General features: G+C 43.5%; 1 protein-coding gene across 1 annotated transcript; it reads left to right on the plus strand.

Annotated features, from left to right (window-relative positions):
* The first annotated feature begins 251 nt into the window (after positions 1–251).
* Positions 252–90,271, plus strand: LOC121276804 (cardiomyopathy-associated protein 5-like). The gene is made up of 13 exons (XM_041185348.1): positions 252–493; positions 21,852–26,349; positions 30,120–30,215; positions 36,889–37,119; positions 48,332–48,354; positions 51,054–51,175; positions 54,171–54,302; positions 58,262–58,411; positions 60,188–60,335; positions 74,931–75,064; positions 79,522–79,636; positions 88,226–88,399; positions 89,179–90,271. Exons 1-13 carry the CDS (start codon positions 366–368, stop codon positions 89,429–89,431), a joined length of 6,204 nt encoding a protein of 2,067 aa, XP_041041282.1. The 5' UTR covers positions 252–365; the 3' UTR covers positions 89,432–90,271.
* The last annotated feature ends 53,908 nt before the right edge of the window (positions 90,272–144,179 follow it).

Raw genomic sequence — 144,179 nt, forward strand, 5'->3', positions numbered from 1 at the left:
CACTCAGGACATCCCGAGCTGCTTTACAGCCAATGAAATACGTACTTTTTTTGGTCATGTAGGAAACGCCCATGTAGGGAATTCCAATACAGTCAGGGCTCGATGCAACAATGGGGAGGCGGGTGGCAATGTTAGAATCTCTGGATGGATGAACTAAGTGTGTCCCGTAATTATCTTGTTCGATCTATCTCAAATCTCGTGAGCTTTAGGACCCAGAGGGCAGGAGGCAAAGGGGAGTCCCTATTGGTTGGCGGTGACATTTCTATTTAAAGAGCGACCTGAGTCAGGAAACCTGGGCTCCATAATGACGGGGCTTCGAGAATCTCTCCATTAAACTGGCAGTGTAAAAAGAAAGAGGAGCGAAAATGGAAAACTTGGAAGCTTGCATTCCTGCAGAAACGGATAAAATTGAGCCAGTATACGCCTCGCTGGAGGATGAGACGTGTGAAGGTGGAGTGTTAGAAACGGGGGAGGAAGAAGAACTTGGAGAAAGGTAACGGAATTTAGAAGGGAAACAACTTTAGTCATTGAACAATTCCAGGCTAATTTGCCATCGTGACTGGTGCCTGGAAATGTCACATTCAGTTGTGTGGAGATGAAATTTATTTTGTTCACGGCCCTCGCCCGCAGTTTGGCAGTGACAGTGTTTGCACTGTCGGCTATTTAAAGTGACTAAGACACCAGATCCCATCACATCTCTGCCCCTCCTACTAGCTGTCTGCTAGAACCAAAATAATTCTGCGTTAAACAGAACAACGTTGTCGAATGACACTTCGGCTGGGCTAGAATAAAAGCAAAGATACGCTCTCTGTTCCTTGTAGTAACATTTTATCGGATAGGCAAACTTGTCAAAGCACAAGACCCCTATCTAGAGTTGCCAACTGTGATTAAATGCATTCCTGGAGGTTTCATCATTATACTTGCCCCCACGCTCCAGCCGTTAGTCTCCAACACATCCATCCTTGTGAGGTACTGCCTTCCTAGGCAGTTGGAAAGCAAAATGACTCAATACCCAGCTGGATGATGCAGCCAAACAGTCCTTTTTTTCCTATTTTCAATATTTTTACATCTGGTAAAGAGAAGTGTTCAAAGAAAATGACAAAAAAATCAATCTTTTTTAATGTCGGCATGATTTTTCTCCTGGATTGCAGACAAGAGTGTCCTGGAGATTGATCTTCAATTCCTGGAGACTCCGGGCCAATTCTGCAGGGTTGGTGACCCTACCCCTATCAATGACATGATTGCATCATAAGGACTGGGATTTCTGGTAGATGGCCTGAATAGGAGTGTTATTCCTGGTCTGGTGTACGAAACAAATAGCTTCTTTAGCTTATTATATAACTTTTAGCCCAAAGTTGCTGGAATTGTTCTCCTTGGAGAAGAAAAGGTCGAGGGGAGATTTGATAGAGATGTTCAAAATCATGAGGGGCTTGGGTAGAATAAACAGGGAGAGAAATTTTGGAGGAAGTGTTGAGAACCAGAGGAGACCACTTTAAAGAAAATCGGCAAAATAACCAACAGTGGCATGGGGAAAAAATTCTTTGTGCAGCAAGTGGTTAGGACCTGCCGGAGAGTGTGGCAGAAGCTTTGAAAAGGGGATTGGATAAACATTTGAAGAGAGAACATTTTCAGGGCTACCAGGAAAGGGTGGGAGAGTGGGATTAGCTGATTAGCTCTTGCAGAGGACTGGCTTGGACACTACAGGCCAAAGGCCCTCCTGTGTTGTAACCATTCTATGATTCTACGTACATGCCTCTACCCAGCTTTGTGGGCATACACTGTAATAAATTGAAAACTTCATATTTAATCTCAGTGCCATGATTCATCATTGACTCTGCAATCTAGGAAAATAATTCTCCCATGAAAATCCACAAAGAGCAGCCATGATAATGGAAGTGGGAGTGACAGTATTTGGAATTCTGGCTCTGTGTCATGCTAAAGATAAGAAACTGAAGACTGGAAATATGTAATTCAATCAAAAATTTCTGGAAATGCACAACAAGATGATCAGCACCTGTAAGTGAAAAACAGGGCAACAAACAGGTCTGACCCTTCCTCAGGATTGATCCATACCTGTTTTCATACCTGTCCTGATTCTCTCACCCAGCGAGCCTTGTATTGAATCTTGATATCATGATATTTGCGAACTAAATGGTTCACACAGTGGGGATGCCAGGTATGACTGAATTTCTGCTTAGCCTATTAGCTGCCTGCTGTTACTAAATCCACACATCCCAAATTGGTGGTGACTTGCATGTAGCTGTTGAATGACATTTTGCAACCATAGAAAAGTTACGGCACAGAAACAGGCCATTCAGCCCACCATGTCTGTGCCAAAAAGAGAAAAAAGAAACTAGCCGCTCATTTTAATCTCACCTTCCAGCACTTGGTCTGTAACCTTGCAGGTTACAGCACTTCAGATGCAGATCCAGGTACCTTTTTTTAAATGAGCGTTTCACCCTCAACCACCAACTTAGGCAGTGAATTCCTGATGCCCACCACCCTTTGGGCAAAAAGGTTTTTTCTCATGTCCCCGCTAATCCACTACCAGTCACCTTAAATCTATGTCCCCGGTAATTGATTCCTCAGCTAGGGGAAACAATTCTTTCCTGTCTACCCTATCTAGGCTCCTCAAAATTTTGTACACCTCAATTAGGTCACCCCTTAGCCTCCTCTATTCTAAGGAAAACAATACTAGCCTATCTAATCTCTCCTCATAGCTGCAATTTTCAAGCCCTGGCAACGTTCTTGTAAATCTTCTCTGCACCCTCTCCAGAGCAATTGTGTCCTTCCTATAATGTGGTGACCAGAAGAAAATTCTAGCTGTGGCCTAACCAGCGTTTTATACAGTTCCATCATTACATCTCTGCTTTTGTATTTAATACCTCTCCCAATAAAGGAAAGCATTCCATTTGCTTTCTTGACCACCTTGTCCATCTGTCCTGCCATCTTCAAGGACCTGTGGACATGCACACCAGGGTCCCTCACTTCCTCAACCCCTCTCAATAACTTACCATGTATTGAGTATTCCCTTGCTTTGTTTGCCCTCTCCAAATTCATTACCTCAGATTTGTCTGGATTGAATTCCATTTGCCACTTCTCCGCCTACTCAACCAAACCATTGATATAATTCTGGAGTCAACAGCTATCCTCTTCACTATCAACTACATGGCCAATTTTTGTGTCATCTGGAAATTCCCCAACCATGCCTCTCACGTTGTTACTTCCTCAAAAAATTCTATTAAGTTGGTATTACAAGATCTTCCTCTAATAAAACCATGCTGATTATCCCTAATCAATCTGTGCTTTTCTAAGTGACAGTTTATCCTGTCTCTCAGAATTGTTTCCAATAACTTGTGCACCACCGAAATAAGACTGACTGACTTATAATTTTCTGGCCTATCGCTCGCGCCCTTTTTAAAATAATGGTACAACGTTTGCAGACCTCCAGTGCTCTGGGACCTCACCTGTAATTTGCTATAGCATAATTAACTGTCTTCCCTTTCGTAACATTTTATAAGGTAACTTACTAAAGAATAACTGCAAGCCACTTGGAAATTAAGATGGACGTGACATTCGGGCATAAAACGACTCAAATAGTCGGCAGTGTTTGTTGGAATAGTTTGACACGGCATGGTGATGGTCATTTACATTGCATGTCCATACATGTCCATTTGTCAAATGTTGCTGGTTGACTCCCCTGCAACACTCTACTGTTAGTACTCTGTTGCCTCCAAAACATGAGGTTCACTGCTTCATAGTAGATTTCTAGACTTTTATTTCTGTAAGCATTGGGTAAAGATTTCCTTTTTGGATAAATATCACATTTCCTTTATTTCATATTACCCTTGAAAAGTTTCTTTGTCCTGATATTAGTCTTTTCCTATGATAAGCTGTCAGTATATCCTTCGCCTGGTATATAAATATGTCCAGCCAGAGCTGTGCCTGTAAAGCTATGTCTTTGATGCTAGTCCTGCTGGTGCACTGAAGAATTCAATCTTTGCCACTCTATCTTACCACTCAGCTTTCACTAGAGATCATATAAGCTTTTGCTGGATCCTTCCTAGCTATTTCGTATGTCCGTAGTAAACAGTTTAGGTTTGGTAGCTACCTAGTAGTCTAGTGAGTAACTCCGCTCATTACATCTTCACTTTAGCTTTAGCTTTCGGCTGCCACATTAGTCTTTTGTTGCAGCATTTGATTTCATTGTCCGACGACCAAGTGGATTGTCCATAATATGAAATTATCCAAGCTTTGTGTCTCCTGTCTCTGACCTTTGACGCACTGGGTTCATTCTTGGTATATTCAGATGACCTGGAGTTGCATTCTCAGTGCAAAGTAGCTGAATTCACTGATGACACCAAACCCAGAGAGACTCAGAAGTGGAAGTCAATATCTTCTAAAGAGAGCTCGGCAGGGTTTGCACCAGAGCTGATCAATAGCAAATGAAGTAGATTGTGGGTGAATTGAGCTACTGCATACTGAAAATAAAATAATAAGGGGCAATAATAAGCTCTCCATTGCAGAGCTAGAACTTGCAAAGGGAACTCGGTGTATTACTGGCTCATTGTTCACCCAGCCTTAGGCAGCAAGGCAAACAGGATACTAGGTCAAAGGCAAAGCACTCTGGATGCAGGAAATCTGAAATACGGACAGAAAATATTGCATATACTCAGCGGACAAGATAGCGAAACAGAATTAATGGACAGAATCTACTGCCCTCTTTAGCAGTGTGTTTGGAAGTAGGGAGGGCATTTAACCAGAAAGGATCATCTTCCTGTCTCCACCCTGATTAAGACCATGGTCGGCCACCAATTGAGGCCCTTAATGACCACTGCTGCTAGTATTAAATCAACTCTGGGCAGGCCTATCGTCATGTGGGGAGCATGCCAGGTAAACTTGTCATCTGAACGAGGGACCTAGCATCTGGAAGTGGGGTCCTGCTGCAACCCACCCCCTGCCCTTGCTGCTGACCCTACCTACACCGCCCCCCCACCCCCCAACCCGAAACACCCATCCCACAAAATGCCTCCCGCCATTATAAACTTAGCTGTGGCCTGGGTTGCTTCGTTATCCTGGGCCTCCAGTGGATGTCATTCTGTAGCAGCCACCACCTCCCTGGTGATTGGCCAGCAGCTCTCAGTGGGCGGGGAAAATCTCACTGGTGGCCTCACAACTGCCTGATTGGCTTGTGGTTTGGTGGGCCTTCCCCAAAGGAGGCAATGCGAGCCTCTTGCCAACTTTCCAGCCAGCAAGACACAAGTTTACCTGGCATGCTCCCCGCATGACGATAGGCCTGCCCAGTGTTGATTTAATACTAGCAGCAGTGGTCATTAAGGGCCTCAATTGGTGGCCGACCATGGTCTTCCCACTCCAGACTTAATCAGGGTGGAGACAGGAAGATGATCCTTTCTGGTTAAATGCAAGATCCCATCCAATATTTCAGGCTGGCTGACAATTTGTCAGGACTGAAGAATGTTACAAGTGCAGAGACAGTGAAAGGGGGCTAGCAAGAAAAAATGAAAGGGAAAGTGCATGATAGGGTAGAAGGCGGGAACGATTAAACAAACAGGACAATCAGCACCCTCTCTCTGGAAAAAATAGTAGCAGCATAATTTGAGGTTGGTGATTCAGGGTTATATTGCTAACTCAATTGCTTAAATCTACAGAAACCATGCTAATATAGAGCACATTGATCAAGCCACATCAGGAATACTGCGTATAGTTGTAGTCACCACAACATGAAGGGTCTTTCAGACCAAGGATACAGTGCAGAAGAGAGCAATTGAGGGAAAGAACTATGAAGGTTGAAATTTCAGGGGCATCTAATGAAAATCAGCAAGAAAAATAATGGGATTGAGAAAGTAAACAAAAAACAGGGGACTAAAAATGAATTGGCTCTTCTTTGTGGGTGTGGCGGTTGCACATTGTGACCTACACAATGCTGGTTCCATTGGAGATGAGCAACACGCAACCTTTTCAATCATCAGTAAAGTAATGGAAGGGGTCATCAATAGTGCTATCCAGAGGCACTTGCTTAGCAATACTCTGCTCACTGATACTCAGTTTGGGTTCTGCCAGGATCACTCAGTTCCTGACCTCATTATAGCCTTGGCCAACACATGGACAAAAAAACTGAACTCCAGAGGTGAGGTGAGAGTGACTGTCCTTGACATCAAGGCAGCATATGGCTGAGTGTGACATTAAGGAGCCCTAGCAAAACTGGAGTCAATGGGAATTGGGGGGAAACTCTCTGCTCATTGGAGTCATACAAGCACAAAGGAAGATGGCTGTGGTTGTTGGAAGTCAACCATCTCAGTTCCAGGACATTACTGCAGGAGTTCCTCAGGGTAATGTCCTAGGCCTAACCATCTTCAGCTGTTTCATCAATAACCTTGCCTCCATCATAAGGTCAGAAGTGGGGATGTTCGCTGATGATTGCACAATGTTCAGCACCACTCGTGACTCCACAGATACTCAAGCAGTCCACGTCCAAATGCAGCAAGACCCTGAACAATATCCAGGTGTGGGCTGACATGTGGCAAGTAACATACACGCCACACAAATGCCAGGCAAGTAACATTCATGCCACACAAGTGCCAGGCAATGACCATCTCCAACAAGAGAGGATCTAACCATCATCCCTTGACATTCAGTGACATAACCATCATTGAATCCCCCACTTTCAACATTCTGGGGGTTACCATTGACCAGAAACTGAACTGGACTTGCCATATAAATACTGTGGCTACAAGAGCTGGTCAGAGGCTAAGAATCCTGCAGCAAGTAACTAACCTTCTGTCCCCCGAAAAGCCTATCCACCACCTACAAGGCACAAGTCAGGAGTGTGATGGAACATTCCCCACTTGCCTGGATGAGTGCAGCTCCCGCAACACTCAAGAAGCTTGACACCATCCAGGACAAAGCAGCACACTTAATTGGCACCACATCCCCAAACATTCACTCCCTCCACCACCGACGCACAGCCGCAGCAGTGTGTACCATCTACAAGGTGCACTGTAGAAATTTACCAAGGCTCCTTGGACAGTACTTTCCAAACCCACGACCACTACTGTCTAGAAGGGCAAGGGCAGCAGACACATGGGAACACTACCACCTGGAAGTCCCCCTCCAAGTCACTCACCATCCTGACTTGGAATATATTGCCGTTCCTTCGCTGTCGCTGGGTCAAGATCCTGGAACTCCCTTCCTAACAGCACTGTGGGTGTACCTACACCACACTGACAGTAGCAGTTCAAGAAGGCAGCTCACCACTAACTTCTCGAGAGCAATTAGCAATGGACAATAACTGCTGGCCCAGCCAGCAATGCCCACATCCTATGAACAAATGAAAAAAAACTTGGTGCGCCCATCTCATTACAATGATTTGTAGCATGGGGCTAATTCGGGTGCTCACTGCTGACTTCCTTTGCAGGGCTCAGCAGATCAGTATTACGTTGAGAGTATATGTTGCAGCAGGTCTGCTCTTCTTAAAGGCAATCTGCCCCTATTAAGGGAAAACAGCACCGGATAATGATGCTGGAAATTAAAATATGGAAAATATGCTAGGGCATAGAGAGGGCTTCATGATGACATGTATGTCGCTGGAGGTGGGCCGGAGGAGTGATAGCTTGATTCCTCTGTCGGCCCTGGAAGCCACAATCGGATTTTACAGTCACCAGGAAATTAAGTTGTCTGAAGTCATAGCTTTCACCCTTATGAGGGAGGATGTCCCACCTCCAAGACCTGCCAGCCAATCAGAGGGCCAGCAATTTTCCAGTCTCAACTACTCCAGCAGGAGGGATGGCCACTTCTGGGACTGCAGCTAGTCCCCGAGGAGAAGTGATGTTAGAGGCTAGAGTTTGAGGTAAGTGGGGCAGCCTCACTAGGGGCAGTTAGTCAGGCCCCAGTGAGGCAGGGTGGGGGGATGCAGGCAGCAATCCGGAGGCCAGTGGGGTGGGGATGGTGGGTGGGTGGTTGGTTCAAGCAAGGGCAGATCTTTCTGCTGAGGGCCCCTCTGTGGAGCAAAAGATGTTTGAACAGAGGGACTCCAGACAAGCTGGTAGTCAGGTTTGTGTGGTGGGCACATCCCCTGTAGTTGATAAAATATCAGAGTTGGTGGGAAGAGGTCCTTAAATGGAAACTAATTGGCCCAAGGGAGGATGGGCTGCCCAACACTTAACCTGCCTCTGGTACAATACCAGCAGAGGCAGACAGGCGATAGACGCATGCACCCCAACCCCAATCACCCCACTTGATTTTACACTTCATTTCCCCCCCACCAACCCCCACCACCAACACCCCCCGCCACCAACAACACCCCCCCCCCTCCGCCGCGCACCCCTCCACCCCCCCCCCACAACACCCTCACCACCCTACTCCAGCTCGCACCCAAGGGGGATGAAGTAAAATAGTAAAATTTAGCCCAGTAAAAGAGAGTAGAACAGAACTGGCAGGGGACAGGAACACCCGAGGAGATGACCCACAGCAACATGAGGCCGGCTGTGACAGCCTGTGGTATCCAACATTACTGAGAACTGATGACAGCATGTTCCTTCTCAACCTCCAACACACGCTTATCCTGTTACGTGGCATGATGAGCAAGCCGGTGATGATGGGACCATGGACCTCTTGCTTTCCACATCTTCTCCTTTTCCTTCACACTAATCATCTTCTGATGTCCTGTTTTCAGACCCCCAAGAACTGCCAGCTGCCCAGCCATAGCAGCCCAGGGAGGAAGAGAGACAGCAACAGCATATCACTGATGAAGAGACTTGATCTGGCATTCACAGCCACCAGTTCAGATATTGTCACCACACTTACCTTGAAGGCTAGTACAGTCTTGGAATCAGAACCTGGTGAGTCACCCGGGGCTAAAAGGCTGCAGCAAGGCAGAAGTAGAGGATTTTCCAACTCACCGAGGGCAAAATTGCAGACGGATCCTGCTACAGACGAAACAGATCAGGACCTTGATGGGACAGCATACAGGAAAGCGCTGATGGGGACGCACACCGAGATGCTGGGTGCATTGGCTGGCTTTCCAGGCAGCCACCTGTCACTAAAAGGAGCATGAAGGAATCAAGCTCCAAGTTAGCAGAGGTTATCACGCAGATCTTGACCTCCCTGCAGCCTGTACTCTATCTCCATGTCATGCAGCAGACACAGAGACATTGCCATTGCTGCCCCCTTACCTGTTGCAGCCTTTGTGTGCACAGAACATGCACCCCTCTGCCTTCCCTATGAGGAAGATGCAACACTTACTGGCAAATCCTGGAATCACCACAACACCTCCAAAAACACTCCAGAGTACTACGTGAGACTTTACAATAGCAAGAATTCTTCAAAATTATCTGTAATTGGGGTACCTGACGTTTTAAGGAATGCCAATACAAGGCCCATCTTGCAGCTGAGTGCTTGTTGCTTGCTGAATGATGCGCAAGTTTGTTGCCTGGACCTCAATCGTCCAAATTAGTTATCCTGCTGCATATCAGTCAGTTGTGTTGTAAGATTGTGTGTTGTCTCATGAAGAGGTCTAGAGACTTGTTTGGCTGAACAACAACTGTTTATTAGTAACGCGTAGCAATATACTTATATACAAGACACAGCCCTGGCTAGGTGGTATCTTCATGCCGACTTCTACCAGACTCGCCACTGCACTCTACTACCATGTGACCCTCCTGTATCTAAACATGTGTGGTACTATTTTCCCAGTCCCACATTAACCCTTACAGTCCCGAATACGTAATATTACAGGTTGGATTGTGTGACGTCAGGGTAGAACTCCCCCACTGCCTTCCATTGCCTTCTGCAGATGTCGGTATGGATGCCCTTCTCAAAAGGGCAGGCAATGTATAATGCGCTGGAGGCATGGCATGCTCCAGCAAAATGACGCTAGGCCTCTGTAGACACTATGGAGATTAAATTCACGCACATTATCTTCAAGCGTTTCAGAAAAGCAGACCGGAAAGGCATTCGGAGTTGTTCAGGGCAAACTTAGAGCAGATGTCAAGAGTGTATTTCTTTATACATAGGGTGATCCACAACTGGAATGGATTAATAACTCCAATGTCATCTCTGTTGAAAAGTTAAATAGCATTGAATATAAGAGATCGTTACAAAGTGGGAACCGAGTAAAGCCATTTAACCCATGCAGCTTTTTAAAAACATGTCACAGAGTGTTCAAAGCATGTGGGTGTTGCTGGCAAGGCGAGCATTACTTACCAAACCGAGAAGATTGTAAGTTTTTCTTTCTCCCTTCTACTTTTATTGTAGATCCCCTACTTGAAGGAACATGAAGTTTCTTTCTCTATTTCCTCTTAAAGAAATATATAAAATAATAAGTGATGTTAAATCCCTATAGTTTTCAATTCCCCTTTCTCAGCAGATATTGATCCAGGTCCCATTGAAGGATTGATTTAACTCCATACCAACTAATTGGCTTCTCTGGAACCTGGTACACATGTCTACCACCTGTGAGGGAAAAGAATACTTTTCTCAATGGTTGTACATGTGCCCTTTAGTCCAACATTGATTGATCAAGTTAAGTAGCTTGCTCACTTAAACCTTATTTTACTTCCTTTTTTAAAGACCTTGTATCACATCTCCCTTCAACCATGGCTTCAGAATGGTCTAATTCAGGAGTGAACATTGACCAAACTCTGAAAGCATCTAGTGTGAAACAATTCATAATAAGGGAATAAAAGCAAAATACTGCGGATGCTGGAAACCTGCAATAAGAACAGGAAATGCTGGAAAAACTCAGCAGGTCTGGCAGCATCTGCGGAGAGAGAAACAGAATTAATGTTTGAGTCCAAATGACTCTTCTTCAGAGACTTTTTCCCCCCACCCCATCCCCCCCCACAGGGCCAGCATGTAACTTGTACTTATGTTTGCTTTCAGAGAGCACCAACCCTTGTTCTGCTATTAACACATTTTGCCATATGACCTTTAGGCCACTATTAGCACCTTCCTTAGTCTTTAACACTATCTTTAACACTCCCTTTGTCCAGTGTCCATGACACCTTTATCAAATCTCCCCTGAGCTCCCACCTATCCCTGACCTTCCATTTTGCCCCAGCTCTTCCACAATATAAAATCCATCACATTTCTACCTATCTTCAGCTCTGAAGAAGAGTCATACGGATTCAAAACATTAACTCTATTTCTCTCTCCACAGATGCTGCCAGACCTACTGAGTTTTTCTGGCATTTTCTGCTTTTATTATAGTAATGAGGGAAATTAGGCACAGGGATGCATATGGAGAACATTAGATCACAATTCAAAACAAATTACACTGATATTGCATAGATCAGTGGTGAGGCTAGTTTTGGAGTATAATGAGTATTTTTGAACATTCCACTTCAAACGAAATTTAGATGCCATTAAAAAGGGTTTCGGGAAAAATGACCAGAATGGTTTCAGTCGTCTAAGTTGTGAAGAAATGGTCAGAAAGCTAAGTTCGTTTTTTCACCTTTTCAGAACTGGGGTGAGGAGCATTCTGCCTTGAGAGACCTATTTGGTCATTCAGGGTGCTGCAACATGTTAGTGCCACTTCATTAAGTTAAGCAAGTTACCAATATCATAATCTACCAATGTGCAGATCAGCAATTATATAATTTTGAGTGATGTCTTCACCTATTGACTTGCTACTTATTTATTGTGTTCTACTTGATTGGAGTCGAATATTCCTGATTGTGGGGAGCATTATGATGAATCTCCTTTAAGAGGAGGAAATGGTGCATAGGATTTCCCAAAAATCCCTGACCTCACCCACATGGTGTTGGTGGCACAATGCGGTATGTAATTACCAGCAATAGAATCAGTTATATTGGATTGCTGTTGGATGGTTAATGCACCAGCTCATCTGTTTAGCATTTTCAATTTCTCTTCCAAGATTTGTTTATCATATAATCTAAGTCACTAACAGTTCTTGGGTAATTGTTTTTAAAGTGACCCCATAATTTCTCATATCTATCTTTCTCACCAGTTATCATGTAGAGCTCATCAATTGAGCATTGAAGCTTTCACCTGTAAAGTTGGGCTTGCGTTCCGCACTCTGGGTCTCTATCAGACATGAGTTACTCTTCATATATCCATCCTCATGATTCAGTTACACCAAACAGGCTTTACACTGGTGCAGATAAATCCACTGAATTCACTCTAAATTGGCCCTTTCAACTGTTCAGCAACACTTGTCCATTCCTCAACTGCTGTACATTCTGTCTAAGATATGACAGGCAACCATTGTTGCAGAGGCTCCATGTTCATTATCACTTCAGCCAGTTCCAGCAAACATCTCTGATTAGCTGCTGATTTAGTGCCAAAATAATTTGATATACATCCTAGCTCCTCCTATATTATCTGAAATGAACATTCCTGTAAATTCCACATTTGTATGTAAGGATGTGCAAATTAGGGTTATGTAATGTTAAAACTCAGAAGTCAGACATCATTCTCTTATACTTATTTTTCTATTCATCTCCTGTTCTTCTTCATTTATTGTGATGCACAGCCCTCCTGTTCAGTAACCTTGCAGCTCACCTGATATGTGGTTTCAAGATGATTTCAGATAATTATATAAAAAGGGAGCTTATAATTCTTTTCACAAAGGGTAGTTTTGATGTGAAATATTCTGTCAGAAGCCATTATTGAAGCAAAGTCCACAAGCTATTTTAAGAGGTAATTAGCTAGTTGATGAAAGAAAGGAATATTAAAGGATATGTCAGTTGTGCTTCAGTGTGTTCACTGTGGCTCAGTTGGTAGCAATCCTGTGTCTGAGTTGCATGATCGTAGGTTCAAGTCCTATGCCAGGGCTTGAGCACAAATTTATGCTAACACTCGAGTGCAGCACAGAGGGAGTGCTGTGCTTTGGCCAGATGTTAAACTGCTTTCTCAGGTGGGTGTATGGCAGTATTTTTAAGGAGAGCAGGGGAGTTCTACCCAGTGTCCTGGCCAATATTTATCCCTCAATCTGCATCACAAAAACAGATTATCTGGTCATTATCACATTGCTGTTTGTGGGAGCTTGCTGTGAACAAATTAGCTGCTGTGTTTCCTACATCACAACAGTGGCTACAGTTCAAAAGTATTTAGTCGGCTGTAAAGCACTTTGGGATGTCTGGTGGTCATGAGAGATGCTAAATAAATGCAAGTTTTGTTTTAAATTGGATGCAAACAGGAGAATTGAATTAGAGACCAGTTAACTTGTAGAAAAAACACTGTGATGACTTGGATAGCTGAATGGCCTATTTCTGTGCTGTAACATTCTAGAATATTCCAGTGCTTTGTTTTCTCATTTCCTTATGAAAATAATCTTGTAAATATTAAATATTGCGTGTGTCAGTCTCAGCTTGGTAGTAGCACCTATCTCTGAGTCAGAGGTTTCTGGATTGAAGCCCTTCTCAGCATATGATCTAGGGGCTGCATTTTACATCTTTCTGGCATGGGGGCATGTAATATAGGGTGGGTGCCCAGCTGGGAGCCCGCCCTATCACCTTCCCACCCACCCCCATAATACGGGGGATGGGTGGGCACCGAAATTGGCATGCCGTCCGCCCCCCCCACCTCCTGTAAAATAACCCCCTTCCCAGGCTGATATTTTATCGTCACGTGATAAGATGTTAAACCAAGTCTTCCTTCTCAAGTGGACTTAAAAGATCCCATGGCATTAGTTGAAGAACATGGGAGTTATCCCAGTGCTCTAGCCAGAATTTGTCCCTCAATCCACTATAAATAAAGATATCTGGCCAGTTATCATGTTTTTCTGTTTGTGGGACCTTGCTGTGCAGCTGCTTTTGCAGTCATTATAGTAGTGCCTTACACTTCAAAAGAACTTCATTGACTGTGAATAATAGCCTGAGGATGTGAAAATTACTATAAAATTACAAGTTCTTTCTCTTAACAAAGCTACAAAATTAAGTGATAGAGTGCGTTATGTTCATGTACTGGGAGTGAATATATGTTAAGAACTAGATGACATACGTGATTATTCCATTGTGACCGTACTAGAATTCAAACTCTAGCTATCATTCTCCAATTTAGGTTTGAGGAGGAGGGAGGGATGGAAACGCTACAGCGATGTAATGTTTGGGGCTATTCCGTTGTTTGACAGTGGATCCTCCTCGTTTCCCTCCTGAGTCGCGGTGACTTCTCCCAGAATGCTTCAGTCACTTCTCACCAGCGCCCTCTGTTGGATGCTCTTCCTCCTGTTGAGTGCAAGAGTCCTTCTCCTCGATTCCCTCCTGAGTCACGGTGGCTACAGTGACTTCTCCCAGAATGCTTCAGTCACTTCTCACCAGCGCCCTCTGTTGGATTCTATTTAAAGGACTTTTAGCTCATGATTTGTTTCTGTAAGTCAAACATACTACGTACCTGCCCACGTGAATGTCTTGGCTGCTGCCCGGACACTAACTTCCTCATCTCCTTTACCATCCCCTTGAGCTCCTGCAACCCTTTTGCCCCTCCCACCATGAAACAATCTACTCATTTGCTTCCTGCAGTACTCTTCCCCACCTTCAATTCCCTTTTCTCTGCCTCACTATTCACCATGCCATCATCATGTCTCAACAAAAACTTTGCTTCTCTCTTTTTGATGCCCTTATTTCCATCAAACCCTTTTCTTCTCACCGCTCCTCCAGTTCATCAGTCATCTGCATAGCTTCAAACCTGATGGCTGCTGTCTTGGGGCCATATGGTATGGCTCCTGGCTGTCTTGGTTCTCCAGGATCATTGTGGAGAATAGGTGCAATAGAGAACCTGTTTTCCCCGCTAAAAGCTGCCTCCTTTCCCCCTCCCATCTAACTCCTGATGAAAGGACATATGAACTTGCTTTCTCCAAAACTTAAGTTGCCAATTCTGCTGTCCCTGCCTTCCTAACGCCCCCCACTCAACCTCTTCTCAAGCGGAAAGTCTCAGTTGTTTCTCCCCTTCCCCTCTGTCATCTTAAGCTCATGTTCCATCCTCACCTTCCACCTCCTTTTCTGCATTGAGGTCTGAAATGTTGTCATTGCCACTTAATTCTGAATCCTTAGACACTCCATGTGTAATATCCTCCAGTCTTGTTTCTGTAGCAGCAAGACAGCCCTGTCAACAATTACATCCTGTCAGATTGTAACAACTTGTTGCTTTGGAAGCTCAGACAGCTGCCATCTAGATACCACTTCCTGGGTACCACATCAATCCAGTATTCTATTCTCCAAAGTGTACTAGGAATGCTGATGCACCATCCTAAGAGAGCAACTTCGGCTCCATGTGAGAGAAACCTGCTGTCCTCTCTCAGGAAGACTGCATGCCTGCTCCCCAGCCAGTGGCCTGCCATCCCAGACTGCTGCAGCCCAGGTCAAAAGTTGATGCCTTCTAGACACAGAGGTGCTCGAGGTTGTCCTCCAAGAGCCTCCAGAGTGTTCTTAATGGGATCTCTACACCCTTCCACATCCCTAGCTTGCAGCCATGAGGGAAGTACCTTGTGGGTGCATTAGGATAGAACATGACAGTATTGAAGGAGGTCTTATGGCCTATTGCGCCCATGAAAGAGCCATCCAATGAGTCCCATTCCCATGCTCTTTCACCATTGCCATGCAAATTTTACTCTCAAGTATTCATTCATTTAACTTTCGAAAATTACGCTTGAATTTGCCTCTAACAGCCTTTTGGGCAATGCATTCCAGATCATCATAACTTGCTGCATTAATTATCTTTTCCTTTTGTCACTTCTGCTTCTTTAACCAATCATCTTAAAAAGAAACCCACACCTTGTGGAGATCATAGTTAACGTACCCCCTATCTTTTTTAAGCAGTGCACAGCCAAGTGTGCAGTCAACTCATTTAAGTAAGCAGCCACTTTGAAATTTATTGTGCGGCTGATAAGTCAGAGAGGGTGACTATTGTGCAGCCTGCGCAAAAGTGTTCAGTTTGCTACACAGGCCATGCAGTTAAGCAACTGGTGCAAACATTGATCAAGTAAGGTTGAGCTGTCATATTTCCTGTAAAGGCTGAGATTTCTTATTTGATAAATTTGGTTTGGAATTTGGATTAAGTATTGGAATGTATGTTTGTACTGAAGTGAGGGAGAGACCAGTGTGAGGTGAATGAAGCCAATGTGGCAATCAGAATAGAGGTTTATGTGTAGCATAGCATGGTGAATGCAGAATGGCAGAATGAGGATTTTTATTTTTATTTTTGTTCATAGGTTGTTAGAGTCGCTAGCAACACCACAGTTGGTGCCCCGATCAGACATTTGGAATGGTCACTTGGATAAAGTACAGGGGAACACTATGCATCAGTGGAACTATACCCTAGCAAAAGTCAGTTTCTCCAGGCCTGGGCTCAGTCAGCCACCCAGGTGATGCTCAAGAATTGCTCAAGGCTCTTCAGTTTAGAAGGATTGGGTGTGGCTTACTACAGTTCCAATGAAGTTGGACAAAGTGTCAGTGACCTTGAAAAAAATCTTTTTACTTCCTCTTTTGTGAATTCTGTGATTTACAGATTCCATTCTGTAAAAGATTTGTGTACCTCCTGAGAGAACCTGAGAAACTGGATGATTGGTACAGAAATATACAAGTTGCAAAAGAGGATTATTAAAGAGACATTGGATAAACTTTATCCAGCAGCAAGTTTCAGATTCAACCCAATGCTAAGATAGCACAAAGCCCATGAAAGAGATTCCATGTGCATTGATCGAACCTCTTTCAAAAAATACCCTAATTGCCCTTGAGAAGGTGGTGATGAGCTGCCTTCTTGAGTGACTGCAGTCCAGTGGTGCATGTACATCCACAGTGCTCTTAAGGAGGGTTAGATTTTGATGTAGTGACTACGAAGAAAAGGCAATATAGTTCCAAGTCAGGATAGCATGTGACTTGGAATGGAACTTGCAATACGGTAGTGTTCTAATGCGTCTGCTGCCCTTCCCCTTCTAAATGGCAGAGGTTGCAGGTTTGGAAGGTGCTGTCAAAGGAGCCTTGGCAAATTGTTACATTCCATCTGGTGTATGGTACACATTGCTGCCACCTTGCATCAGCAGTAGATGATATCAATGTTTAATGTAGTGGATTGGGTGGCAATCAACTGGGTTGCTTTGTCTTGGATGGTATCAAACTTCTTGAGTGTTATTGGAGTCACACTCATCCACGAAAGTGGAGAGTTATTCCATAACGCTCCGGGCTTAAGCCTTTTAGATGGTGACCAGGTTTTGGGGTGTCAAGAGATGTTACCCACTGCAGAATTCCCAACCTCTGATCTGCTCTTGTTGCCACAATTTTTATATTGCTGGTCCAGTTCGGTTTCTGGTCAATGGTAACCCCCAGGGTGTTGAAGGTGGGAGATTCAGTGATGGTAACACCATTGAACATCAGGGCAGATGGTTAAATCCTCTCTTTTAGAGATGGTCATAGCCTGGCACTAATGGTTTTTAAAAATTCTTTCATGGCGTGTGGACATCGCTGGCTAGGCCAACATTTATTGTCTATCCCTAATTACCTTTGAGGAGGTGGTGGTGAGCTGGCTTCTTGCACCGCTGAAATCCTTGTGGTGTAGGTACACCCACAGTGTTGTTAGGAGGGGAGCTCCAGGATTTTGACCCAGTGATAGTAAAGGATCCACGGTATAGTTCCATGTCAGGACAGTGAGTGACTTGGTGGGGAACCTGCAGATGGTGTTCCCATGCATCTACTGCTGTTGTCCTTCTAGGTGGTAGAGATGTCTGGAAGGTGCTCTCTGAGGAGTCTTGGTGAATTCCTGCAGCGCATCTTGTAGATGGTACATGCTGCTGCCACTGTGTGTCAGTGATGGATGGAGTGAATGTTTGTGGATGTGGTGCCAATCAAGCCGGCTGCATTGTCCTGGATGGTGTCAAGCTTCTTGAGTGTTTTTGCAGCTGCACTCATCCAGGCAGGTGGAGAGTATTCCATTATACTGCTGACCAGTGTCTTGCAGATTGACAGGTATTGGGGAGTCAGGATCTCTGCAGAATTCCCAGCTTCTGACCTGCTCTTGTGGTCACAGTATTTATATGGATGGTCCAGTTCAGTTTCTGGTCAATAGCAACCCCCAGGATGTTGATAGTGGGGGATTTAGTGATGGTAATACTATTGAATGTCAAAGGGTGATGGTTATATTCTCTCTTGTTGGAGATGGTCATTGCCTGGTACTTGTGTGACATGAATGTTATTTGCCACGTGTCAGCCCAAGCCTGAATATTGTCCAGGTCTTGATGCATATAGATACAGACTGCTTCAGTATCTTATAAGTCATGAATGGTGCTGAACATTGTGCAATGCATTATCACAAAGGTCAGAAAAGGGGATGTTTAATAGAGGCAAGGTTATTGATGAAACAGTCAAAGATGGTTGAACCTAGGACACTACCCTGAGTAACTACTGCAGCAATGTCCCGGGACTGAGATGATTGACCTCCAACAACCACAACTGTCTTCCAACCAGTGGAGAGTTTTCCCCTTGATTCTTATTGACTCCAATTTTGTTATGGGTTCCTTGATGCCACACTTGGTCACATGCTGCCTTGACGTCAAGGGCAGTTACTCTTACCTCACCTCACCTCTGGAGTTCAGCTCTTTTGTCCATGTTTGAACCAAGGCTGTTACGAGGTCAGGAGCTGAGTGGCCCTGGTGGAATCCAAACAGAGTGTCAGTGAGCAGGTTATTGCTGAGTAAGTGCTGCTTTATAGCACTGTTGATGACACTTTCCATCACTCTACCAATGATTGAGAGTAGACTGATGTGACAGCAATTGGCCAGGTTGGATTTGTCTTGCTTTTTGTTGACACAACATACCTGGGCAATTTTCCACATTGCCAGGTAAATGCCAGTGTTGTAGCTGTACTGGAACAGCTTGGCTAGGGGCACGGCTCACTAAGGCATTGAGCACACCCCAGGTTGTTTGCTTGATAATAATCCTTGTGGAATCTTGGGTCTCATTGTAGGCCTGCTGTGCAGTTGTATATGACTTCCTAACTGGAGTCAGGAACCATATCAGGAGGGGATAACCCTTATAACCCAATAGGCAGGCTTTTAACTTGGTAGGCTTAATTGGAATAGAAGCCTATGCCAGTGACTGGTGCAGAATGAAAGAGTGATGACTGCTGGTGGCATATCAGGCACAGTCACAGAATCACACAGTACAGAAGAGGCCCTTCGGCCCATTGAGTCTGCACCGACACATGAGAAACACCTGACCTACCTACCTAATCCCATTTACCAGCACTAGGCCCATAGCCTTGAATGTTACAATGTGCCAAGTGCTCATCCAAGTACTTTTTAAAGCATGTGAGGCAACCCACCTCCACCACCCTCCCAGACAGCGCATTTCAGACCGTCACCACCCTCTGGGTTAAAAAAGTTTTTCCTCACATCCCCCCTAAACCTCCTGCCCCTCACTTTGAACTTATGTCCCCTCGTGACTGACTCTTCAACTAAGGGGAACAGCTGCTCCCTATCCACCCTGTCCATGCCCCTCATAATCTTGTGAACTCGATAAGGTTGGCCCTCAGTCTTCTCTGCTCCAACGAAAACAACCCAAGTCTATCCAACCTCTCTTCATAACTTAAATGTTTCATCCCAGGCAACATCCTGGTGAATCTCCTCTGCACCCCCTCCAGTGCAATCACATCCTTCCTATAATGTGGTGACCAGAACTGCACACAGTACTCCAGCTGTGGCCTCACTAAGGTTTTATACAACTCCAACGTGACCCCCCTACTTTTGTAATCTATGCCTTGATTGATAAAGGCAAGTATCCCATATGCCTTTTTCACCACCCCACTAACATGCCCCTCCGCCTTCAGAGATCTATGGACACACACGCCAAGGTCCCTTTGTTCCTCAGAACTTCCTAGTGTCATGCTGTTCATTGGAAGGAGTAATTTGACAAGGAAGTATTCAAACTGTATCACCTCACATTTTTCAGGGTTAAATTCCATCTGCCACTTTTCTGCCCATTTGACCATCCTGTCTATATCTTCCTGTAGCCCAAGACACTCAACCTCACTGTTAACCACCCGGCCAATCTTTGTGTCATCTGCAAAATTACTCATCCTACCCCCCACATAGTCATCCATGTCGTTTATATAAATGACGAATAATCCTGCCTGTGGTCACAATCCAGTTGTATGTAGATGAAATGGAATTCCAAGGTGCTGATGTGAAGCACACAAGGCAATGTGTGTGAAGTCAATGGCACATTGCATTATGGAGACACCTGCTATGTGAGAAAAACCTTGTGGTCTTTTGGCCAGTCTTTCTGTATCAATAAGGAAGGAGATATTAGTGTCTCTTTGAATAGACAGCCTCGACCAACTTGATACATCTGCATACTGCAAACTGCAAAATGGTGCTGATGTCAACTGTTGCAGTATGAAAGTTGCCTGTGGCATAACTGTTGAGTAAGATGATAATGTTAACAGTCACAGGGAGTGCTGTGCATGCCTGGTTTGAGTCTGCACTTGTGGCTGTAGCAGCTAGCATAGCTCAGTAATGACCTCCTTAGTGAAGCAAAGGCATGTTATATCTTTCTCATCAGTGAAGTTACATTAGGAGAATTGTTTCTTGAACCCTCTGTGGAATCGGCCTTCAGTTGAGTGCTCTTCTTCTCATCCTACTCCCTCTTCTGGTGGCTTATTCCCCTTTTTGGTGGTTTACTTGGTGTTCCCACATCATGCTTCATACCCAGAGATAGACTGAGCAGTCCACCCATGCTTGCAAGCAAACAATTAGTGAGACAAACAACAGCAATGCAAAAAACAGCCAAGCCAAAAATAAAAATATGTGGAGAATCTCAGCAGGTCTGGCAGCATCTGCGGAGAGGAACACAGTTAATGTTTCGAGTCCGTATGACTCTTCAACAGAACTAAATAAAAATAAGTAAAAGCCTCTTTCTCTGTTTGAGGTCTGGAGTGTGACGGAACACTGCAAATTATTTCTAGCAGTCAAACAATAGCTAAGAAATGGTGAATCAGCAACTAACCTGTAAGTATCGCGTGATCACTTTAAACATGGTTGATGAGGGGACCTTCATGCTAGTTAACGTCCTGTCATGTTGAGCCAGGTCAGAACATGGTATCCAATTAGCTGGAGTTTTACCAAATGATTAGAGTGTACATCACATAGCAAATGCCAATGCTAACCTAACATAAATGTTACCTCCTACAATAAACTAATGAGAAACAGTATTAATTGTACATTTTTTTAAAATTGTCGGTTAAGGTGACAAATTCACAACTCGCATTGCACATGAAAGTATGTTAGAAAGAAAAACTTGCATTTATAGTACTTTTCACAACCACCAGGTGCCTCAAAAGTGCTTTACAGCCAGTGGAGTACTTTTTTTGAGGTGTATTCATTGTTGTAATGAAGGAAATGTGGTAGCACAGCAATATGATAATGACCAGAGAATTTTTTGGGGGGATGTTGATTGAAGGATAAACATTGACCAGGACACGTGGGATAACGCCCCAGTTCTTCTTTGAAATAATGCCATGGGAATTTTAACATCCACCCAAGGAGGCAGATGGAGCCTCGTTTAATGCCTCATCCAAAAGTCAGCACCTCTGACAGTGCAGCACTCCCTCGGTACTGCATTAGAGCATTAGCCTCGGCTTTTTTTGTGCTCATGCCCTGCAATAGGACTTGAACCCAGAACCTTGATGTGAGAGTGCTACTCGCTGAGCCACAGCTGAGATTTTTATCATCATTTTTATTCAGAAATTTACAATATTTTTTAACATGCCTTATATTTGGACATGTCAGTGATGTTCATTTTTAAACTTATTTATATATTTGCTAGCAGTTTGGAAACATACACTACAACTTGAGTTTAAAACTTTGTTTGCTTATTTCCTGATAGCCTAAAGGATGCCATTAAAGATCAGTCGGTAAAACCTAAGGTGAATTACATTATTTCAAGTTCGTCCTTCTCCATGGTGACAGTTCAAAGTGAGGACAGTGGAATTATATGGGAGACCGTTTCAAGCAGCCGATGCTCCACGCCATGGGCATCAGAAAGCACAGCCTCCGATGTTTACAGCGTGGAAAGCGCCCCTATGAGTGCTCCGCCAGGAAAAGTAATATTCATAATGGATGAGTTGCCCCAGTCTCCATGCACGGATGAACGTCAAAGTGGGAAAGTTAGTAAAACTGAAAAACGCCATATTGGGATAACTGATCTGAAGACAGGAGAATTAAAAGATGCCCCGAAGAAACCTAGAAATAATTCGTGCGTTTTGAGAACAGAACCAGGAAAAAAAGAACCAACTCTGATATTCAATACTGCAACAGAGAAAGTGGCAAAATCAAAACCGTTGCAGGATTCTAAAACCGAGACAGATCTTCAGTCGCCAATTGAGCACCATCCAATGGTATCAAAAATAGCAGGAAAATCCAATAATGATGGAAATGAAGCGTGTGAGGTGTTTTCCTCTGTTCAAGAGAGTGTGCAACAACATACCCCAGTACACTGTCAAAAAAATTTTAATAAAAACGGAGTTGAACGGAATATGCAAAACATAATTCTGAACAATCACAGTTTAAACAATTCATTTCCAACCACACCTGAACAACAAATACATACCTCTTCAATACAACTGAGAAAAAAGGAAGAATCAGAAACTGCTTTGAAACATGTCTTAGAAGCAAGAATTAGTTCAGCTTTACCAGAAAATAAAGAAGATTCATGGCTGTCTGCAACAATTGGTTCAGAGCCTGTCGTAGTTTCACAGTTAAGAGAGCCTTGTACAGACACAGATAACTTACTTTCAGCAGACAAAGAAATAACAACGAATGGAACAGTTCCCACAAGCACGGATGACTTGAGAAAGACTGTAGTTGCTGGCTCAGATACCCATCAGTTCTTGTCTCATGAAACATTTATTTCAGACTTCAAAAGTTTAGCATTTGACACAGATCCAACGCCTGTCCCATTAAAGGATAATTATTACTTAAATGAAAGTGCAGCTGGTAAAATATTTGCAAAAGAAGATCAATCTTATTCAATGGCAGATCCAGAAGGCAAATATCCAAATACTTCTGTAACCAGCAGTTCAGAGCTTACTAATCCTGTGGGAAGTCTACCATCAGGAGTAACTTGTAAAGTTACAGACAATTCCATATCAGCAATCAAAGATGAGGGCATGGAAACTGTAAATGTGGATTTGAAAAATTTGTCTTTCACTCCAGCTGGTGGAATTTTTCCTGATACCATATCGCCCTATTGCCCAGAAAATCAAAAAACCACAACAAATGAAAATCTGTTCCACTCGAGGACAAGTCCTGAACCTTTAGAAGTGATAGATGTAGAGCTGAATGGTTCCTTATCCAGCACAACTCATAGAACCCCTGAGGATGCCTCTCAATCACAGTTAGTAGAGCTGGAAAAAATAATAGTAGATGAACTAAACTATAAAGAAAATACAGAAAGTCAGAAAGCTATTTTCAATATTGTGGCTGAAGGCTCTGAGATATTAAACATTGTTGCTCCAGCACAAGTTTGTTCTGTGGATCAAGAGGCATGTAGCAAAATGCAGGACAACCTGATCTATTTGGAAACAAATCCTGATATGAAAAGAAAATATTTTGAAAATAATTTTAATAGAGTGGAACATGAACCGCAATCAAGATTACTGGATGCATCAGAACACAGTGAGCTGGAACAAAGTGCAAATCCTTCCAATTCATGGAGCTCCAATCCTTTCACTGTAGGGGAATCCAAACCTTCCTCTGTGGTACATTCCAATCCCTCCCGCACAGCAGGATCCAATCCCTCTCACACAGCAGGATCCAATCCCTCCCACACAGAGGGATCCAATCCCTCCCACAGAGTGGGATCCAATCCCTCCCATGCAGAGAGATCCAATCCCTCCCACGCAGTCGGATCCAATCCTCCTACAGTTCAAGTATCCAATCCTTCTGTTGTTGCAGGATCTAATCCCAGTTCCATTGAACAATCCTCTGCAATTGCTGCATCTGCAAGTAAAGATGAAAATGGGGAGGACGATTATTTTGAAAAATATACTTTGGTGGATGAACAAGTCCCTGTTGACCTAGAGATAGCGGAACTGAAACCACAGGAAGTGCCAAGTCCAGAGGTGGACAACCCTGCAGAGTCAAAACTGAAAAGTACGTCATTTTCCGAAGATACAGCAGTTTTTAATTTTGATGAATTTGATGTGTCAGGAAATCCTGAAACCCTTGATGGTACAACAGGAAAGCATGGAACAACAGAATTTTCTGTACAAGCACCCATCTCTGAACTATGCAATAAAGGAAGGCAAGAAGATATTAATAAAAATATTACAGATGCACTAAATCAAAAGGAAGCTGGTTCGTTGTTATTTAGCATGGATGAAGGAGTCCTGTCGCGTTCCTATAGTTTTCCTATATCGACCAAATTGATTGATCTTGCACTTCTGGAGGAACCACCTGCATTAGCGTTTTATTATAAGGATCTTTACGAGGAAGCTAAGGGACGAAAAGAACAAAACGGTGACCAGTCAGATGAAGAAAGTAGTAATCCTGAATTTTCATTCCCTTGTCAGTCATCTGATACAGATGATGGAAATGGATTATACTTTGAAAAGTATGTTCTGAGGGATGATATTCTTGAGTCTTCAAGAGAATTTATACCAGAGGGATCATCTCGTTGGCTGGAAGCAGTATCACAAAATGATGCAATTGGTGCAGAAAAAGATATATTGTTTTCAGAAAGTGAAGACCACGTTCCAGAAGTATTCACTGATGAAGCAAAAATTCCTACACAAAAAATAGATTCTGAGAAAGTTTTGGAGGTACAGAAAGAGTGTGAAGAAAAATCTGAGATCAGCAAGAGTATATATGAGGACAATAACATTTTGTCAGAAGTTCGATCTCTAAAATCTGAGGAAGTATCAGAAGAACCAGGTAAGGCAATTGAGCTAATGGGAGAGAATATTAATCAGCTGGTGAGTGAAGAAATACAGACCAGCCAAGTAGCATCTTTTGAAGAAACGCTTTATGTAGAAGACATAGAGAAGCCTGCTTCTAATGTTGAAGATCACTTAGATACTGGACAGCTTGCCAATATAATTGACTCCTTTGAAGAATATGGAAACCCTCCAAGTGAAGCAGGATTAGAAGAAGTGAGTAATACCTTGACATCTGTGAAAATCAAGGATATTCAGGAAGACGTATTCCATGGGGAAACATCCGTTGATCAGATTGTTCCTGTTCCAATATACCAGCCTCAATCTGCTGAACGAGAAGGATCTGAATGCAAGCCTGAGGTTGGATACCCTCCTGCTGAATTAGGAGAAGAAACTGAATATGAAGGACCTGGAGAGTCGATAAAGGCTGAAAATAAGGTGCATGATCAAATAAATAACAATGAGCCCACTGTAGAGATTGATGAAATAGATCCACAGATTGTAATTGAAGAATATGGGGAAGTAGATCATTCTGCAAAAATGGATCAAGAAGCTTGTAAAGATGTTCTGAAAGGAATCACGCATTTTGTTGATCAACAGTTATATTTAACGGAGAGTCCTGGAACCAATGATGAAATGTTGGATGTTGGAATTATCTATTCACAGCGTACTGAATGCGTGGCAAAGGATGAGTTCAACCTTGAAAGTCTGAACCAAGAAAAGGCAAGAAAAGATGAAGCAAGTTCTCAAATAATGAATGACAAGATTATATCAGGACCTGATCATTATGAAGTTATACTGGACCCTGCTAAAGAAATGCAGGAAGAAGAATGCCTCAATGGGGACATTGTGCAACCCCTACAGAGTGAATGTGAACAATTTGAAGTAGCAACACAGGAAACACTTAATGACATAATAACATGTGAACAAGATTCAAGGCATATTTCTGATGATTTTCAAACAGAGCATAAGACAAGAACTGAGCAAGATTCCCAAACTGATGGAAAAGCCACTGAGCCAGAAGATTATGAAACGGACATTCCACAACAGCATTACCCGCAAGAAAATGTCCCCAGTCATGTAGATGAAACACACCTTCAAGAAAACCCAGAGAATTTATTTGTGAAAGCCATAGAAGAACCCAGTCATTTGCTTTTATTGGAAGATGTGAAAACTATAGATGATGGTAATGTATTTGAAATCTGTAATGATGCTCTGGATATTGAGGCTAAAGAATTGCATGAACCTGCTCCAGAAAAAGTGGAAGACACCCATGTTGAGGCAAGGAAAGAAGAGGATGTAGACGTGCTGATCTCTCAGAAACCACCAAAACCAGCAGATACCTTTTGTATTACCTGTGGGCTTCCAATTTTTGCAATTGATAAGCTCTTTGGAGAACATCAAGATCATGATGTCATAGCAATAGATACAGCTGTGGTAAAAATAAAGGTGAGAACTTTCATTTTAAATAAAACATACATTTAGATTATGCTCCACACTGAAGAATGTGTACCAAACCTTAATCTTCCAGCTAGAATTTAATTCATGATGCATCACATTTGATAGGTTAAGCTAATTTGTGCAACACCTATCAAATGAGTGTAAAAGGAAATTATTGGTTACTATATGTTTGCTGTGTTTTCATTGTCTTTCTACAAAATTTATTAATGAAAACTCAGCCAACTTACTGACATTATTTTTTGGATCAACTTGTTCCTTAACTGGATATTTAAATGGTCTTGTTAGAAGGAATACATATCCTGCCTGAAAGTTTTGCTGATCTAAGTTTTAATCATCCAGCTGCATGAATATGGAGACTTTTATCTTTGGAGGGGGTTTTAATTTGCAACCATTTTCCACCAGCCCTGAAATCCACAGCGACGGTAGAAGACTTGCAGGGAGTAAAGATGGTTGGACTAGTTTCAGTTCCCAGTGTTTCCTGAATCTTTTTCTTAGTGCACAAGTGAGAGCAGCATGGAAGGGATTTGTTTATGAATGCACCTTTTGCAGACATGGCTTAATTCCATAGTAAGTGGGAATAGAAGTGTAGGGGACAGGTAGGCGGATCAGAGGCAAAGTGGTTGAGAATCAGAGTTATGGAGCAGACAGGAATAGCCTATAACAACAAATAAATATAATTGTATATTACCTATCTTACTTAAATTCCAGGCTCCAAGGTCTACCTCACATTTGTGTGTCACCTAAGTGCATGTACAATTTGCAACTGTGTTGAGAAAGGGCATTTGAAATCTGATGTTAATAAATGTATTAACGTCTCTATTAAACTGTCAGGCACAGGAATTTCATGTGAACTGATAATGCATGTGTACACCAAGGCTGTTAGTGTAATGCTGTCCAGTCATCATTTAGAGTTGCTTTCTTTGTCAATCACAAATGTTCATGTACGATTACATATTCCGTAATTTTCCTCATCTGTGCCATCCAAGTACATTAACCATAACAGTAATACATAGGGTATAAGGTGCATTTTCCAAAACATATAATAGGCACACAGTAAATAGAGTAGTAGATTATTACAATTACACCCATTACATGAGTGACCAGTAATGCTGCATGCTGGTGTACTAAAATCTTTGGTATATAGATCAACTTTGTGCCTATAATTATACAAATACCAAGATTCTGAGCTTGACTGGGGTGTCAGTTAAGTCCAGAGTAGGGACGAGGAACTTTCTTTCAGAGGGTGAAAATCAAAAGGGTAGGGGTAGGAGCAGGGAAGGCACTAGGTATCAGCTCTTGTGGCTTTCTTGCACTTCCAAATGGTTGGTTAGAGAGGCCTCCCCTTTCCCTCCAGGGTAGGCCCACGTCACAGGGTTGGAGAATAAGTCTAGAAGAGCAAAATAATTTTAAACTGGAGGAATAGGAAAGTTTTATATGTCTATTTAATATTTGCATTGAACATCCTGTCAGAATTTTGTTAATTGTGCTAAAAAGGCTTACATAGCTATACTTTGAATTACTATGCATCACTCATATTAGATAATGCAGTGTTCTTGGTGGAGTGGATATGTTTCATTGTACAGTTATTTAATCTGAATCTGTATGTCAGAGTAAATATTTTTTATTCATATTTATTTCTATCAACAGCTTTTTTTTATAAAAAAAGTTGAAAAAGAACTCTCCCACAGGAAATAAACTCTATAACATTACTTTGCCATCATTAAAGTCTATTAAACAATCAAAATTATTGCTTGATGCTAAATGCTAATGGATAGCACTGCTTGATAAAATGTTTATACCAGCTGGACATTTTCTGGAATGTTAGTTCTTGCCTGTGTCGTGTTTACCTCTGTCAGCCATTTTAATTCAGGCAGCGTATGTGACTCATATGAGATCAACTAACAGCTGTAAATTGGGTTGGAGGCCAGAAGAATTAACCATGTCAATCTTCAAAATTTCATTCGTTTTATTTTACTTTATCCCAGTGAATATTTTGTGAGCTTTTAATCTAGTTTCAGAGGAAATCTCTCAAATTTGTTCTATTTTAGGTGAATTTGAGCTAGACAGGGATAGGATAAAATGAAGCCAAACAGCATAATCGTAGACTGTTGTTGCCATGGGCCTCTGCTGACCATGTGTAACTGTTTTCTTGCTTTGATGCTGGAACAAGGGAAATTAATACACAGCAAATGCTGGAAAACTCTCAACAAGTCAGGCAGCATCAGGCAGCATCAATGTAGATGGAAACTGAGTTAATTTTCAGGATGATGAACGTTCATCATTGAGTTTTGACATGGAAGATCATTGACCTGAAATAACTCTGTGTTTCTCTCCAAAGATACTGCCTCATCTCCTGAGTGTTCTCCAAATTTTCAATTTTTATTGACAATTTCCAGGATCCACAGAATTCTGCACTAAAATAAAAGCAGATTGCTACAGATGCTGGAAATCTGAAATAAAACCGAAGTGTTGGAAAAACCCAGCAGGCCAGGCAGTAGCTGTGGAGAGAGAAACAGAATTGATATTTCAAGTCCAATTTGACTCTTCTTCAGAACCCTGGAGTTCTGAAGAAGAGTAATGTTGGACTCAAAACGTTAACTCTGTTTCTCTCTCCACAGGTGTTGTCAGACCTGCTGGGTTTTTCCAGCACTTTCTGTTTCCACTCTACAGAATTCTGCCTTTGCAAATAATTACACCACTGGCTCTGATAGATGTCTGCAAAAGACTTTTAGTTTATCCTTTCATGGGTTGTGGGCATCACTGGCATGGTCAGCATTTGTTGCCCATCCCTAATTGCCCTTGAACTGAGAGATTTGCGAGGCCATTTCAGAGGGCAGTTTAGCGTCAACCACATTACTGTGAGCCGGGAGTCAAATGTTGGTCAGACCAAGTAAGGATGGCAGATTTCCTTCGTTAAAGGGCATGTTAGTGAACCAGATGGGTTCTTAGGACAATCAATGATGGTCACCATTACTGAGATTAGCTTTATATTCCAGATTTTATGAATGAATTAAAATTGTACTAGCTGCCATGATGGGATTTGAACCCATGACCCCACAGCATTAGACTGGGCCTCAGGATTACTAGTCCAGTGACATTGCCACTACACGACTATCTCCTCTTTTCATCCCATCTCATTGCTAAGATCCATATTGAAGACCAGTATGTCCTTCTCCCTCTTGGCAAGGCATCAAACCCATTTCCCTCGGAGTCCTTTGGAATCAGAATCTGGCTTTTTATGCACTAGTTGCTGATCTGATCTATTGGAGGATGAAATTCATTTATGATGAGATGTCCTATCTATTCCTCTAATCGATGAGGTTCTTAAACATTGAAGTTAATGTTTATTGTTATTAAGCACACAAACAAGCAATAGTGACATGCATTTAACAGATAGCACTTAAACCACACCAGGGCACATATGTATTGGGGCCTTAAAGGTGTTATATTTCTGAGCTTGGTATACAGGTTGATCAAACCTTTCACACATTTAATATATGCCTACAAAGATACATTTACACATTTGTCTCACTGCTTCTCAAACTTAGGCCTATAGGATTGTAGCAGGAAATGAAATTTTGCGAGGATAGTTTCTTCCCCATTAAATCACTGAGAAAATGGCTTATATGCCAGTCAGCAACTGACTTGATATCTGGCTCTGGAGAATTATGACATAAATTGCTTGTCATTGCATTAGAGATTTTTAAAAATGTTATTAATTTGTAATTGCCTTGGTTTTTAATTTCTTTCCTTAACAGGAAAAATTGGATGAGTATGTGCAAGCAGCAGGAGGAAAGGCAAACAGAATGGAAGAAATTGTGGCAGAACTTGAAGATGTTTTCAATTCTGTTGATGTGAGTTATTTATGCACACAATAGTAAGATTTTCCCATTCTGAATTCAGTAATCATATAATACTGGACACAAAATATAGACTTTTTGTTACAAAAATATAGACTTGTGCACATTATGGGTTTAGTGCTCAACAAAAACAAAAACAGAAATACCTGGAAAATCTCAGCAGGTCTGGCAGCATCGGCGGAGAAGAGCACAGTTGATGTTTCGAGTCCTTATGACCCTTCAACGGAACTAAGTAAAAATAGGAAAGGGGTGAAATATGAGCTGGTTTAAGGGGGGGAGGGGTGTTGGGACAAGAAGAGCTAAGTAAAGGGCCAGTGATAGGTGGAGATAACTAAAAGATATCACAGACAAAAGGACAAAGAGGTGTTGAAGGTGGTGATATTATCTAAAGGAATGTGCTAATTAAGGATAGAAAGCAGGACAAACAAGGTACAGATAGCCCTAGTGGGGGTGGGATGAAGGAGTACTAAAAAGGCTAAAAGTTGGAGATAAACAATGCATGGAAATACATTTAAAAAATAATGGAAATAGGTGGGAAAAGAAAAATCTATATAAATTATTGGAAAAAACAAAAAGGAGGGAGAACAAACAGAAAGGGGTGGGGATGGAGGAGAGAGTTCATGATCTAAAATTGTTGAACTCAATATTCAGTCCAGAAGGCTGTAAAGTGCCTAGTCGGAAGATGAGGTGCTGTTCCTCCATTTGCGTTGAACTTCACTGGAACAATGCAGCAAGCCAAGGACGGACATGTGGACATGAGAGCAGGGTGGAGTGTTGAAATGGCAAGCGACAGGTAATGCTTGCGGACAGACTGAAGGTGTTCTGCAAAGCGGTCACCCAGTCTGCGTTTGGTCTCTCCAATGTAGAGGAAACCGCATTGGGAGCAATGAATGCAGTAGACTAAGTTGGGGGAAGTGCAAGTGAAATGCTGCTTCACTTGAAACGAGTGTTTGGGCCCTTGGACGGTGAGGAGAGGGGAAGTAAAAGGGCAGATGTTGCATCTTCTGCGGTTGCATGGGAAGGTGCCGTGGGAAGGGGTTGAGGTATAGAGGGTGATGGAGGAGTGGACCAGGGTGTCATGGAGGGAACGATCCCTATGGAATGCCACCAGGGGGGCTGAAGGGAAGATGTGTTTGGTGGTGGCTCCTTTTGCATTGGGGCAACCATAATACTCTAACTGAAAGTGGCCTAAACAATAATTGATATTAATTCATTATTACTTCTTTACACATAAAACCCCAAATACTATTAGTTTTTGTGATTTTATCCACCTGCACTCACATTTAAGGTATTATAAACTTGAACCCTTAGCTCTCATTGTTCACTTACATCATCTTTTTATTTCATGTATACTCCTGTTCCTTGTTGTCTTTCTCCTCACATTTAGCCACATGACATTACACTTACCATTCTGCCCATTCCACGAACCTGTCTATATCCGGATTCTTCCCTGTCAGCAATCAACTTTCTATCAGTGCTCCTAATCTTCATCCGCATGTATATACAGTAAAGTCCCGCCATTCATGGGGGTTACCTTCCTGTGAATTCTCACAAAGGATGAAATCGCGAACAGCGAACATACTTTATAATGGGAGTGAATTATATAGGTTTCAGCTATCCCAAAATTTGGATGTTAATCAGGGCTTTCCTCTCCCACTGAGAGACTGTCCTGTACTGAAGGCACCATCCTTTCGCCGTTACACACAGTTCTCTTGCCGATCCAGCTGCCCCCTCCCCTTCCTCCTTATTTATTTTCTTGTTTGTTTTTTCATGACAGAAAATGGAAAGCAAAAAGCACAGTTGGAGTCCTGAGCGATTCCTTTCACTCCACCATTACAGGAAGAGAGATGAGAAAGTGGGTTTAAAGGACTAGGCTCTCTCTCCCTCTCTCTCACTTTCTCTCTCACACTCCCTCTCTCTCCTGTGGAGAAGCTGCCTCTACAACAGGGAACCTTATTGGTTGCCAGGCCTGGACAAGAGCCAAGAGAAACCAAAGAGACAGTCTGTAACAACTGAGAGAAACATACACTGTTTAACTCCAGTCCCTGCCCACCTACATCCATGATTCCTCTGACACCTTACGTCACATCAACAATTTCCAGTTCCCTGGCCCCAACCGCTTCCTCTTCACCATGGACGTCCAATCCCTCTACACCTCCATCCCCCACCAGGATGGTCTGAGGGCCCTTAGCTTCTTCCTCGAACAGAGGCCCGAACAATCCCCATCCACCACTACTCTCCTCCGTCTGGCTGAACTTGTTCTCACGCTGAACAATTTCTCCTTCAACTCCTCTCACTTCCTCCAAATAAAAGGTGTGGCTATGGGTACCCGCATGGGCCCCAGCTATGCCTGTCTCTTTATGGGGTATGTGGAACATTCCTTGTTCCAGTCCTACTCCGGCCCCCTTCCACAACTCTTTCTCCAGTACATCGATGATTACTTCGGTGCCGCTTCATGCTCTCGTCGGGACTTGGAAAAATTTATTAATTTTGCTTCCAATCTCCACCCCTCCATCATTTTCACGTGGTCCATCTCTGACATTTCCCTTCCCTTCCTTGACCTCTCTGTCTCAATCTCTGGTGATAGACTGTCCACCAATTTCCATTACAAACTCACCGACTCCCACAGCTATCTCGACTACAGCTCCTCACACCCCGCTTCCTGTAAGGACTCCATCCCATTCTCTCAGTTCCTTCGCCTTCGTCGCATCTGTTCCGATGATGCTACATTCAAAAACAGTTCCTCTGACATGTCCTCCTTCTTCCTTAACCGCGGTTTTCCACCCACAGTCATTGACAGGGCCCTCAACCGTGTCTGGCCCATCTCCCGCGCATCCGCCCTCACGCCTTCTCCTCCCTCCCAGAAACATGATAGGGTCCCCCTTGTCCTCACTTATCACCCCACCAGCCTCCGCATTCAAAGGATCATCCTCCGCCATTTCTGCCAACTCCAGCATGATGCCACCACCAAACACATTTTCCCTTCACCCCCCTTATCGGCATTCCGTAGGGATCGCTCCCTCCGGGACACCCTGGTCCACTCCTCCATCACCCCCTACTCCTCAACCCCCTCCTATGGCACCACCCCATGCCCACGCAAAAGATGCAACACCTGCCCCTTCACTTCCTCTCTCCTCACCGTCCAAGGACCCAAACACTCCTTTCAAGTGAAGCAGCATTTCACTTGCATTTCCCCCAACTTAGTCTATTGCATTCGTTGCTCCCAATGTGGTCTCCTCTACATTGGAGAGACCAAACGTAAACTGGGCGACCACTTTGCAGAACACCTGCGGTCTGTCCGCAAGAATGACCCAAACCTCCCTGTCGCTTGCCATTTTAACACTCCACCCTGCTCTCTTGCCCACATGTCTGTCTTTGGCTTGCTGCATTGTTCCAGTGAAGCCCAACGTAAACTGGAGGAACAACACCTCATCTTCCGACTAGGGACTTTACAGCCTTCCGGACTGAATATTGAATTCAACAACTTTAGGTCGTGAGCTCCCTCCCCCATCCCCACCCCCTTTCTGTTTCCCCCTTCCTTTTTTTTCCAATAAATTATTAAGATTTTTCTTTTCCCACCTATTTCCATTATATAAAAAAAAAACCCCACTAGAGCTATACCTTGAGTGCCCTACCATCCATTCTTAATTAGCACATTCGTTTAGATAATATCACCAACTTTAACTTTAACATCTATGTGTTCTATTGTACTATTGTCGTTGACATCTTTTGATGTTCTGCTTCTATTACTGCTTGTTTGTCCCTACAACCACACCCCCCCGCCCCCCCCGACCTCTCTCTCTCTCTATCTCTCCGCCCCCAACACACACACCTTAAACCAGCTTATATTTCAACTCTTTCTTGAACTCGAACTCAAGTTCTGTCGAAGGGTCATGAGGACTCGAAACGTCAACTCTTTTCTTCTCCGCCGATGCTGCCAGACCTGCTGAGTTTTTCCAGGTAATTCTGTTTTTGTTTTGGATTTCCAGCATCCGCAGTTTTTTTGTTTTTATCACTGTTTAACTGACCTTCTCCCGCTTATAAAAACATCTCTACATTAATGTAATACACAGCTAACCTGCATCTCTCTTTTTCCCCCTGTCAGTCACACACACACACATGCGCACACACACACACACACACACACACACACACACACACACACACACACACACAGAGAACTGGCTTGTTATAATAACTTGTTTTTAGTTTACTTAAATCGTGGATAGGTGAAGATTGGGCCCTCAATGGGCAATCGTGTGTAATAGGGATTTTCTCATGTTTAGTGCAGTGTAGTTTAGTCTGTTACACTATACTGCATGCAGGACAGTTGAAAAACTTAGGCTGAGCAATGAAAAAAATTAGCAATAGGCAACAAGCACAACTTTAGTTTATAGGCCATTGTCCTTGAGGCACCAATTTTCTGCACTGAACAGCAAGATGCCAGGAAGACTGCGTTTCTGAATTCAGTTGGCAATTACGCATTTACTAATCATAAACATATTAAAAAGCTCAGAAAAAGACAAACTGGTCCATCCAGGTTATCCTATCCAAATGTGGGGCAGCCTTCATACATCATCAATGCCCCAGCTGCTCTCCCTCCAAGCCCAGTCGCACAATCTTCTGTTAGAGAGAAAAAAAAGAGAGAAAACCTCTAGTTAGTTTAGGAACATAAACCGGGAAATTTGTCCATCTCCTCTGAAGGCAATCAATCAAGCCGCAAAGGATTTCAGTAACTGTCCAATAGCTATCGATAACTGTAGCAAAACCATCATCTAGTATTTATAACGTGGGATGCTCTTGGCTTCAAAACATTTGTCCAACGATGAGCATACTTACTGCAGGTTTGGTAACTAATTCTAGAGGTCAGTGCTTCTCTTTAAAAATCAGAGCCTCCTGGTATTTAACCAATCTTTTCATCTTTTATGCTGATGCCCCCTAATTCTATCCCTACCTAGCTCATAATATCCTAGCAACCCAAATAGAATATAAAAGCAAAATACTGCGGATGCTGGAAATCTGAAACAAAAACAAAAATAGCTGGAAAAACTCTGCAGGTCTGACAGCATCTGCGGAGAGGAAGACAGTTAACATTTCGAGTCCGTATGACTCTTCATTATTTGAGGAACCTCAAATTAAAGCATCTTACTTCTCCAATGAAAAAAACTCCAGTTCTTTGAGCCTATCCTGATAACTAATAGCACAGAACAATTCTTGCTGCCTTCCTCTGAGTCATCTTCAACATCTCCATTTGCCCTGCCATGTGGAGAGGTCAAAATTGACACAATGGTCCAGATTTTGTAGGAATACTGACAGAGAAACTTCCAGAGTTCGCCACTGTTACTCCTTTGAAGCTGACAGCCACTTCTGGAGCAGTACATGTGCTGTTAACCGTAGAAGTTGCTGTTGGTGATTCTAGACTTCCTCATAGGGGGCAATGTTGAAGTCCCCATTAGACACCAGTCAAGTAAAAATCACTGAGCTGACAAGAACTTGTTCGTTCACCCTAATTAATCTTGCTTTAAAATCCATTGAGAAAATTACACCTTGTTGAATGAGGTGTAATTGGATTTTTAATGGTGCACTAAAGTTCATAATTATTGCTGAACATCCTAACTGGCCCTGGAATATTAATTTTATATTTGGGGAATATATTTCTCTATTATAAATTGCATTTTCAAAATATATTTTAAAGTTCACAGCATTTCAGTTTCTACATTAACCCCACATATGTGTCCCAAACACTGCCTTGATAAAAGAACTGAAAATGTACTTGCTGATTCATTTGGAGATTTTGTAGAATATGGGTAGCATGGTGAGTTTCAGTCCATCAGATAAGCAACAAGTGCCAGGCAATGATCATCTCCAACAAGAGAGAATCTCCCCTTGATATTCAGTGGCATTACCATCACTGAATCCCCCACTTTCAACATCCTGGGGATTACTATTGATCAAAATCTGAACTGGACTAGCCATATAAATACCACGGTGACAAAAACAGGTCAGAGGCTAGGAATCCTGCAGAGAGTAACTCACCTCCTGACACCCAAAGCCTATCCACTAACTACAAGTCAGGAGTGTGATGAAATACTCTCCACTTGCCTGAATGAATGCGGTTTCAATAACAGTCAAGAAGCTTGATGCTTGGCACCATCCAGGACAAAGCACCCGCTTGATTGGCACCCCATCCATAAACATTCACTTCCTCCACCACCGACGCACAGTGGCAGCAGTGTATACCATCTACAAGATACACTGTGGGAGCTCACCAAGGCTCCTTAGTCAGCACCTCCCAAGCTCACAACCACTATCATCTAGAAGGACAAGGGCAGCCGATGCACGGGAACACCACCACCTGGAAGTTCCCCTCCAAGTCATTCACCATCCTGACTTGGAAATGTATCGCTGTTCCTTCACTGTCGCTGGGTCAAAGTCCTGGAGCTCCCTCCCTAACAGCACTGTGGGTGTACCTACACCACATGGACTGCAACTGTTTAAGAGGGCAGTTCACCACCACCTTCTCAAGAGCAATTAGTGATGGGCAGTAAATGCTGGCCTAACCAGCGATGCCCACACCCCATAAGTGAATGGAAATAAACAAACATTATTGTAGACCAGGGAGGAAGCTGGGCCAATTTCTTAATGATTATTTCTCTGGCAATGACAGGAAAACTATGCCAAGGAGGAAAAATTTCTTGAGGAGCAGCACGAGGAAGTAATGAAGCTGCTGCTGTCACAGTACACAGAAATGTCACAGGTCCTGGAAGAGGAGAAGAAAATGAAACTGGAGCATTTGTGTGACCAGATGGCCCATTATCGATGTGGCATTGATTCTGCAAAGGAAGCTGTTGAGAAGACGAGGAAGTGTATTGAGCTCGATGACATTACATTCCTAAAGGTATATTTACAGAGATCTTTTCATATTGCTAACACAGTAATACTATACAGTACTAAGATAAGGGGAGCTTCATATTTAACCTTTGGAAACGTTTACATCATTTTAAGAAAACAAACCATACAGAAGTATAAACTTTGAATTTCTCTTACACAAAGCATAAGATAGATGCCGCAAATAATATTCAAAGACAATATTAGAAATATGTTGTATGCTGTGAATGAAGCTCTGGGCTGAAAGAAGTTAACCAAAAGATGGTTTAGTTTAAGGATTGCCATCATTTATTCTGCCTTGAACTGACATTAGTCCTGATGTATACTAATTGCCAACAGATGTATATCTACTTATTAACTGTTGTTACATGATCGCATGCACCAGGAGCTTTGGGATGTATGATTAAGTAACATTTCTGACAAGTAGCAATATGTATATCATTTCTGTCCACCCCCTCCAATTAGTAATGCAAGTAAAATGTGTACCTTGAAATACGAACAGCAATTTTTTTTTTTAAAGTCACCATTATAAACTCAGTGCAGTTTGCACATTTTGCATTTTAATTAAGTTGCTTGCCAAACCAATTTTGCTGATCTAGCCCAGTTCACTATGTAGACCATGACCTTATTTGAACTTTACCTGATGTCTCTGGCACTTCCTTCTCTATTACTGTTACAGTTGGAGCAAAGCAAAGACAGTTGGTGTCTGGGTTTTATCCATCTTGATCTCCTAAGCTGGTCAGATTTAATGCTCAGACAGGATACTTGACCATAAACCTCCATCAAATATCCCTATCTATATTTATATGTCTTAACTTAAATTCAACAGCACTGTGGGTGTACCTACACCACAGAGACTGCAGCGGTTCAAGAAGGCAGTTCACCACCACCTTCTCAAGGGCATTTGGGGATGGGCAATAAATGCTGGCCCAGCCAGTGGCACCCACATCCTGTAAATGAATAAAAAAAATGTATTCACTATCAATCCTGACTATAACCTATGATATAACGTCCTCCACTGCCAATTTGACATGTTTCCTTTATGACAATTTTAACATTGAAACAAGGGGCAAAATTTTTAACTTGGCAGGCACGTGCCCGACCTGCTCGAGCATAAAATGACGCGCTTTGACATCGGATAAGTGTTTAGACATCAACGTGCAGTCGCGCAATATTTCAGTCGGTGGCACGTTAAGGCCATTAACAAGAGTCATTGAAAGAAATTTTTCACGGCTGTCGGGCAGGCGAAAAGGCCAAGCGGCCATTGTACTTTTTCGGAAACCTCATCCACGGGCGGGATGAGGTTTCCTGAAGCAGATAAAAATAATGTTAAAATTTGAAAAATTAATTATTATCATGTCCCTACTCAAGTGACAGAGCCACATGAGGGCACATGTTTTATGACATCTTTCATTTTTTTAAAAAAAAATTCTTCATCTCCCTGAGGCAGTTCTGTGCTTGCCCACTTGCCCTCCTCCCCCTGCCTGCACAGGCAGCGCTGAGCGCTGTCGCTCGCGTTTCACACTGGGCTGGCCTTAGTTGGCCCGCCAGCGTGAAATTGCCTCCTGGTCTCCATTGCGGGCGATGGTCGGCTTCCCGACTGCCCCTACCTGTCCCCATCGAGCCTGCCCGACAAGGGCAAAATTCTGCCCAAAGCGCTTAAAAGTTTCTTGTAGTTGTCTTCGAAAGAATATATGTGGCCTGAACGCAATATTTGTGCCTGTAATGCTGATGCATATTGGGAGCTGGTGAGCCGCATTACATGACATCTGATATGTGTCATACAGGCGCAGTAAGGGAAAGCTCTTCCCATTTGTTTATCCTTTAGCTTCAACAGGAGGGATCTGCTGCCAGTAACTGCAAGGTTTGTTTGCAGGCATTTCTTGGCATATTTTGTATTTAATGTTAATTTGTTCAGCTACATTTCAAGACATGAACTTAAAGTCAGCTTCTTAAAGCTGGACCTAATCAGCCTCCACGCTTTTTAGAATTTTGATCAGATTCCACTATAAAAGTGATATACAACTCTTTAATAGTTGATGGGGCCAATATCTCTCTGAGTGTGTTATACAAAAAGAAAAAGAAAGCCTTGCATTTATATAGCACTTTTCTTGACTACTAGATGCCAGGACCTTGCAGTCAGCTAAATATTTTTGAAGCATGTTCACTGTCGTAGTGTCACTCACTCTCCCTCTCACACTCGCTCACTCACTCTCTCTCTCCCACACTCACTCAGTCCCTTACTCAATCTCCCATACTCACTCACACACTCTCCCACACTCACTCATTCACTCTCTCTCTCCCACATTTACTCCCTCTCCCACATTCACTCACACTGCCTCCCACACTCACTCAATCATGTATTCCCCTGCTCTCACTCACTCACTCTCTCCCCCACACTCACTCACTTACTTATTCTCTCACCCTCCCTCATTCATTCACTCTTTCTCTCTCCCACACTCAGTCACTCTCCCACACTCACTCACTCTCTCCCACACTCACTCACACTCTCTCTCCCTCACTCACTGTCTCTCTCCCAACACTCACTCATTCACTTACTCTCTCTCCCACACTTACTCATTCACTCTCTATCCCAATCTCACTCACACTCTCTCTCCCATTCACTCAATCACACTTTCCCTCCCACACTCTCTCTCCCTCACTCATACACACTCTCTTTCTCTCTCTATCTATCTCTCTCTCTCTCTCTGTCCCTCTCCCACACTCACTCATTCCCTTTCTCTTTCTCCCATACTTACTCACTCTCACACGTACCCCAGATCAGCAAGCCTTTTCATCCTCTCCACACCCCCCCCCCCCACCCCCACCCCCCACCCCCCAAGCCCACACCATTGCATCCAGCCTCTTCTGGCCCAGCAGTGAGCCCCTCCCTCCACTTCCCGGCCCGGCAGTGAATACCTTCTGGTCTGGCACGGCAGCCTTTTTCTCTCTCTCTTCTCCGGAGCGCAGTTGTTGCATCACTGTTGCTGCTCCTCCAATCACAGGCTGCTTCTCTCCCATATTTGCTGCTTGCCGCTGATAGGCAGCATATGTGGCAGAGGAACAGCCTTTAATCGGAGGAACGGAGACTTTCAAAATCTTCCACTGCACTCACCGGCATTTTGAAAACTCGGGGGAGCCACACTGGGGGGCTTTGCAGGCCACATCTGGCCCGCGGGTGGCGTGACGGACAAGCCTGCTTTACGTGCACCTGAGCGGGCAGATAGGGCCTTAGTTTAAAATCCGTCTGAACATAACACCTCCAACAGTGCAGCACTCTCTCAGTACTGCTTTGGAGTGTCAGCCTTGAATTCTGTGCTCAAGAACTGGAGGTGTCTTGATCTTGTGACTCTGAGACAAGTGTGCTACCATCTACATGGAACTGTATAAAATGCTGGAATTTTGTGTACAGTTCTGGTCACCACATTTCAGGAAGGACATAATTGCTCTGGAGAGAGCGCAGAGGAGTTTTACAAGAATGCTGCCAGGACTTGAAAATTGCAGCTAGGAGGAGAGATTGGAAAGGCTAGGGTTGTTTTCCTTGGAACTGAGGAGGCTGAGGGGTGACCTAATGGAGATGTACAAAGTTGAGGGGGCCTAGATAGGGCAGGCGGAAAAGACTTGTTTCCCCAATTACCAGGGGGCATAGATTTAAGGTGATTGGTAGAAGGATTAAAGGGGACATGAGGAAAAACTTTTTCACCTAGAGGGTGGTGGGCATCTGGAATTCACTGCCTCAATTAGTGGCCGAGGCTGAAATGCTCAACTCATTTAAAAGGCACCTGGATCTGCACCTGAAGCTCTGTAACCTGCAAGGCTATGGACCAGGAACTGCAAAGTGGGATTAAAATGAGTGGTTAGTTTCTTTTTCTGGCCGGTACAGATACGATGGGCTGAATGGCCTTTTTCTGCACTGTAACTCTTCTGTGATTCTATGGTGCTATACGAAATGTCTGGTGCTAGAAGTGTAGTGTGTCAATATTTAGTGGAGCTGACCTTGCACGGTCAGCTCAGTTTAATGCTGCTATATTGCTCCCACCGGACAGTGTTTCTACTTCCATTGCCCTAGGAAATACTGTTAACCCCATGATTTATTTTAAAACTCATCTTTCCTTTTGCTTCCCTGGTTTGCCTTTATTCTATGGCCCAACTATTAACAGTTTTTCATTACTGGCCTGCTGGTCTTGCATCCATTGCAGGTCAACTAATAATGCTTTTCTTCTGTGTACAATAATGCTCTTAGCAAGTACCCAGTTTTGTTGGTTTGCCTTACTTCTCATCTTGCATTTGCAAAGTTAAAGTGCACATCAATCTTGTCAGTGCCTTTCACTGTTTGGTGAAGTGCCTTTGTGCAGTACTGCCTCTTGTGTACTCTGACTTGCCATAGTCATGTGACTGCTTAGGTCATCTTGGGTGGAAACAACAGCTTGGTGCGGAAGCTACTTTTACCCACCACATGGAACATGGAGCAGGATATTTAGGTTGGTGTGCAAGCGCGATTGGTGGGCCCGGGAGTGGCAGGGGAATGGACCGCCAACCGCGATCTGCTCCCGACCGCGATTTCGCGCTGGATGGCCAATTAATGGCCAGCCACTGTGAAGCGTGTGCTGAAATTCTCAGCGCTGCCAGGGTGGGAGGAGGGCGAGCGTTGAATGAAAGCTCCCTGAAGACAGAGAGCTGTGTCAGGGAGCTGAAGACATTAAAACCAATAAATAAAGTTTTTAAAATCTGGAAAATAGCGTCCGTGCATCACAATCAGTCACCTGAACGTATACATGATAAAAATTCTGTCCATACATTTTTTTAAAGTTAATAACGGAAACCTCATCCTGCACTTGGATGAAGTTTCATGAAAAATGCAAAGTCCGCCTGGCAGATTCACCAGTCCACCAACTGTAAGACTGGACGGACCATGAGAAACCAGAGACAATTACAACTTTAATTGCACTAATTGGCCTCTTAATTTTCGGCGAGTGCGTTTCTGACTTTTGCGCTCGCCCGCTGACTGAAATATCGCGCAAGTGCGGGATGATGTCGGGACGCTCACCCGACGTCATCTCGCATTATTTTGCGTCTGACTGGGTCAGGTACATGCCCGCGTGCCAACCTAAAAGTTCTGCCCATGGTGTCAGGCGTGAGCATCTGAAATTGAATGGATTTTCATAGCTGTAAGAGGGTCAGCCACTGTAAGAAACAGCAGAGAATAATTAAAACGTCCGTCTGCAACTTTGTACAAGGTATTGACTGCTGGTGAGTCAGTATAGCTTTGAATATCCCAGTGCCAGATCCTGTGGAGATGAAGGCAGATTTGCAAATGAATTGGAAATTCTTCCAGCCTTAGAGAACTATGAAACTGTCAGATAGCATCATAAGCAAGAAACAAGTAAGAGTAGCATCTCTGTTATCAGTGCTGGGGAAAGAGTCCTACAAGCTGCATTGCACCCTAGACCTCACTAAAGATCAGAAAAGAGAGTCTTATAAAATGTTGGAGGCTTTGAAGACCCACTTGGAAACCTCTACTGATGTTATTTGTGACCCTACGTGTTCACCACCAGAGTTCAGGAAGAGGGGAGAACATTGAGGTGTATGAAATTGAGGGGGCCTAGATAGGGCAGGCAGGAAAGACTTGTTTCCCCAGTTACCAGGGGGCATTGATTTAAGGTGATTGATAGAAGGATTAGAGGGGATATGAGGAAAAACTTTTTCACCCAGAGGATGTTGGGCATCTGGAATTCACTGTCTAAATCAGGGCTGAGGCTGAAATGCTCAACTCAGTTAAAAGGCACCTGGATCTGCACCTGAAGTGCTGTAACCTGCAAGGCTACGGATCAGGTGCTGGAAAGTGGGATTAAAATGAGCGGTTAGTTTCTTTTTCATCTTTTTCTGGCCGGCACAGACTCGATGGAGAATATTGATCTGTGTGTGAATTTGAAGGATGATATGATCAGAGACAGGATTGCCTTAAGAACAAGAGATCCCACTGTGAGAGCACGTCCACTGAGAGAAGAGAAACTTACTCTCAAGAGAGCGATTGACATGTGCAGAAGCTCTGACATGGTCAATCAACAGCTGAAGAGTATTGATGGGAGAACTGATGAGGTTTTTGCACTATGCTGAGAGGCAGTTCAGGCCTTCCAAGCACACGACAATGAAGAAGAGGAAGAACTATTTACAGGAGGAGAAAAGATCAAGGCCAGAGTACTGGATGTAAATATTGTGGAGAAAATCAGCACTACAAATCATCTCCATACTATCCTCAGCCAAGGCAGTGGTGAAAATTACCAAAGGGATCATCAAAAATGAAGTACATCCAGCACAGCCTTGTACAGGGTGATTTTAGTGGAGAAACACTCCTACTGAAGGCATGGAAAGTGTCCTATCCAGTGACTAATGTCACAGCGCAGGCAAAATATTCTTTCAATAGCTAAAACACTATTGAATCCAGAAGCAGTAACAGGACCGAGTGACAAAATCAAAGTGAAACAGCAGAAAGCCAGATTTCACTTTGATGAAGTGGCCAAATTGTTGCCAGAGCTGAGAGTTGAAGAGCTGGAAGAGTGCATACATTCAATGCACTCAACAAAAGTCAGCCTGCTTGGCAACTTGGGACCTGTGTAAAGCAATGGTCACCTCAATCATACACGATGGAAGTGAACAACCAGCTATATCGCCACAACCGCAGACACACAACATGCAATCAAAGAAACTGCTCCTTCACAACAGACAACTGATGAAGCAGAACAAAAACAGAATTACCTGGAAAAACTCAGCAGGTCTGGCAGCATCGGCGGAGAAGAAGAGTTGACGTTTCGAGTCCTCATGACCCTTCGACAGAACTTGAGTTCAAGTCCAAGAAAGAGTTGAGTTTTTTTTTCAACTCTTTCTTGGACTCGAACTCAAGTTCTGTCGAAGGGTCATGAGGACTCTAAACGTCAATTCTTTTCTTCTCCGCCGATGCTGCCAGACCTGCTGAGTTTTTCCAGGTAATTCTGTTTTTGTTTTGGATTTCCAGCATCCGCAGTTTTTTTGTTTTTATAACTGATGAAGCAGAGTTGATTTCTCCAACTGAACAAGGACCGGAATGACCATCAGTCCTAGAGATCAACTGCTCCCCAACTTATGGAACGGATCAGTGGCAACTTGCAATGGAAACGACATTCCCCGGAGAGGCATCCACCAGACACCAGACAAACAACCAACAACAACCCATACATGTACCATTGGAAGACCTGAATGCTTTAAAGATTATGTGTGCAATACGTGTGTGGAGACAGATAAAGGTGAGATAGACTACAATGAACATTTTTCTGTTCTGACTTTATAGACGGTATGTGAGTAACTTGCAACTGCAAATGATTTTGTTTTCTTTTCCCTTTTATGAAAAGGGGAATATTTGGAGAAATGCCTTTGTGCACTGCTGCCTCCTGTGGACTGTGGCTTGCCATAGTCATGTGATTGCTGAGGTCATCTTGGGTAGAACAAAGGCTTGGTGCAGAAGCCATTTTTACCCACCACATGGAACATTTACTGCTGAAGTTGAGGGCTATTATGTGCATTTTCATGTGCACTATCATCATTATTAAGTGACTTCCTCAGGAGGCCAAAATACTGGGGAGCATTCTAACTCATAATGGGCTTCCAACTGGAAACTGCGCTTCAGGTTAATCTCACACCTGCCCGCAGCAGAATGAGACCCTGACAATTTAAAGCACTTAAGCCAGCTTTATTATGCGCCTTTGGTCGACTTCCCATCTAGAATAGGCAGGAATTGGTTGGGAAATGGCTGCTGGCCTGTGGAAAATCAAGGAACCCTTGGCTGCCCGCCAGCACGTTAGGTGGCCGGGGTGGGGGGTGGTGGGGGGAGTTCTTGCGGGAGGAAAGGTGCGCACTCCGGAGCAGGGGAGGCATAAACATTCCTTTTGAGACTGGGAGGAGCACTTCTGCCCACCTTGGCCCACAAAGGAATATAACACTCTTTTAGCTTAAATGGCTTCTTCTGAAAGGCCTTCACTTTGAAGGAAAACCGCAGCAGTTTACTCAGATTAGAGTTAAAGTTGCAATCAGTACCCAGTGACATCATCATATCTGCATATTTAAAGAAGGATCCTGCAGGCTTTAGCTGGGTGACTGCCACTAGTCCAGAAGTGAAGTCCAGAATTCTAAACCGTGGGATCCAGGCAGGATATTAACATCTATGTAACATGGGCGCACACTCGATGGGCCGAAGGGCCTTTTTCTGTGCTGTAGATCTCTATGACTCTATCTAATATTTTAATTGCTTTCCCGCCCGGGTTCTGCCAGGCAGGTAGATCAAAACCCATCCCACCATTTCAGTGTGAAGGTGACAAATCCTTACCTATCACGTGTCGTCCTGTATTACTGCAGACTTCCTTGATTGACATTTCAGGTTTTATCATAGATGCGCTTCTAAGGCTTACATTCGTGTGCTGCATGTTTTATATAATGGACACCCGATACTCTCACCAACGATACTTTAGCCACTAGCTAGTCCTAATGAGATGACTGCAGTGATAGAATGATGGTGCCCACTCTTATGATCTGGAATGCACCACCTGCAATGTGTTGGAACCAGATTCAGTAGGAGCTTTCAAAAGGGGATTGGATATTTATTTGAAAAGGAAAAAAATCAAGGCTATGGGGAAAGAATGGGGGAGTAGAACTAATTGGATTGCTCTTTTGAAGAGCCAGAATAGGCACAATGGATCAACAGGCCTCTTTCTGTGCTGTAAGATTCTAACTTGAAATCATCATCCTCATATTTCAATCCCTTCATCGCTTCATTTTCACCTGTATCTCTGAAACTTCTTCCAGCTCTACAACACCCCACTCTGAACACTTCATTCCTTTGACTCTGGTCTTTACGGCCACCACACTCACTCTTTGCCTTGCCATAGGTGACCATACCTTCAGTTGCAACATGTAATTCCCTCCCTAAACCCCTCCACCTCTTCACTTCTCTTCCTCCTTTAGGACCTTCTTAAATATGCACTTCCTTTGCCAAACTTTTGGTTACCCTTTGTAATAGCCCCTTCTTTGGCTCAATGTCAGTTTTTGTCTTCATATCCCTGTGTGAAACACCTTTAGATTTCATTTAATGTTAAAAGCATTATATAAATGCAAGCTGCTTGTTGTATTCTCTACCTTACCATTCAAACATTACTTACATAAACAGAATTTTCTTTCTAAAATGAAGCAATTTGTGAATGATTTGCTACTGATCATGTCTCCATTTTATTGTAAATTAAACTTCATAGAGAACACTAGTGCCATCATAAAGAGACCTGCATTTTCATAGCACTTTACAGTGCTTTAGACACTCAAAGTGCTACACAGCCAATTAATTACATTTCAGATGCAGGCAGTACTGTAATGTAGGTAATTGTTGCAATTTGTGCACAGCTGGGGGACCACTATCAGCATAAAAGAAATGATCAGACAGTCTGATTTTGATTATGTTGGTCAAGGTATGAATGTTGATCAGGACATTGGGGTAACTCCCCTGCTCGTCTTCAAATCAATGCCATAAGATATTTTACATCCACCTGAGGGTGGAAAGGGTCTCAGTTAACTCTTCATCTGAAATACATTACAGCATTTCCTCATTGCTGCACTGATCATGTTCTCTCTGAAGTGGGCTTTGAGACCAGAACCCCTTATCTAGCAAGACTGCTACCACTGAGCACAGGCTGATCCTGTCTTAGAGCTGGAAACTTTCAAATATTGGAATGATCTTTTGCATTTTTCTATTCTCTCCTTCAATCTCAATGCAGGTTGCAAACGTTCAGTTACTTGATTTTCCTCTGCTTAATTTTTGACTAATTGAAATGTTTATGCTCTGTATTAATTTAGTTGAAAGCAATTAAGTGCATAAAATGTCAGTCATTTGAATGAAATTGGGTTAAAGTTAATTTAATTCCCTGTAAAATCTGTATGTCAGCTTAATTAAGACGTCTTTGCCAGGTATTTAATCCCTATTGCAGTTTACAGATGAAAAGTTTGTGTGTTCTTGAGGAACGTTTTGTGTCTGTTGTTGACAAGGTCCCACATGGGAGACTGATAACGAAGGTAAGATCCAGAATTTGCTGAGTGGCAGGAAGCAGAGGGTGATGGTCGAAGGGTGTTTTTGTAACTGGATGCCTGTGTCCAGTGGGGCTCCACAGGGATTGGTGTTGGGTCCCTTGCTGTCTGTGGTATATCTGAACGATTTAGACTTGAATGTAGGAGAGTTGATCAGTAAGTTCACGGTTGACATGAAAATTGGTGGGGTGGTAAATAGTGAGGAGGATAGCCTTAGATTATGGGAGGATATAGACGGGCTGGTCAGATGGGCTGATCAGTGGCAAATGGAATTTAATCTGGATAAATGTGAGGTGATGCACTTGGGCAGGACAAACAAGGCACAGGAATACACAATGAATGGTAGGACCCTGGAAAGTAATGAGGATCAGAGGGACCTTGGTGTGCACGTCCACTGGCCCCTTAAGGTAGTGGGACAGGTAGAAAAGGTGGTTAAGAAGGCATATGGGATACTTGCCCTTACTAGCCGAGGCGTAGAATATAAGAGCAGGAAAGTTATGCTGGAACCGTATAAAACACTGGTTAGACCACAGCTAGAGTATTGCGTGCAGTTCTGGAATCCGCATTATAGGAAGGATGTGATTGCGCTAGAGAGAGTGCAGAGGAGATTTACCAGGATGTTGCCTGGGCTGGAGAGTTTTGGTTATGAGGAGAGTTTGGATTTTCCTTGGAGCAGAAGAGATTGAGGGGGGACATGATTAAGGTATATAAAACTATGAGGGGCATAGGTAGGGTAGACAGGAAGGAACTTTTCCCCTTGGTGGAGGGATCAATAACCAGGTGGCATAGATTTAAGGCAAGGGGCAGGAGGTTTAGAGGGGATTTGAGGAAGATTTTTTTCACCCAGAGGATGGTGGGAATCTGGAACTCACTGCCTGAAAGGGTGGTAGAGGCAGAAACCCTCATAAAATTTAAGAAATATTTGGATGTGCACTTGTGATGCCATGGCATACAAAGCTATGGGCCTTGTGCTGGAAAATGGGATTAGAATAGTTCGGTACTTGTTTGACCAGTGCAGACTCGAAGGGCCGAAGGGCCTTTTTCTGTGTTGTAGACTTCTATGACTCTATGACTTTGACACTTTTCCTCTCCATTTAATCTCTCTCTTCTTCTTTTATCTACAGTCCTACAGAATGATCAATGACAGGTACTTTTGGATTAATCAATCAATGCTGTCTTTAATCAAGAGTGGTATTCGTACAAATCTCACTATTGAGTGGTGCCGTTACAATGAAAAATGTTAACAGCTTGAGGTTCCTGATTAATGCGTATGGAATGTTTTTAACATTATTACTAATCCCACTTTGGCCTATGGAAGCCTTTCTACAATACACCAGCACTAAGTTTGAAAAATATTACTAGGACTTGATGTTTATAATTTCATATTATATACTTTTCCTCCAAATACATAAATCAGTTTAGGGACAACATAATAAACAAGATTAAACAAAGTGCATTATTCCAAATACAAAAGTAAGTTGACAAACTCTGTTGATAACAGTCTGTGTTCCCCCTCCTACAATTGCCCTGACAATCTTCCATAGATGTGAGAACCCTGTGTTAGTAGGTATTTAGTAAAGGTGTAATTACATCTTTTACTCTGGCCCTCACAAACCTTTATTCTTTGGGTGTTGAATTTTGGAGGTTACAGCTTAGAAATGAATTTGGTTAGTATCTTGGTTCATGTCCAGTGACTCTTGTCCTGGCAATGTCAGGACTCCTAAGGTGGTAGAGCTGAAATGGAGGCTCTGTTAGACAGTCAAGTATGGTTCGTGTGATGATCACAAGTGTTTCCACTAAAAGAAGGAAGCAATAGCTTGCTAGTTTCATGCTGACCCACATAAATTAGGTCACAAGATAATTACAGATGAGCCCTCTTCTTTATTCTTTCACCTGGAGAGATTTTAAAGTTTTCCAGTTTCTTTTCAAAAAATTCAAAGGTTAGCCTCGACTACTCTTCCTAGGAACGCTCGTGGCGTGGCCAAACGGTTTGCTAATTCTTCCATCACGCACATGGCAGGCAGTGAGAGCAGGAGAGATCCCAGGTCAGCCATTCTAGATGTGGGGTGGTCATTAGAGAGAGACACCTATGGTCCCTTGCAGAGCATGGCTATCTATGGATGGACAGACCCTTCCTGGAAATGTATTCTACCTGTGGATCACTCTTTGTATGAAGAAGAATTTACTGGTATTGGTTGTAAGTAAATTTTCCTAGTGAAACTGTCCCACTGTCTCATTCTCTCAACTGAATTTAACAGATGCAACATTTTCATTCCATAACTAACTTTTACAAACATCTATAAGATCACCTCTCAGGTGCTTGCCTTTCATCATGAAAGGCTCCAGTTTCTCTAGTTTTTCCACATAATCTAGGCTTTTGCCTGAAGGATTAGCCTGTTTATTCTGCACAGTCTCAGTACTTGTGTTTCGATGTGCAGAACTTGACACAATATTCAAGGCATGATGTGACCAAAGAACTATAGAAAAACAAAGCACTCTCAGAATGCTATTCAGGACTTGCTCTCTCTCTCTCACTGGTATGCCTGGATAAAGCTGATTCTATTACTGTGAATGGGGTGATTCATGCTTTAAGCTCTCTGGACAAACCAGGTTCCTGCACTAGGTGGTTCTTCTGCTGAATATTACAATATAATGACTCTGAATTGGCTTCCCTAGTCCTGATTGCATCTCAGGAAATTATTAACTCTGGTTCCTTCCCCAACACTTGATTATTTTGAGAAAGGATGTCAGAGTGCCTCCAACCAGCCTTTTTTCCTTCTGAATTGTATCTCCAAAATCTTACAAGACACCTCACAATTTGTCTAAATGATTTACTTTCCAAATTACTTTACCCTGATCTGAAGAGTTTTGCTTATGAAAGGTACTCTGATGACAAATTCTTTGCATAATCTGCCTTGGATAAATCAAGGCTTTAAATGCTGATAGAGCTTTTATTAAAGTGGAGTGCCATAGTCTTGGGTAAACTGTTGCCTGATGGATCTCTTATTCCCACTAACCAACTCTAATAGAATCTTTATTTGAAATATTTTCAGGCACTCAGGGTGGTCCTTTTTTTTCATACTGCCTTGGCTTTTGTACTCTTTCTGTAAAAACAATGCTGCCTGTTTTTCAGCCCATGTTACCCTTTTGCTGTTGTAAGGTTCTATTAGGGCAGTGTAGGTACATTAACAGCCTGGTGACACAGCATGTTAATGTACCCGTGCTGCTCCACAGAGTACTGGGATATGTGTCTGCTGTCAGCGGTTCTCTACACACTTTTGACTTGCTTTTGGCTGGGTCACCTGGGAGGGGGGAGAAGGGGTACTTTCCCTGAGGTAGGAATATTCTGACGGTGAAACAGCTGGTGTTGCTCATACCCCCTTGTGAAGGGTTCAAGAACACCCCAGGCAGAGGCCTGATTATCGTCTATGTCCCTGTAGTCAGCAAGTAAGATGTTGAGGGTCTGGAAAGGTGAAAAAGTAACTTACATTGGGTAGTTGGTTGGTTGGGGGGCGTGGGAGGGGGGGGTGGTGAAATCAAGTTACAACGGGGAAGAGCAAGTGAGTTTCCACAAGGATAGGATGTTTCATTAGGCTTGATTAGATTATCTGTAAATTGGAGGTCAATATCTACTGAGGCCTTCATGCCATTGAAGGTGGCATGGACCATTCTATTTTCCAAATAAAGAAGAACTTTGATGTAATGCCAAAGTAGTGGTTGAGGGAAATAATCATTTTTTTAAAATGTGCTTTAAAGTTATGATCAGTGCTTACTGCTAACTACTAACTTTTTCAAATTGTTCAAAAGGAATTCGAATAACTGATCACTCAACATCTGTTTACACAGTGTGATTTCTGCTTTGGAGGCTGCAATCTCTGTGGATTTAAAGCCAAGTTGGTGCTCCTCTTTTGAAGATCTCGCTGTCAAATCTCCAAGACCTGGGTTTGAGTCACTTAAAAATTTGCCTGGTACGACCATCACTTTCAATGACTTTTTAGAATTTATTCTTTCAAGGGATGTGAGTGTTCCTGGCAAGGCCAGCATTTGTTGCCTATCCCTAATTGCTCTTGAATTGTGTGGCTTAATAGGCCATTTCAGACAACAGTTAAGAGTCAACCCCATTGCTGTGGATCTGGAGTCGCATGTAGGTCAGACCGGCAGATTTCCTTCCCTAAAGGGCATTAGTGAACCAGATGGATTTTTACAACAATTGACAATGGTTTCATGGTCACCATGGACTAGCTTTTCAAGTCCAGATTATTAAGTGAATATAAATTCCACCAGTTGCTGTGCTGGGATTTGAACCAAAGTCCCCAGGATATTAATCTGGGCCTCTGGATTACCAGTCCAGTAGTATTACCACTACACCACCATTTCCCCTATCATCAATATAACCAATAATAAGAACTGTGGATGTACCTAGGTCAGTTGGGCTGCAGCAGTTCAAGAAGGCAGTTCACTGCCAGCTCCTCAAGAACAAGTGGGGATGGGCAACATTCTGGCCCTTGATGTTCACATCCCATGAAAGAATAAGAAAACCACAGGGATGCTGCTCCATGTTAGTAACTCCTGTTAGAATCTCAATTCAGTGCCACTTTGAGGAGGCAGGAAAAGTAATTGACAGTTGGGAATGGGAAGAAGGGGAGCAATAGATTTCCAACTTGGAAGCAGCATTATTACATTTCTTGTCACCTTCCAGCAGGCAGTGCCCTGAATTCGCATATATTTATATACTAGTTAAACCACCTACTCTGAAGTTACTGAAATAGGGTAAAAGTCCCCCAGTGATTTGGTAGTTAATGCACAGCTTAGGTGATACTGAGTGACAGCCTTGGATCCTACGTTTGATCCCTGGTTTATGCTGAGATACCAGTGGCTCTGTACATTTTTGTGGAGTGCATTTTTCACTGTTTCAAATAGATATTTGAAGACTTTGCATAAATTATCAGGTCCCCATGCCGCCATGGAAAGAATGTTCACATGATATAAAACCTAACATCGTAATTATCAGCCGGGGTGGCACGGGTGTCCTAAATTGTGCTAAATGCTGTTGGGTTAGAGGAAAAATTAACCAATCATTATCCATTGAAAGTTGCTGGAAATTGTGTGTTGTGAATATTGGGTAAGGGTAGGATCAGATTGTGGTGCCTTCTCTGTTGACATGCTGGTTATGTTCACACTTGGAAGAATGGAACTAAGGTGAACTAGTGGAGGACTTTCAGAAACTATGGAACCAGTACCCAGTGTTTGTCACTGTTTTCACTCATTGTTCCTGATTTCATGCATAATGACCTAGCCCTAATTTTAAGATTATGCCCTGCCTTGTTCTGGATTCCTGCACCAGACCTACTGTATTGAAATTCTTTATCATTTTAAACACCTTAATTAGACTATCCCTCAACCTTTGAAATGCAGGAGAATACAAACCAAGTTTATGCGACCTGCCCTCATCATTTAATCCTTTACACTCTGGTGAATCTGGAGAATAAAATTCTTCTGGAAGTCAATATAGACAATATCCATAGATATTCCCCTATCCACTGTGATAGTTACCTCCTCAGAAAGTTCCATTAGATATGATCTATTCTCCACAAATCCATGTGGACTCTCTTTGGATGTGATACTTGTCCAAGTGCTCAGTCACTCTGTCTTTAATGATAGATTCCAGCAACTTTCCCAGAATTGATGTTGAGCTGACCGGCTTGTAGTTACCTGCTTTCTTTCCTGCTCTTTTCAAAATGACATTTGCAATTTTTCAATCGAAAGGCATAATTCCTAAATCTAAAGAGCTTTGGAAAATTCTGACTAATGCATCTAGGATTCTTCACCTATTTCTGCCATTACGTTGGGGTAGAACCATCAGATCCTATTACTTTCTCCATTACCTTTTTCTTTAACTTGTATGAAGTTGACTAAGTTCCTGTATTTACTTACGTTCAGGATTTTTTAAACAACTGCTGCCTTTTAAAGCTTGCTTCTCCCCACCCACCTCACTTGTGGCTGAATTCCTGACTCGGGGCACTTCCGATGTTTAGAACCTGCACAAAAGGGACTGAGGGTGGACTTTTGGCAGAGTCAGGTGCTCAACCTACATCCTGTTGAGCTAAGCTACCTTCAGAAGGCCTGGAAAGTCATGGGTGCCAAACTATGGCCTCGTTTTTCTTACTATCCATTCTAATGGGTGAGAGGGGGCTGCGTAATGACAGAATGGGGGAAGCCTGATCACATTCCCACCCCTTTAAATTTTAAAGTGCACAATTCAGGGCACAGAATGAAAGTGGCAGGCTTGGTGACAGCACCTGCGCCAAAGTAAGGAAGGGAACTGGGTTGTGGGGTTCCTGGCAGCTGATCTGAGGCTGCAGCTACCAGCTCACCAAGATATGGGGCTGTTTCAGCCTTCCTTGTGGAGCATGAGGAACCATGTAGCCTTCTTCCCCATCCTTTCTCCGCCTCCCCATTAATACCAGTGCCCATGCCAATGGCTTTAATGTGAGACTTTTAACAATTCTCTGCAAAGTGCGCACCAAACATTTTAAGCTGCTGTGCTGGGAATTGAAATAGAGAAAAATGCATCTCCAAAGCTGAGAGCTTTGGCATGACAATTAGTCTTTTTTTTAATATCGCATAAAACTCTAGCAGCAGTGCGATGTTGCATCCTTTTCAAGGACTTTTTCAGGGCTCAGTTCAAGTCTTAGGAAAGTTCTTAAATGAGATGAAAACAGTGGCCGACAAATGCTGGTAAACACTGCTTGAGTTTCTCCATTTTGCAGTTGCTTTTTATAGACTGTTGTTCATCATGCATTTACATCATCGCAGTTCACACATTCCATTCTGAAGTGCAAGTGAAAGGAAAATAACTTTAACCCATTAATGCCAGCAACATTTAAGAAAGTGATTGCTTTTTGTTGTCATATAAAATGTTTGAATTTTTTCACAGCGTATTTTAAAAACATTTTCTTTCAGTTCCACAGTCTCCAACAATTGTTCCTCAGGAGCCCAACACTGCAACAAGCACAACAATAACCATCTACTGGACTGTTGGGGAGGAAGATGTTATTGATTATTTCCAGGTGTACTGTATGGATGAATCGGAGGGCAACAGAGAACAAAGTGGTAAAGTCTTAACATCAAAAAGTCTCCATTATTGGATATGTTTTACTTCAAGCTATTATTGATTTGCAAAAATGTAGTAAACAGTAACTATTAAACAATTGTCATAATTTCATTATTAGTACATTCCTTTATTTGATAAAAAAAGAAACTCAAACTATTTCAGTTCATTTGCTTCATTTAAGTTAGTTCCAGTAATTATCCATTTCACCTAATCACAATCTCAGAAATAAAAAACTGAATGTAAAGGAAGATTTCCTCTGGCTATTGTGTGTTAGTGATATGATAAACATAATGGAAAGGTTTCCTATGTTTGCTGTTCTAATTAAATCATAAGTGTTCCAATGGAATGTTTTTATGGTCCTGCTTGAAATGGCAATGAGAGGAATCACTCCAATTTTACTCCTCTGGTGTCTTTAAGATATAATAAGAAACAGATAGCAAAGCGTTTAACAATTGAACTGATCAATTTTTCTAAGTTTAATCTTTGGAAATAAATGTTACCCCGAACAATTTAAACTGTGTGAAAGGAGTTAGTACATTTGAAGTCTTCCCTCTTCCAGTTCTTTTGGTTATGCCTTTACTTGTCCTGATTCTCTGAAAAAATTCCTGACTCGTCCATTTCATCCATACCTGCTCTCAAGAAGAGTCTCACACAAACATTAATTTATCTTTTTCTATCAAATGTTGATTGCCCTGCTATAGATTTGTGGAAGTTTTTATTCACAACACACATGGTTTTCTTTTTCCTTTTATTATTACAAATAGGTTTACAATGTAGTAATTGGATATATAGATGAGAATTATTTCTAGTCATCTACTGGTCCAAAAATTGTTTTTGAACATTTATCTTGTATTCTTACTCTTGCTATCTCTGTCTGAAAAAGCAACTATCCCAGGTGTGTAAATTGTCACTTGATATTTCAATAGGTTTCTGTTTGAGTTTCTCCCCTGTGGCAACCAGATTACATGGGCCTATCCCTCACCATCCCCATCTCCAGAATGTTCTGTTTCACCTTAAATTAAAGGAGACATTTTAAAACATAACAATCTTGTAAAGTTCAGCATTCATAACAATATGGTGTAATTAATTGCTGGTATAATACAAATTTGATACACATTCTACATGTGAGTTTAGTACACCATTTATATCTCCATCCCTTTCCCTGGCAACAGTCTGAGACTAAACCTTTGTGACTTTTGGTATAATACTTAAACCTAAGATGATCTTCCAACCACTATGTCCAAGTCATCACTAAGACTGCCTATTTCCACCTTCATAACATTGTCCAACTCTGCCCCAGCCTAATCTCATCTGATGCTGAACCCCTTTGTTACCTCTAGCCTTGACTATTCCAAAACACTCCCGGCTGGCCTCCCACATTCTACTAAGCTTGAGGTCATCTAAAACTCTGCCGTCTGTATTCTAATTCACATCAAGTTCTGGTCACCTATCGCCCATGTGGTTGCTGATCTACATTGGCCCCTGGTTAAGCAATGCTTCGATTTTAAAATTCTCATCCTTGTTTTCGATTCCCTCTATGGCCTTGCCCCTCCTTATCTCTATAATCCCCTCCATTCTCACAAACCTCCCAGCTATCTGCGCTGGTCTAATTCTGGCCTCATTAATATCCCCAATTTTAATTGCTCCACCATTGGTGGCAGTTCCTTCAGCTGCCAAGGCCCTTAACCAAGGGAATTCCCTCCCTCCGCCCCTCTACCTCTCTCTCTTCCTTTTAAGATGCTTCTTAAAACCTATATCTTCAATCAAGCTTTTGGTCATTTACTGTGAAATCTCTTATGTGGTTCAGGGTCAAATTTGGTTTTATAACGCTCCTGTGAAGTGCCTTGGATATTTCATTACTTTAAAGGTGCTATAGAAAAACTTGTTATTATATGTTGGCAAAGGGTACAAGCCAGCAATCAAAATCTCTTTTTGGTCTAAGCTTCTCAGTTATGCTTTTGGATCTTTTCTAATTTTCTTTGATTATATTGGTTCTCAAAAGTGAGCCCCCAATTTTACAAGCCTTTGTGACTCTGCCTTAAGATATAGGTGAACTTTAATTAACATGACTGGGAAATAAGCATCAAACAGTTTATCACCATTATCTATTGGTAAGATCTTAGTAAGATCTCATTCCTCTCTTCAAAAGTAATGTGGAACCAGATCAGGTCTGGTGTTACGTTTAAAATATCAAGCAAATTTGCTTTGCAAAATACAAGCAGTCCAGTAAGAAAGAGCCAGATAATTATTTATAAGGAGGAGAGAATTGTTTCCTAATTCCTTGAATGGTTTAAGTAACAAAAGTCGCAACTCTGGGCCAGGACTTCCAAGGAGTGGCAATCACAGTCAGATTGCCACTCTGCTCCTATTTACTTACACTGGAATGCCCAATTTTCCGACTCGGGCTGGATGAGAATAGTGCAATGCCATGGGTTCTCGAGGCCTTCAGTCAAGTGCAGGAGAGTCAGGGGGAAGGAAGTCACACCCCCATTTTTTACAGCACTAGCTGCCATAAAGAAGGTAGGTCTAAAGGCTCCAGCTACTTTGAGAAGCCAGGTGTAGGTAAGTGTGTAAGTTCGGTAAGTGTGTAAGTTAAGTGGGTAGAATTTGGTGGAGGAGTTGTTGGGGGGGTGGTCAGTGGGAAGGGGGATCAGGTGGTCAGTGGAAGGGAGTCATCAATGTGGGAGGGGAGCGCGGTCTGATCAGTGGGAGGGAGTCAGGTGTTCAGTAGGGGGCGTGGTCGGGTGGTCAGTGGGAGGAGGTCCAGGTAGTCATGTAGGGGAGGGTTCAGTTTATCAGTGAGGGGTATTCTGGTGCTTGTTGGGGCATAGCTGTGGGGATTGAGAGGTCGCGTGGGTAGTTGGAGGGTCCAGTGGGGAGTCAGGGATGTCACTAGTATAGTTACCCATGAGTTAGAAGTGGTTTTAATTCTTCTAACCTTTCCTGGATAACTATTCTGGTAGTACAGTCAGAACCATCCAAAATCTGTGATTTAAATTGGAGTATCAGATGTTTCCCAGTCCACGGTCCTTAGCACATCTTTTGGGTACCTTCTGGGCCCCGGATATTGGGGCTAAGAGCAAAGCTAAACTGTTGTAACTAGCTTTAATATTGGTGTTTCTTTTCCTTGAGTATCTTATCACTGTGGGAGCTATATTACCCTTTCATTAGCCAAAGGCTAGCTGGTAGCACACTTACTTCTGACTCAGAAGGTTATGGGTTCAAATCCCACTCCAGGGTTTGAGCACCAAAGTCAAGTGCAGGACAAATGCTGTATTGTCTGAGGTGCCTTCTTTCAGATGTGACATTAAACAGTCTGCCCTGTCAGGTAGAGATCCCATGGTACTATTTCAAAAAAGCTCAGGTGAGTTATCACTGGAGTCCTGACTGATATTTATCCCTCGATGAACATCACAAAAACAGATAATCTGGATTGCTGTCTGTGGGAACTTGCTGTTCACAAGTTGGCTGCCATACATTACAGTGACTACACTTCAAAAGTACTTAATTGGCTGTTAAGTGCTTTGAGACGTCCAATTGTATAAATGCAAGTCTTTTTTTTAAATTAATTATATTGTTTCTTGGAACTTCAATTTGATCTTTTTCTCTCTTTTTGGAATTTCAAACTGACCAGTTGCACTTCCAGGGTGACACTCCCAAGGCTGCCTCGCCTATATTCATGTTTCCCCCAAAAGAAAGATTGTTAAGCAATCAAAGTCTGAAAATAAAGTAGTATCGATGAGTGGATTAATCTCTAAAACTTGAATGCCACCTTTTCTTTTGAACCTGCTTGAGTGAGTCCCTTGTAAACTTGTGTAGCAGAGCTGAAGAATTATAAATTACAACAGAAACCTGGGCAATGACTTAGAGTGTATACAATGTTCAATATGGAGCCACCTTACAGAACACCTGACCCTAACTGATCATGCTTTTTTTAAAGGAGGTGTGGCTGATGAATACAAGATGGCAGTGAAAGAAAGTTACTGTACGTTAGACAATTTGGAACCAAACAGGTGTTATCTGGTCTGGGTGATGGCAGTGAACTTTGCAGGGTGCAGTTTGCCCAGTGAGAAAGTCATCGTTCAGACTGGTAAGTCCATCCCAGTAATCAAGTAGAAAAAGGAATATCTAGCATGTAACATCATTACAGTGATAATTTGCTAAATATTACATTTTTCCAGAAATTCCATAGAAATGGCTTCAGTTCCCTCCTTCCAGATTCAGCAAGCTTAGGTGATGAGTATCTTATCCAATCTGTGCAGAGTACGAGAATTGCCTTTAGGTTAAGGCCAGGGCGTCCAGTCTGGGTGACTATTCAATGACCTTTACTGTGCGTGTGGACATTGGGTCAGAAGAAATTGGGTTCATATTCAGGTTTTGAGGCCCTCTTTGCCTGCCTGATCACAGCAATGGCTGGAGGCCACCCTGTGGAGAGATTCACCTGTACAACAGTTGCCTGGCTGCTAAGGGTGTTTTTTTTATTTAAAAGTTTAAAAAGTTGGAGAGAGGATGCCTCAAGGTGCAGGCGCCCTCTCTCAACTTTGCCTGAACTGCAGGCTTCATCCTTTTGAGCTTTGAGAGCCCAGCTGTTGTACTTAATTTGATCCTTCCCTCCGACTGCTAGTTGACCAATTCTGACACAATCACTGCTGGGTGAGTGTTTTACCCACAGTGGAGAGTTGTGACCCCCTCCCGTTTGACCCCAATGTTGAGGTCCCAACCCAAAATCCTGAGAAAGGGTCATATAGACTCGAAACGTTAACTCTGTTCCTCTCTCCACAGATGCTGCTAGACCTGCTGAATTTTCCAGCATTTTCTGTTTTTGTTCCAAAATCCTGCCCCATGTCTGTGGATGATCTTGCCAGACTATCTGGTTTAAAATATACCTTTTTGTCAGGCTACAGTTGGATGTTTAACATTAAACTGGAGACTGTTGCCTACATGCTCTAGAAGATTCCGAGCCATTTAAACAAGGTCATTTTTCATTTTATTTGTTTTTTCATTTGTTACTCACCTCCCCCAACACACCCACACACTTTCAAACGAGAGCAATGGTTCAGGCTGGAGATCCCTTCCTGCTTCTCATTAGCATTACTCTCTAAAAGGGGAAACATGTAGCAGGCCAAGACTGGTTTTGTTTCCTGCATCATAAGTAAGAATATTCTCACATGTTTCACTGCAGTAGAACTTCTAACCTTGTTTCATCTGTGAGGGGCAGCCTCAGGCCATGAGCATTTATACCTAAATCCATAACCATAGAGTACATTGTCCAAATGATATTCACCCATTAGAAATCATGCAAAGATCATTGTCCCTCTTACCTGTGAGCTGCATTTTGAAAAGCTTCAAACAGCATTGATCACAGAAGGGGTTTTGTTGCTTTTCTATCCTATTTTTTGTTCCCCAGTTTTTGCCCCTTCTCTTGTGAAGGTTACTCAAATATGCTGGTCGTCCACAGGCATTTCATCCAAGTGTTCACCCTTCATGTGGGAAAGTCAATCCTGGCCACAGCTTGCTTGTTGCATATATACATTCCTTTAGGGAATGGTGAGGTGCCAGAACCCTGGTTTATTTTCCTCCTCCAGCGATCCTAAATTAGACATCTGGGTAAATTTAACTTTGACTTCCACCATTGGCATTGTGCATTGGCTGTCACCGAGCTCAATTGAAAGGAAATAGAGGACAGAGTGGATAACATCGGGTTTCTTTAATGTGAAGAGGTTTTCTCAGGCTGCCAATGGTGGAAATTCCATGCTGGCCTGTATATCTTGAAGGAGCATAGATATTCTTTGAAGAATTAAAAAAATTGTTCACCACGTTAGCCGCAGACAATATCTGATCCAATTTCCATTTGCCTTTCCTATAGTGCCATCAGCCCCCATCATTAAGGCTGAGGAATGCACTGTGTGCTGGGACAGTGTCACTATCCGCTGGACTTCGGCAGATCTTGAAGCCGTTGAATACTTTATCCTCGAGTTCCACAGACAAAGTGATTTTAAAAAGCCAACTTTCAGGTCAGTCTGCTTCCTGTTGTGAAGATTTCAGGTTTTATTGAACAGCCATTTTATAAAAAGCAGATGCTTGGATCTTATAATGAATGGAAATTAGAATGGTTGCAGCACAGGAGGAGGCCATTCGGCTTGTCCTGTCTGAGCTAGCTCTCTGCAACAACAATGTGCTAGTGCCTCTCCCCCACCTCTCTTCCCCCACCCCCCCCCCAACCCCATCAATAGCCTGGCAAATTTTTCCAATTCAGGTAATGATCCAGTTCTCTTCTGAAAACCACAATTGAATCTGCCTCCATCATACTCTTGGGCTATGCACACATATGCCTCTTGCATGGTTGCCTTTGATGGCAAAAGTACCAACAAAGCAAATGTGTAACATAACAACGACACCAGCTACAGGTTGACACCTTTCTTGAGGTATTATTTCACTGGGTGCCTGTGACAGAAACTGGGCCAGTGGTAAAAATAAATGACCCCCACCAGAAATATCCTTGGTTTAAATGTGAAAAGGTTGCCTGCTTGCACCATGCTGGTCTAAAGCAGTCTGCCAGCACTGAGGATGGTCTTAGTCAATCTCACCGAACATGTGCCCTATGTCCCTCACTCAGCAGCCCACCTTTCAATCTTCTCATCAAGTTTGAATCTTCCATTCCCCTATTTATTTAAGCCTCTTTCTCATCTTCTGGTACACACATTATCTTGTGCCGCCACGCTCCTTTTTCCTTCATCTTGCAGACCCTGCCCTCTAGACCTCTCTCTATCTCTTTCCTTCTCTCTCTTTCTCTCTTCTTTCTCTCTCTTTTTCTCTCCCCGCCTTTTTCTCTCCCTGCCTTTTTCTCTCCCCCCTTTTTCTCTCCCCCCTTTTTCTCCCCCCCTTTTCTCCCCCCTTTTCCTCCCCTTTCCCTCTGTCTCTCATTTCTCTCTCTTTCTATCACACCTTTTCTCTCTATCTCTTTTTTCTAACTTTGTTCTCTCTTTCTTGCTGCCTTTTTCTCAAACTTTCACTCTTTTTTCTACCTGTTTCTATCTCTCTCTTTATCCCTCTTTTCTCTCCCTCCTCTTTCTCACCCTCTCTCTTTTTCATTCTCTTTCTCTATCTCTTTCTCTCTCTCTTTTCTCTCCTCTTTCCTCTCTTTTCTCTGTTTTTCTCTCCCTCTTTCTCTCTCTCTCTTCCGCTATCTCTTTTCTCTCTCTCCCCTTCTCACTCTATCTTTCAATCTCGTTTCTTTTTTCTCTTTTACCCTCAATTTCTCTCTTTCTTTCTATCTCTCATTCTATCTCTTTCTATCTCATTCTCTTTATATCTCTTTTTCTCTTTCTTTCTCTCTTTTTTCTATCTTTTTGCTCTTTCTCACTGTCTTTTTCTCTCCCTCTTTCACTCCTTCTCTCATTCTTTTTTCTATCTGTTTCTATCTCTCTTTCTCTATCTCTCTTTTCTCTCTCTCCCTCTTCCCCTCTCTCTTTTTCTCTCTCTTTTCTCTCTCTTTTTATCTCTCTCCTCTCCTTCTTTCTCTCTCTCTTCCTATCTCCCTCTCTTTTTATCTCTCTCTCTTCCTCGATTTGTCTTTTTTCTCTCTCTATCACTTACTTATTTTTTCTCTCTTTCTCTTTCTCTTTCTCTCTCTTTCCATCTCTCTCTTTCTATCCCTCTCTCTTTCTCTCTCTCTTTCTTTCTATATCTCTCTTTTTCTCTCCCTCTTTATATTTCTCTCCCTTTCTATGTCTCTTTTTCTCTCATTCTTTCTCTTTTTTCTATCTTTGTTCTCTCTTTCTGTCCTCTCTCCTCTCTTTTCCATCCTCTCTATTCTCTCTCTTTTCCTCTCCTCTTCCTCTTTCTCTCACTCTTCCTATCTCTCTCTTTCGCACTCTCCTGTTTCTTTTTTCTCTTTCTCTTTTTCTCTCACTCTTTTTCTCTCTCTCTTTCTATCTCTTTGTTCTATCTTTCTCTCTTTCTTGCTGTCTTTTTCTCTCCCTCTTTCACTCTTTATCTCTTTTTTCTATCTGTTTCTATCTCTCCCTTTCTCTATCTCTCTTTTGTCTCTCTCTTTCTCTCCCTCTCTCTCTCTTTCTCTCCCTCTTTCTCTCTCTCACTCGCTTTCTCTCCCTCCCTCTCTCCCTTTCCCTCTCTCTTTCGCTCTCTTTTTCTCTCCCTCTCCTTCTACCTCTCACTCTTTCTATCTCTCTCCCTCTCTATCTCCCTCTCTGTCTCCCTCTCTATCTCCCTCTCTATCTCTCTTTTTCTCTTTTGTTCTCTTTTTCTCTTTTATCTCCCTCTCTTGAGGTCTTTTTCTCTCTCTCTTTCACTCTTTCTCTCACTCTTTTTGCTTTCTGTTTCAATCTATCTCTTTCTCGATCTCTTTTCTCTCCCTCCTTCTTCCACTCTCTCTTTTTCTCTCTCTGTTTCTCTCACTTTCTCTCTCTCTCTCTTTCTCTATCTCTCTCTCTCTTTTTTTTTCTCCCTTTTCTCTCTTTTCTCCCGCTCTTTCCGCTCTCTTCGCCCTCTTTTTTTCTCTGTCTCTTTTCTCTCTCTCTTTCCCCCTCTCTCCCTTTTGTCTCTCTCTTTCTCTCTCTTTTCTCTCCCCTCTTTCTTCTCTCTTCTCTCCCCTCCTTTCTCTTCTCTCTTTTCTTTCCCTCTCTCCTTGCTCTCTTTCTTTCTCACTCTTTCTATTTCTCTTTCTATCTTTTCTCTCCCCTATTCTCAACCCCTTTTCATTCCCCCCTTTTCTCTCTCTCCTCTCCCTCTTTCTCTCTCTCCTCTCCCTCTTTCTTGCTCTCCTCTCCCTCTTTCCTACCTCTCTGTCTTTGTCTATTGTCTTTATTTTTCTCTCCCCCATCTCTCTCTTTCTTTCCATATCTCTCCCTCTTTCTATCGCTCACTCTTTCTATCTCCCTCTCTTTTTCTCTCTTTCTTTCTCTCTTTTTTCTATCTTTGTTTTCTCTTTCTCACTGTCTTTTTCTCTTCCGCTTTCACTGTTTCTCACTCTTTTTTTCTATCTGTTTCTATCTCTCCCATTGTCTCCCTCCCTCTTCACCTCCCTCTCATTCTCCCTCTCTCTTCCCTCCCCCTCTCTTCCCTCCCCCTCTCTTTCTCCATCTCTTCCCTCCTCCCTTGTCTCTCTCGTTCACTCGCTTTCTCTCTATTGTCTTCTCTGTTTTGCTCACTATCCTTTTCTCTCCCTCTTTCACTCTTTCTCTCACTCACTCTTTTTTCTCTCTTTCTCTCCCTCTCTCGCTTTCTTTCTCTCTTTTTTCTACCTTTCTCTCTTTCTCGCTGTCTTTTTCTCTCCCTGCTTCACTCTTTATCTCTTTTTTTCTCTGTTTCTACCTATCCCTTTATCTCTCTTTTGTCTCTCTCTCTTTCTCTCCCTCTCTCCATCTCTTTCTCTCCCTCTCTCTCTCACTCTATTTCTCCCCCTCTCTCTTCCCCCTCTCTTTTTCTCTCCCTCTGTTTCTACCTCTCACTCTTTCTCTCTCTTCCTATCTCCCTCTATTTTTATCTCTCTTCAACAATTTGTCTTTTTTCTCTCTATCTCTTACTTTTTTTCTCTCCTCTCTCTTTTTCTCTCTTTCTATCTCTCTCTTTCTATCCCTGCCTCTTTCTCTCTCTTTCTTTCTATATCTCTTTTTCTCTCCCTCTTTCTATTTCTCTCCCTTTCTATGTCTCTTTTCCTCTCGTTCTATCTCTTGTTTCTATCTTTGTTCTCTCTTTCCCTCCTCTCTCCCCTCTCCTCTTGCTTCTCTCCTCTCTTTTCGTCTCTCTCCTCTCCCTTTTTCTCTCTCTCTTCCTATATCTCTCTCTTTCGCTCTCTCTTGTTTCTTTTTTCTCTTTCTCTTTCTCTCCCTCTCAATCTTTCTCTCTCTCTTTCGATCTCTTTTTCTCTCTTTCTATCTTTCTCGCTGTCTTTTTCTCTCCCTCTTTCACTCTTTATCTCTTTTTTCTATCTGTTTCTATCTCTCCCTTTCTCTATCTCTCTTTTGTCTCTCTCTCGCTTTCTCTCCCTCTCTTTCTCTCTCCCTCTCTCTCTTTCTCTCTCCCTCCCTCTCTCTCTTTCTTTTTCTCTACCTCTCTTTCTATCTCTCTCCCTTTCTATCTCCCTTTCTATCTCCCTTTCTATCTCCCTTTCTATCTCATTCTCTATCTCTTTTTTCTCTCTTTCTTTCTCTTTTTATCTCCCTCTCTTGCTGTCTTTTTCCTCCCTCTTTCACTCTTTCTCTCACTCTTTTTGCTATCTGTTTCTATATCTCTCTCTATCTCTCTTTTCTCTCCCTCCGTCTTCTGCTCTCTTTTTCTCTCTCTATTTCTCTCGCTTTCTCTTTCTCTATCTCTCTTTCCCTCTCTCTCTTTCTCTCCCTCTCTGTTTTCTCTTTCTCTCTTTTGTCTCTCTCTTTTTGCTCTCTTTTCCCTCTTTTTACACTCTCTCTTTTCTCTCCCCTCTTTTCTCTTCTTTCTTTTCTTTCTCCCTTTTCTCTCTCCCTTCTCTCTCTCCCTATTTCTTTCTCACTCTCTCTTTCTAACTCTCTCACTAACTTTTCTCTCCCCCTTTTCATTCCCCCTTTTCTCTCTCTCCTCTCCCTCTTTCTCTCTCTCTGCTCTTTCCTATCTCTCTGATCTCCTCTATTTGTCTTTTTGTCTCTCTCTCTATCTCTCTCTTTCTTTCTATATCTCTCCTTCTATCTCCCTCTCTTTTTCTCTCTTTCTTTCTCTCTTTTTTCTATATTTGTTCTCTCTTTCTCACTGTCTTTTTCTCTCCCACTTTCACTCTTTCTCTCACTCTTTTTCCTATCTGTTTCTATCTCTCCCATTGTCTCCCTTCCTCTTCACCTCCCTGTCTTTCTCCCTGTCTTTCTCCCTCCTATCTTCCCTCCTCTCTTCCCTCCTCTCTCTTTCTCCCTCTCTCTTTCTCCCTCTCTTCCCTCCTCTCTCATCTCTCTCATTCACTCGCTCGTTCACTCACTCTTTCACTCTTTTCCTCTTTTTCTCTCTTGTTTTCTCTCTTTTTCTCACTGTCCTTTTCTCTCCCTCTTTCACTCTTTCTCTCGCTCACTTTTTTCTCTCTTTCTCTCCCTCTCTCTTTTTACAATCTATGTTCTCTTTCGCTGTCTTTTTCTCTCCCTCTTTCACTGTTTCTCACTCTTTTTTCTATCTGTTTCTATCCCTCCTTTTATCTATCCCTTTTGTCTCTCCCTCCCTCTTCACCTTTCTCTCTTTCTCTCTGTTTCTCTCTCTTTCTCCCTCTCTTTCTTTCTATTGCTCTCTCTCTCTTTCTCTCTCTCTCTCTCTCTATATATATATATATATATATATATATATCTCTTTCTATCTATCTCTCTTTTTCTCCCTTTCATTCTCTCTTTTAAAATCGTCGTTCTCTTTCTCACTGCCTTTTTCTCTCACTCTATTTTCTATCTGTTTCTATCTTTCGATCTCTCTTTTTTTCTCTCCCTCCCCTTCCCCTCTCTTTTTCACTCTCTTTTTCTCTCTGTTTCTCTCACTTTCTCTCTCCCCCTCTCTCTCTCTTTCCCTCTCACTTTTCTTTCTCTCTTTCGCTCCTCTCTCTTCCCTCCTCTCTCTTCCCTCCTCTCTTTTCCCTCCTCTCTTTTCCCTCCTCTCTTTTCACTCCTCTCTTTTCACTCTTTTATTTTCCTCTCTGTCTTCCTCTCTTTCTCTTCCTCTCTCTTTCTCTTCCTATCTCTCTCTCTCTCTCTTCTCTCCCACTTTTCTCCCTCTCTTTCCTCTCCTCTCTTTCCATCTCTTTCTCTTCCTATCTCTTTCTCTTCCTATCTCTTTCTCTTCCTCTCTCTTTCTCTTCCTTTCTCTCCTCTCTTTTCTCTCCTCTCTTTCTTCTCCTCTCTTTCCTCTCCTCTCTTTCCTCTCCTCTCTTTCCTCTCCTCTCTTTCTTCTTTTCCTCGCCTCTTTTCTTCTCTTTCTCTTCCTCTCTCTTTCTCTTCCTATCTCTCTCTCTTCCCATCTCTCTCTCTTCCTATCTCTCTCTCTTCCTATCTCTCTCTCTCTTCTCCCTCTCTTCCCTCTCTATTCTCTCCCCTCTGTTCTCTCCTCTCTTTTCCTCTCCCTCTTCCTCTCTTTCTCTCTCTATCTCTTGCCCTTTCTATTTCTCTCTGCTTCTTTTCTCTGTCTCCTTTTCTCTCCCTGTCTCACACTTTTTCTTTTCCTATCACTCTCTCTTTCTATCTCTCTCTCCCTTTCTATCTTTCTTTCTATCTCTTTTTTAAATCTTATTTCTCTCTTTTCTATCCTTTTTCGCTTTCTCGCTGTCTTTTTCTCTCCCTCTTTCACACTTTCTCTCACACTTGTTTCTAGCTGTTTCTATCTCTCTCTATATTTCTCTTTTCTCTCCCTCCCTCTTTCCCTCTCTCTGTTTCTCTCTCTCTCTCTCTGTTTCTCGCTCTCTCTCTTTTCTCTCCTCTCTTTTTCTCTCCTCTCTTTTTCTCTCTCTCCTCTCCCTCTTTCTCTCTCTCTTCCTATCTCTCTCTCTTTCTATTTCTCACTTCCTCTATTTCTCTTTTTTCTCTCTCTCTATCTCATTTCTTTTCTCTTTTTTTCTTTCCCTCTCTTCCTTTCTATCTCTCTCGCTTTCTATCTCTTTCTTTTTTCTATCTTTGTTCTCTCTTTCTCGCTGAATTTTCTCTCCCTCTTTTACTCTTTCTCTCACACTTTTTTGTCTGTTTCTATCTCTCCCTTTGTCTCTCTTTTCTCTCCCTTCCTCTTCTCCTCTCACTTTCTCTTTCTCTCTCTCTCTTCTCTCCTCTCTTCTCTCTCTTCTCTCCCCTCTTTTTGCTCCTCTGTTTTTGATCCTCTCTTTTCCTGTCTCTCTTCTCCCACTTTTTCTCTCTCTCTCCTCTTATCTTTCTTTTTCTATCTCTCTCTCTTCCTTTATTTTTCTTTTTCTCTCTCTCATTTGTTCTCTTCCTTTTTCTCTATCTCTCTCTCCCTTTCTCACTTTCTATCTCTTTATCACTTTTTTTCTATCCTTGTTCTCTTTTTCTTGCTGTATTTTTCTCTCCCTCTTTTACTCTTTCACACTTTTTTGTCTGTTTCTATCTCTCCCTTTCTCTATCTCTCTTTTTTCTTCCTCCCTCTTCCCCTCTCTCTTTTTCTCTCACTTTCTCTTTCTCTCTCTTTTCTCTCCTCTCTTTTCTCTCTTCTCTCCTTTCTTTTTGCTCCTCTCTTTTCCTGTCTCTCCTCTCCCTCTTTTTCTATCTCTCTCTCTCTCCCTATCTCTTTCTATCTCTCTCTTCCTCTTCTCTCTTTTTCTGTCTCTAGTTTTTTCTTTTCCTATCTCTCTCTCTTTTTATCTCTCTCTCTCTCTTTCTCTCTCTCTTTCTCTCTCTTTCTCTCTCTTTCACTCTCTCTGTTTCACTCTCTCTCTTGCTCTTTCATTCTCTTTCTTTAGCTCTCCTTTCTCTCTTTCACTCTCGCTCTCTTTCTCTTTCTCTCTTGTTTTCTCTTTCACTCTTTTTTTCTCCCTTTCACTTTCTCTCACTTTTAAAAATCTGTTTTTATCTCTCTCTTCTGTCTTTTTCTCTTTTTCTCTCTCCCTCTTTCTCTATCTCTTTCTTTCTCTCTCTCTCTCTCTTTTCTCTTTTTCTCTCTCCTCTCTTTTCTCCCTTCTCTTTCTTTCTCTCCTCTCTCACTCTCTCTTTCTTTGGCTCTTCTTTCACTCTTTTCCTCTTTCTCACTCTCTTGTTTTCTCTTTTACTCACTATCTTTTTCTCTCCCTTTCATTCTTTCTCTTGCTCATTTTTTTTGCTCCCCTTCTCTCCCTCTTTCTCCCTCTCTCTTTCTCTCTTGTTCTCTCATGCTCTATCTCTTCTCTCTTTCTCACTTCTCCTTTCTCTTCTCTCCTCTCTCTCTTCTCTTCTCTCTCCTTCTCTCCTCTCTCTTTCACTCTCTCTTTCTCCCCCCTTCTCACTGTCTTTCACTTGCTCTTCTTTCTCTCTCGCACTCTCTCTCTCTCCCCCCTGTCTTTCGCTCTCTTTTTTCATTTCTCTTTCTCTCTCTCTCTTTCTCTCCCTCTCTCTTTCTCTCTCTCTCCTTTCTTGCTTTCTCATTCCTTCTCTCATTCTCTCTCTCTCATTCTTTCTCTTTTTTCTCTTTTCATTTCTCTCTTTTGTTCTTTCTCCCATTCTCTCATTCTTACTCTTGTTCTTTCTCCCACTCTCTCATTCTTTCTTTTGCTCTTTCTCCCTCTCTCTCATTCTTCCTCTCACTCTTCCTCCCTCCCTCTCATTCTTTATCTTCCTCGCTCTCTCGTTCTCTCTCTTTCACACACTCTTTCACTCTCTTCTTTTTCTTTTCCTCTTTCTTTCTCTTTTTCTCTCTATTTCTCATTGTCTTTTTCTCTCCCTCTTTCACTCACTCACTCTTTTTTCTCTCTTTCTCTCCCTCTCTCTTGTTCTCTCACTCTCTATCTCTTCTCCTCTCTTTCTTTCTTTCTCTCTCCTTTCTTTGCCTCTATCTCTTTCTCTCTCTATCACTTCTTTCTTTTTTCTCTCCTTTCTCTCTTTCTATCCCTCTGTCTCCCTTTATAGCTCTCTTTTTTCTATCCTTTATCTCTCTTTCTCGCTGCCTTTTTCTCTCTCTCTTTCACTCTTTCTCTCATTCTTTTTTCTAGCTGTTTCTATCTCTCTCTCTCTCTTTTCTCTCCCTCTCTTTTTCCCCTCGCTCTTTTTCTCTGTTTCTCTCTCTCTTTCTCCCTCTCTTTCTTTCTCTTTTCTCCTTCTCTTTCTTTCTCTTTTCTCCCCTTCTGTTCTCTCCTCTCTTTTCGATCCTCTCTTTTCTCTTTCTCTCTTTCTCTCTCTCTTTCACTTGCTTCTTTCTCTCTTTTCCTCTCTTTCTTTCTCTTTCTCTCTCTCTTGTTTTTTCTCTTTTTCTCACTGTCTTTTTCTCTCCCTCTTTCACTCTTTTTCTCGCTCACTCTTTTTTCTCTCTTTCTCTTTCTCTCTTTCTCTTGTCCCCTTGCTGTCTTTCTTTCTCCTCTTCTCTCTTTCTCTCCTTTTTTCACCTCACTCTTTTTTCTCTCTCTCCCTTTTTCTCTCTATTGCTCTTTTTCCTCTTTCTTTCTTTCTTTCTCTCTTTCTATCTCTTTCTCCCTTTCTATATCTCTCCCCCTCTTTCTTTCTCTCCCTCTTTCACTCATTCTCTCACTTTTTTTAACTTCTTTCTATCTCTCTCTGTCTCTATCCCTTTTCTGTCCCTCCCCATCTCTTTTTCCACTTGTTATTCTCTCTTTCTCTCTCTGCTTCTCTCACTCTCTCTCTTTCTCTCTCTTTTCTCTCTCACCTCTCCTCCTCTCTCCCTCTCTCTTCTCTCCTCTCCTTTCTCTCTCTCTCTCTTTAGCTCTTCTTTCTCTCTCTTCCTCTCTTTCTTTCTCTCTCTCCCTTGTTTTCTTTTTCACACTATCTTTTTCTCTCCCTCTTTCACTCTTTCTCTTGCTCAGTCCTTTTGCTCTCTTTCTCTCCCTCTCTCTTTCTCTCTTCTCCTTCTCGCTTTCTCCTTCTCCCACTTTTTCTATGTCTCTTTTTCATTCTCTATCTTTCTCTCTCTCTCTCTTTATCTTTCTTCTTTCTCTCGCTCTCATGCATGTGCTCTCTCCCTCTGTCTTTCACTCTCTCTTTTTTCCTTTCTCTTTTTCTCACCTCTCTCTTTCTTACCTCTCCTTTCTCTCCTTTCTCTCTCTTTCCTTTCTCTCTCTCTCCTTTCCTTTCTTTTTCTCTCTCTTTCCTCTTTTTTCTCTCTCTCTCCTTTTTCTCTCCCTCTTTTCTCTTTTTTCTCTCTTTTCTCTTTTTCTTTGTTTCTCTCTCTCTTTCTTTCTCTTGTTCCTTCTCCCTCTCTCTTTCTTTCTCTTGTTCTTTCTCCTTCTCTCATTCTTTCTCTTGTTCTTCCTCTCTCTTATTCTTTATCTTTTTCTCTCACTCATTCACTCACTCACTTCTCACTCACTCACTCACCTGCTCTCTCTCTCTCTCTCTCTTGTTCTCTCTCTCTCTCATTCTTTCTCTTACTTTGCGCCAAATATTCACTTCCGAGTTGGGACCGCAGAGTCTGGAGAATTCTTAACCCTGCAAAGTGAACTCGGGAGAACTCCCGAAAGGTCAGGTTTTGGTTCTGGTGGAACGGGGGTGGTGGCGGAACGAGGGTGGTGGTGGAACTGGGGTGATGGCGGGGTGCGGTGCCCGGAGTCAGGCCTGCTGCTCCTGGAAAGCGTTCAGAGACAGCCCCAGGGTCCCGAAGCTAGCTGTTAAGGCCCGCCACTGTGATCTGGGTCTTTGGCTGGGATTTTCCAGCCTCCCACCCTCTGCCAGGATCTTCCAGTCCTGGCGAAAATCAATGGACTTTTGGCTGGCCGGCTGAGGGTCCCACCACGCTGGGGCTGGAAAATCCCTGCCATTGTCCCAGTTACAAAAAAAAAAAGTAGTAAAACCAAAAACAGCCCTGAAGCCTCACCCCTCACACCCCTTCACCCCCACACACTCTCCCATGCCACATCCAAACCAACACATGCCCCCACACTCCCCCGTGGCCCCTCATATCCTCCATGCCAACCTATGTGCCTCATACCTGCCAGGCCAACTTGGTGCCAACCTATGCCCCATCCCACTCCACATTTTGCACTTACACCCTCCGTGCCAACTGCCCAGTGTTCACCATGGGCAGACATCAGGAACCATGCTGAGATGAAATTAAATAAAGTATTAAGGGGAGACTTTTCTGTGCCCACCAGCGTTGGGCGTCATAGCGGGTGTGAGCAGACAGTATGGCGGGAAAGCCAAATATTGGGGTCACGCCATTGTGAAGCCAGTTTGCAACCACCCGCCCATCAGTGGCGGGTTGTGTTTGCTGCTGCCAGATGTCAGGAACATCATTGTAATACATCTGCATATCGTTTATAAGCCCAGCTCACTGGAATCATCCCCCCAATGGTGAATCATGCGAACATATCGGCGTGATTGCAGGCCGATGTCTTTCACAACTGAACATAGGTGATGTGCACCTGGTGAGCTGCACATCGCTCAGGACTTCCATGCCTGTTTGCCTCCATTGCTGGGGGTAGCAGCACTTGTGGCCATTAGCACCAGGCTTCCCAGGCAGCACCACATCACTTTTAGGGGGGCTCCTGGAAGGTCTCTACCTACAAGACTAGCTGTAAGGCGGGGGTGGCTTTTCAACAACTGCAGGTCCAGGGCTTGCTTGGGGGTGGTGGAAAAGTGGCCTGAAGAAAGGGAAGAGGCTGCAGGGCGAGGGCATTACTAGGGTAGGGGGGTATCCCAGCGTGTGTGTGGGGACGCATGTTGATCTGTGCAAGTGGCCTCAAGAGGGTGAGGGCTGAGGTGGCAGTCCCCAGAGGAGATGAGGCCAGATGGAGATGTGAGGGTATGTGTGTGAGAGCGAGTGGTGATGACCCTTGAGCTGGTAGTGAGTGAGATGCCAGTGAATGTGTGATGGGATTGAGTGTGTGAGTTTAGAGTGATGAGATGTGGGGAGTGTGGGGGCATGTGTTGATTTAGATGTGGCATGGGAGAGTGTGTGGGGGTGAAAGAGTGTGAGGGGTGAGGCTTGAGGATTTACCATAGTGGCAGGGGTGAGATCATTCACCTTCTTTCCGCACTGGATGGCTAACCTCTTCTGTGCATTGTTGGCACTGACCACTTCTGCCACCGCCCCCCAAGCCGGAGTGGTGACTGATGGGCCTCCTGCGGCCAGAGCTCGGGTGGAGGACATCACAGCAGGCTCCAATGGTGTCCAGAAGGCAACCCTGGCATGCGCCACTGAATCGGGGTCTGCAGTCTTCTGGCATTTCAGGACCATGTCTTTGTGCAGCAGTCCTGGGATGGAAGCACTGAGAGATGTGTGCGCGGCTGCACTTTAAACATGGTGCCCAGTGTGAGGAAGCGGTGAGGTGATGGTGAGGCAGATGAATGAGAACCTGTCCGCCATCGAAATGGTGTGTTTCCTGGGAATGCATGATTAATGAGGTGGATTTGGGGCGATACGGTGTGAAAAGCCGCCATTGTGGCCAGCGGGTAAAACATTCTTTTTGCTGCCCGCTACCACAATTAATGCAAATCTGGGACGATTTCGCCCCAAGTATCTATTACAGACTTCACTGTATTAAAAAAAATTCTCATTCCTAAAAGCCCATTTATTATATTTAAATCAATTCAAGTATTTAATCCTTCATAAAAACAAACATTTCCTTCAATCCCTTAAAAACAAACATTACATTCATAGCCCCACATCAAAGAGAGCTAATCCCTTTATAACCTCTCTGAACTGTGAGTCAAACTGTGAACTTACAGGCTATCCCTACTGTGATAATGACAGGGTTGTGGAAGCATTCAAGAGCACTGTTCCTATAATGATAACCTTCAGGCTTATGTCGACAAACATCTATTGAAATTGCAAGCACTGATTTTATTTAACTGCAGGCTGGCAATTTTTTTCAAAATTTAAAGGGCAGAGCATGTAAATGACTTGACAGTTTGACAATTCCAAAGACCTTATCCAGTTTTTATGCAGTTTAATGTCTACTCTTAACAATCCCAATGGAGTAACTGACCTCTCCCAAAAGGTTACCTTGCCTCTCCAAATAACTCTAGCAGCTTTAGACCTTTTCCTCAAATGTCTAAAACCCATGAGTCATGTTTCAGAACCCTAGGTGACCAAAATTACTTCCATCTGAAGGCAGCAGCACTTCTAAATGTGCAACTGCCTCCCTGAACCATGGATGTTTAAAATATCTTCCACACCCCCCACCCCAAGGTGAAATGGTGGGTGCTGGGTTTGGGGGCAGGACTTCCAGATTCCAGGCTCTGGTGCCATTTTGGCTAAGGTGCGGAGCCCTTCCAACTTAAAAATTTGGACCTCTCTCTTTTTCTTTCTCTTTTTCTGTTTCTCTTTCCCTCAGTTGTCCTACATAATCCACCCCCATATTCGCATTGGGCTGAACTTTAAATTCTAAAAATAGGTCAATTGGGGTTGTGTTAAAGGTTAAAACGCAAAAGACCTGGAACAGGAACTGAATCTGCCTACATCTATTCTTAACTGAGGTGGGACTAGGGGTGGGCCACCAATCCATTTAGAGGAAGTAATTTTGGCCATTTAAATATTACAACGAAGCTGTATAACTTCAGATTAACACTCATTCAATTTTTAACCAGAGGCAGTTGGGTTCTTGGGTCTCTGGAAACTCGACAATTTAAAGGAGATGAGAGAGGCTGAATCCATGAAGTAAGTGCCTTTACAGCACTGCTTGTGGACCAGGAGGAGGAGAGGTGCTTTCTCCCAAGCCAACAAGCTACCCGGTAAACCTCTGCTCCCAACCCACAATCTGTGTGCTTCCCCCATCAACTACTATACCCACTCTCTAATGCCACCCCCCCACCCCCCCCACCACCCCCCCCCCAACTTACTCACCCAATATACCTATCTGCTGTGTAAGGTTTCGACCCTGTAAAGAAGGCCTTCTACCTGAAAGGCCTTCAGCCAAAAGGGCTACCTGAGAGTAGGCATCTCACTTCAAACAGTCCTATAGTTAAATTCTGAAGGATATCCCCATGCTTCCAGGTTTCCTGCCTTCACAACAGCCTCCCTCGCCAGCCCCACGCACAGAACATGCCACCAGGCTAAGAATCTCTGGCTGTCCCCCTGTCCTCTCATATTGTCTCTTTTCTGCTTTGCCATCCTCCGGTTGTCTCCGACCGTTTCCAGCAGAATTTGCCATTTGTCATTTTTTTTGTAGAACTTTAAAATTCTTTCATGGATTGTGGGTGTTGCTGGCAAGGCCAGCAATTTTGTTCATTCCTGTTGCCTTTCCACCTTTCTGAACTGCTGCAGTCCATGTGGTGTAGGTACACTCAATGCTGTTAGAAAGGGAGCTCCAGCGAATTAAAGACCTTAAGAATTTTGTACTGTTGATTGATGGCCAATTTGACATTGAATCCTGTGATCTGGATGCTATTACACAGTTACTACATATAGAAGTAGCCGAGGGAGCAGGGTAGAATGATTCAGCTCTTTAAAGTTGCTAGGCTTGGTGGCCTAGTAAAAGCTGCTCCTTTATCTGCTAAATCCCCTAATCGGGGAGCAGCCCTTTTCCATCCTTCAGGCTTTGGAACTTTAAACATCTTAAAGGTGCTGAAGTCTGTGTTGAGCATAAGTTCTCAAGAGAAAGTTAGTTTGCAGAACAGATCAAAGAAGTTGATGGAGCATATTTTCAGCATCATTGCCATACAATATTGGAGTGTAAATGTCCAGAGTAGGACTTGAGCCCACAGACTTCTGCCCCCAGATGGAGAAGCAGTACCAACTGAACTAAGTTGACACTTAAGCATTGGCACCAATGATGACCAACTCAAAGGAAGCTCCTCTTAAATATAAAAGGGAGGGATCGAAGTCTGGTTCAGAATCAAATACTCCGGGTTCACACTCACACTTGGTGGGATGCATCGTACATTGGCATAGGGAGGCCTGAAAGCCGTTTTACCTTACTGGCGTCTCCACGGTAAGCTGAGATCTGCCTTATGTTTGTTTATGTTTAGTAACACTGCAGTTCTATGACTTTGCATTTTATTTTCTTTTAGGTCAATAGCAGGAATCAGAGGGTGTGAGCTGACAGTCAGGCTGCAGCCACTTGAGAGCTTTCTTTTCTTTGTGAAAGCTGTGAACACTCTTGGATCAAGTGACACGAGCAAGCCAGCACTGATTTCCACTAAAAGTAGGAAATTCATTCCAACATGTTGCTATACAATTAGAGATTGAAGTCAGCAGTTACTAGTTAGTTTTTGCCTCATACTTAAAACGACAATTTGTAACTTTAGACTAATGTGTAAAGGTTGCTGACTATTTCTGTGACTGATACAATCTTGCAGCTTGATGCACCACAGTTTGTTGAACTGAATGACCCCAGACACATTTTTATATACAAAATAAAACAAAAGTAGATTAAATAGAGACAACATCGAAGTGAGCTGCAGTACAAAAAATCAAAGTTTTTTAATTGAAACAAATTCAAATGAGCATGTTGAAAGAAACAGAATTGGAATTAACTAAAACAGTCAAAAAAAAAATTAGAAACTTGGGTGGCCTATATATCTTGGTGACAGTTCTCAGTGAAAAAGAATTAAGACAAATGCAGAGGAGGAGAGAAGTTGACAGCAAGAGAAAGAGTTAGAATGATGAGGAGGCGCATCTTAGTCAACAGGGGGGTGGGGGTGGGGGTGGGGTGTCAGTGGCACAGTGGTAACATTACTGGATGAGTAATCCAGAGGTCTGGACTGACGCTCTGCCAACATGTGTTCAAATCCCACCACAGTAGCTAGAGGAACTTTAATTAATAAATCTGAAACAAAATGTTAGTTTCATGAATAACAATCATGAAACTACCAGATTGTCACAAAACCCCATCTGGTTCACTAATGCCCTTCAGGGGAAGAAATCTGCTTACTTGCTGGGCTGGAGTCTGATGTGGTTGACTCTTAACTGCCCTCTGAAATGGCTTAGCAAGCCATTCAGTTGTAGGCAGTTCACCTACAACTACTCAGGGGCAATTAAGGATGGGCAATAAATGTTGGTCTTGCTAGTGATGCCCACATCCCAAGAATGAATAATGTAAATAAAACATGGAAAAGAAAGTGCCAGGAAATGAGTTCAACATCATGTGAAGTTTGGAACTCATTGAGGTGAATAGATAAAATGAAGAAGTTGAATCCCTCTGAGCACAGATTGTTGAGACTCCAAAAGGACATGGGAAAAACTTCATGAACAGGAATGAGTTCACAAATGGAAATAGGGTTGTCAGAAGAGGCAACACTTTGATCTCAATCCCTGGAATGAAGGAGAATAGCTCTTAAAGAAATGGAATGAGACATTGGATGAAGTGAAACATCAAGGCAGCTATAATATAGAGTGAGCTAACTTGCTATAGAGAGGTGTTGCAGGATAGAAAGGATGGATTGTAAGACTAAGTGCTGCTTGAAAGAACAATAAAATTGGAGATATAATTGACTAACTGTTCTTGGAAGATAAAAGACCAATTTTCAGCTGGGATCTGTAGAGAATGAGTCAGAGATTGAAATATAATTGTGAAAATTAATTGTGGCAGATGAACAGTCATGAGAATGGAGATGAATCATTTTATGCAAATGAAAAGAAAGAGGCAAATTAAACACAAAGGAGAGGTGAGGTGAGAGTGACTGCCCTTGACATCAAAGCAGCATTTGACCGAGTGTGGCATCAAGGAGCCCTAGCAAAATGGAATTGGGGGGGAAAATTCTTTGCTGGTTGGAGTCATACCTAGCACAAAGGAAGATGGTTGTGGTTGTTGGAGGTCGGTTATCTCAGCTCCAGGACATCACTGCAGGAGTTCCTCAGGGTAGTGTTCTCAGCCCAACTGTCTTCAGCTGCTACATCAATGACCTTCCTTCCATCATAAGGTCAGAAATGGGGATGTTTGCTGATGATTGCACAATGTTCAGCTCCATTTGCAACTCCTTAGATTCTGATGCAGTCTAAATCCAAATGCAGCAAGACCTGGACAATATCCAGGCTTAGGCTGACAAGTGGCAAGTGACATTCACACCACACAAGTGTCAGGCAATGACCATCTCCAGTAAGAGAGAATCCAACCATCACCCCTTGATGTTCAATGGCATTACCATCACTGAATCTCCCAATATCAACATCTTGGGGGTTACCATTGACCAGAAACTGAACTGGACTAGCCATATAAATACTGTCGCTTGTAGAGCAGGACAGAGGCTAGGAATCGTGTGATGAGTAACTCACCTCCTGATTCCTCAAAGCCTGTCCACCATCTACAAGGCACAAGTAAGGAGTGTGATGGAATACTCCCACTTGCTTGAATGAGTGTAGTTCCAAAAACACTCAAGAAGCTTGACACCACCATGGACAAAGCAGCCCGCTTGATTGGCACCACATCTACAAGCATTCACTCCCTCCCCCACCAACGCATAGAAGTAGCAGTGTGTACCATCTACAAGATGCACTGCAGGAATTCACCAAGGCTCCTTAGGCAGCACCTTCCAAACCCAGGACCACTAACATCTGGAAGGACAAGGGCAGCGGATAGATGGGAACACCACCACCTGGAAGTTCTCCTCCAAGTCACTCGCCATCACTTGGAAATATATCACCATTCCTTCACTGTCGCTGGGTCAAAATCCTGGAGCTCCCTTCCTAACAGCACTGTGGGTGTATCTACACTACACGGACTGCAGCGGTTCAAGAAGGCAGCTCATCACCACCTTCTCAAGGGCAACTAGGGATGGGCAATAAGCACTGGCCCAGTCAGCGAAGCCCACATCCCATGAATGAATTTTAAAAAAAGAAAGAATAGATTTCTTTAAGACTGTATTACTTGGCGCAGAAGTGTCCATTACCAAAAAGTAGAGAGTTAACAACTCTGAATGCTGGAAATCTGAAATAAAACCAAACAATACCGGAAATACACAACTGGTTAATCATTAGGAAAGATTGGTTAATGTTTTGAATTACAGCCCAACATTTGAACTACAAGCCAGGTAGCCTGACATCAGTTGTTGGAGTCTATTAAGTCTTAAAATCATTGTCTGATCAGACAAAGTCATGGATTTTACAAAAGGAAGATTGTCTTTGACAAAGTTATTAGAGTTTTTTTTGAGGATTTAACTAGTAGGATAGATAAACGGGAACTGGTAGATGTAGTATATTTGAATTTTCAAAAACATTCGATATAGTATCACACAACAGATACAAGATAAGAGCACATGGAGTAGAGGGTAATAGATCAGCGTGGATGGAGGATTGGCTAGCAGACAGGAAGCAGAGTAGGAATAAATTTGGCATTTTCAAGGTGGTAAGCTGTAACTTATAGAGTGCCACAAGAATCAGTGCTGGGACCTCATCTGTTTACAATCTATATTAATGACTTAGACAAAGAGACCAAGAATAATGTATCTATGCTTGCTGATGGTACAAAGCTAGGTGGGAATGTAAGCTGTAGGAAGGACACAGTGAGGCTGCAAAGAGATATAGACAGGTTAAGTGAATGGGCAACAAGGTGACAGATGAAGAATAATGTGGGAAAATGTGAGGTTATTCACTTTGGTGGTAACAATAGAAAAACAGAATAATTTTTAAAACGCATGAAACTTCTAAATATTGATGTTCAGAGGATCTTGGGTGTACTCAAACAGAAAGTTAACATGCAGGTATAGCGAGCAATTAGGAAGACAAATGCCATGTTGGCCTTTATTGCGAGGGGATTGGAATACAAGAATAAGGAAGTCTTGCTACAATAGTACAGGGTTTTGGTGAGAGCACACCTGGAGGACTGTGGACAGTTTTAGTCCCTATGTCTAAGGAAGGATATACTTGCCTTAGAGGCAGTACAGCAAAGGTTCACTAGGTTGGTTTCTGGGATGAGGGGATTGTCTTATAATCAGAGGTTGAGTAAATTGGACCTATACTCTCTGGGGTTTAGAAGAGTGAGAGGAAATCTCATTCAAACAAATGATCCTGAAGGGGCTTATAAGGGTCGATACTGAGCGATTGTTTCCCCTGGCTGGTGAATCTAGAACACGGCACAGTCTCGGGTTAATGGACCAATCATTTCAGACTGAGACAAGGAAAAATTACTTCACTCAAAGGGATGTGAATCTCAAGACTTCTCTACCCCCTGAGCATTGTGGATGTCCCATCGTAGAATATATTTAAGGCTGAGATAGATAGAATTTTGGTGTCTCAGGGAATCAAGGGATTATAGAGAGTGGATGGGAATATGGAGTTGAGATAGATTAGGCATGAACGTATCCTATGGCAGAGCAGGCCCGAGAGGCTATATAGTCTTTTCTTGCTCTTACTTATGTTCTTATAAACTTGTGTTCTCTCTTTGGAGAAAAGGCAGATGCTGATTGGTTACAGGATTGAAGGTTATGCACTTAAGCATAGACTGAAATTATCACATTTTTTGTGGGAGGTTCCTGTGCTGCTGGGCTTGAGAAGATGGGAGATGATTGTCTATGGCTTAAAGCCGGGTTTGAAAATGGTGATGGAAATAAATGGATTTTTAGTTTTACTTGATTACCTTTGAGGAGTGTGTATACATTGAAAGTTGAAAAAGTATTGTTAGTAAAGACTGTGTTTGTTTTTTTAAAATAATTTTTCACTAAATAGCTACTCGCTTTCAACTGAACAAAGAAACAGTCCCTCCGTATTTGCAGCTGTCTGAAGACGGGACAGTAATTCACTTTGACGAGCTAGCCATGGAAAATGAAAGCTGCCTGACTGAGTGAGTAGCCACATTATTGAGACATGAAAAGAGCAATTCCATCAAATTATAACTGATGCTTGGTTGGAGCCTTTACATTTTATAACAAAGCCTGAAAGAGGATTGTGATGGCCCAATGCATTAAAGCTCCAGTTTTCTGTAGCATGGTGTGATGGGATGCAGCATTAAATCCAGGATTCTAGTACAAGTCAAGTAGTTAAGGAAAGACACAAAGAGTTCTCCAATTCTGTCCTGTTGGACATCCCCAATTTCCTTTGACTCACCATTGGCAGCTGTGCCTTCAGCTGTCTAGACACCAAGCATTGCAATTCCCTTTCTAAATGAGTTATTATGATCTGGAATGCATTGCCTGAAAGTAGATTCAGTAATAACTTTCAGAAGAGAATTGGATAAACACTGGCAGGGGAAATATTTGCAGAGATTTGGGGAAAGAACAGGGGATTGGGATTAATTGTATAGCTCTATTAGATAGCTCAAAGAATCAGCACAGGAATGATGGGCCGAATGGCATTGCTCTGCTCTGTATGATTCCTATTGTAGAACTAACCTATTTCCCAAATGGAAAGAGAAAAATGTGGGGAACATTCTGAACTCCCAACTCTTTCTTTTGCAAAAATATACTTTATTCATAAAATATCTAAAAGAACATTACAAAATATTTTAAAATGGCCATCACAGTTCAATGATATTCAAATTTTCTACACCGATCATGTTGCGCTCTGAGGTGCTTCTATACAATTGCGGTACATGTAATATTTACTGCATACATTCAATGTGAGATTGTGGATTCGTTACCTTTGATATGAGACCTATGTACTACCCTTTATTTGGATATATGAGCTGCTACTTGCTCTGCTGATTTATTTTTTTGGCAGACAGGGTGGGGTAATGGAATGGCTTGGAGGTGGAAACATGTCAGGTAGCAGTGGCCTGAATGGCCTCCCCTCGTGCTGGAATCATTCTATGATTCCATGATCCTTTTAGCTATCTACCAAGCTCCATCATGGGCTCTCATCCCTTTTATTCTTCCCTTAGCCCCTGCTCCAAATAAGTCCTCATCCTTTTTGATTTCAGTAATCAACTCAGCTCCTCTTACCTTCTCTCTTCAAACATCACCACCCTGCAACCCTCTCTGAGTCTCTCCCTCTATATAAACTCTCCAACCAAATTCACACTTACACCTTTTGACCATGTCTTCTCCTGTAACTTCAATAGCCTCAGTCACCAATAAAAGTTAGGCATGACCATTTTCTTGCATTATTACCACTTAAATCTCCGTCCTTCCTCACCTCCATTTCTTCCAGAAAGTGCCCTTGAAGAAATCTCTCCTCCTGGTTGCTTACAACCACAATTTCAAACTCCCTATTGCCTAGCAATTGCCCCTTGTTTCCCACATTATCTCTGCAGCTGTTGATTTGCTGAAAATCATGCTCGCACTTTCATCATGCCATTAATTCCCAGCAAAATCTTTAGCATTTCCCAGTTGTTCCTCTTGGTATGGTCCCTTTCTCTATTCCCCCAAATCCAACAGGCATGTGTGTACCTGGCGCACTGCTGGTTTAGCCAGCGATTTGCAGATCTGCCTTGAAAATATCAGTCTCCAATGGGTCTTGCTGTCCTCCACTCGCTACTCTAGGATCATCCTGAAGGGAAAGGATAACCCTGTGCTCCTTTTCTGTACCACCAACCGCGTCCTATGGAAATCATCTGCTCACTTGCCACAGCTATTTCTCCTTTTCCTTAGCCCCTCCAAAGTGAACCCTTTTCTATTTTCCCATGCTGCTTATGAATTTCCATCTCTCTTCAGTTTGTCCCCATCGGCCACTTCCCTTTCTGTTCCTATTAAACTCCCGGCTACCCAACTTATCTTCCTCGCAAGTATGCTAGCTGATATTGGAAATTGCTCCCTCTCTCATACACACTCTTTCCAAATTACCATTATCCTCTTTTCAACAAAAAATTCTTCAACTTAATGTTTTTTTTAATTTGTTCAGAGGATGTGTGTGTCTCGCTGGCTGGGCCAGCATTTATTGCCCATCCCTAATTGCCCTTGTTCAGAGGGCATTTTTAAGAGTCTGGAGTCACATGTAGGCCAGACAGGGTAAGGACAGCAGATTTCCTTCCCTAAAGGACATTAGTTACCCAGATGGGTTTTTACAACAGTCAACAATGGCTTCATAGTCATCATTTGACTTTTAATTCCAGATATTTATTGAATTCAAATTCCACCATCTGTAGTGGTGGGATTCAAACTCAGGTCCTCAGAGCATTGCCCTGGGTCGCTGGATTACCAGTTCAGCGACAATACCACTACGCCACTGCCTCCCCCTATTGCCTCATTCTTGTTCTTTGTTTGACTTTCTCTAATCTGACTTCTGCTTCTCCCAATGCATCGAAATGGCTTTGATGAAAATCATTAACAAAAGCAAAATCATTAACAAAAGCTGCAGATGCTGGAAATAAAAACAGAAAATGCTGCAAACACTCAGCATGTCAGGCAAATCTGTGGAGAAAGAAACAAAGATAACTTAGTTCCTTGACCTTTCATTATTTGAGAGTTTTGACGAAAGGCTTGGGTGAACCTTAACTTGCATCTGCTAAGCATTGGAAAGACCAGTCCCACCACAAGCTCCGTCCCCTCACCACTCAGTCAATCCCTCTGGCTGAACTAATCTGTTATGCAACCTTGGTATCTTGTATAGGCCTGGACTGACTTCCCAACTCCATATGATTTCCATTAAAAAGACTACTTACTTCTACCTCTGTAACCTCACCTATTATCGTTAACTCAGACAATCTCTGCAGAAGATCTCTATAAAGCCTTCATCATATTCAGGTTCATTTGGGGGGAAATTGGGTGAAATTTAATTTGACTGTTGTGTAAATCATGTTGCCGATTCACAATTAGTCCATTTCACACTATTGGCATAGACCAGTTCCACCCATGATTATTCCAAAGATCTCCATACTAGCCTTCTATACTTTACTGTCTATAAACCCCAGGCTTTCCAAGCTTTGCTGTTTGTATCCTAATCACATCAAGTCATGCTTGCTAGCCTCTATTGGCTGCCATTGTATTCCTCGCACCCTTCGGCCTACCATTGCCAACTATGCCTTCAGATGCCAGGTTCACACTGAAATTCCTTCTCTAAACCGATCTTCCTCTTTTTTTTATAATACCATCCTTAAAACTCATCTCTTTGACCAGGATTCTAATCCCCCCCTCCTAATTGCCCCGTCTTTAGTTTGGTATCTATTGCTCTCATGCCTGTGTCCTTGGCATGTTTTTCTACATTTATAAGAACCTTTTAAATGCAAGCTGTGGTTGAATGTGCAGATTTTCTCACCACTTGTCCTCCAGCATTCATGACAGCTGCTGTAATGTTGGTGTTAAGAGTATAGACAGTTGGCAGAGGTTCTGACATTTAGAAGAGCTAGATGGGTTGCTCATCCAGTAACATCAACATACTTTACTTTGGACATGTTGAAGGAGGAGGATAACGTGGAGAATGTTCTGCAGAGGAGGGGATCTGATGCTATAGGAATATGACTACCAGAATTCCCAATGCAGTATGTCTATTCCTGGCTGCAGAGCTCACTGAGGAGCAACATGTGATGAGGCTGTGCCAAAGAGTCCATGCAACTGTCCAACAATTACAAGGTTATTGCAAGCTGTGTGGATGAGAGCGGGGACTGCAGGGAAGATGAGTGAACTGACCAAGGCACCGTGGTACAAGGCGCCATTCACGTGGGGGGAGGAAATGAAAGCATAGTAGTGGTAGGGGACTGTAAAATTAGGCAAATAGATACTGTTCTCTGCAGCCATGAGCGTGAGTCCCGAAGGCTGTGTTGCCTGTCCGATGCCTGGGTTAGGGGCATCTCCTCAGGGCTGGAGAGGAACTTGGAGTGGGAGGGGAGGGATCCAGTTGTCGAGGTCCATGCTGGTACCAACGACGTTGATAGGACTAGAAAGGAAGTTCTGCTGAAAGAATTTGAACAGTAAGGAGCTAAGTTAAAAAGCAGGACCTCCAAAGTAATAATCTCAGGATTACTACCTGAGCCACGGGCAAACTGGCATAAGGTAAATAAAGTCAAGGAGTTAAATGCGTGGCTCAGAGATTGGTGTGGGAGGAATGGGTTTCAGTTCATGGGGCACTGTAGAAGGAAGCTGTTCTGGTAGGGCAGGCTTCACTTGAACCGTGTTGGGACCAGTGTCCTGGTGAACCGATTAACTAGGGCTGTAGAATGGGCTTTAAACTAAATAAAGTGGGTGGGGGGTGGGGGAGGGGTTGTATTCTGAAAGAGACCAAAGTGAACATAGGCCCATTAGAGAATGAGGCTGGGGAAATAATAATGGGGAACCAGGAAATGGCAGAGGAGTTGAATAAATACTTTGTTTCAGTCTTCACGGTAGAAGATAATAATAGCATTCCAAAAATACTAAATAATCATGGGGCAAAGTTGGTGGGGGGGGAGGAAATAAATACAATAACTATCACTAGAGAAAAAGTACTAGGAAAAGTAATGGGGCTAAAAGTGGATAAGATGGGTTGCATCCTAGGATAATAAAGGAAGAGGCTACAGAGATACTGGTAGTAATCTTCCAAGAATCCTTATCCTCTGGGACTTTTCCAGAATCTTGGAGAATGGCCATTGTAACACCCTTATTTAAAAAAGGAGGGAGACAAAAAACAGTTAACTATAGGCCAGGTAGCTTAACGTCTGTCATTGGGAAAATGTTAGAGTCTATTATAAAGGATGTAATAGTGAAGCATTTAATCAAGCAGAGTCAGAATGGCTTCATGAAGGGCAAATCATGCCTGACAAATTTATTAGAATTCTTTGAGGTAGTAACAAGCAGGATAGATAAAGGAGACCAGTAGATGTAATACATTTGGATTTCCAAAAGGCATTCAATAAGGTACTGCACATAAGGCTACTTAATAAGATAACAGCCCATGGTGTTGGTGGTAGTACATTAGCATGGATTGTGGATTGGCTAACTAACAAAAGACAGAGAGTCGGGATAATGGAGACATTTTCGGGATGGCAGCCTGTAACTAGTGGAGTGCCGTGGGGATCAGTGTTGGGGCCACAATTATTTACAATATATATTAATGACTTAGATGAGGGAAGTAAATGTATTATCACCAAGTTTGCAGATGACACAAAAATAGGTGGGAAGGCAAGTGGTGAGGATGATACAAAGAATCTACAGAGGGATATAGACAGGTTAAGTGAGTGGGCAAAAACTCAGCAGATGGAATATAATGTGGGAAAATGTGAGCTTATGCACTTTGGAAGGAAGAATAGAGGAGCTGAATATTATTTAAATGGAGAAAGACTGCAGAAAGCTGCAGCACAGAGGGATTTGGGAGTCCTTGAGCATGAATCCCAAAAAGCTAACGTACAAGTTCAACAGATAATAGGGAAGGCAAATGGAATGTTGGCCTTTATTTCAAAGGGAATGGAATATAAAAATAGGGAAGTCTTGCTAAAACTATACAAGGCACTAGTTAGACCACACCTAGAATACTGTGAACAATTTTGGTCCCCTTATCTAAGGAAAGATATACTGGCATTGGAGGCAGTCCAGAGAAAGTTCACCAGGTTGATCCTGGGTGTGGAGGGATTTTCTTATGAGGAGAGGTTGAGTAGGTTGGGCCTTACTCATTGGAGTTTAGAAGAATGAGAGGCAACCTAATTAAACTTATAAGATTCTTAGAGGGCTTGACAGGGTAAATGCTGAGAGGTTGTTTCGCCTTGTGGGAGAGTCTAGGACCAGAGGGCATAATCTCAGAGTAAAGGGGGGTGCTGTCCATTTAAAACAGAGAAGAGGAAGGATTTCTTCTCTGAAGGTAGTGAATCTGTGGAGTTCTTTACCACAGAGAGCTGTAGAGGCTGGGTCGTTAAGTATATTCAAGGCTGAGATAGACAGATTTTTAATCAGAAAGGGAATCAAGGGTTATGGGGAAAAGGCAGGAAAGTGGAGTTGAGGATTAACAGATCAGCCATGATCTCATTGAATAGTGGAGCAGAGTCGATCGGCCGAATGGCCTACTTCTGCTCCTACGTCTTATGGTCTTATAGATGAATTGTTTCTCCTGGAACCAAACCAGCAATCAAGGAGAAGCAACGGCAACAGTAGTTGTAAAAATTATTGCAATATTCAATTTGTTTTCCACAAAATCCTTCCAAGTAATGGTAGAGGGCAAAGGTGAACCCATTTGCAGTCCACCACTACCTTGCCCAGATTACGCATGCTTTTTTTTTGATATACTGGTGAATATAAGGACTGCTGCATTCATGGCTTTGTCCTGCCAGGATATACATGTAATATGCCACAGACAACAAAGATGGAAACTGTTGAGCTTCTTTTCTTGATAGCTGTAAGTCATCCATGTTTCACAGCCATCTAGCAAGGTGTTGAGAACACAGGCCTCATAAACCATCAGCTTGTTCCTAAGGCTCAGCTTGATGTTCTGTGTGCATTTCATGAGTCAGCCAAAAGTGTATGGGACGGTTGCCAGCCACTTGCGGTAGAGGAATTTGCTAACCACTTCTAGTGGGGTGTTACTTAGCGTAATCAGGGACGAAGATGCACCACATGCCCGATACCCATGGTTTTTTTGATGCTTATAGTCAGGGAGAACAAGTTTCAGGCATGGGAGTGATAGTCCATGGCCAGAATTTTACGTCCCGTGTATAGGCATGCGCCCAAACTGAATGGACATGAAATATTACGGGATGATGTCAGGCAAACGCCCCGATGTCATCGCGCACCTGAGCGATATTTCGCTCAGCAGGCTCGCTTCTGACTGCTGTGCGTGCCCGCCAAGCGCAATATCACACAAGTGCCCGACGTCATCTCATACTATTTTATGTCCATTCTGGTCAGGCACGTGCAATGGGTAATTAAGCCCAGTAACGTGCAATTAACAGGGATTTTAAGTGGCCTGTCCACATTTATGGTTTGCGGACAGGCCAATCTCCCACATGTTTGTTCAAACCTTGATCCAAGGCAGGATGAAATCTCTGTGGGGAAATAAACTATAAAGAGACGCCTAGGGACTGTTTCTTCAGGTGCTTTATTGTACTGCATGGACATGTTTTGCAGCATTTTTCTCATTTCCTTTATATGTGAAGGTCTACAGCTCCCTGGGGCAGCTGCCTGCCTTCTGGGAGCTCACTGGAAGCGTTCACCCGCACCCTCGGTTAGGTCGGCGCCTGCACTTCCCCCACCCCAACGCCGACAGCGCTGAACATTTCTCAGTGCACGTTACACGCTGACTGGACGTTAGTTGGCCAGCCGGTGTGAAATCTTGGCCAGGGGCAGATTGCGGTCGGAGGTTCACTTCCTGTCTGTTTCCGGGCTTGCTGGTCACACACGCCCGACAACCGAACAATTCAGGCCCCTGAGTCCTTGTAGATTCCGTGTGGGCGATAAGCACAGCATCACCAATGCAGAGGAGTTCTTTGATCAGGATGCAACATTTTTGTCTTTGCTTCCAATCTTGATAGATTGCAGGCCTTTCAAAGGCAGAAATCCCAAGTTTGTTAGCACTCATCAAACAGGGGCAGATTCATTGCCTTGGGCACACCCAAGGACTTTCTGTATGGTGGGGCCGCCGGAACCAGACAACCAGTAAGATGCCCAGAGCTCCACTTCAAGCGTGACATGAAGGGCTAAATATTGATTATTGCACCTGGAAGTCACTAGCTGATGAATGGCAACACCTTCTTAGTGCTGTCATGCATCACTACCATGACAGTGTCTACTGTGACTTGGCGATGGACGCCCAATACCAAAACAACAACCCACAATGACACCCGGTAGCTTCATGTGCACCATGAAATGTACAAATGTCTGAAACGTACTAATGTTCCCCATGGCTGGGGTGTCTAGAACCAAGGGGCACAGTCTCCAAATAAGGGGTAGGACATTTAGGACTGAGATAAGGAGGAATTTCTTCACTTAGAGGGTGATAAATCTTTGGAATTCTTTATCCCAGAGAGATGTAGAGGCTCAGTCTGGAGGTGCAGACATGATCGGCCAAATGGCCTCATTCTGCACTGTAACAATTCTGTGATTCTGCGATTCAGCCATTGAATATGTTTGAGATAGAGATCGATAAATTTCTAGTTAGTAAAGACATCAAGAGATATGGGGATAATGCAGGAAAGTGGCGTTGAGGTAGAAGATCAGCAATGATCTATTTGAATGGCGGAGCAGGCTTGAGGGTCAAATGCCTGCTCTTATTTCCTGTGTCACTTGTGGCAGAAGCTGCCTCTCATGGATTGGCCTGTTCAGCCATCAGCAATGGTGAACCATATGAAGACACCTCATCTGAAATGGATTTTTTTGCTATGTGTCCATCATCTTTTGTAGAAGGATGCAGGACTGGTGAATACATTAAACTCAGTGCAGGCATTGTTTTTATAAGTGTAAAGTGCTTCTGCATGAAATTCATGAATTTTCCAAGACAATTGTGTTATTACAATGTTACATAGATCTTGCAGATATTTTGCAAGGATAGTATTTCTGTCTTGTAAGTTATTATCCTCAGTGAATCTATACTCTTTCCACAGTTGCTCTGCTGTTCTTGGAGAACCTTTACCTGCTCGTGGTCGACATTATTGGGAAGCAGTAGTAGACAGATGTGAGGCCTACAGGATTGGAGTAGCAAATCCCATCATTACAACTGGTTCACTGGGGAGAAACAGAAAATCATGGTGCATGCGATATTATGCGACACCCAAAGGGTATGGTTTGTCCAATATTCACTAAATAATAGCAGTATGGGGAGGGCACACTCATTATAGTCCTTTGAGCATTCTTCCAAATGAGCTCAGTTGAATCCTAACTTACATTGGCATTCAAGCTTCTACTAAAGGGGGTTTTTCTCATTAGTTTTGTCTAAGCCTTTCTGAACAATAACTGGGAAGAGACTGTGGGCAGATGTGGAGAGACAAACAAATTCTTGCTCCGTAGCATAACCTTAACCTTAACTCTATTCAAATATTTAAGTGAGACTTTTCTGATCCACATGATTCATGTGGTGCATTCACTCACTAAACCACTAGGGCAATTTATCAAGCCATTTTGTAAAAGCAGTAGTTAATGCAGCATTGATGTTTTTTGCTGGGTAGCTTTTCCAGACTGGCATTATTATGGGTCTGACAGTTCCTGGCTGAAGGGCCTATAGCCTCAAACAGCATACCTCAACACGTAGTCAAGTAATGTATAAATAGGGAAGATTGCTAGTGTATTGAACGTTTTTTCTTTTCAGTTGTAGGCTAAGTTATTTTCTCGACGCAGTCATTTGACTAATGTGGATAAATTGCAAAAGGCATTTGCTTGTATCCCTTAAACTCATTAATGCTATTACTTCTCATCCTGTGGATAGATATTTGTCAATATGGTTGATGTAGTAATAATTCATATTTAAACTCCATGCATCCCATTAGTTGTTGCTTAATTTCATTCTGCTTTGTACATGACCAATTTGTTGTCTTGTTAACATTCCTTCTCTTTCTAATAGGCATAAATATGAATTTCTTCATAATGGTGCATCACATGATGTCCTTATCACTGATTTCCCAGCAAGAATTGGTGTTTTTGTGGACTGTGACATTGGTCAATTGTCATTCTTCAATGCCGAAAGTGGACAGTTACTTCATACCTTCCACCACCAATTCACTGACCTCATCTGCCCTGCATTTGTAGTTGAGAAGCCTGGATTTCTAACTGTCTGCACCGGAGCTGAATTGCCTGAGTTTGCTAAATGCAGTTAATGTCATTCATTTTACAAAGTCTTTAATTGTCCATATTTTTGAACAGTAGCTAATGACCATTGCAGTGTTTTCTTTTTCATGAGGGCACCCCAAACTTAACCTGGTACATAATCAAAGGCATGCCTGTCCCATCAGAAGTGAATTATTATTCATTCAGCATGAAAGATTATTGACAAATAAAGCTTGCCTCTGCAATTCAATTAAATATGCCCATTCGAGCAAAAAGAGAAACATGTTCCATTTTGCTCACATGCTACCATGAGGCTGTCAATCGTACAAAAACCTACTTTCAACCAAGAAAAGGTACTCACTTGGGAATTTTTACTTATTTGTCTTATCTCCATCTATTGAACTGGAGTCTGATCTGAGCCAATCCCAGGCTTTACATATTATCGCCTAATTTTGATTATTTTTTAAGATTTAAGTATTATAATCATTGCACTTCCACTATTTCAATGGAAACGTTTTGTAGATCTTGTTGGAAGATATGGCCATTTTGATCCAATTAGGCATTCTCTCAGTTAGCAAAAGGTTATGCTCAGGAGCTGAGTAACTATTGATTTAAAATATGCATTTTATTTAATGATGTGTTTGTATCCTAGCCATCATGTTTACTGTAATAAGAAATATGTCTTCAGGTGTTGCATTACATTAATAGCTTTTTCATGGTATTGCATATTTGCTAAAGTAGCATTGCTATCTGGATTGTTTCAGGTATTCCAAATTATTTAACATGGATGGACTTGCTTGAAAAGTTTTCTTTTCATACTGCAGCCATATTTGTTGTAGAGCTTCATTAACAAAGTAACGTGTTATGATGTACAAACTTTGGATATAAATTTGTAAACAGCCTGAAGTGCTGTAGCCTGTTGACCAGTATTACTCTACTGTTCATCTCTGACTATAACTCCTTCTTTGTATATTTGGAAAGTGCATTGGAAATATCACCAGTGACATTCAAAACTAGGAAAATGGACTTTGAAAGCAAGGGAAAGTTGTCTTTTAGTGGTTCCTGGTGACCTAGTGATTAGGACATGCAGTAATTGTACTTTTGTACACATTATATTACAAGTGACAAGTCAACACAAATGGATTATTCCATCAATGGAGTTTTTTCCATCTTCTCTAGGCCAACAGAGGAGCCATCAGTACTTTTGAGAGCTCCCTGATTATTTAGTAGTTGGAATTCGGCATGCTCACCTGGGTCTGGGTTCAGTTCCTAGGAAGATTTTGTTCCTATGTTCAGTAAGGCTGTCAGTAGATATGGAACAACAGCAGGTAAATGGAGGTACAGAGCAGCCTGATTTAATTGAATGGCAGAACAAGCTCATAGGACTGAAGAACTACCCTTGTTCTTGTATTTGTGAAATAAATGAGCAAATCCAATACTTAACCAGTCTAACCATTTGTGAGTAATTTATCTCTGGTCATTACTGCCCAGGAATGGGTCTATCCTTCTCAGTTGATCTTGGGAAGATGAAAAAGCTTCACCGCCACAATGACCCTTTTGTGCTGACTTATCACTGGTGATATATTGTGCACAAAAATGCAATAACTGATCATCTTTGATCTCATAAAAGCCTTTGACTCAGTGAATTGAATTGCCCTTTGGAAGGTGCTGCAACGATATGGATGCCCAGCTAAGTTCACAAACATCATCTGTCACCCTCAAGACTTCAAATAACAGAGCAATACAATGGCTGCACTTTAGATCCCTTTCCTGTCAAAAAAGACATCAAACAAGGGTATGCCACTACATTAACACTATTCTCAGTCTTTCACTGCAACATACTACTGACTTGTTACCCCAAGGTGTGGTAATAACTTCTCGCACCGAGGGTAAACTCTTCAGCCTCTACCAGCTGAAGGCCACAACCAAGACAACAACCACTTCTATAACAGAACTGAAATAAGCTGATGATGCACAAGTTAGTGCTCACTCCAAAGAAGAACTCCAAAAAATAGTTGACATATTCACTGAAGCCAATGAGAGCATGGGACTTGCCCTGAGCACCAGGAAGACCAAGGTCCTTACCAACCACACAAAATGTATCAAATCCAGTGCCTTCAATTGAGATTCATGTGAAATGTTGAAAAATCTCACTCACTTCCTATATCTTGGAAACTACTAAAAGCTGACAATGGTGAAGAGGTACACCACCGACTCCAATGTGCTTGCTCAGGCTATGGTAAATTACATACCCAAGTTTTCGATAATCGTGATATCAGACACAACACCAAACTCAAAGTCAATCAGGCAGTGGTTGTCCCCTCGCTTCTCTACGATGCTGAAGCTTGGACAACTTATAGATGTGAGTGATATCAAGGCCCTAGGACAACAACATCAATACAATTTTAGAGAAATCTTGCAAATCAAGTGGGAGGGAAAAGAAACAAAATGAGCATCCTCCACAGACATGCAAAAAGCAGAACCGAATAACCTCAAATCAGCTGAGATGGACGGAACATGTCAAGAGAATGCCCGACTCAAGACTACACAAAACAGATGCTCTACTCAGAGCTACACCAGGGAGCCCACTCACATGGAGGGCAAAGAAAATATTTCAAAGACAATGTTAAAGCCCCCATGAAGGTCTGCACCATTAACACCAACACTTAACAACACAACCAAAATGGTGATCCATCGTCAAAAATGGTGTCGAGACCTTCCAATCAGATTTGTTGGAGGTGCACAGGATTCTGACAGGTTCAGATGGGATGGGCCAAGACTGGCTGTTCCCATTAGCTGATAGTACAAGGGTCAGGGGATACAGATTTTTGGTTTTGGGCAAGAGGTATAGGGGGAATGGGAGGAAGATTTTTTTTTTACACAGTGGATGGTGATGACCTGGAACTTGCTGTCTGTGAGGGTGGTGTAAACAGAGAGAATCAATGATTTCAAAAGGAAATTGGATGGGCTTTTTAGGAAATTAAACTTGCAGGACTACAAGAAAAGGGGGAATGGGCCTGATTGGATTGCTCTACAGAGAGCTGACATGGACTCAATGAGCTGAATAGCCTCCCTCTGTGCTGTGATGGGTAAAGGTGTATACAAGATTGTTAAACATAGACCAGAAATAACCAGGAATATTACTTGATATGTTGTTAAAGTAAAATCAGAGGATATAGATTCAAACTGGTGAAAAGAGATTTGAGGCCTGGTATCAGCAGATTTTTCCCACAGTATGCTTAATGTGTGGAAATAAACGCCAATTTGAGTAGTGGAGGCAAAAACGCTGACAGTTTAAGAAACAATTGGGTTTCTATTTTCTAAATGGGGAGAGAATTCAGAAATCTGGAGTGCAAAGGGACTTGGGAGTCCTAGTCCAGGATTCTCTTAAGGTTAACTTGCAGGTTGAGTTGGTAGTTAGGAAGGCAAATGCAATGTTGGCATTTATTTCGAGAGGACTAGAACATAAAAGCAGGAATGTGCTGCTGAGGCTTTATAAGGCTCTGGTCAGACCACATTTAGAATATTGTGAGCAATTTTGGGCCCCATATCTCAGGAAGGATGTGCTGGCCCTGGAGAGAGTCCAGAGGAGGTTCACGAGAATGATCCCAGGAATGAAAGGCTTAACATATGAGGAACGTTTGAGGACTGTGGGTCTATACCCGATGGAGTTTAGAAGGTTGAGGGGTGATCTGATTGAAACTTATAGAATACTGAAAGGCCTGGATAGAGTGGACGTGGGGAAGATGTTTCCATTTGTAGGAGAGACTAGGACCCGAGGGCACAGCCTCAGAGTAAAGGGAAGACCTTTTAGAACAGAGATGAGGAGAAACTTCTTTAGCCAGAGAGTGGTGAATCCATGGAATTCATTGTCACAGAAGGATTTGGAGGCCAGGTCATTGAGTGTATTTAAGACCGAGATAGATAGGTTTTTGATTGGTAAGGGGATCAAAGGTTACAGGGAGAAGGCGGGAGAATGGGGTTGAGAAACTTATCAGCCATGACTGAATGGCGGAGCAGACTTGATGGGCCGAATGGCCTAATTTCTGCTCCTATGTCTTACGGTTTTATGGTCTTACAGTGAGAGAGATGGAAAGAGAGAGCAGCTGCCCAAGCCAACACCTGCTGCTACCTCTACCAGCCGGCAATTGATGTCCTCACTGTGGGAGAACGAAGCGAAGATAGAAGCCATCAGCAAACCCACAGCCAACACTAGCAGCTCATTTCCACCCAGCTATCAGCAAAAAATGAATCATCCTCAACACGAGGGATTGCCAATGATGAACTGATGATCACTGGCATGTATGTTATTGATGAATACTGTTTTTATTTTTGGTCTGTCGTTTTAATATGCAAACATAGCAGCAGTTGGAGGTGCAGTCTGCGATCCAGTCTAAGTTCAGAAGTGGAGGGTATAATAGGTTGGAGATGAGGTTGCGGCTGTCAGTCAGATATTGGACATTTTGATTTGATGTCACGTTGTGCCATCTTTGTGATGCCTATACTAATAATTCAGAATATCCCCCATGATCAATTCCTTACTCTCTTGATAGACTGATTAATATACAGGTTTTTAAAAAAAGTCATCAAATGTCACAAACTGTACATATTAATTGTCCTGAATACCTATACATTTGGTGCTATGGCATTTTATACTCACAACCCTTCACTTCTCTCCCCTTTTCTCCTTTAAGATGCTCCTTAATATCTACCTCCTAGATCAAATCTTTGGTCATCTGCCCTAATATCTCTTTAAGATGTTTGGTGCCAAATTTTGTTTTACAGGTCTTTCCTCTGAAGTGCCTTTGGATGCTTTACTTTGTTAAAAGGTGCTATATAAGTACATGTTGTTGTTGTTGTTTTTGGTGCACTGGAAAATATTTGCTCATAATGTTTAACCACTATCAATTTCAGGTTACCTTTACTTGTGTTGAACCTGCACTTGAGTCTCCAGAGGTGAAAGAGTTAATTTTTGAGCAGTGCTACACCCTCACCTCCAATTGTGCCATTTCCTTCAAAAGGGAATTGGATAAATACTTGGTGAAAAAAAATTGCAAGACTTTGGTGAAAGAGCAGGAGAGTGAGACCAGCTGGATTGCTCTACCAAATAGCTGGCACATGCACAATGAGCCGAAAAGCTACTTTCTGTGCTTTATCATTCTATGATTTATCTCAAACCCTTATGAACTCAGGTCTTTTGGACAAGTGAACATTTTAAGTACATGTACCATTTTAAGTACAGACAATAGGAGTGTATAAATGAATTTGAAATAATTCTCCCTTCAAACTATTTTGAGAATTCAGATTTAAATTAAAGAAGGGCAACATTGTGTACATATTGCACTTCCAAGTCTTGGTTCCCTTAATTAAATGAGAAAGATTCAATTACTTTTTTTTAATGATAACCAGTGGAATTAATTTACTGATCTGTTTCTGAACACAAGAAGTATAGTAAAGTTTGGAATTAAACTTCTAAACACTCTGAAAAATCACTGAAGGATCTTTTCAGAGAAACTGTACAGCTCAGTTTATGATCGAGAATACTGTGAACAGCTTCTGTTTTTGAGGTCATTACTGCAAGATTGGACTGCTCTAAGGGAAAGCTGCTGCACCAACTGGGTAGGTGTTTTGTGGAGCCAGAAGGAGCAGACATGCTCTGCCTGGTCCTACATTTAAAGAATGTGGGCTCCTAATTCAGCTCCTCCCACCCTGGCCTCCAATTCTTCCTGCTGGCCAAAGTGGAAAATTGGCTGTTCTGAAAAGAAAGCATTACTCCACAGTTTCAGCAGCCTATTCTTTCTATCTACTGTACTGACTATATTTACACAAGGGAGGGAGAAAGCAAGGAAATCAGTGTTGAAAAGCAATCATTCATTATCCCAAGGATAGTCATAGAAGTGGTCACAGTCTCAGGATATGGGATAGGCCATTTAGGTCTGAGATGAGGAGAAACTTCTTCACTCAGAAGATGGTGAACCTGTGGAATTCTCTACCACAGAAGGATTTGGAGGCTAAGTTGCTGACTATATTTAAGAAGGAAATAGATTTCTGGACTCTAAAGGCGTCAAGAGGTATGGGGAGAGAGCGGGAGTATGGCATTGAGATAAGGATCAGTCATGATCCTATTGAAAGGCAGAACAGGTTCAAAAGGCTGAATGACCTACTCCTGCTCCTATTTTTCTATGTTTCTATGATATGTGGGACGTTTTTGTATAACACAACTATAGCAATGTCTGATATAGAGTTACCTCACTGGTAGGATTTGCTTGGAGCTTTTGTGAACTTGTACTTCATGTACTAACTTATAACTGTTATATTAGTGTAATGACTTAACTGTTATATTAGTGTAATATATTCTCCCACAAAATTATCTTAAGATTGCATTCTTATCTTGACAGTTTCATTCTAATGCCAGTTCTTAGCAGCATGTTTGTTCTGCATCTTTATATAATGCTGTTGTGATGTACATAAGGATGTTTTTACTTGCAGGAACACATTCTGCTATTTTGTAGTGTATTTATATGGTTGAAAATTGGGATAAGTTTTTAAATAAATTGAGATTTATAAGCATGACAAACAAAGATATTTCATATTCAAGCACTGGTATACAAAATTAGTAAGTGGTATGTTATGCAGGGCTATTTGACTTCTGCAGTGTCTCAGCCAGTGAGGGAGCCATGAGCATAAGAGCTAAACTGGAGTTTGTGCCATATAACGGCATTATAATGGAAGAATATTGTGTAGTGTATTAGTTTATGTTAACTCATGATTGACTGATGAATCCAACTTATATCTATTGTTTTTTGCATTGGAATGAATTTCTATTTGCTGAATACCAAGGCAAATGCAGACTATTGTTGGAGTCTGTGAATGTTTGTAGGCAGATGAAAATCGTTTTACTTAGCGTAATGTAGACAACTTATTTGTTATTTATTTTGTATTTAATAACTGAACAACTTTATGATCTGCCTGGTATTTGAACTGGATTTCTCTATTTTAAAAAGAAATTGGTGCGCTGCAGAGTGAGCAACCTAGAAGTAAGATGACATGCAGTAATGACAGAAATGTTGATGTGTTTAATTGCAATTTTGAGCTGTTCAAAGCCCGTTTGATGCTAAGGCAGGTCACAAGGTGATTCTGAATTTGAAGTAATGAATAGAGAATAATCACAATCCCCCCTGCCCAGATGATTTAAAGCATTTGTCATTTTACTTCTGAACTGTTATTCACTTCAGCATTTTAAGCAGCAGCAAATATGCTTTAGATCCAACAAATCTCTTTATCATCAATCTGCCTCATTGACCCCTCACCTCATTAAAACTCTAAAGCCTTTGTGTGTCCCGAAAAGCAACTAATTGTCTCCTTTTTTTTAATTCATTCAAGGGATTTGAGACACTGGCAAGGCCAGCATTTATTGCCCATTCCTAATTACCCTTGAGACAGTGCCCTAGGAAACTTACTCAACAATTGTATTTTACTTTCCTTAGATGATAATATTCTGCTTGATCTACCTTTTTCCTTTTAGCTTCCTCATTTTGAACTTATCCTTTGGTACTTTGCTCCTTCACAATAGTGAACAATTTAACAGGAATAATTTTGCCAATGCTTTTGATCAACTTGAAAACTTCAATTCGGTCACCGGGCTTTGGTTTTCCATAAAAATATTGACAACTTCCTTAACCTTCCCTCATAACTTAAATTCTTGATTCCTGAAATCAATTCCTCCCTTGCCTTTTACCCTCTGAAGAAGAATAATAAAGATCATAAGAGATGTATTTGCTTGTATTCTGTAAATGTAATTGTGTGTATCTTTTAAAAAAGGCACTATGTTCATTGTGAAAGAATGACATTATGCACATGTGACACAGTGGCCCATCTTGGTACAAATTATGTCAACATGTCTTCAATAAAAAGAGATAAAGGTTGGTCAGCTTTCTTAAAGCAGCAGCTGTTTAGGAATCTGTAACAGCCACAAATAAATGAAAGTGAAACACCTGCTATTGATGTTCTTCAAATCCTCTTTCTTTCAATATTTCTCTAATTGACCCTTTTAATGCAAAATAAATCCATGGGCAAAATTTTTACCTAGGCCAATGGACACGCGCCCGACCCGCTCGAGCGTAAAATGATGTGCATTGACATCGGGCAAACGCAATTGCACGATATTTTGGTCGGCAGGTGTGCACCGAAGTCGGCAGTGCGGCCGCTGACAATTAAAAGGTCTATTTAAGGCCATCAACAAAGTAATTAAAAGGAATTTTTCGCTGCCCATCCAACCTTATGGTTGGCGGGCTGACAAAAAGGCTAAGCGACCTTTGTACTTTTTAGGAAACCTCATCCATGGGCAGGAAGAGGTTTCCAACAGCTAATAAAAATAAAATAAACATTTTTACATTTAAATTAATAACATATCCCTGCCAGAGTCACATGAGGGGGGGGGGGACATGTTTCATAACATTTTTCAATTATTTATTAATTTTTCTGAAAACTGTTAATCTCCCTGAGGCAGCTCTATGTCTCAGGGAGATTCTCAAGCGTGCATTTCGGCACATGCTCGCCCACTAGCCTTCGCCACCTCCCCCCCGCCCCCCCCACCACAGGCAGCCCGCACAGCATGAAATCCCCTTCCAGCCTCGATCGTGGGCGGCGTTAAGCCTGCCCGACAAGAGCTAAATTCTGCCCAATAGTTAACAGTAAAGTTGAAAGAGGATTGGGGGAACGTCAGTAAACAACAGCGCAAATGGAATGATGTATTTTAGCCATTGAAGTACAAGTCAAATTATATCATACTAAAACTTTGCAATATTCTAATTTTATATTCTAATATTCTAATCAGGCTCAATGATACACAAAACAAATATTCTAGCCTGGAAGGAGAGTCATGAGGTTATTTCCTAGCAATACAGAATTGTGATAGGAAGAAACTAGTAAGTGGAAAATTCTTCCTCAAAAATGATAAACATGTACAGTGGACTTCTGGATAAACTAATAGAGGCAATAAACCTTATGGTCACTTGACGGACAGTTAGATGCTGTGATGAGGAATGGCAGGATTTCCAGAATGGGCCAAATGGCCTTACTTATCCATATATAGATTGTGAAAAGAGGCTCACACAATTCTTCTCCAGAACTGCTTGTGAGCTGTGCTGAAAGAATATTCTGGTAAGGGGAGTATTATAGGTCAGTGTTAATAATTTCTCTATTAAAGGGAGAGTACTGCCTTGTTAGAGGGTGCTTTTATTATTCATTCATGGGATTGGGCATCGCTGGCTAGGCCAGCATTTATTGCCCATCCCTAATTGCCCTTGAGAAGGTGGTGATGAGCTGCCTTCTTGAACCGCTGCAGTCCATGTGGTGTAGCTATACCCACAGTGCTGTTAGGGAGGGAGTTCCAGGATTTTGACCTAGCGGCAGTGAAGGAACGGCGATATATTTCCAACTCAGGATGATGAGTGACTTGGAGGGGAACTTCCAGTTGGTGGTGTTCCCATGTGTCTGCTGCCCTTGTTCTCCTAGATGGTAGTGGTCGTGGGTTTGGAAGATGCTGTCTAAGGAGGCTTGGTGAATTCCTGCAATGCATCTTGTAGATGGTACACCCTCTGACATAGGGTGGCAGCAGTGAGTGAACGTTTGTTGATAGGGGTATCAATCAAATGGGCTGCTTTGTCCTGGGTGATGTCAAGCTTTCTGAGTGGTGTTGGAGCTGCACTCATCCAGACAAGTGGAGAGTATTCCATCACACTCCTCACTTGTGCCTTGTAGATGGTGGACAGATTTTGGGGAGTCAGGAGGTGAGTTACTCACTGCAGGGCTCCTAGCCTCTGACCTGCTCTTGTAGCCACAGTATGGCTAGTCCAGTTCAGTTTCTGGTCAATGGCAACCCCTGGGATGTTGATAGTGGGGGATTCACTCATGGTAATGCCATTGAATGTCAAGGGATGATGTTTAGATTCTCTCATGTTGGAGATGGTCACTGCCTGGCACTTGTGTGGTGCAAATGTTACTTGCTACTTGTCAGCCCAAGCCTGGATATTGTCCAGGTCTTGCTGCATTTGGACATGGACTGCTTCAGTACCTAAGGAGTTGTGAATGGTGCTGAACATTGTGCAATCATCAGCGAACATCCCCACTTCTGAACTTATGATGGAAGGAAGGTCATTGATGAAGCAGTTGAAGATGGTTGGGCCTAGGACACTACCCTGAGGAACTCCTGCGGTGATGTCCTCGAACTGAGATGATGATCCCCAACAATTGCAGCCATCTTCCTTTGTGCTAGGTATGACTCCAGCCAGCGGAAGCTTTTCCCCTGATTCCCATTGATTCCAGTTTTGCTAGGGCTCCCTGATGTCGCACTTGGTCAAATGGCAATTAATGTGTAATGATATAGTCATTACTAATAGTGTTTGCTGCTGTGAATTTATTTATTTTAAATTATATTTTATTTCATAAAAAATAAGCTAAGAATAAATTGTCATGTCAATGCTATGCATTGCAACTATTCTGAAATCTACCTTCTGAGCTGGAAACACTTCTTAATATGGGAATTAGAACCACTCTGTATTACTTCAGAAACCAGGATATATATCTGAGGATATTATAATTCAATGTGGTGGGGTTATTGGATACTTTCATTAATCTTAATAAAGATTTTTAAAAGTAGAAATGTTAAAATACGCATGTCTCTAACATAAGTATCTGCAGATATCGATGAAGTTTGGTTTTAGTCTATATAAGTTGACCAGGAGGACATTGGAAAAAGACATAGCAACATGTGTACCGAGGGGATTTTTAACTTATTTCTGACATTGTAAATACAGCAGCAAAGCTGGTTGAAAGCTCTGAAACGATAATTGTATGATGTGCATAGCTTTAGTACTACCAACACTGCCCACCACACACCATCCATTGTCTAGGTTCTAAGATTGCAACATAAATAGAACCTTTGAAATAAAAATGCTCTTGTTTTTGTGAATTAAGTCAGTCTGCTCTTGTCCCTTAATGAAAAAAGAAACCTCCTTGATGGTCTACGATCTGACAGGCACAACGTTAAATGAATCAATCTGCTTCCTTTGCTTATGGAGATCATTTGTCTGAATTGTGACTTGTTTTCAAAATATATGATCTCTTTTGACCCCAGACATAAACTGCACACACCATTGAAGAATTGGACAGTGATCTCTATGCTATTAATCCTATAAACGGAAATAACTTGACATACTTGCATTTGCCTTTCTAGAATGAGATGTAAACTGTTCTTTTGGAATACTGTAAATGTTGTTTACATATATATGCAGTAAAATAAAGAATGGTTTCAAATGTCAAAAACGTGGTGTTCATGCTTTATTTCAATTCAGTATTAGTTGGTACAACTCTGTTTTGGATAGTTTCATAGGGCAGAATATTGCGATCAGTGGGGGGGGCATGTGCCTGACCTGAACAAGTGTAAAATGACACGCAGTGATGTTGGGTGAGCATCCTGATGTCATCGCGCACTCGCACGATATTTCAGTTGGCGGGCGCCCGTGGGAGTCAGGGAGTCAGCAGTGCGCCCAATGACAACTAAGCAGCCTATTAAGGCCCTTAATGAACTTATTGATTGAAATTTTTCACTGCCTGTCCAACCATTTGGTTGGCGGGTGGGTGAAAAGGCCAAGCGGCCTTTGCATTTTTGGCGAAATCTTATCCACAGGTGGGATGAGGTTTCGTCCTGTGATTTAAAAAAAATAAAACTTTTTGCACCCATCTCTAACATGTCCTTGCTCATGTGACAGAGTCACATGAGGGGACATGTTTTTTAACACTCTTAAATTTTTTATTGTTTATTTGGAAAATCTTCAGTTCCCTGAGGCAGAGTGCACGAGCATACGTGAATTTCAGTGCTCGCACTCCTCCTGCCCCCCAACACAGGCAGCGCTGAGCTGGCTGTTAATTGGCCAGCCAGCGTGAAATCACGGTCGGGGCCCAATATTGGGTGACAGTCCGTTTTGCAGCAGCTCCCGCTCACCCCCACTGAGCCCGCCCGACGGCTGGAAAACCCTGGCCGTAGAGCTGTTTCCATTGGATTCCTGCAGGGATCAGAGGCGGACAAGCATTAAAAGTAGCACCACTGGCTTGTGTGCCTGTTCCCAGGCCCCAACCTGTCCCCCAGGCCAGTTTTGCAGAGGCAGCTGGGTAACTCTTTTGTTAGGTTGTTTGGCCGACACTCGAGCAGCATCCAATTGGGTAATGAGTCTTTTTGTTTTCCATTTGACATAGAAAGGCAGTATGTCACAAGGATGGATGTGTTGGCTGACTAATGGGGGCAAATATATACATCTGAACATGATGGGTAGCCGATTAAGGTTGTGAATGACCTATTAAGGCCAGTCAGCATCCAGGTTCCCAGAGCCAGCAGGTGCTTCAGGGGCCTGGAACCTGCAAGGCCTGAGGCCTATTGAGGCCTGAAAAATTGGAGGAGAAAGAAAGAGAGAGAGGAGGTGCTGCAGAACAGGGAGGCCTGGGGGCAAGGACTTTTTCAGATCCAGCAGGCACCTGTTTAACTGTTTGAAGGCAGCCACCCAACGGCAGGCTGGGAAGACCAGCCCTCCTGGCTTAGAGAGTCCCTCTGTCTGGATACTTCAGCTCTCTGTAGAGGGACTTCCCACCCTCTTCCCCCGTAGTGGTGGCCTGGCTGAAAAAGCCATCTTTTAATTTAAATCTTAAAAAAAATTTTGAACCAGCCTCTCCCTTAAACAGAATTACCTGGAAAAACTCAGCAGGTCTGGCAGCATCGGCGGAGAAGAAAAGAGTTGACGTTTCGAGTCCTCATGACCCTTCGACAGAACTTGAGTTCGAGTCCAAGAAAGAGTTGAAATATAAGCTGGTTAGCAAGGAAGGTGAGCAGGGCAAAAGAGAGATACGGAAATCTTGTCGCAGAGAGGAACAGAACTTCTTCAAGGAGGTAGGCATTTCTTGAAGAGCAGTGGCAGTCAATTAAACACAGAGATAAAAACAAAAAAAAAATCTGTGTTTAATTGACTGCCACTGCTCTTCAAGAAATGCCTACCTCCTTGAAGAAGTTCTGTTCCTCTCTGCGACAAGATTTCCATATCTCTCCTTTGCCCTGCTCACCTTCCTTGCTAACCAACTTATATTTCAACTCTTTCTTGGACTCGAACTCAAGTTCTGTCGAAGGGTCATGAGGACTCGAAACGTCAACTCTTTTCTTCTCCGCCGATGCTGCCAGACCTGCTGAGTTTTTCCAGGTAATTCTGTTTTTGTTTTTGTTTTGGATTTCCAGCATCCGCAGTTTTTTTGTTTTTATCTCTGTGTTTAATTGACTGCCACTGCTCTTCAAGAAAAGCCTACCTCCTTGAAGAAGTTCTGTTCCTCTCTGCGACAAGATTTCCGTATCTCTCTTTTGCCCTGCTCACCTTCCTTGCTAACCAACTTATATATCAACTCTTTCTTGGACTCGAACTCAAGTTCTGTCGAAGAGTCATGAGGACTCGAAACGTCAACTCTTTTCTTCTCCGCCGATGCTGCCAGACCTGCTGAGTTTTTCCAGGTAATTCTGTTTTTGTTTTTGTTTTGCTCTCCCTTAAAGCTTGTTGCTCCTTTCAAGCTGAAAGGCTTCTGATTGGGCCTCGGCTTTGAGAGCTCAGCCACTGCCCTTAGTGGATGGCGAGTCCGCCCTCTGGACATTAATTGGCTGCCGCAGGGAAAATCACAATTAGTGACTATGTCCCACAATGTGCAACCCACATAGCAGCTTGACGGTGTGGTTTGGAAGCCCTCAGGGAAAACTTGCCCTAAGATTTCCATGTTCCTGTATCCCATCCCTCTCGAATAATGGCCTGGATTTTCGCATTCGAGGCAGATAGGAGGGAGTTGGAAAACTTCTTGTCTCGGCCCACCTGCCTTGGGAGAAAATGCCCACTAATCTTCATTGCTGGGGGCCATGTTCAAGCAGTCTGATTAAAAGGTCAGCTTCAGTACTGTGGGACTTTATCCCAGTGGGAAAAAAGCACAAAGATCCTCCTTCCCTCACTCGTCACACCCCCTTCACCCTCCAAACACTCCACATGCCCATCCATGCTCCTAACCATCCCTCAGACCTCTCATGCCCTCTATGCCAGGATCTGCCCTCCCACCCACCCCTATATCTCCTCAGTCCCCCTCTGCCAATCTCTGCCATTCCACCCATTTTCTAAGATCCCCTCATGCCACCTATGCCAGGCTCTGGCACTTCCCATGCCCATTGACCCACTTGTACACTTTCTACAACCAATGAACACTACAGTGTAAAATGAGGCGCCATTAAAAAAAAGCTCTAAAAATGTAATCCATTGTTCACTCCTATGGAAAAAAAAATAGATCTCCACGGCAAGCTAATAAAAGTGTAAATCATCCAGGCCCTTTGAAATTTCAAAAACCACAAACACTTGAAACTATTTACTTATGCCAACAAACATTGTGAAATTGACCAGAGAGATCTGAGAGCCTGGGCTGTCAAATAAACAATGGGCTGGATTTTCAGTGTGACGTGTGGACGCATACCCGACATGAAATAGCAGTACCCCAACGTCATTGTGCATTTGCACGATATTTTGGTCAGTGGGCAAGACCAGGAGTTGGCAGCCCACCTGCCGACAAGTAGGAGGGCTGCTAAGCCCATTAATAAATTAATTAAAGTGAATTTTCCCTGCCCGTCCAACCTTATGGTTAGTGGGCGGGCAAAAAAGCCAAGCGGCCACAGCCGGAATGAGGTTTCTGATGTTAATTAAAAATAAAATAATTTTTAGCGTGTCCCTGCTCATGTGGCAAAGCCACATGAGGGAACATGTGTACCTTAATTTTAAAATCTTTATTTTAACGATAGAAATCTTCAGCTCCCTGACGCAGCTCTGTACCTTCAGGGAACTTTCACTGAGCACACCTGCGGGCATGCGCTGACTTCCATTCTCCTCCCGCCCCCACCCAGGGAGCGCTGAGCGGTTCAGTGCACGATTCACACTGGTTTGACCGTTAATTGGCCAGCCAGCGTGAAATCACACTCGGGACTGGATCATGGACCGCGGACCTTTGCTTGGCCACTCATGGGACCGCCTGCTCCTCCCGCCCGATGAGGGGAAAATTCTCCCCAGTGTTTCCTCTGGGGAGCAGGTGTCCTGTTATTTTAATAGATGTCTGGGCTCTCAGCTGAGCATACTGAAATTCAAATACAGAATTTGGGTATTGCTGAAAAAATATACATGTCAAAGAATATCAGTATATGGGGAGAACAATCATTTATACTTCTTTATTCATGGGAGGTGGATGTCACTGGCTAGGCCAGTATTTATTGCCCCATGTTAAGAGTCAACCACATTGCTGTGGGTCTGGAGTCACATGTAGGCCAGACCAGGTGGGTTTTTATGACAATCAGCAGACTTTCCAGATTTTTTTGTTTAATTCAACTTTTACCACCCTAGGTGGGATTTGAAGCTGGGTCCCGGGAGTATTATCCTGGGTCTCTGGATACTAGCCCAGTGATAATACCATCAGGGCTGACCGATTTTAAAATGAAAAATAAACATTTTACATATGAGATAAACATGTCCCCACATGTGATTCAGTCACATGAAAAGGGACAAGTAAAAAAGGATGTTAAAAATTTTTTTTTTTTAGTAAGTATTGGAATCCTCATCCCGCCCATGGATGAGATTTCATAAAAAATGCAAAGGCCGCCTGGCCTATTCACCCACTGGCCAAATGAACGGTTGACCAGGCAGTGAAAAATGAAACAAAATTGATTACTTAAGGGCCTTAATGGGCCTCTTAATTGTCAGCGGGCGCGCTGCCGCTTCTTGTGCGTGTCTGCCAACCAAAAGATTGTGAGAGTGCGCGATAACGTCGGAAAGCCTGCCCGAAGTCATCCCACACTTTTTCACTCCTGTTCAGTTCAGGCATCTGCCCTCAGGATGGAAAATTCTGCCCCTTGTAAGTAGCCATTTGCTCACCATGCAAGCTTGATGCTGATATAGGGCGCATCAAAGGCATCCTGCAGGATAATGATCACCCTGATCAGATCATTTTGTGCTGTATATCGCAAACTCGTGAACGGGTCTAAGGCCATCACTTGCAGTCCAGTCCACCTCAGATTACCCTGGGAAGGCAAGGTTTCTCAAAAATTTGAGCAATAGGTGAAACTAGCTGTTTCACGCTCCTACTATGCAGTAGTAGCACCAGTGATATTCATCACCAACAGCATGCTGCCATCAAGCTAAAAAGACGTTCTGCCTATCGCACAAATGAGTAATGTGTTATATGATGCTAGGTATGAAGGCCTTACATCGCAAAGGCTGGTGGATCGTATCAAACAGCATATCCCAACCACTGTTCACAACGGGCAGGGTACAGACCGTACCCAACCAGCTCGTGCTTACAAAAATCAAGACACAGTGTCCAACATTAGATGTGATTCTGCAACTGGACAACATTTACTAAATAATCCTCAATGTGCTAAGAATTGCACTGACAACCAATTTAAGATTGTCAGTTGGGCTCATAGTGTGGTACGTTTGCATATACTGGAAGCTATGTGTATTAATACACAGGACCCTGCTCTTTGCAAACAGAAAGGACATGTAAACACATTGCGCTTATTTCAGCTAAGCAAAATAGGTGACAGCCATTCACTGACTCATTCCTCAGGGCAATGCCTTGACCAAGCAGGGTCAAGCTGCCTGGCTTAAATGCATGGCAGTTAACTGTCATTCACCATATTTGGTGCATTCTCCATGGCAATGCCTCTACCAGACTGTGTCTACTTGCCAACCTATCAACACTCTCTTCACATACAGTATAAATTGTTGCTTTCTACTTACATTGTATTCTTGCGAAGTGTCCCAATGAGTGCAAGATGAAAAGCTTTGACATGTCTCTTTTTTTCAGCAATACACAAACTGAAATTCATTCCTCCTAACTCAATATTTTCTCCAAAGGACAGGAAAAATAAGGTTGAATTTTCCCAGGTGGAGTGATGAAGGATATATAGTGAATACTGAATATTGAGTTCAACAACTTTAGGTCATGATCTCTTTCCTCCATCCCCAGCACCTTTCCGATCCTCCTTTTTTCCAATAATTTATATAGATTTTTCTTTTCCCACCTATTTCCATTATTTTTAAACCTACCTTTTAGCCTATTCCGAGCTCTTCCCCCCACTAGGGCTATCTGTACCTTGCTCCTCCTGCTTTCTACCCTTAATGTCACATAGTAACACATTTCTTAGCTAATATCACCAACATCAACACTTCTTTGTCCTTTTGTCTATGGCATCTTTTGGTTATCTCCATCTATCACTGGCCCTCTATCCAGCTCTACTTGTCCCACCCGCGTGCAACCACCCCCCCCACACGCGCCCCCCACCCCCCCACACCCCGCCCCCACCCCCAACCAGCTTATACTTTGCCTCTCTTCTATTTTTCCTTAGTTCTGTTAAAGAGTCATACGGACTTGAAACGTTAACTGTGCTCCTCTCCGCAGATGCTGTCAGACCTGCTGAGTTTTTCCAGGTATTTTTATTTTTGTTTTTATTTTGGATTTCCAGCATCTGCAGTTTTTTGTTTTTATCTGGTATATAGTGGGTGTTGTTTACATACAAATTTAAAGAAAAGGCATTTAATGAGGTGCCACAGAGAAAATTTGTTGATAAGGTTGGGACACATATGCATGGGAAATAGATTAAAGATCAGTAAGCAGAGAATACTAGTAAAAAAACTGCGGATGCTGGAAATCCAAAACAAAAATAAAAATACCTGGAAAAACTCAGCAGGTCTGACAGCAACTGTGGAGAGGAGCACAGTTAACGTTTCGAGTCCATATGACTCTTCAACAGAACTAAGCAAAAAATTAAAAAGAGGTGAAATGTAAGCTGGTTTAAGGGGGGGTGGGACAAGTAGAGCTGGAAAGAGGGCCAGTGGAGATAACCAAAAGATGTCATAGACAAAAGGACAAAGAGGTGTTGCAGGTGGTGATTTTATTTAAGGAATGTGCTAATAGATGACATTAAGGGTAGAAAGCAGGACAAGCAAGGTACAGGTAGTCCTTGGGGGGGTGGGGGGGGGGTGGGGGGAGGGATCAAAATAGGCTAAAAGGTAGAGATAAAACAATGGATGGAAATACATTTAAAAATAATGGAAATAGGTGGGAAAAGAAAAATCTATATAAATTATTGTAAAAAAGGGGGGGTTCAGAAAGGATGTGGGGATGGAGTTGAGAGTTAATGATCTAAAATTGTTGAACTCAATATTCAGTCCGGAAGGCTGTAAAGTGCCTAGTCGGAAGATGAGGTGCTGTTCCTCCAGTTTGCGTTGAGCTTCACTGGAACAATGCAGCAGGCTAAGGATGGACATGTGGGCATGAGAGCAGGGTGGAGTGTTGAAATGGCAAGTGACAGGGAGGTCCGGGTGAAGCTTGCGGACAGACGGAAGGTGTTCCACAAAGTGGTCACCCAATCTGCGTTTGGTCTCTCCAATGTAGAGGAAACCGCATTGTGAGCAGCGAATGCAGTAGACTAAATTGAGGGAAGTGCAAGTGAAATGCTGCTTCACTTGAAAGGAGTGTTTGGGCCATTGGACGGTGAGGAGAGGGGAAGTAAAGGGGCAGGTGTTGCACCTTCTGCGGTTGCATGGGAAGGTGCCGTGGGAGGGGGTTGAGGTGTAGGGGGTGATGGAGGAGTGGACCAGGGTGTCACGGAGGGAACGATCCCTGCGGAATGCCACCAGGGGTTGGGGAGGTGAAGGGAAGATGTGTTTGGTGGTGGCATCATGCTGGAGTTGGCGGAAATGGCGGAGGATGAACCTTTGAATGCAGAGGCTGGTGGGGTGATAAGTGAGGACAAGGGGGACCCTATCATGTTTCTGGGAGGAGAGGAAGGTGTGAGGGTGCATGCACGGGAGACGGGCCGGACACGGTTGAGGGCCCTGTCAACCGCCGTGGGTGGAAAACCTCGGTTAAGGAAGAAGGAGGACATGTCAGAGAAACTGTTTTTGAAAGTGGCGTTATCAGAACAGATGTGACGGAGGCGAAGGAACTGAAAGAATGGGATGGAGTCCTTACAGGAGGCGTGGTGTGAGGAGCTGTAGTCGAGGTAGCTGTGGGAGTCGATAGGCTTGTAATGAATATTGGTGGACAGTCTATCTCCAGAAATTGAGACAGAGAGGTTGAGGAAGGGAAGGGAAGTGTCAGAGATGGACCACATGAAAATGATGGAGGGGTGGAAATTGGAAGCAAAATTAATAAATTTTTCCAGGTCCTGACTAGAGCAAAAAGCAGCACCGAAGCAATCATCAATGTACTGGAGAAAAAGTTGTGGGAGGGGGCCTGAGTAGGACTGGAACAAGGAATGTTCCACGTACCCCATAAAGAGACAAGCATAACTGGGGCCCATGCAGGTACCCATAGCCACACCTTTTATTTGGAAGAAGTGAGAGAAGTTTAAGGAGAAATTGTTCAGTGAGAGGACAAGTTCAGCCAGACGGAGGAGAGTAGCGGTGGATGGGGATTGTTCGGGACTTTGTTCGAGGAAGAAGCGGAGAGCGATCAGACCATCCCGGTGGGGGATGGAGGTGTAGAGGGATTGGACGTCCATGGTGAAGAGGAGGCTGTTGGGGCCAAGGAACTGGAAATTGTTGATGTGATGTAAGGTGTCAGAGGAATCACGGATGTAGGTGGGAAGGGACTGGACAAGGGGAGAGAGAATGGAGTCAAGATAGCAAGAAATGAGTTCCATGGGGCAGGAACAGGCTGACATGATCAGTCTGCCGGGACAGTCCTGTTTGTGGATTTTGGGTAGGAAGTGGAAGCGGGCCGTCCGAGGTTGGGAGACTATTAGGTTGGAAGCTGTGGGAGGAAGATCTCCAGAGGAGATGAGGTCAGTGACAGTCCTGGAAACAATGGCTTGATGTTCAGTGGTGGGGTCATGGTCCAGGGAGAGGTAGGAGGAAAGGTCTGCGAGTTGACGCTCAGCCTCTGCGAGGTAGTGGTCAGTGCGCCAGACAACAACAGCACCACCCTTGTCAGCAGGTTTGATGACAATGTCAGGGTTGGACCTGAGATAACGGAGTGCAGCAAGTTCAGAGAGAGACAGGTTAGAGTGGGTGAGAGGAGCAGAGAAATTGAGACGACTGATGTCACGCCAACAGTTCTCAATGAAAAGATCAAGAGAAGGTAAGAATCCAGAGGGAGTGGTCCAGGTGGAGGGAGAATATTGGAGGTGGGTAAAAGGATCCGTTGAACGGGGAAAGGACTCCTGCCCAAAGAAGTGAGCACGGAGACGAAGGCGGCGGAAGAAGAGTTCAGCATCGTGCCGAGCCCGAAATTCATTGAGATGAGGGCGCAAGGGTATGAAACTAAGTCCTTTGCTGAGCACTGAACGTTCAGCATCAGAAATGGGAAAGTCAGGGGGTATGGTGAATACATGGCCGTGGCTGGGATTGGAAGACAGGATGGGGACAGAGGGATCGGCAGGGGTGAAGGGTCCTGGATGAGTGTTGGTGTCAATGAGTTGTTGGAGCTTGCGTTCCTTTGCATCTGAAAGAAAGAGACAAAGTTTCTTGTTGAGGCATCGGATGAGACGAAGAATAAAATGAAACTGGGGGCACGGGCAGCTTAGAAATAGGGTGTGTCAGTGCTGCTGGAGGGAGAATATTGGTTACTTCCTTACTCTACATCAGATTTTTGTTCATCTGCAGCTCAAACTATGCATTTAAACAATTAGAATACCTTCCCATACATTTGATAAGAATGCTGTTTGACAGAGTAGTTTGTTCTTGTTCTTCCTGACCTCTGCAGCAAAGGGAACCCAAGCATATAATGGTATTAATTAACATAGCTGTAAAGTTCTGTAGCGGCGACCGCTTTGCAGAACACGTGCTGTCTGTCCGCAAGAGTGACCCAAACCTCCCTGTCACTTGCCATTTTAACACTCCACCCTGCTCTCTTGCCCACATGTCTGTCCTTGGCCTGCTGCATTGTTCCAGTGAAGCCCAACACAAACTGGAGGAACAGTACCTCATCTTCCGACTAGGCACTTCACAGCCTTCCAGACTGAATATTGAATTCAACAACTTTAGATCTTGAACTCCCTCCTACATCCCCATCCCCTTTCTGTTTCTTCCCCCTTCCTTTTGTTTTTTCCAATAATTTATATAGATTTTTCTTTTCCCACCTATTTCCATTATTTTTAAATCTATACCTTTTATGCCCTGTTAGTCTTTCCACCCCACCCCCACTAGAGCTGTACCTTATGTGTCCTGCCATCCATTCTTAATTAGCACATTCGTTTAGATAATATCACCACCTTCAACACCTCTTTGTTCTTTTGTCTGTGACATCTTTTGATTATCTGCTCCTATCACTTCTTGATTGTCCCTACAACCACACCACCCTCCCCCCCAACTTCTCTCCCCCCACCCCCACCGCCCTTAAGCCAGCTTATATTTCACCCCTCTCCTAATATTACTCAGTTCTGTGGAAGGGTCATGAGGATGCGAAACATCAACTCTTTTCTTCTCCACCAATGCTGCCAGACCTGCTGAGTTTTTCCAGGTAATTCTGTTCTGGTTTTGGATTTCCAGCAGCCACAGTTTTTTGTTTTTATCTCTGTGTTTAATTGATTGCCACTCCTCTTCAAGTATGCCTACCTTGAAGAAATACTGCTCCTCTCCCTGACAGGATTTCCGTATCTCTCTTTTGCCTTGTTCATCTTAATTGCTTTCCATTTCTCTCCTGGTGTTTGATAAGGTGTTTACTAAAACCTGCTTTCACAGCCATATCTCCTTTCTCAGTGACTGTCTCCGTCTCTGACTTACCTCACGTGGATTTCAACTGAAATTCCATCCCTCTTGTTTCGAACCCACCCAGGATTACAGGTATCTCCGGGACTTAAAACGTTTCTCGGACTGCTGTTCCTGTCGCATTCTGAGATCCACACTCAGTGCCATGCGCCGCCATATGAACACACTCAACCTCTCCCTCCAGCAGCACCACCACACCCTTTTTCAAAGCTGCACGTGCCCCCAGTTTCATTTTATTCTACGTCTCATCCGACGCCTCAACAAGAAACTTTTTCTCTTTCTCTCAAGTGCTAAGGGAAGCAAGCTCCAACAACTCATCGACACCAACACCCATCTAGGACCCTCCACCCCTGCCTGTCCCTCCGTCCCCACCCTTTCTTCCAATCCCAGCCCCAGCCGTGTATTCACTATACCCCCTGACCTTCCCCTCTCCGATGCTGAACGTTCAGTGCTCAGCAAAGGACTTAGTTTCATACCCTTGCGCCCTCTTCTCAATGAATTTCTGGCTCGGCACAATGCTGAACCCTTCTTCCGCCGTCTTCGTCTCTGTGCTCACTTCTTTGGGCAGGAGTCCTCTCCCCGTTCAACAGATCCTTTTACCCACCTCCAATATTCTCCCTCCACCTGGACCACTCCATCTGGATTCTTACCTTCTCTTGATCTTTTCATTGAGAACTGTCGGCGTGACATTAGTCGTCTCAATTTCTCTGCTCCTCTCACCCATTCTAATCTGTCTCTCTCTGAACTTACTGCACTCTGTTCTCTCAGATCCAACCCCAACATTGTCATCAAACCCGCTGACTAGGGTGGTGCTGTTGTTGTCTAGCGCACTGACCTCTACCTCGCGGAGGCTGAGCGTCAACCCGCAGACATTTCCTCCTACCTCTCCCTGGACCATAACCCCACCACTGAATATCAAGCCATTGTTTCCAGGACTGTCACTGACCTCATCTCCTCTGGAGATCTTCCTCCCACAGCTTCCAACCTGATAGTCGTCCAACCTCGGACGACCCGCTGCTACCTCCTACCCAAAATCCACAAACAGAACTGTCCTGGCAGACCGATCATGTCAGCCTGTTCCTGTCCCACAGAACTCATTTCTCGTTATCCTGACTCCCTTCTCTCTCCCCTTGTCCAGTCCCTTCCCACCTACATCCATGATTCCTCTGACACATCAACAATTTCCAGTTCCCTGGCCCCAACCACTTCCTCTTTACCATGGACGTCCAATCCCTCTACACCTCCATCCCCTACTAGGATGGTCTGAGGGCCCTTAGCTTCTTTCTCGAACAGAGGCCTGAACAATCCCCATCCGCCACTACTCACTTCGTCTGGCTGAACTTGTTCTCACACTGAACAATTTCTCCTTAAACTCCTCTCACTTCCTCAAAATAAAAGGTGTAGCAATGGGTACCCGCATGGGCCCCAGCTATGCCTGTCTCTTTATGGGGTATGTAGAACATTCCTTGTTCCAGTCCTACTCCGGCCCCCTCCCACAACTCTTTCTCCGGTACATCGATGATTACTTCGGTGCTGCTTTTTGCTCTAGTCAGGACCTGGAAAAATTCATTAATTTTGCTTCATATCTCCACCCCTCCATCATTTTCACATGGTCCATCTCTGACACTTCCCTTCCCTTCCTTGACCTCTCTGTCTCAATTTCTGGTGATAGACTGTCCACCAATATCCATTACAAGCCTATTGACTCCCACAGCTACCTCGACTACAGCTCCTCACACCCCGCTTCCTGTAAGGACTCCATCCCATTCTCTCAGTTCCTTCGCCTCCGTCGCATCTGTTCTGATGATGCTACTTTAAAAAATAGTTCCTCTGACATGTCCTCCTTCTTCCTTAACCAAGGTTTTCCACCCATGGTCGTTGACAGGGCCCTCAACTGTGTCCGGCCCATCTCCCACGCATCTGCCCTCACGCCTTCTCCTCCCTCCCAGAAACATGATAGGGTCCCCCTTGTCCTCACTTATCACCCCACCAGCCTCGGCATTCAAAGGATCATCCTCCGCCATTTCCGCCAACTCCAGCATGATGCCAGCACCAAACACATCTTCCCTTCACCCCCCCCCCCACTCCCCGACAGCATTCCAGATGGATAGTTCCCTCAGGGACACCCTGGTCTATTCCTCCATCACCCCCTACTCCTCAACCCCCACCTATGACACCTCCCCATGCCCACGCAAAAGGTGCAACACCTGCTCCTTCACTTCCTCTCTCCTCACCGTCCAAGGGCCCAAACACTCCTTTCAAGTGAAGCAGCATTTCACTTGCATTTCCCCTAACTTAGTCTACTGCATTCGTTGCTCCCAATGCAGTTTCCTCTACATTGGAGAGACCAAACGTAAACAGGGCGACTGCTTTGCAGAACACCTGCGGTCTGTCCACAAGAAAGACCCAAACCTCCCTGTCGCTTACCATTGCAACACTCCACCCTGCTCTCTTGCCCACATGTCTGTCCTTGGCCTGCTGCATTGTTCCAGTGAAGCCCAATGCAAACTGGAGGAACAGCACCTCATCTTCTGACTAGGCACTTTACAGCCTTCCGGACTGAATATTGAATTCAACAACTTTAGATCTCTTTCATCCCCACCCCCTTTCTGTTTCATCCCCCTTCCTTTTGTTTTTCCAATAACTTATATAGATTTTTCTTTTCCCACCTATTTCCATTATTTTTAAATCTATACCTTTTATGCCCTGTTAGTCTTTCCACCCCATCCCCACTAGAGCTGTACCTTATGTGTCCTGCCATCCATTCTTAATTAGCACATTCGTTTAGATAATATCATCACCTTCAACACCTCTTTGTTCTTTTGTCTGTGACATCTTTTGATTATCTGCTCCTATCACTTCTTGCTTATCCCTACAACCACATCCCCCCAACTTCTCTCCCCCGATCCCCCGCCCCCCACCTTAAGCCAGCTTATATTTCACCCCTCTCCTAATATTACTGTTGAAGGGTCATGAGGACTCGAAATGTCAACTCTTTTCTTCTCCGCTGATGCTGTCAGACCTGCTGAGTTTTTCCAGGTAATTCTGTTTAAGTTCTGTAGCATTGCTGCCTCCAAATTCGGTCATGTGCCATTTTCCAAAGGCCTCAAAGCGCCCCTTGGTAATGTGACTAATGTTAATCATTTGCATATAATCAGCAACCCATTCAAATCATTTATATCTCAATACAATGTGTGTGGACCCACCAGGGTTACAGATAACCTGCAGATACAAATGCTGTTAATGCTAGTCCAAATATTACATCACCTTCACTCCATATTATTCAGCTGGAGATAAAGTTGTTTGTTTTACCAGCACAATAACTTTAAACAGATTTATCAGCCAGCTATCAATCTCCTTTCAACCTGCTGAATGCAAAACCGGGCAAAAAGGAGATTTGACTGTAGACTCAGAAGGTGTTAATCTGATTGTCTGTTTGGCACCAAGTCCGAAGATCATGGGATAAATAGTACAGCTGCTATCGTGGGTACATTCATGACATCGCTAGATATCATATTTACCCAACACTGAAGCCTAAAACTTTTTCTAAGGCATGGTCTGAATGATTTTAAGTAAGACTGATTTTCTTTCAATTCTGTGATTCTTCTCAAGGAATATAGCCTGTAAATTCCGAGCTCCCCAACGTCTGACCTCTGGCAGTCCCTGCTCTCTGACCTCCACCCACCCGACCTACATTTCCCCACTTCCCCAACATCTGACCCCCCACTCCCCTGACCCATCACCCCCAACTACCCAGACCTCAGACCCCCCTCATCTGACCTCCAACATCCCCTCCCTTCTGGACTTTGGACCCCCTCCGTCACCCCCACATCCCCCTGACCTTCGAATCTCTCAGAACCCTCCCCCCACAACCTTGGGGCCCCCCCACTCTCCACGGACGCCCACCACCCCTTCCGGACCACAGAACCCCCCACGACCAACCCCAGGCCTCAGATTCCCCCACCACGGACCTCGGAACCCCGCACACAACACCCCCTGGCAGACCCCACCCCCACGACTGTCCTGGACCTCTGACCCCACCCCCACGATCCCACGGACCCTGACCTACTGCTACCTCTGCCTCCCTGACCCTGGACCATTCCCCCCACCCCCCCCAGTACCTTGGACCACCACCCCCTCCCCATTACTCAGACCCCCACCTCGTACCTTGGACCCCCGTACCCTTGGCTTGCCCCCCACAACCCCCCGTACCTCAGACAGCCCCCCCCTCCACTGGACCTCCGACCCCCAACGCCAGACCTCCGACCAACCCCCACCTCCTCAAACCACTCCCACACACCCCAACCCCTGAAACCCACATACCTTAGACACTTACCTGCTCCCTGGCCTGTCATTTTCCCTGGCCCTTTAAACTTACCTGTTTTATGGCAGCAGGTGCCACAAAGGAGGGCATGGACTCCTTGAGTCCACTGGAGTTACACTTCGCTGAGGCCTGCGAAGAGTTTTTTGATGCAGGCCCCAAGCAGCTCCTGTGAACAGAAACGTCAATGTAATTTTCAAGACCAGGTAAGTAGGTATTTATTTCTTCTAATTCCTGTCGGCCAGATCTTTCCGATGCTCATCGGAAAGATCTGGCCTACAGGAATTAGAAAAACTGGGCCCAAGTTATACGAAGTACTGTCGATCTCAACTCTCTGATTATCCTGAAACTAATGTCTTTCATTTGGCAATGTTTACAGCTTTGTTAAGCTGGGTCTACTGCAGCAAATCATAGGCCAGTAGGTGTCATCATTCTACGTTGACATGATGTGGCTGCCAGTCAGAATTGAGTGGTTTTCTCCGCTGAAATCACCAATTAGCATTTTTATACTTGCATGTGATGATTAAAACACTGTCTGATGAGTGGACATTCTTCGAAAGGAGTTGTGCGATATATGCACATGCCCGAACATCACAGTTACGGACCTCAGTTTTAACCCTGATGTAATAAGTGGAGTTGAGATCTTTGTCAATAGAGGTGAGGAAATTGGAGGGAATTTGACTGGTAGAGTGACGTTATAGTAGTCTTTCTTACTACTGGTCAGTGGAAAAGCAGCAGGGGGAGTGGCAGACGGTGAAGAGAGCCAAAAGGAAGGAAGGGCTAAGAAGGAACCAAGCCATTCCCCAGACAAGTGGCAAGAGACGTCTCCCATCCGACACGGATGACAAAGGCAGCAACTCTTCGGACAAAGAGGTGCCAGGGCAGCACCGACAGAAGAAGCGGCAAAGCTCTAGGGAGTTGGAGGATGAGACACCTGAGCTCCAGAATATGGGAGACAATGAGGAGACCAGCGCACCCCAACTTTGCCTACAACCCGAAGAGGCCAGTGCATCACAGTCCCAGGAATCTGGGAGCAGCGAGGCACTCAGCGCACAGCGCACCCCAGCTCTGGGAAGCTGGGAGCAGCAACGCCCCAGAGGGGGAGAGGATTGGAGAAGCTTCTCCAACAAAGGTCATTTCAAACCCCGCTCTCTGCACGGACCCCCAGATGCCACCCAAGCAGAACACTGCCAATGGGGATTTCCTCAGCCCATCCAAAGTGAGGCAATTTGAGCACACTACGGGTATGAAGGAGCAGACTAAAGGTTTGGGACTCTCAGAACCAACAGGTCGGGTCAGAGAATAAATGCTTTAAAATGGGTTTAAAGATTGTATCCATAAATGTGCGTAGCATTAAATCTACTATGCGATGTGTTGCGACCTTGGACTACCTTGCCAAGGTCAAAGCTAACCTGTTGTTTCTGCAGGAGTGTGCGATACCACACCTCAGCTCCTACAGGCAATGGTCACGATGGTGGTCCCATGGGCCATCGATCTGGTCGGGAGGAAACGACTCTCGTTCCTCCGGCCTGGGGATTCTGCTGCGGGGAGGCAACTTCACCGTCTCCGAGGTTAAGGAGGTGGTGGGCGGGCGCCTCCTCGTAGGAGACGTAATGTACAAGAACGCTCCACTCTGGTTAATTAACATGTACGCCCTGTCACAAGGGGCTGAGTGGCTGGAGGTTTTTCTGCAGCTCCCACTGCTGCTGGTGACCTCCAGGCCGGTCATTCTGGGCGGTGACTTCAACTGCATCATCGATGCAGCTGGATGATCCGGCAGGGCCGAAAGCAGATTGGACGCCTAGTAAAGGATGCCTAGCTGCACAACGTCTTCAGCAACCCTGCAGACGGAGCGCAGCATAGATACACCTGGTCGCAGCCAGATGGGTCCATCCTTTTCAGGATAGACTTCCTGTTTGTGTCCCTTGCATTCGCAGTCAGATCCACGGACGTCAAGCCGGTGTTTTTCTCTGACCACTGCCTCCTACTGGCTGACTGCCACTTAGAGAAGGACCAGAGGGTGGGCAGGGGTGCATGGAAGCTAAACGTGCAACTGCTGACCCCAGAGAACATTGAGGAGCTCAAGAGGGATTACAAAGGTTGGAGAACCGTGAAACTCCTCTTTGAGTTCCTGACACACTGGTGGGAAGCGATCAAGGGAAACATCAAGAGGATTTTCATTCTCAAAGGCACCCAGAAAGCTAGAAAGGAACAGAGGGAAATGTCCCGACTCCAGAAAAACATGCAAAACCTGCTCTGGCTGCAGTCGATGGAGGTCGATTTCAAGGAGGGACTCCAAGAGGTGAAGAGCCAATAAGCCTCGCTGTTTGCCTCGGAGGCCTCCAAGATCATCTCCCGTTCCAGAGTCCGCTCCGTGGAGCAGGATGAGACGTGCTCACATTTCTTCTTCCAAAAGGTACACAGAAGAGCTCTGTGATCAGCAGCCTGAAGGAACAAGACGGCTCAGTAAAGTCATCACAGTCCGACATTTTGAGGATCAGCAAATCCTTTTATGATGGATTGTATGACGCGAAGCCTACAGACAGCACGGTCTCCCAGTCCTTCCTGTCCTCTATCATGAAGGTCTTAGACGACAGTACACAGGAGAGCCTGGACAAACCGCTAACTCCTGATGAATTGATTAAGGCCCTTGAGTCCTTCGAGAAGAGTAAGAGTCCCAGAAGCGACGGCTTGCCAGCGGAGTTGTATTCGGCTCTGTGGGACTGGATCAGCCCAGACCTGCTAGAAGTGTACGAGAGTATGCTCCTGGCCAGCAGTATGTCAGAATCCCTGAGGAAAGGCATTATCATCCTCATCTACAAGCACAAGGGGGAAAGGGAGGAAATTAGAAATTGGCGACCCATTTCACTGTCGAATGTGGACTATAAGATTCTGTCCTAGGTCATCGCCAATCAGGTCAAATCCACTCTGGAATTGGTGATCCACCCTGACCAGACCTGCACTGTGCCGGGCAGGAAGATTTCTGACAGCCTCGTGCTGCTCAGGGATACGATTGCCTATGTACAGGACAGGGGTGTGGATACCTGCCTCATCAGCCTGGATCAGGAGAAGGCATTTGACAGAATATCGCACACCAACATGGTGGATGTGCTCTCCAAAATAGGGTTTGGGGAGGGAATTTGCAATTGGATCCAACTGCTCTACACTAACATCAGTAGCACAGTCTCAATCAATGGGTGGGAATCAGATAGCTTTCCGATTAAATCTGGAGTCAGGCAGGGCTGTCCTCTCTCGCCTGTTCTTTTCGTGTATTGCATAGAACTCTTTGCTGAGTCCATCAGGAAGGATCCGGGAATAAGAGGAGTGACGATCCCAGGTAGTGGAGGCACTCAGATCAAAGTCTCCCTGTACATGGACGATGTCGCCGTCTTCTGCTCAGATCCGCTGTTGGTGCACGGACTGATCCACATCTGCGACCAGTTCGAACTGGCCTCGGGAGCCAAGGTAAATCTTGGGAAGAGTGAGGCCATGTTCTTTGGGATCTGGGCTGACCGATCCTTTGTCCCCTTCACTGTCAGGGCTGACGGCTTGAAGGTGCTGGGGATATGGTTCGGAGGGACCAGGGCATGCATTAGAAACTGGAAGGAGTGAGTGTCTTTGGTGAAAAGGAAACTGGGCATGTGGGAGCAACGCTCCCTCTCCATTGTGGGTAAGAACCTGGTCATCAGGTGTGAGGCACTCTCGCTGTTGCTGTACGTGGCGCAGGTCTGGCCCATTCCACACTCCTGTGTGGTGGCGATCACCCGAGCCATCTTCTGCTTTATCTGGAGGTCGAAAATGGATCGTATACGCAGGGACGCGATGTACAAGCCTCTAGATAAAGGAGAAAAAACGTGCCCAGCATCGCCCTCATACTGATGGCCACCTTTGTGTGTGGCTGCATCAAGCGGTGCATAGACCCTCAGTACGCAAACACCAAGTGTCACTACGTGCTGAGGTTCTACCTGTCCCCGGTGTTGCGAAGGATGGGTCTGGCCACGCTGCCGCGGAATGCTCCAAGTAGTTGGACCGTGCCGTACCACCTGTCCCTCGTGGAAAAATTTATGCAGAGAAACACCTTTGACCACAAGTCCGTCAGGCAGTGGTCGGCATGTAACGTCTTAGAGGCCCTGAGGGAAAAGGAGATGGTGGATCCTGTGGGATGGTTCCCCAAGCAGACTGTCAAAGTCATTTGGCAGAATGCCTCATTGCCAGAACTTTCCAACAAGCACTAAGATGTAGCTTGGCTGGAGGTAGGACAGGTCTGGCATCTTTGTGTGAGTGTTCGGCAGCAGTGCGGTGAGGAGGCACTGGAGCCCTGCCATGTTCCACTCTGGTTGGGGTGGGCCATCCACGAAGAGGGTCCAGGTACAAGTAGCATTAACCAAGGCTCTTCTCTTCTTTTCAGGAGAAGAATTCACATAATGCCACCGAGCAGGTGAGGACTGGCAGCAGCCAATTAGCCATTCTCAGCCAGTTTGAGCAGGAGGCCCTGGATTTGGAGAGGTGCCATGCGCCCAGGTCTACGGGTGTCAGTGATGCTGGGGTGCCACGGGCAGGCATATTTGCCCAGCAGTGAGGTCACCATTGTTCTCCCAACAGCCATAGCAGTGCTGAATGTTAATTGATTGAAGTTTGCAACAAGGATGAGCACATAATAATCCAGGGGACAGGGATGCACATCGAAATTGTCTCCATGTTAACTGATCCAATGTCCTTGTTCTTCCTTTCAGCATCAGTGGAGCAGGGCCAGGAGGAGGAGCAGCAGAGGCCCCCCTCTCACACCTGAGGGGCCTGAAGTCTCACCAGCGTTGCACCATCTCTGCCAGGCAGGCACCAGCGCAGATACTAGCACCTCAGTGGGAGTTAGAACATCGGCTCGTGTCCCAGGGCACAGCAGTGTGGGCACCTCACAGTTGCTGGAGGAGCTGGCAGAGACAGACAGTGCCCATGGTGTCAGCAGTCAAAGGACTGCAGGGGACCGGGCACATGCTCAGTCAGTGCCTGATGATGTGCCTCTGGAGTCATCCGCAATGCAGTAAGTGCAGGAAATGCGGCCGGGTGTGCGGGAGCATCTGGGGAAGATACATGAGGCTATGCTTGGTTTGGTGTCTGTGGTGGAGGAGTCTACGCGGACGATCGCCAAAGCAATAAGCCTCATGTCCGAGCACCATGCGTCCTCCATGGAGAGAGTTGTGATTCTCATGGAGAGGCTCCTTCAGGAGGCTAATCAGGGCTTCATGGGGCTGCACTCTGACCAGCAAGCCCTCACATCGGCATTGACCTCAGCTGGTCAGTGCCAGTGTGGGAAATGGTATGGGAACTAAGTTTCCCAGCTTGATTCCCATCCATTCACGATGAGCAGGGAGACTCTTAGCGGCCTCACGTCAGTGCAGCAGCTGCCTGTCATCTCTGAGGCCTCCACTCAGGGCGCTCTGGATGAGGGTAGCAGCTCATCCACCCCTCTGCCAGTGAACATATCATCCGATGAGGCTGCAATGACTGGGGAGATGCCAGCTGTGGAACTGGCAGCTCCCTCCCAGGTGGGGCCAGCATAGGCTCCATGGGCCAGAGGATGACTGCCAAGGTTGTTGAGGCCAACAGGACAGCAGAGTCAGCGGCTGTCTCAGATGCCACTCCCAGCGAGGGGGCAGCACCAAGACGTAGCAGCCGAAAACGTAAACATAAGGCACCTTAGGCACACCATGGGTTTATCACTGGTGCTTTTGTGTTGGCCCAAGATGAGGTCTTTATGATTTGCTTTGAATTGAAACACCCTTGTCATTTTGTTTCATTAAGTTTGTTTGCCTGTGATATTAAATTCAGACATGTGACCATGGTTGAGGGTGCCTCTTCTCTTCTGCGTGTGGATGGTTTCCAAAAATGTTAGGAGTGTTTTGTGGGACATTCAGCTTTATTAACAAGGCCCTTAGTTCCATTCCTAACCTGGAAGATTTGGCACTTAGGGATCGAGTATGGAGCCGACAGCCCAGGCTTGTCCTGGAGGTCCAAATGTGGTGTGCTAGCTGAAGGTTCATTGGATTAAAGCCTCCCGGGTGTCCCTGCCTCCCTGCAGTATGCCTGGGTCGGCGTATACCCCATCACTATTTCCCTGTGCTTGCTCAGCCTCGGGCTCACTACTGGACTCATCGTGTGTAGCCACAGCCACTGCGTCGATGTCTTCATCGTCCACTGCATCCCCCCTTTCCAGCGCAAGATTGTGCAGAGCACAGCATGCAACCACTATCAGCGACACACGATCTGGGGGGTACTGGAGTGCGCTCCCTGAGCGGTCCAGGCATCGGAAGAGCATCTTGAGAAGACCGCTGGCTCTCTCCACTACAGCCCTTGTGGGGCCCTGGCTCCTATTGTACCACTGCTCAGCTTCTGTTCTTGGATGGTGGAGAGGCATCACGAGCCACCTTCTGAGGGGATAGCCCTTGTCACCCAGCAGCCATCCATCAAGCTGGGCTGGAGCACTGAAGAGCCCCAGCACCTGGGAGTGTCTGAGGATGTAGGCGTCGTGGGAGCTGCCTGGGTACCTTGCACAGACTTGGAATCTGCATCCTGTGATCACTCACTATCTGCATGTTCACCTCTTGGCCCTGCGCCCCTTGTGTCTGCGCTTGTCCTCCCAAAGGTGGCTCCCCTGGAGGCTGAATGAGCACTTCTGGCCTCCTCCCCCTTCTAGCCCTCCCTTCCTCCTCAGAAGAGCTGCCTCCAGTGGACAGTTCAGCTCCCATTCCCAGGCTAAGGGAAGGTTTCCTGAAACCTGCAGGCCCAGAAAACATTCCTCAATGCAGAGTCTGACCTGAAGTTTAAGAGTCCAGAAAAGCAACTGGTCTGCGTTTTGAAGTAGTGCAGACCACACAGGCAAGTTTGAAAAACTTTCAAAAATAAATACTTGATTGTGCACATTCACAACCCCAGTGAGCCCTCTTATCCTGCCCGTGGATGAGGTTAATACAAATGTCTCCTACCCACCTGCCTGTTGCACCCATGTGCCGACCAGAAGACTGCATGGACTCCGAAAAATCGGCTTCGACTGGGGAGTCAAGGGCCTTAAGTCAATTAATGGCAGGTGCACAGCGGATATCATTGCGTGCCCGCCCAATGAAATATTGCGATGGCGCGTGGTGACATCGGGACACTCGCCCAATGCCACCGTGCGTCATTTTACATGTGGGCGTGCAGGGCCCACCCCCGTTCGCCGACGGGAAAATTCTGCCCATGGTGTAGGCACACCCATAATGCTGTTAGGATGGGAGTTAGTAGGATGGGAGCCAGCAACAATGAAGGAATCATTATATAGTTTCAGCTCAGGATGGTGTGTGACTTGGAGGGGAACTTGCACTTGGTGGTGCTCCCATGTATCTGCTGCTCTTATCCTTCCAGGTCGTAGAGGTCGCAGGTTTGGAAGATGTTGTTGAAGGGGCCTTAGTGAGTTGCTACAGTGCATTTTGTAGATGGTACACATTGCTGCCACTGTGCATCGGTGGTGGAGGGAATGGATATTTAAAGTGGTGGATGGGGTGTGAATCAAGTTCACTAAGTCAGCAGGTGCTGTTGTTGTCTGGCGCACTGACCTCTACCTCGCAGAGGTTGAGGGGCAACTTGCAGACACTTCCTCCTACTTCCCTCTGGACAATGACCTCACCACTGAACATCAGCCATTGTTTCCAGGACTGTTATTGACCTCATCTCCTCTGGAGATCTTCCTTCCACAGCTTCCAACCTCATGGTCTCCCAACCTCAGACAGCCCGCTTCTACCTACCCAAAATCCACAAACAGGACTATCCCGGCAGAACGATCATGTCAGCTGTTCCTGCCCCACGGAACTAATTTCTTGCTATCTTGACTCCATTCTCTCTCCCCATGTCCAGTCCCTTCCCACCTACATCCGTGATTCCTCTGACACCCTTCATCATATCAACAATTTCCAGTTCCCTGGCCCCAACCGCTTCCTCTTCACCATGGACGTCCAATCCCTCTACACCTCCATCCCCCACCAGGATGGTCTGAGGGCTCTCCGCTTCTTCCTCGAACAGAGGCCTGAAAAATCCCCATCCACCACTACTCTCCTTCATCTGGCTGAACTTGTTCTCTCACTGAACAATTTCTCCTTAAACTCCTCTCACTTCCTCCAAGTAAAAGGTGTGGCTATGGGTACCCACATGGGCCCCAGCTATGCCTGTCTCTTTATGGGGTATGTGGAACATTCCTTGATCCAGTCCTACTCAGGCCCCCTCCCACAACCCTTTCTCCGGTACATCGATGATTACTTCGGTGCTGCTTTATGCTCTCGTCTGGACCTGGAAAAATTTATTAATTGTGCTTCCAATTTCTACCCCACCATCATTTTCACATGGTCCATCTCTGACACTTCCCTTCCCTTCCTTGACCTCTCTGTTTCTATTTCTGGTGATAGATTGTCCACCAATATTCATTACAAGCCTATCGACTCCCACACCTACCTCGACTACAGATCCTCACACCCCGCTTCCTGTAAGGACTCCATCCCATTCTCTCAGTTCCTTCACCTCCGTTGCATCTGTTCTGATGATGCCACTTTGAAAAACAGTCTCTGTGACATGTCTTCCTTCTTCCTTAACCGAGGTTTTCCACCCACGGCGGTTGACAGGGCCCTCAACCGTGTCCAGCCCATCTCCCGCGCATCCACACTCACACCTTCTTCTCCCTCCCAGAAACATGATAGGGTCCCCTTTGTCCTCAATTATCACCCCACCAGCCTCCGCATTCAAAGGATCATCATCCACCATTTCCACCAACTCCAGCATGATGCCACCACCAAACACATTTTCCCTTCACCCCCACCCTCCTGGTGGCATTCCGCAGGGATTGTTCCCTCCAGGACACCCTGGTACACTCCTCCATCACCTCAACCCCCTCCCACGGCACCTTCCCATGCAACCACAGAAGGTGCAACATCTGCCCCTTTACTTGCCCTCTTCTCACCGTCCAAAGGCCCAAACATTCCTTTCAAGTGAAGCAGCATTTCACTTGCACTTCCCTCAATTTAGTCTACTGCATGCGCTGCTCCCAATGTGGTTTCCTCTACATTGGAGAGACCAAGCGCAGACTGGGTGACCGCTTTGTGAAACACCTTCGGTCTGTCCGCAAGCATGACCCAGACCTCCCTGTCGCTTGCCATTTCAACACTCCACCCTGCTCTCATACCCACATGTCCGTCCTTGGCTTGCTGCATTGTTCCAGTGAAGGTCAACACAAACTGGGGGAACAGCACCTCATCTTCCGACTAGGCACTTTACAGCCTTCCGGACTGAATATTGAGTTCAACAATTTTAGGTCATTAACTCTCAACTCCATCCCCACATCCTTTCTGAACCCCCCCTTTTTTACAATAATTTATATAGATTTTTCTTTTCCCACCTATTTCCATTATTTTTAAATGTATTTCCATCCATTGTTTTATCTCTACCTTTTAGCCTATTTCAATCCTTTCCCCCCACCCCACCCCCCAGGGCTATCTGTACCTTGCTCGTCCTGCTTTTTACCCTCAATGTCACCTATTAGCACATTTCTTAGCTAATATCACCACCATCAACATCTCTTTGTCCTTTTGTCTATAACATCTTTTGGCAATCTCCACCTATCACTGGCCCTCTATCCAGCTCTACTTCTCCTACCCCACCTTAAACCAGCTTATATTTCACCTCTTTTCTATTTTTACTTAGTTCTGATGAAGAGTCAATTGGACTCGAAACGTTAACTGTGTTCCTCTCCACAGATGCTGTCAGAGCTGCTGAGTTTTTCCAGGTATTTTTATTTTTGTTTTGGATTTCCAGCATCCGCAGTTCTTTGCTTTTATGCCAGTAGTTCTAATGGACTTTGTGGAATCTTCAATATCTTGGGTCTCCACATTCTATTTCATTGATTTTCTAATTCAGACTGTTGGATAAATAACTATTAAAACTTCAAATAAAGCACCCAATAATTGGAACACCTGAGAAGTTATCTGAATCTACCATTACATATTAACCTACTCAGCCTTGACCATTTTACATTTCCAAGCTATTTTGTCACTCCACAAATTCTGAAAATGAAGGGCTTTGGCAGCTTATAAAATGGGCAGCAGAAAATTGTTCACTCCATTGTACACCCCTCCCAACTGAAGTCAGTGAAAAAGAAAATTGTACAGGCTGCACAATGGATTAAAGATCCACGGCTGCTCACTTTGAAAGCTCCTTCAACAGGCACCTTCCAAATTCTTGACCTCCACCACCTAGATGGACAAGGGCAGCAGACGCATGGGGACACCACATTCCACAGGTTCCCCTCAAAGTCTCACACATTCATTCTTACTAAAACCCTGAGTTGGACCCCTACTGGAGTTGAAAGCCCCACTGGACATTGTTGTGAAGTAACTTTTTTAATGATAGTTCACATTATTTTCATACACATCCGACATTACAGTCTTATTGTTCTTCATTGCTAGTGGCCTCACCCCCAGAGCACCCGGAAGGAAAAAACAGTTAAAATATGAGAAATAAGAATACTGGTCCGAACTGGTCTTGTATAGTTTAAAATGGAACACTAGTAAAAGCTGGGTACTCGTCCGAAATGCTTTTCCTTTTGGGCAATCAGGACAGTTTTGATTCAGTGCTGCTCATGTCTAATGAATGGTCTAAAGAAGCAGTTACCTTATATATTTATGAACTCAATGCTCTAATGATAAGTTAGACATATGTGAATCTCCTAATCGGCTTGGTACTTCTAAGTACATATGTGGCTTTGCCACTCCTGAGTACAATGACTCTGAAATGATTTGGGACAGCATAACCAAATATAATTTAGTCCAGTCATTCACTTCTACATTCACACATAAATGAGTAATGCATCACCATATAATGGTGGAGTTTGCATTCTTAAATTCGATGAAGACTCAAAACATTTATTGTGGATTTCCTGTGTTTTTGCACAATAGAGCTTGCAAGAAAAATGTATGTATGATCAGAACTACTGGTTAAATTCTCCTCCAAAATAAGAGAAACTGATGACCTAAAATGGAAAACAGGTAATAGTTTTTACAGTTCGATTTTGCCCTGGTGATTCTGTGTTCTGTCACAAATTCTCTCTGTAGACTTCTATCTGACATCAAACACTTGGAGTCTTTTAACGATCAGTGTTAAAGTTGTTTCTTTTGTTCAGTATTTTTCACCATCAAGCTAATGAGCTCCAGTTTCTTTGATCAGAGATCATCCTGCTGTTACAGTGCTGATAACTATAGTACAAGCAGCACATGTTTTACCTGATGGGGTTTTAATAAAACAACTAATATTCCATATGTTTCTGATTTGAGAGGTCATGCCACAGCTACATAAGCTTTCAACTCTAATTGCCTTTCTTTGATGTAATGCAGCAATTAGAAGTTCTAAATGAGTTACATAGTGGGGACATTGTTATAAGTCTGACCATGTCTGAGTCTTACTCACTGGATAAGCATTTAATTGACACATTTTCCACGTGTATTTTCCTGATATACCAAGGAATTGGCAAGGTTTTATATAAACTATTCGTTTGTAAGATGAGGCGCATGATTTTTTTTTAAACTTAATTCCATGGATTGCTGGGTAACATTGAGTGGAATCATGATTGAGGTAGAGAATGTAAATGGGGATGATATCCCCCCAACTGGCTTGTGTTTTTAACAGGTTGTCATGAATACTCAGCTGTCTGTAGACAGAGTACCCACCATGCAGAAATCTAACAATCCTAACTTTATGCATCAAGCTTCATGTGGTCCCTTCCTGACAGCTGCTTTAACTGAGTGCTGCCCAGACTGGAAACTATGAGAGATTTAACAGCCGACTTAACTTACACAAGAATTAGTGACGGTACACGAGACAGCAAAAAAAAGCAACCAAATGAGAGAGAAATCACTGAACAGCGATCAGAATTCCATTTAGGATCTTCAAAAGTTAAGCTATAGTGGATCAGGTTAGATAATAGATATGAAAGGTTTGGTAAATTACTTTAATATTTACAGTTTTCTGCCTTTGGTAGACCATTCCAAGTGTTAATCACCCTCTGTGTGGTTCTTTGACATCAGTCCTGACTTTGCCGTCCACCTGTGTTTATCTATTCACAAAATAAGTGTTTGGTAATGTTTTCTATTTCTAATTATTAACCATGAGTGTACAATTGCTATGGTGTATACTACCTGCAGAATGCTCTACAGCAAGTCACAACTTCAGCAGCACCTTCCAAACCATAATATCTAATAAGGGTAGTGGAACTATGGGAACACCGTCATCTGCAAGGTTCCATCCATTTTCACATACAATCTTGACTGCGATAAATATTGTCATTCCTCCATCATTGCTGGGTCAGAACCTGGAAATCCTAGCTAACAACGCTGTGTGAATATCTTCGCCCCAGAAGCTGCAGCGGTTCAAGAAGACAGTCTACCAGTACATTCTCAAAGGCAATAGGGATGGGCAATAAATGCTGGCCTTTCCAGTGACACCCACAGCAAAAACTACTACAAAAGAATTCAATCTACCATCTTTATATACCTTTCAAACATTTCCACTCATTTCAAGGTTGGTCTAACTAATGCTTTATACAGCTCCATCATAACCTCCCTGCTCTTATATTCAACGCCTTGACTAATAAAGGCAGGTATCCCACATGCTTTCTTAACCACCTTATCTACCTGTCCTGCTGCCTTCAAGTATTTATGGACATGCACACCAAGATTCCCCTGATGCTCTGTACTTTCTAGGGTTCTACCATTCATTGTGTACTCTCTTGCCTTGTTCGTCCTCCCAAAATATATCACCTCACACTTTTCAGGATTAAATTCAATTTACCACTGTTCTGCCCATTTGACCAGCCCATCTATATCACCCTGTAGCCTAAGGCTTTCCTCCTCGCTATTTACCGCCCCACCAATTTTCGTGTTATCTGCGAACTTACTGAGCATACCTCCTACATTCATGTCTCAATCATTAATGTACACTACAAACAGCAAAGGACCCAGCATCAAACCCTGCGGTACACCACTGGACACAGGCTTCCATTCACAAAAACAATCTTCGACCATCACCTTCTGCCTCCTTTCACTAAGCCAATTTTGGATCCAATTTGCCAAGTTGCCCTGGATTCCATGGGCTCTTACCTTCTTGACCATTCTCCCATGTGAGACCTTGTCAAAAGCCTTACTGAAGTCCATGCAGATGGCATCAACAACAATACCCTCATCTACACACCTAGTCACCCCTTTGAAAAGTTCAATCAAATTTGTTAGACATGATCTCCCCCTGACAAAGCCATGCTTATTATCCTTGATTAATCCTTAACTCTCCAAGGAGAGATTAATTCTGTCCCTCAGAATTTTTTCCAATTGTTTCCCTACCACTGATATTAGACTCACTGGCCTGTAGTTCCCTGGTTCACCCCTACCACCCTTCTTGAATAATGGTACCACATTCGCTGTCCTCCAGTCCTCTGTGACCAGAGAGAATTTGAAAATTAATATCAGAGCCCCTGCAATCTCCTCCCTTGCCTCACATAGCAGCCTGGGATACATCTCATCCGGGCCTAGGGATTTACCCATTTTTAACCCCGCTAAAACTGCTAATGCCTCCTCACTCTCAATGCTAATTTGTTCAAGTATATCACAGTCCCCCTCCCAGGTTTCTACACTTACATTGTCCTTCCCTGCAGTGAATACAAATGCAAAGTACTCATTTAAAACCTCACTTATGTCTTCTGGCTCCTCACACAATTGCCCATTTTGGTCCCTAATGGGCCCTACTCTTTTCCTGGTTATCCTCTTGTCCCTAATATACTTATAAAATGCCTTTGGATTTTCCTTTATTTTACCCGCCAGTGTTTTTGCATGTTCCCTCTTTGCTCTCCTAATTTCTTTTTTAAGTAACCCCCTGCACTTTCTATACTCCTCTAGGGATTCCACTGTTTTGAGCCCTTGGTATCTACCATAAGCTTCCCTTTTTTTCTTTATCCAATCCTGTACAATCCTTGACATTCTGGGTTTTCTGGACTTGTTGTTCACACCCTTCACCTTTATGGAACATATTCGCCCTGCACTCTCATTATTTCCTTTTTGAATGACTCCCATTGCTCTGATGTTGCTTTCCCTACAAGTGGTTGCTCCCAGTCCACTTTGGCCAGAGTTGAGTAGGTTGTGCCTGTGCTCATTGGAGTTTAGAATGAGAGGCAACCTTATTGAAACATATAAGATTCTTAGGGTGCTTGACAGGGTAGATGCTGAGAGGTTGATTCCCCTTGTGGAAGAGTCTAGGACCAGAGGGTATAATCTCAGAGTAGGGGGTCGATCCTTTACGATAGAGATGAGGAGGAATTTCTTCTCTCAGGACGTAGTGAATCTGTGGAATTCTTCACCGCATAGGGCTGTAGAGGCTGGGTCGTTAAGTACATTCAAGTCTGAGATAGACAGATTTTTAATCAGTAAGGGAATCAAGGGTTATGGGGAAAAGGTAGGAAAGTGGAGTTGAGGATTATCAGATCAGCCATGATCTCATTGAATGGTGGAGCAGAGTCGATGAGCAGAATGGCCTACTTCTGCTCCTACATCTGATGGTCTTATGATCCTGTTTTATCATATTTAAATTGGCCTTCCTCCAATTCAGGACCTTTATTTCCAGTCTATCTTTGTCCTTTTCCAGAACTACCTTAAATCTTACTGAGTTAATGTCACTATCACTGAAATGCTCCCCCACTGACACTTCTACCACTTGCCCAGCTTCATTCCCTAAAATTAGGTCCAGCATCACCCCCTCTCTTGTAGGACTTTCTACATGCTGACTTAAAAAGCACTCCTGGATACATTTTAAGAATTCTGCCCCCTCTAAGCCTTTCACACTTTGTCTAGGTCTATCAGCTTGGACTGATAATGAACAGGTAACATTTGGACCACACAAGTTTCAGACAATGACAATCTCCAACAAGAGAGAGACTAACCATGTCCCTTTGACATTCAATGGCATTATCATTAGCAAATCATTCACATCCTAGGGCTTACTTTTGACCAGAAACTTAACTGGACCAGTCTAATGATGACCATGAAACCACTGTTGATTGTCATAAAAACCCATTTGATTCACTAATGTCCTTTAGGGAAAGAAATCTGCCGTCCTTACCTGATCTGGCCAACATGTGACTTCAGACCCACAATAACGTGGTTGACTCTTAAATGCCCTCTGAGATGGCCGAGCAAGCCATTCAGCTCTCAAAGGCAATTAGGGATGGGCAATAAATGCAGGCCCAGCCAGTGCTGCCCACCTTTCATGAATGAATTAAAGAAAAATCAAGAGTGTGATGGAATACTCCCCACTTGCCTGGATGAGTGCAACTCAAGTAACATTAAAGAAGCTCAACAATATTCAGGACAAAGCAGCCCACTTCTTTGGCACTCTATGCACCACCTTAAACATTCATTCCCTCCACCATTGGCACACCTTAACTGCAATGTGTACCAGCTACAAGATGCAACACAGCAACTTACAAAGACTTCCTCGACAGCACCTTCCAAACCCCTGACTTCTACCACCTAGAAGGACAAGGGCATCAGGCAAATGGGAACACCACTACCTCCAAGTTCTCCTCCAAGTCACTCACCATCCTGACTTGGAACTATATCACCATTCCTTCACTGTCACTGGTTCAAAATCCTGGAATTCAGTCCCTAAAAGGACCGTGGGAGCAGTCATAGAACGCATGAACGCAGCAGTTCAAGAAGGCAGATCAACACCACCTCCTCAAGGGTAATTCCAAAAGGGTGATAAAAACTGACCATGCCAGTGATGCCCACATTCTGCGAATGAATAATTTTTAAAAAATCCACTTCTAGGTAAGAAGTTTCTCCTATTTTCTGTCCTAAATATCTTAAGTTTAATCTCTTATCATTCAATTATCAGTTGTAACTTTGACTAGGGGATTATAGTTTCATGGAAGAATGATGTAGATAGTGCCAAATAGTCTCTTTCATTTGTATTTTGTGCTTGTCTCATAGCTTAGTTCCCTGACAACCAACAAACCTACTCATGGTCCTGCTTTTCAGAACTCGACATGGGCAAAGCTGAATACAATACTTAAGACCTAATCAGAGCACTATATGTTTTTAACTTTTTATGCTTTTGACTTATGGAAAATCGTGTGGCACACTTGATTTTTCTCACTGCACTCCATGCACATAACAAGTTGACATAGAAATGTAGAAAATAGAAGCAGGAGTAGGTCATTTGACCCTTCAAGCCAGCTTGGCCATTCAATATGATCATGGCTGATCCTGTAGCTCAACGCCGTACTCCTGCTCTCTCCCCATACCCCTTGATGCCTTCAGAGTCTAGAAATCTATTTCCTTCTTAAATATTTTCAGTGATTTGGCCTCCACATCCTTCTGTAGCTAATGAATGCCAAGTAGGAAGTTCAGCTCCCTCAGACCTGGAAATGCATCAGTTTTGTTTGGCGAATTGCTGCCTCACAATGAATGGTTGTGGTGTGGGGAAAACAAGAACAAAAACTATCACAGCAGGTCAGGCAGAAAAGTCAGGTCACATAGTGCCTAAATTGAGATAGCCTGCTGCTCGTCGAATACTGGCTCATCTAAAAATTGTATTAGAGGGGTCTTGGGCATCAATGGGACTAAAGTTCTCCCATCCCATGTTTTTAGCTGCTGACCATTTGACTTTCAGGTGACAAATGGATGGCCAGCAGTTGAACATTTCTACTGGTAAGTCTACAAATACATCTTTTAGTCTGTCACCTTGCAAATCTGACCATTTTTATTCCCCAGCATGTAACACCTACGTTGAATCTGATCTGTCACAGTTCTGCCCAATTTTTTCTAGATCCTCCTGTAATTCAGTGGCTATTCCAGTGGATTTCCTCCCTAAATTTAGTATAATCTATGCATGCGCATTGTATTTCTAAATCCAGATTTTTTTTGTGAATTGGAAACAAAAGTGGGCCCTGTATTGACTTCTGGAATGCCCTGCCTAGCCTGATACCTCTCCCTTAATTAGCAATAAAAGAGCCAGCAGCAAAGATTATATTTTATGCATCTACAATGTGGAAGAGTGCAAAAAGAAAGAATAAAAAATGGAGTAAGTTATTTATGCCATTAAACATGCTACTCCATACTTTCCTGGAACTTCTGCACTGCTCTCCAGATACCCTTGCTGAAAGCAATTGGAAAGTCATGACCATAGCTTTTCTTGTTCCATTGAAATCAATGGTGGTTGCCATTTTCCTGCATTTAAGATAGTTTACAAACCGTTTCTCATAGGCTTAGAAATGTAGGCCTGGATTTTGCAGTGGTATACTAGTGAAACAGTTAGCATTTGCCATCATTACTCCACTGAAACTGACAGCAACTTCTTGTCTCTGTACATGGGCATTAGATGTGGAAATTCCAAAGTTGATGTCAGTGATTCTACAGTTCTCCATAGGGTGCACTGTGGAAGTTCCCACAGATAGCAATCAATTAGAAATCACTAAACTGACTAGAACTTCCCTTATATAATTTAATATCACCATTGAATCCCCCCCCCCCCCACAAAATGTTCCATCTTGTTAATGAGATGCAACTTGTTAATGAGGTTCTTTGAGTGGTATACTGAGTCATAATTACTATTGAAAAGCACCTCTGGTTATGAAAAACTAATTTTACACTTGCATAACATCAAACTTTTCCATTCTGATAAAAGTTCCAAGTTTTTTAATAGAATATTTTTTAAAGTTTGTTTAAGGTATTTCAGCTGCTAATGTGTAAGCCCTAATCATTTATTTTGCTCTTTGAAAAAATTATAAAAAATGAAGGGTAATCAGTACATTTTTCTTCCTGGTTTGCTGCCTGTGAGGATGCACCAGTCTGATTGGCTATTTTGTCTGCTTGATGCCATCACTGTTGCTGGATGTGTGGGCATCCCCTTTTTTGGTGCCAGATTCAAATTAACTTTGGGATAAGGGAAATCCACAGGGATCACTAGATCTTTGTGGACGGCTTTCTTCAAAGTCAGCGGTGAGTGCTGACATTTGTGCTTTATCAATGACTGCAAAGTCTAGATCAATGTCTTAAGCGTCCCAGCAGTGGCATGATATTAACTTTGTAAGCTATTCACTGAATCAAACACAATGATGCCAAAAATTATTTTGAACACTTAAAGAATCTGTTTCCTTTCAGAGTACAAATAACAACGATTCCATAAGAGAAAGGATGTATCAACCAAATAACTGAAGCTCAAGCAGCGGAATTAATCAATGTAAATAAAATGTTATTATAACAAAAACATACCTGAATAATTCAATTTAGGGAGGAGACTAGATATAGCATATTTTATATCCTTAGGCTTCCCATAGCATTATCAGAGCAAATTAATTACTTTGAACCGCAATCATTGTTGTTATGTGGGCAAAAGCGTCTAATGCCTGTTTCACCACTGGACATTGCATGGCATTTTTTTTGTCCTTTATCAAATATGGTGGACAGTGCACTTCTGGCTCATAATGAATGTGTACTTCCTTCCAGCCATATTGAAAGCTGAGCAGGCCACTAAGCACCCAGAAAACAGGCACTGCACATCCAAATTTCTCAAGTGTTGTTGTAGAAAACTGCCTCAATTGCATTCCAACAATTCATTACCTTTACTGCTTGTGCTGTCCTGTCTCTGACAGTCTATATGAAAATTTAAATCTTTCATTATACTAAGTATTTTTTGCTACTTGCTTTCTTGATCTCCATATTTAAACATCCCCACCCCCCCAACACTGTAACCCCCACTACATCACTTTTAACAGGAGATCTGTATACAACTCTTTGTACCCTTTGCTATTACTTAACTCTATCTATAGTGCTTCCACTGACTGATTACTCTGTTATTGAAGTTCCCAATATAAATAAATAGGATTTTAAGCAACAACTGGACCCCATGAGGATTTTGTCATTGTGGCTGTTGTAAGGGTGGCTGAGTTGTACTGTTAATGATAGAGTTGATCGCCAGACACTTCTTGGGTGAAAACATAAAGTTTATTTACAACATACTCAGCAGCAACTACACGTGTGCTTTCAAATCCAACTCTATCTCTACATTAAGATAAAAGCAAAAAACTGCGGATGCTGGAAATCCAAATCAAAAATAAAAATACCTGGAAAAACTCAGCAGGTCTGGCAGCATCTGCGGAGAGGAACACATCTCTACACTGACTACTGAGGTAGCCCGCTTTGGTTACTACAGATCATGTGACTTTCCTTAACAAGTATTATTCTTAAAGGTACATTACACAGAAAATAAAACCATAATTACTGCATTCCTCCCCCTTTAACTGAACTGTGCATATACTTACAAGTACACATTTTTCAAGACAACAAAATATTTACACTGGGTAAGGAATTTACAAGTTCAGTCTTTCAGATGGTTTCCTGGTACGTGTGGAATGTTGCAGCTCCTCAACTTCAGAATCTTTGTCAGGTATCTCCTTTTCCGGAGTTGCCTGACCATCAGGTGCTTTGGTGGGCACTTACAGTTCTGTATCCTCAGCTCTTACTGGAACATCAGACATGTCAGTCCTGGGTTGATTACCCTCAACAGGAAACACAGACTTGGGCATGATCACTGGTGGAACCAAACCTTGGTGATTTGTCTCTCTCTTCCTTTAATGTTCCACATGTGTCCGGATGATCCAGCCTTCCACCTCAACATGGTAAGATAGAGGTCCAGTCACCGCACTTGTTTCACCCAGTAACCACTTTGGTCCTTCCCTGAAATTTTTCACGTATACCGGCTCTCCCACAGTAAATTTCCTCTCCCAACTATGCCATTCGTGTCCAGTTTTCTGGCTTTCCTGACTCCTTTCCATTTTCTCCTCTAAATTCAGCATTATTAAGCTCAATCTTGTCCTGAGACGGCATTTCAACAATAACTCCACAGGTGTGACACCTGTTGTTGTGTGAGGGGTAGTCCTGTAATGAAAAAGAAAGCGTGTTAGCTTGGGTTGCCAAGGAATTGCCAGTTAGCTTTTTCATGCCTGCCTTTAATATGTGAACCACCCTTTCAACCAGTCCGTTTGAGGAAGGGTGGTATGGTGCAGTTTTCACATGAGTTAAACTGTTCAGGCTGATAAACCATTGAAACTCAGCACTCTTGAATGCCTCACCGTTATTATAAATGACTACTTGTCCATGAATGGTAAAACTCTGACATGGTTTCTCAATTGTAGCACTTGACGCTGGTGACTTCATCTTATATACATCTAACCATTTTGATTGGATGTCAACAATGAGCAGAAACATTGTTCCCAGGAAAGATCCAATGTAATCAATGTATAACCGCACCCAGGGTCTATGAGACCACTCCCATGGGTATAATGGAGTTGTCACTGGCAACTTTTGCAGCTGTTGACATTGCACACAGTGCTTTACTAAACTCTCTATTTCACCATCCATCCCAGGTCACCATAGATAGCTGTGTGCTATGGTCGTCATTCGGGAAATTCCTGGACTGTGTTCTTCAATTAAAAGTGGTTCCCTTCCCTTTAGAGGAACTATCCCTTGTGCTCCGCACAATAAGATGCAATCCTGGCTGGTTATTTCATGTCTTCAGCATGAACCTGAATGTCTGAAATATGGTTTCATTTCAACAGTCACAGGCTCCTGTGACCAACCATGTAGCAGTTGTTCTCATACTTGAGATAGGACTTGGTCCCGACTTGTCCAGCCTCTGATCTGTCAAGTACGTACTGGTGTGAAAACCAAGAAATTAAACAGTGAAACAAGTTCCTGTGGAACTTGGACATGCTCATCAATTTCTTGTAAAGGCAAATGACTAAGAACATCGGCTTTTGTGATTTGACAATTAGGCCTGTTTACTAAAGTGTATTCCTATGCTGCCAGAATTAAGACCCATTGTTGTATTCTTGCTGAGGCTATAGGTGGTATAGCCTTGTCCTCACTAAACAATCCAAGCAATGGTTTGTGGTCTGAAATGATTGTAAAATGGTGGCCATATTAGTACTGGTGAAATACTTGACACCAAAGATGATGGCCAGGTCTTCTTTCTCTATCTGCGAGTATCCCTTTTCTGCAGTGGTGAGCGTTCTTGATACGTTACCTATAGGCCGTTCCATGCCGTCATCCATCTGAAGAGAGAGCACTGCTCCCACTCTGTAGGGAGATGTGTCACATGTCAGTGCCAATTCTTTCGTCTGGTCATAATGCATTAATAGATTGGACAAGTGCAACAATTGTTCCACCTTTATGAAAGCTTCTTTCTGGGGTGGTTCCCATGACCAAAGTTGGTTCTTTTTGAGTAGAAAATGTAGGGGGACCAGAACTGTAGACAAATTAGGTAAGAACCACCCATAATAATTGATCATCCCCTGGAAAGATTTGAGCTCTGAGGCGTTCTTTGGTGCAAGTGCCTCTCTTATGGCTCTCACTTTCTCCTCAACCGGGTGGAGGCCCTGTGAATCTACCCAGTGACCTGAGTAGATTACCTCTCTCACTTGGAACATGCACTTTTCTTTTTTTAGATGCAATCCAGCTTGCAAAAAACGTTTAAGACTTCTTCTAAATTTGCCAAATGCTCTTTTTCAGTGAGTCCTGTCACCAATACATAATCTAAATGGATTACAACCAGAGACAGTCCCTGCAGTAAGCTTTCCATTGCTTTCTGGAAGATCCCACAAGCTGTGGAGACACCAAAAGGCAATTGTGCACATTGGTACAACTCTTTGTATTAATTGTGACAAATTCCCGGGAGGCATTATCCAACTCTAAAAAAGAGATAAAAACACAGAGATAAAAACAAAAAACTGCGGATGCTGGAAATCCAAAACAAAACAAAAACATAACAAAAACAAAAACAAAACAAAAACAGAGTTTTTGAAGGGTCATGAGGACTCGAAACGTCAACTCTTTTCTTCTCCGCCGATGCTGCCAGACCTGCTGAGTTTTTCCAGGTAATTCTGTTTTTGTTTTATTATCCAACTCTAGTTGTTGATAAGCATGACTCGTGTCAAGCTTTGTGTACATTGTCCCACCTGCCAGTTTGGCATACATGCATTCGATTTTTGGAATGGGATATCTGTCTAGCTTAGCTCCTTAATTAACCATCAGTTTGTAGTCTCCATAAATTTGGAGACTTTGATTGGGTTTAAGGACAGAGACTATGGGTGCTGCCCATTCTGAGAACTGAACAGGTTGCATAACGCCCAGTTTCTCTAGTTTGTTCAGTTCAGTGCTGACTTTTTCTCACAGTGCATATGGGACCGGTCTCACCTCCTGGAGAGGGTTACTTCTGGATCCATATGAATCTTGGCCTGCAGGCCCTGGATTTTCCTGAATTCATCCTTAAAGATTTTGGCACATTTTCAAAGTACCTCTGGTAGCCCACTTGCTCTCAACTGGAAAATTTCAGGCTATTCTAACTTAATCTCCTTCAACCAATTTCTCCCCAAGAGGCTTGACCCTTCACCTGCCACCACCATCAAGGGTAGCTTTGCCGATTGGCTTCCATAATGGACAGTTACTCTGCTTATGCCTTTTACTTGAATGTCTTCACCCATTTATGTTTTTAGCTTGGTAGCTGTTTCTTCTAAACTTAATTGATGTTCCCCATTATTCAGATCTCTGAAGGTATGTTCCCCATTTACTGTAGTAGAGGTTCCCGTGTCCACTTCCATTCTGACAGGTTTGCCATTTACTTTCACTGTGACAAATATTAGTTCTGTCTTTCCAACTTTCAGATTAAACAAGTAGATGTCTGAATTTATTGTTTCAGGCTCTTCTATATTGTAAATTTAATTGGGCTTCTTTTGTTTACAAGCCTGCTTGAATCTTTCCTTGCGCTGCCTCATCATGTGTCTATTTCTGTGACAATAGTAGCATTCGATTTTTCTAAACTGCCAATCGCTAAAAGACTGCTTGTTTCCACCTCTATTAAAATCATTCTTTGATTTCGCTGCTAAGTTATTTTTCTTTATTCTTCGGCCAACATGGGCTGTTTCCCACTTTTCGGCAGAATCTTGCATTTTCATGCTCTTTTCAGCTGGGGTTCGCTGCCTGATGTGGAGGATGACATCATTTTGCGCACCCTGTATTGCTTTTGAATCTCTTACTGCACCTTCCATGGCCAACGCTGTCCCTAGTGCCTTCTCGAAATCCAGATTCACTTTGGACAATAATCTTTTCTGAACATTCACACCATACACTAAACAACCTCCAAGTGTGTCATTCAGAGTCATACTGGACACACAGTGTTCCACTGGCTGCTTCAAATTTGCCACGTAACATGCAATTGTCTCACCTGGGATTCTATTTCCAAGTTAAACCTGAACCTCTGCACTTTGGTTGAAAATGACTGTTCACGAGGTCCACCACTTCATCAAAATTTCTCAAATCTTGAGCACTGGGTGCCATCAAACTTTGAATCAGGCTGTAGGTTTTACTCCCACAAGTACTCAAATGGATCGCTTGCCTCTTCTCTTCCCCTGTAATCTCATTCGTTTGAAAAAAGAACATGAGGCATTCTATATAATGAGACCAATCATCTGTGGCTGGTTCAAAAGGATCAATTCTCCCAATTGTGGCATTCTGAGAGGGGATAACTTCTTCAATTCTAATGGAGCTTGCTACTTACAATCGTTGGGCGAGGTACGGTGTCAATTTCTTTCTAACTTGATTTCTTCTGTTCAAACCTGTTTTATCCTTGTTACCAGTTTGTTGTAAGGTGGGTGAGTTACTATGATTGATAGAGTTAATCAGCAGACACTTCTTGGGTGAAAACATTCAGTTTATTTACAACATACTCAGCAGCAACTACACATGTGCTTTCAATTCCAATTCTATCTCTACAGTAACAGAATTGCCTGGAAAAACTCAGCAGGTCTGGCAGCATCGGCAGAGAAGAAAAGAGTTGACGTTTCGAGTCTCATGACCCTTCAACAGAACTTGAGTGAATCTAAGGAGAGGGGTGAAATATAAGCTGGTTTAAGGTGGGGTGTGGGGAGGGGTTGGGTGGGGGGAGAGAAGTGGCGGGGGTGGTGGGGTGGGTGGTGTGGTTGTAGGGACAAGCAAGCAGTGATAGGAGCAGATAATCAAAAGATGTCACAGACAAAAGAACAAAAGAACACAGAGGCGATGAAGGTGGTGATATTATCTAAACGAATGTGCTAATTAAGAATGGATGATAGGGCACTCAAGGTGCAGCTCTAGAGGGGGTGGGGTGGAAAGGCTGGGAGGGCATAAAAGATTTAAAAATAATGGAAATAGGTGGGAAAAGGAAAATCTATATAACTTATTGGAAAAAACAAAAGGAAAGGGGAAGAAACAGAAAGGGGGTGGGGATGGAGGAGAGAGTTCAAGATCTAAAGTTGTTGAATTCAATATTCAGTCCGGAAGGCTATAAAGTGCCTAATCGGAAGATGAGGTGCTGTTCCTCCAGTTTGCGTTGGGCTTCACTGGAACAATGCAGCAAGCCAAGGACAGACATGTGGGCAAGAGAGCAGGGTGGAGTGTTAAAGTGGCAAGCGACAGGGAGGTTTGGGTAATTCTTGCGGACAGACCCTTTGAGAAAAAAAATTCTCATCTCTGCCTAATTGGGCAACCCACTATTTTAAAATAGTGGCCCCTAGTACAAGATTCTCTCACAAAAGGAAACATCCTCTCCACATCCACTCTGTCTAGGCCGCTCAGGATCTTAAAAGTTTCAATCAAGTCGCCTCTTACTCTTCTAAACTCCAGTGGATACAAGATGGAATAAATGGAAGTACAGTTAATAACTGAACAGACTTTCCCTTTCACTCAATTATTAAGTGGAATGAATCACCTTTTTCACCAATATCATGGCTGGGATATTCTGGTCCCACCAGTGGCTGGTCCTGCTGTGGGCTGGACCGGAAAGTTCCGGCCTATGTTTTTCCTACTCAATCAAATTTGAGAGCGGTGAGAGAGTGTTACAATTTCCCCAGTTCTGATGTTAGGGGCATGTTAGTGGGGTGGCGGAAAAGGCATATGGGACACTTGCCTTTATCAATCTAGGCAGAGATTACAAAAATAGGGAGGTCATGTTGGAGTCGTATAGAACCTTGGTGAGGCCACAGCCGGAGTACTGTGTGCAGTTCTGGTCGCCACATTATAGGAAGGATGTGATTGCACTGGAGGGGGTGCAGAAGAGATTCACCAGGATGTTGCCTGGGATGAAACATTTAAGTTATGAAGAGAGGTTGGATAGATTTGGGTTGTTTTCGTTGGAGCAGAGAAGACTGAGGAGCGACCTGATCGAGGTGTACAAAATTATGAGGGGCATGGACAGGTGGATAGAGAGCAGCTGTTCTCCTTAGTTGAAGGGTCAGTCACAAGGGGACATAAGTTCAAGGTGAGGGGTAGGAGGTTTAGGGGGGATGTGAGGAAAAAAATTTTTACCCAGAGGGTGGTGACAACCTGGAATGCACTGCCTGGGACGGTGGTGGAGGCGGGTTGCCTCACATCCGTTAAAATGTATCTGGATGAGCACTTGGCCCATCATAACATTCAAGGCTATGGGCCAAGTGCTGGTAAATGAGATTAGGTAGGTAGGTCAGGTGTTTCTCACGTGTCAGTGCAGACTTGATGGGCCGAAGTTTCTCTGATTCTGGATTCTGTTAGTTTGTGGAAATGAGATGATTAGTTTTTAGGGCACAAGTACAAAAAACTTGGTCCCAACTTCTTCGGCTCATCAAACCACTTTCACTCTTTAATTTTCCAACAAGACTTAAATAACTTTTCATGTGGGAAAATTGAGTCCCTTATTCACCCATTTTAAATTATGTCTCCTTTGCCTGCTGTTTGCTCTTATGATTCATCTAGTTATAAGCCAAAAGATCTGGACTAGGCCACTGTAGTAATTATGGTTTTATTTAGTGTATAATGTACCTTTAAGAATATTGCTTGTTAACGAAAATCACATGATCTGTAATAACCAATAGGAGAGTACCTCAGCAGTCACTGTAGAGATAGATAAAAACAAAAAACTGAGGATGCTGGAAATCCAAAACAAAAACAGAATTGCCTGGAAAAACTCAGCAGGGCTGGCAGCATCGGCGGAGAAGAAAAGAGTTGACATTTCGAGTCCTCATGACCCTTCAACAAAACTGAGTGAATCTAAGGAGAGGGGTGAAATATAAGCCGGTCTAAGGTGGGGTGTGGCGGGGGTGGGGGGGGGGTGCGGTGGGGGGGTGGTGGTCGTGTGGTTGTAGGGACAAGCAAGCAGTGATAGGAGCAGATAATCAAAAGATGTCACAGACAAAAGAACAAAAGAACACAGAGGTGTTGAAGGTGGTGATATTATCTAAATGAATGTGCTAATTAAGAATGGATGATAGGGCACTCAAGGTGCAGCTCTAGTGGGGGTGGGGTGGAAAGGCTGGGAGGGCATAAAAGATTTACAAATATATTGAAAAAAATATATATTGAAACATATAAGATCCTGAGCGGCCTTGACAGAGTTGATGTGGAGAGGATGTTTCCTTTTGTGGGAGAATCTTTTACTAGGGGCCACTGTTTTAAAATAGTGGGTCACCCATTTAGGCAGAGATAAGGAGAATTTTTTTTTCTCAAAGGGTCATGAGTCTTTGGAACTCTCTTCTACAAAAGAAGGTGGAAGCAGAGTCTTTATACATTTTTAAGGTAGAGGTAGACATATTCTTGATAAGCAAGAGGGTGAAAGGGTGGTAGGCAGGAATGTGGATTTGAGGTTGCATTCAGATCAGCCATGGTCCTATTGAATGGCAGAGCCAGCTTGAAGGGCCAAGAGGCCTACTCCTGATCCTAATTTGTAAGTTCAAGTGTTCATATATAGGAAATAGGAACAGGAGTAGGCCATTCAGCCCTTCAAGCCTGCTCCTCCACTCAATAAGATCATGACTGATCTGGTTATGGTCTCAAGTCCACTTTGCTGTCTGCCTCCTATAACTCTTGACTCCCTTGTCTATCAAAAATTTGTCTAGCTCTGCCTTGTATAAAGGCAATGACCCAGCCTCCAAAGCTTTCCGGAGAAGAGACGTCCATGGGCAGGATTTTCCCGTTGGCGTGTGGGGGCGGGACCCACACGCCGATGCATAAAATGATGCGTGATGGTGTTGGGTGTGTGTCTCAACTTCACTGCATGCCATTTAAATTTTCAGTTCGGCGGGTGCACAGCCAAAAAGCCAATAAAGCAAATTGCTGAGCTGCCCATCCAACCTTAACGTTGGCGGGCAGGCAAAAAGCCCAGGCGGCCTTCGCATTTTGCATGGAACCTCATCCACAGGCAAGATGAGGTTTCATGAACGTCTTTAGAGTATTTGAAAATTTTTAAATAAAATAATGGACATGTCCCAGCTCATGTGACAATTTCACATGAGGGGACATGTCCTTAGGATTTTTTTTTTTTACCTTCATTTAATGTTTTATAAGTGAAAGTAATCTCCCTGAGGCACTCCCCGACTCAGGCAACCCCCAAACCCCCACCGCACGCACAGGGAGCGCTCAGCACTTCCGGGCGTGTGTCACGCTGGGCGGGCCCTAATTGGCGACGCCCAGGCGATCGGGGTCGCCGATGGCTGTGCGCCTGCCGCACCCCCCCCCACCACCGATGGGGAGAAAATTCTCCCCCATATACTAACAACCCTCTCAGAGAAAAAAAATTCTCCTCATCTCAATCTTACTCTCATATACATATATGCAGTGAATTGAGTGATTTGGCCAAGAAAGAACATGCATTATTCTAAAGAATTTAAAGAATGATTCCACAAGCTGTGGTTGTAATAAAATAGTTCAGTTTGTTTTATGCTGGAATAGGAAAAGTCAGCTTGATTAAATCACTGAGCTGTACTTTAATCAGCTCTCAAATGGTAGCCTAGTATTGTAATTTATAAAGCTACCTCAAATGGTGAACAAGGGGTAATTTAAACCTACTCCCACCCAAAGGAAAGTGTTGGAATCTATTCTGCCAGCTGTTTTACACTCAGTCCAACATAACTTCCCATCTCTGTTGCAACTCACTTTATGGAGTTGGGATGGCAAAGGCAGTTTTCCTCAGGCACATCCAGAGACAGATGTTAGGAGTAGGGTGACCAAGATGCCTGAAGAGGCTTTGCGTCTGCATTTGCTGGCCCCCTGATACATTTCTCTTTTTCATTGCAGTTATGCAGTGTGTTGGGAATTGGCACAGGGTTATATCCAGCCTCACCTCCTCCTCAAAACACCAATACCAAAAGACACAAAGTTAAAATATTAATGGGAAGGGAAAAAAAAACAAAATTGGAAAACCACCCGGCAAAACCAGCAATTGTATGGAGCAATGGATACAAGGAAACAGCAACAACAAAAGAATTCCGTGGGCAGAATTTTCCCGTTGTCATAAAATGACGTGTGGTGTCGTCGGGCAAGCGTCCTGACATCACCGCGCGTCTGCCATTAATTAACCGGCCACTTAAGGTCCTTTAGTGTTCAATCGATGCCGATTTTTCGGCGCCTGTGCAAACTTCCGGTTGGCGCTTGGGCGCAACGGGCAGGCGGGTAGGAGACATTTGTATTAACCTCATCCACGGGCAGGATAAGAGGGCTATCTGGGGTTGTGAATGTGCACAATCAAATATTTATTTTTGAAAGT

This window comes from Carcharodon carcharias, chromosome 4 (genome assembly GCF_017639515.1).
Source record: "Carcharodon carcharias isolate sCarCar2 chromosome 4, sCarCar2.pri, whole genome shotgun sequence".
NCBI lineage: Eukaryota > Metazoa > Chordata > Chondrichthyes > Lamniformes > Lamnidae > Carcharodon > Carcharodon carcharias.

Bases quoted from the DNA above. Each gene is read 5' to 3' on its own strand.
- LOC121276804 (XM_041185348.1), top strand. From the start codon at position 366: ATGGAAAACTTGGAAGCTTGCATTCCTGCAGAAACGGATAAAATTGAG. The intron at 51,176-54,170 runs GTACGACCATCA...ATTTTCTTTCAG, and splicing joins GTCACTTAAAAATTTGCCTG to TTCCACAGTCTCCAACAATT. The intron at 60,336-74,930 runs GTCAGTCTGCTT...ATTTTCTTTTAG, and splicing joins TTTAAAAAGCCAACTTTCAG to GTCAATAGCAGGAATCAGAG.